Raw genomic sequence first — 101,424 nt, 5'->3', positions numbered from 1 at the left:
AGCGTTTCTTTGGGGATAGCGCGATTATTGCTCTCCGCTGCCATCTGCAACAGATCCTCGATAGTATAGTTCAGCGCTAGTGACAACCTTAAGAAAATGACGTTCTCATTGTCACTCATTTCTGGTATCAAAATGAAGTTCGACAACTGACCGAGACAAGTGTTTCAAAAGCGCGTGTTTCAAAAAGCGAAAAGTGTTCCAAAATTTTTCTTCGAAGACCTTTTGTACTGTAGTATTTATGCACATGAGACCAAACGCTGTCGATTGAGACGCTTAGGGCAACGCTTGTCCATTCGAGCACCGCCGTCCAGAGAAAAACATGATAGCTGCAGGCGTACTTTTCCACTTACTGACATGGAGCAGCGCACGTAAGCAATCTCTTTTCATGGCTAGGATTAATACTTTCCAGCCTCATAAATAGAATGTGCCAATTAATAACAGATCCCAAAACTGCGTACGCGAGCTGTTTGTTCTCTGCCTTTCTTGGAATCTCCTTGCAGGTTCTAGTTTTGAAAGTCACGAGGTTAAAGCTCAACCCGATGCTGCAGTTTCTCCCAAGTTGCTTAGCCAGTTGAGAGGTGTATCGACAAAAAAAAAAAAAAAGGAAGAAAAAAAAAAGAAGAGAACACAGAAAAGCAGGGCAGGGTGCTGTCAACTTACTGACAATTTAGATGAGTCTCGCCTGTATCATGCTTATAAACCACTGCACTTTAAACCATGCTAGCAACTCTGAGATGGGACAAAATAAGAGTCAGCGAAACTCTGCTGCGTTATCGAAGCATTTAACAGAGACGCCTTGGCCCTCGCTTATATTCCTTGTTTTAATGGTCATCTGTATTTAACTAATTGTCTTAATATTTTGCTTGCATTTCGCACAGAAAAGGAGCAGCTAATTTATCCGAGCATAGTGGAAGAACGCACTACAGCTACAAATCTTGTACTCCGACTAAGCGATGACATCACACTCAACTTGGAAAAGAGCGCAGTGCTGGCCGATAGACTGCTTTTCGCTACGGCTACAGTTAATGGACACCGTTTGAAAACGGTAAGCAAAGCCAAACTAACCATTTGTTCTTCATTGTAAATGGTGAGATAACGCTGATGTTGTGCCTTACTGCTTCGGAGGCTCTGTGCTAAAATCTCGTGTCTTGTCTTACTATTCATGACGGTGCTAAAATAAAAAAAAAATTGCATCCCTTAAATAGTACGATAATGACAAGTAAGCACTAGTTCTAGCAGTCAGCGTGTGCAGCAGTTTTACACAAAATTAACATTATATTGGAAGGAAATTTTTCATCCCCAAACTGCCGGGAACTAACATTGCAACTAAAAGGAGAAACCTAAGCGGTATAAAATAATAAGGAAAGCATCACTTGCGAGCATGGGGAATATCGCACCATAGTAGTTCTTAATTGTTTTTTCCCTAATGCTTATACAAGCTTCTGAGGATTTGGAGACTGAGACCTTGGTGATTTTTCAGTGATAAGCTTGGGGAAGACGGTATCAGTGCTAAGCTCAAGAAAATGTACTCTCCGTTGGAACAGTTCACTGTCTACCGCGTTGGACAGAAAACGGTTCGTTGGGATGTAAATGTTTGCAGCAGACGGTGCATATTTTCACAGGTGTGGACGATTTTGTGGCTTGTGGTGAGCCTTATTGTGAAAGATGGCACTGTCTACGTGACTTGCCTGGTGGGCAGCCGTGGCCTAATGGTTAGAGCCCTCGTATCGGCTTCGGGAGGTGGTTAGCTCGAAGCCCACCGCCGGACACCCACCGGTAAAAAGGGGTACAAGCATCCCCTGGCCTGGCGCTTGGTTTTTCTAGGGGTGTGCTTTTGGGAGAGGCTGCGTAAGCCACGACGCGCCTCTGGGGGGCCAAAACCCAGTTTCGAACAGCCTGCAAAGCTCGTTCATGTTCATCTTGGCTCTCCCTTTGAGCCTCGGGTTCTGCAGCAGTCAGCAGCAGTGCTCCTCGCATTCGAGGGGTACCAGGTTCGATCCTCAGGGCCATCGGCTACCCACCGGTGTCTGATGCATACAAGATTTCCCTCGGCCTGGTGCTTGGCTCTTCTGGGGTGAAATGCTTGGGAAAAGGGGCCGTGGACCAAAAATGTTGGTTCAGACCAACATTTTTCGTCCATGGCCCCTTTTCCCAAGCATTTCACCCCAGATGAGCCGAACTAGGGGCAGGGGGAATCTTGTACCCAATGGAAACTGCTGGGTACACAGCGCCACCGGGGATCGAACCTGGTACCTCCCGAAAGCGAGGCGGTCCGTATGGTCCATTCTGCTCCAAACTGCTTTCTCTACCCCACCGTGCTCCAAAAGGTAATATTGCTCCAAACCGGAAGCCTCAATATTCCATATGAAAGTTAGCAGAACATGGGTGTTGAACACGTGGTTTGATGCGATTCGATTAAGTGACCGTGAGAAGCAGAGCAGGGTGGTGGCATGCTATGAGTTGCGAGCAAACACGCTACAGAGGCGGCCGTTGTTGAAACGGTGGCTATCACATCGATGTCAGAGTTATAATGCATCTCGCGCTGGTCTTAACACATAAAATTTTTGTAAAATAGAAAAGCATCGATAACAATAAACGTTGCTTTGCTAGTAAATTAAGAAAAGACTGAAGCGATTGTAGGGAGTTAATTGTAAAAAAAAAAAAATGTTCTGCTCATTTGACATATAGCACCATCTCACAGCACATCTCGAGTACAGAGATCAATTATTCACGTACAACGAGTTCACTAAGCACTTTTATCTAGGCAGACGAGCATTTCCCCTCCCGTATTAGAAATTAACCCGCAGCCAGTCAGTCACGTTACGCTTGCTCCAAACGAACTCATACCCTAACCCCTGGCGCATGAAGCACATCGACCCAGAATATGACGGACAACATGTGTGTGAACGGTGCAGTGACCGTGTAGACTTAAACCATATGCCGTGTGGTTGTGCAGCGAGCGACGCCTACGCCAAGAACAAGGAACATTGGGACAAAGTGTTAAAAAGTGCTTCACTGCATGATCAGCTTCGGGCTGTCCAAGAGGCCCGCGCGGCGGCGGAGAGCTTTGGGCTCTGTGTGCCGACGTGGGAGCTGCCCTCTACACCTGGTGCCTAGCCGAGTGTCCTCCAGCACCCCTACTGTGGGAAATAGTTTTACCAAGCCAAACAGCTTTTTGAATCACCGGTGGTGAAAAATGAGTAGCGAGCAATGCAGTCACTGCAGGGAAACTTGTCTGGCAACAAAGAACAGCATGAGCTGTTTTATTGGTTCTGCCGTGGAAACAAGCAGGTACTTCGTTAGCGAGCCTCTTTGTAAATAACAAGCATGCCAAGCCAACGTCAGATAAAAGCACACGGGAAGCGCTATAGGGATGATGCAGTGAAGGTGCCAATCATTACAAATGTGCTCAAGTGTATTAGAAAGCCATACAGAGCCTTTAGCTAAGTTGTTGAAATGAAGGAAGCCCCAGCATCGCTCAAGTGAGAACACGAGGAGCCACTGGCAGAAGGCCATGAAGTAAAGGACCCGAAGGAGGAAAAGGCTACTCTTGATTGCCATTTACCCTCCCTGACTGCACTACAGACCACTGTCCAGTGATTTATCAGCATATGCAGGGGATCAGAAAGTATACGCCCAAGATTGGGAGCGAAAGTGTGCTGTTCGTTGATGTGAACTCCCAACTAGTGGTGGTGCATGAGCCCATCAAAGAGGTAGACTCCATGTTTGAATCTGTGCAGTCAAAATACTATTCGCGTTCGGGTAGTGTAGAAGCAACCATTTCGTTTTCTTCTAGTCTGTTACAAATCATCTCTCATATCATTTGTATTATTTTAAGCATCTGCACATGTTCTGGCTCTTCGTCTTGTCTTATCATGAATGCGTGCGCACTCATAAAAGCATTGAACAACGCATCAAATGGAACATGTTTGCTGGTCATGCCCAGTCGAAAAAAACTACAGAACCTTGTCAAAAATACGACAAAATATCCTGTAGTTCTGTCGTAACCATCAGATTTTTCTGTAGTTCTGTAGTACTTTTCTGTAGTTCTGTAGTTTTTCTGTAGTAAAATTTTGTTGTCTATAGTTCTGTAGTACTTTCCTGTTGTAACTACAGAAATTTCTGATGTTACTACAGAATGTTCTGCTGTCACAACAGGTTTCCCGTCAAAAACCGCACAGAAATTCTGTCGTAACATCAGAAAATTTTCTGTAGTTTTTTCCGACTGGGTGAATAGAGAATTTTAAATATTAAAAGCGTTTAATCCTAAATACATCCCCCCCCCCCCCCCCCAAATGCTATGATAGCTCCAAAGTTCCTTTTATTCCTGCAAAGCTTAAATGGCTTTGTTCCTGAGCTGCTCCAAAATGGTCGAGCCGGCTTTTATCCCTGCTTGTGCGATTACGACTCATATGTATGTGCCAAACTCCCACCTTGTCATCGCAAAAGCAAATACATAAAACGTATTTAGTTCTTAGTAGTATAAGGAGAAAATACGCCCGACAAGGCATTTAATGACACAGCTAGAAGTAAGGTGCCAGATTAAGCAGCAGCACCTTACAGCGTACAAATCAAATTTAGTTTTTTTTCTTAGCCTAGCGTTTGAATAGCGCACACCACATATCCCGTGCTTTTTTTTTTTATTTTTGATAAATCTTGACAGCCCTCGTCGTCTCTTTTTTCCTTCATGTAGTATGCACGGTGTTTTGCGTGACTTGAGCCAAACATAAAAAAATCCCGTGCGCCGCAGCCGGATGCAAGCAACAACGTATTGTTGGTTTCCGTGTGGGCACTCACTCCAAAGAGTATTTTTGCAACGCCGTTTTAAAGATGCTTAACATAATAGTAAAATTGTGGTTTGGTTTGGTTTGTGGGGTTTAATGTCCCAAAGCAACTCAGGCTATGAGAGACGCCGTAGTGGAGGACTGCGGAATTTCGACCACCTGGGGTTCTTTAACGTGCACTGACATCGCACAGCACACTGGCGCCTTACTTTTCGCCTGCATCTAAAAGCGGCCGCCAAGGCCGGAATTCGATCCCGCGTCCTTGGGTACAGTAGTTGAGCGCCGTAACCACAGCGCCACCCCGGCGAGGTAGTAAAATTATGCATTTTGTATTATACAAATAAAGGTCACATCTCCTTAGTTAAGTAGTACAGCCGGTCACGAAACATACGATCTAAAATTTTCTGGCAGTGTCTCACACAATATTTTTTTCCAGCACCAAGAAATAACAAAAATACAAAAATCTCATTTTGTTCTCGTGCTGTTTGTAGTACAACAAACTCATTATGAATTAACGAAATATGCGCACTCATTGTCTCGAATTGAGCGGCCGACGCCTCGGTCAGCAGGCGAAATGTCGAAATGGCGCGAACAAAGAAACTATTCTTCTGGTCAATAACGAATAGTCATAATTGTCTCCTGTACGTAACTCTATATTCTTGTGAGGGCAAACATCATTCGCAACTGCTGGGTTACACCTGCCCGCATAACTAACTTGCACAACTTTTGTGTAGTTGCCCTTTGTATTTTTTTAGGGCCTCTTTGGCGCCCGTTCCTGGGTTTCGCGGCGGCTTCGGCGTCGTCGGCCTCGTAACCAGTTCCGCCCCCCTTTCATCCCCCCAGTTGGAGTCCGCGCTTTGGCAACCGGAGCCTCGCAGGAAGGGGGGGGGGTACACTGCTGCGTAGACAACGTGCTGCGTAGAACACCGCCGCCGCCATGCAGAAAGAGAAGGAGCCCGCCCCCCCCCCCCTCCCCCTCTTCCTGAGTGGCGGCGAGGGTGCTCTCCGGCTGCCGAAACGCCGACTCGCTATCAGCGGATCTCGGTGCGTGCATCCCGTTCTCACTCGCTTCACTCGCTAGCGGCGTCAGCGGCATCACTCAGTCGCTGCTACCTGTTTGTCGCGCAGCGTTCCTATGGACCCACGCGCTGCTTCCCGATAACTCAATTGCTCTCTTCATTTCTCCAACCACAAAGCTTCTTTCATGAGACCTAAGAACTGTTAGTGGAGTGTTTCTTGAAGGAATACGCGTGAAAAAAAAAAAAAACAAAGTTGTCTGTAATTGTACATACGTGTCTTGCTTGAAATCTTTGCCTCAATTTATCGAAAAGGGGAAACATCTGATGAGCTGCGCTCAAATTTCGCATTAGAAAGTGACGTAATCGTGGGTAATTTTTTTTTTATATACGATTCGTAGTTTTGAACACCCTCTATAAAAGAACCACAGCGAGCATGTCTGGAACTATTTACGTTCAAAATGCTCTCCCATCAGTTTTTCCTATTCTTCTGCTGCCCCGCCACGCTAGCTGAGTGGTTAAGGCGCACGACCACTGAGCGGACGACCCGAGCTCGATACCGACCACGGTGGCGGCGTTTCGAAGCAGGCGGAACGAAAGGAGCTGTGCACTGTGCCTTGTCAGTGCACGTTAGAAAACTCCATGGTGGTCTAAATTGTCATAGATTTCGGCGTCCATCATAGCCTATGTTCCTTGGGACGTTAAACTTTATAAATCAAACCGAACCTACTTTTTACTCCTTTCATTCTTCGCAAACAATTTTTTGGCACGTATATCGGCTTACCAACATTGGGGAGTGATACCGAGAAATATCTTTCCAGATTGATACAAAGTCAATTCAAGAAAATATATACCACGACGCCCGCCAGCAGTCATCTCTGCATGTACTTCACGAAAGTGGAAGAGTGGAAGTCGTGAGTTATAAATTTTTTTTTTGCCGCAGTTTTCGAAAAAAAAAAAAGAAAGACTAATCACGTAAAAGTGATGTTGCGACTATATTCACGGCGCTCATAGTGACATAGACGGTCCTTACAAACCCAAGAGCAATCCTTTAGAGAAGCTGCTGCTTGCTAACGACAAATCTAGCCTATTCAAAGATCAAATTGTCTGTCCTTATGTAGCGGTCATTTAAATACTTACTTCTTTTTCAGAATGCAGAAGCAGCAATATACCTTCCCGAAACCTGCCACTCTGAAGAAATCATATGATGCAAACTGTTAAACAGCGTTGATATATGCCGAGTGCAAGATGACGCTAAACACTTTGTGGCCTTTCGGATAATTACTACATATTTAGGGTCCAACACATGTCGGTCATATGGATGCAATGCCAGCACGTAGCCTTACGTGTACACGCTTGACCTTAGCATTCAGAAATGAACTTAAACGGTAAATAATAGCATGATTAGAGAATGGTACTATTTATTTCTCGGAAGCGCACAACAGAGTCCTTTCTGCGCTAGAAATTAACCGCAAAATAAATGGTGAAACAACTTTTAATGTTATGACGCATTCCATTTCTAGGCTTGTTGGATTTTCGACATCAAAAGAGAACGCCAGCTGCGATAACTTCCTTTTAACTATCCTACTAAGAAATTTAACTAGCCATCTGCATACGCGGCACGAGGCGAAGAAGTGCTGTTCCCGTTTCATACGCCCATGAAAGTTAGTTTTGTATAGTGTTATGTGTTTAACGCAAGCAATTGAGCTATGCGCATTGCGCTTCGTAGTCGAGTAGTGTATCATAATGGTATGAAATTTCTGTGCTTCTCATTTTCAGTACATATAGGTGACGATAATGCTGGGTATTCAAATTTAAATAAATTTTCTTCGTTACTTCTGACCAGGAAGGTATAATCAACAATAGGCTGAGAATAAAGCCTCTACCAGAAGCCGAAAGGTCATCGCAAGGTCAGATGCTTCATAGCCTATATGAAGTCGAAGAGATCAAGCAGGACCCGGAAAAAATGGGTAAATATAGTGCCCAGCTTTTTTAAGGTGAAAGCTTTACCACGCCTTTTGATCGAAAGACCCGTCGATGGCGTGAAAAAAAACTTCCTTGCTCCATCGACAGTACACTCTAAACAAGAATAAGCCAACCTTTTTCCATTCACTTAATCATTTCTGCATTCTTCATCTCATATCGCACTGATGCTCTGAGGCAATAAATATCGTTACAAAAAAAAAAAAGCACACGACGGAGGTAAAAAAGACGTAGCATATCCTTTAGCGAACTCTCTTGTATTGCCAGATCATTCGCTTCAAGCTCTGGGGTCGATTTTTATCGCCATTAACACAGAATCCATAAACACAGAATTCCCATGGCCCGCAACGGAAGCTGATTTTTACTGAAAAAGATGAGAAGCTCTAGCGATTACCAGCATCTTAAGTCAGGCTTTAATGTCTTGTAATTGTTAACACTCAAAACGCATGGTGCAACCGTTAGAAGTCTCCTTTTATTTGTAATTGCATGAATTATATATTATTTGAGGAAGGCATACGCCTCTGTTGCCAATAGTATAGCATTCCGTACATTTAGTGGATAAAATCTACCGCACGACTTGGAGATAATACTGTGCTCGATACTAGGGAGTGCGCTAGAGGACATACTGCCCCCTTTTTATTTCATTCCTGTTTAGAGTACGCAGAGAGGAAGTGCCTGCAGAAAGATGCGGCCCTTCGAATCATGCGTTGGAGGTCATGTGGTGTCCGACTAGCGAGCAGGGCGTAGCCGGGAGGAGTCGAATGATAGACCGGAGCGCTACGTGGCGCTGCTTTCGGGTGGGCTCTACAGTCTGCAACGCCTGGTCGATGTGTGGGATGTCTTAAATTCAGGTGTGCTCTCTTAAATATTTCAGCGTTTAAGTGCCCGCATAGGAGCGGAAGTGACGACCGTGCCAGGAATGTGAGGAGGCCTCTGTGGACATTGCAGTCATGTTCCTACTTCCGAATGATCAAACTTAATCAGTTTTAAACATTTCTACTGATATTTTGTTTTGCATAAAGATGGAAGGATGAGATTCCCTAAAGCACGTCCTTGTCCCGTTTGTCAATTGCAGCCCCCAATGGCCAGGTAATATCGAAGTGCGCCATAAAAAACAACACTTATTTCACAGTAACAGGATTGCCCCAACCAGTTTTTATCTAAGAGAGTTTTTCACGCCCCTACTTTCAACGTCTATAGGAAGTTGGTAGAACTGAATTAATTTCTTACTTTTTGAAGTGAGAAAAATACACGAAGAGTACGGTTGTACACATGAAGAGGCACGTTTTCTGCCGTTGCTATTAATCGAAAAACTAAAATTATATGCACATTAAAACAAGTCCCGGTCATCCAAGGGTGAAAAAGTAACATTTTTTTCCTTCACTTTTCCTTTCGAGGGCTCTCAGCACAATCATTATTGTATATGCCTTAATGACACCGAGTGGCGGAAATGCGATAGCAGTAAAGCCTGAAGTCCGCTTGGTATGCTTCTCCTCCGATGTCATTGCATCCCGCTTCATACGCCAAGTCTGCGCATCTGCTTATTCTCCATATTTAGTCACACACCTCCTCAACGCGTGCTAGCATTTTTCACTACGATAGACGCAGATTACGTAGATTCCGGTTTCATTCCAACGTAGTAATCGGAGCTGTGTGGGCATGTCTCCACACAGCGAAACTCGGCCTACGATTGACGCTCGCCAGAGCATTCGATCACCCGGCGCGACCAGCAAATGTCTGCCAGCTGCTAGCGTACCGGTTGACCAGCTATGCGACGTCATAGGGTCTTGTGACGCCACGTACCCCGTTGCACAATCGGCGGTCGACCATGTATCCGTCTCGTGACATCCGTACCCAGTCGACCAGCCAGATTTTTTTTTAGACGACATCGCTGGACGCTACAGGACACCACAGGACGCCACAGGCTTTTCCTCTTATAAGGGTTGTAATGATACTCCATTTATAAGATTATTGCCGGACTAAAATGGTTATACCCCTCAGTGACAAAAGAATATTAAGTGACGTATTTATCAAGACAACAGCATTAAAGGCCCCTTTAACGAAGCAAACCGGCGCCCCAAGTATCGAACGTTTACTGATTTGTCGACAGGGCTGTATGACATCACGAGACCACGTGACATGGCTGATGGGTAGGTGTGCTGGTGTAATGGCCGAGCGAGCTGGTGGCCTTGGCTTCAATTATCAGCTGTGATTTGCTTTGTGCAGACGTGCCTAGACAGCTAGGCAGGCGTGAACCAATGCCGCCTGTATCTATATCTTAATAAAAAATCCCCACATGCGGATAGGGTCAATAGGGTGACCATGGAAGTATGAAGATGGGATATCGGCGGCTCCACGGGCTGAGCGCATATGCGGCGAACACCAGTTAAGATGGAGGAGAAGCAGTTAGAGCGGAATTCAGACTTCAGTGCTATCGCATTTTCTACACGTATATCCCAATAAAATACAGCTAATTGTTTTCAACATACATTCGCCCGATGGTCATCGATACAATATTATAGGTACAGGTTTTGCTAGCTTTCTACTGCCAGGTTCCATGAATGCTATTTTTGTTTACCTCAGAGCCCGACAGCACCGGCATGTGAAGAAAATCTTATCTGGTCGAGAATATTTGCGGTGACCTACAGTGTTCTGCAGCTTTGTCTGATCTGTTTTGAGAAATTATACCGCCTTAACGTACCGAAACCTTATTTGCGGTTATACTGTGCGGAAAGCTTGCTCGTTGATGACTCTTTTGTTGCGTAGGAAGTTTTACAATTATATTTGCCTAGTTTGGCCGTGCATAATGAGAAACCAGAACCTTCTGCGACGAGATTGAGGAGCAAAAATGGCCAGTTTCCGGAAAAATTCAGTGGTGGCACCATCTGGCGTCACTAAAGGAAAACGCCACGTCCTTAAAGCGTCGGGGTAAGCGTGGATGTTTTCGAGTGGTGCTCGATGGCACCACTACTGCCCTTTGCTGGAAAATTGGCATTGATATCTTTCACTTTTTCAAACCCATCACAGGTGATTTTGGTTTCGCATCATGCGCGACCAAATCATATAAGAACCGTTGATTAACTTACTTCACAACGAAAGCGTGAAACACGCGCGAGCTTTGTGCTTTGTTTCACCTCAAACGAGCCTCTGGTTGAGGTGGGATAACTTTTCAAAACGAGTCCGATAAAGTTGCAGAACACTGTACAGAGCGGAGGAGTAGGAAGCTAAATTAAATGCTCTAAATAGAAAATTATTAGAGGGCTAGATGGTCAATCGAAACGTGAACCTTTGGTTCTGAGTCATACAAGTTATTGCTTTACTAGTTACCCCGGCTTGTTTAAAGCCGTAACTCCATTTATGTCGCGTAGCCTTTCATGCAGTGACAGCTTACGATTGATTGCTAATAACATGGATTAGGTTATAGATGCAATAATGAAGAGAGTGGCATCGCAAACAGTGATCCAGTTCAATTAATATCCAAAAAATGATCAATAAACTTAAGTTATCATTGGTGAGCTTGAGAGTGCCGTCTCACAATGATGTAGCAATACAGGAAACGCGAGTGTGATTTGATCTAATAGATTATGACTGGAATACTTGGAAGCGTGACGCGAGTGCATGTCGGTGAGGAGTGAATGTATACGCCAAAAATTCTCCAAGAGGAGCTGCAGACGGGTGTCATTGACGATTCTACATCATACCCTTATGGACGGAGTTTAAAGTGTCCTTTCTTCCCCACTTTTTTCACATTTCTAACAGAACCTACACAAGCGAACACGGACATTTCAGTGCTGAATACTTCGCGTTTATTCGTGGCACTTTGAAAGTAATATTGCAGATGATGTTGAACTGTTAATTTGATTATAATATTGATCGACGGCGGACCTAATATTACATGGTGTTACGAACTGACTTTCTTTTCAGCCTTCGTTACACGGAAGTCGGCACATAAGGCACTGCGACGCATGTCACGACGTACGTATTACTCTCCCTTATTCTTGGTCGGGAATTTGCACTGTTAACGAAGCCTTGAGAACAGATTTCATAATTAGGTGAAAAATTGTTAAAATTTTCTGAGCTGTCGCCACTGTCTAAGTGTCCTCTGAGTTTTTTTTTTCAATTATGCATAAAACACTATCTATTCATAATTTCTTGTCACCTGTAGCCGAGCGCAACTTATGCCCCTGTTTGTAGACCACGCAGGTGGCACGTAGCCGCAGTGCGTTGTAGTGACGTCAAGAGTGACGTCACTGCAAGCCATCCATTGAGGGTTGCCCACAAAGCCAAACTGCCAGAGGAGCAAACATTATTGACGAAAAATCTAGTGAAAACCTTCTGACATTGGCAGACTGGTGGTACGAGTATTTAGATGAATGTTGCTAGGTACTTTTCGTTCATATTTTTGCAGCAATCACTGTTGAGCGCATATTTCCTGCTTCTGCGGCGTCGATGTCGCTACACATCGACGCCGCACACAACACTGCCTGTTCAGCATGGAGTCACTTTGCGCACGACTGCACTTCAACATGCCGTGGCAACTCCTCACTGCGATATATTTGAACGCAGAGACGTCACGAGGGAATGCTTAGTAAGATGACAATAATTCTCCCGATGAAGCAAATAGAAGCGAATAAACAATAACCACGTGCAGCTTTTAATGACATTCCTTTTATTACGAGGTGGCTGTGTAATATTGCAAGACGCATCGTATTAACACATTGATGGGAATGATCTAACCTACGACGAAAAGTAAAATCTTACTGTCAAAGTTTGTTCTGCGCTCGCAGATACCATTTAAGACTGACGTAGAAAATCAATGGTGCAACTTATCGACCATGAAAAGCACAAAACTGCAGATCACTGAGGGAGGATCCGTGGATGTACTGACAAATTTGATGCAATATTACTATATGTGAAGTAATTGTGTTCATGAACATTTTTTTCTTGGAAAAAGGAAAATGTGCTTGCGCACAATTTCTGGGTTGCATATTCAGCGCTACAAGAAGCTATCTCTAACTACATTTGAAGGTATCAGAGCCGTACTGAGTTCTATTATTTATGTTTCCTGCGCTCTCAGAGGGCCAAATTTAAGGTGACATTTTTAAGGCGAGGGAGTCGTTGAAATTTCTCCTCTCTGGACAGTTGGAAGCCGATTTCGCTGCAGCTTCTACAGCGCTTGTGTGGACTTGACTGCACACGAATCTCCAATGAACAATATGGCAGCTCCAAGGGAGCCCAAAATGCAAAGCTATGTAGGTGCTTCAAAGCAAAACGCTTCAAAGCAAAACTCGTTATATGTCATAATCATAGTTTTCCTAGTAAAAAATTGTCGATAAAACAAGTTTACTATGTGTACTTTATTTAGAAAACAGTGCCTAATTACGCGCTTTAATTGAAAGTAAATATAGGGCAGCTTTTCAACTGAGCCGCATGTTAGGGCACTTACTGCGCCTACAAGGATCAAAGGTCCGAATGGGGCACAACAAGAGCTCATTGCTGCCTCCTGTGCTCTAGAACTTCAAGTGCTTGGTAAATACTCAGTGTCCCATCGAAACTAAAATAAAGCGTCTAGCATAGGAACTTTTCATACAGACTGCAATCGGCTGACTGCATAATGCGCTGATAATTCCGACAGAGCATGCGGGGTGTGTTTTCCTGTAGAAAGCAATTGTAATCTGCAAAACAGTGTTGTAGAGATATATTTATGAGCTTGCTGTCACGCACGATATCAGGAACTGTGTGAAAATTGAAAATAAAACGTTTTACAATATTTTGTGCCTCCTATTTTGCCAGACAAGCATATTGCGAGGCCAGCAAGGCAAACTTACACCGACAGGTTCATTGTGGAGCTGCATGTGATTTCCGACTCAGAACACCAAGTGTACTTCAAAACAGATGTGGACCTCATAGCATACTTGGCAGTCATGACAAATGGGGTAAGCACTTCGTCCTATTCTCTTCGTTCAGCGATTCCACAACACGCTGATAGCCAGTAATCGTGTTCTGTAGTGTTCCTAGAAGAACTACAAGGTCATTAAAACTTAACGTAACGCAACGGGCACGCGAAGTAAGCAAAAACAAAAGCAGGAAGCTCTCGGAAATTACGTTAATCTCTTCCCTAGAAGTCAAGTAAGCGCATGAGCCATGAGCCGACTAGCAGGAGTGCAAAAAGTAAATTTTTAAATAGACAACGTTAAATGCTCCGTTCTGAAGACAGTAAGATGTCGGCGCTTTTAGCGAAAAATTCCAGCATACCTCTAACTGGTGGTAATTGTCGAGTGACAGCTCTGGACATTGATGGACCAGGGGGCATGACTTGGATGAAAGGGTAAGGTGGGCATCGCAGCCTCTGTCAGGGTTTAAAGTCAGGCGGGTCTCGGGGGGTCTGAGATCTCCCGCGCTCGAAAGTACATGAACTGCATGAATACGAAGCAGGCTGTCATATTTGAATCCTATCATTAGTTAGAACATTTCTCTGTTCTTTCGGCAATTTAGCAGTGAGTTTTAATAAGAACCATTAACGTATATCTTCTATAACCCGCGATGGAGAAAAATATTTTCTTCCATTTGTATAAAACGATGTGCGAAGCAGGCCACCAGCCGCTTTTTCTCTCCATCTTTATTTTCCTTTCCACCTGTGCTGGAATCAGTAGAGACCCCCCTCCGATGGAGCGAGACTTTAAGCACTGCCTCCGGTGCTATGGCATCCTGAGAAAAACACCCTACTGAAAATTAAGCACACCGCCTGGCTACTTTTTTTTTAGAGTAGAGTGCTATTACACTGTCATCATTGGCTTTCACAGAGGCTAGTTCCTTTGCTTGCACGAAGCCCAATTTTAAACATTTAAAAAATAAATAAATAAAATAGGACCACCCGAATATACAATAAAGCAGCGGTGAGAAAGCAAGAATAGATTTTACGGCCAAGGAAACCATGAAGGAATGTCACCTTTAATGTTGAAGCTATTTTCGCACGACCATTTTCCTGCAACGTTACTTCCGAAAACGAGCCATACTGACGTTGAAAGCAGAGTTGAAATTTAAGGAGCTTAAAAATGCTTCCAGTGTATGCTACTTATATTCGAATAATGCTGAAGATATAAAAAATACGATGACAATTTTCATGTTTCGTGCACATTACTGCTCTCTTATGGTAGTAGAATCATTCGGCGCGAGTAGAAAAAGCACATTACCTGTTATATTCAGCAGCGTGTAGAACGTGCACGTCATAACTCTCAACATCTACGTACATCCTCTCGCCGCACGTTTTATAGTTTTCTCTCAACGTAACCGAAAGTTGTTTAGGGGGTTCATAATCAGATAACGTTTTCATAATTTTTAAATATTTAATATATCTAATCAAACACAGGTACAAAATGCATTTCATTTCGTTTCCTGTGTTTCCTTCTTTCGTGTACTATCAAAAATACATTTGTGAGCTACCCTTGGCTTCGCTACACTGCAGCTTGTGTTTAACCCAAGCGGGAACATTTGTTTATTTCAGGTAAATTTGAGATTCGTTGATATGCAGAGTCCAGCCATAACATTTAGACTTGTCGGCGTAACGCGAAGTACGGTAAGTTCAGCATTTTGACATACTTTTGCCATTTGTTTTATTTATTGATTACTTCGAGGAAAAAGAGTTGTACTCGATGTCCTCCGACACAGAGACCTCAAATATGAGCTGGAAAAGTATAAACGATCAGAAAGTTCAGCTTTTGTTTGCTTTTAAATGTGGCCCGTTCCTTTTAGTTTGTAATCACATTTCAAACGCTTCAACTTTTTAGATATCATAAATTACAAAAGCAAAGGTACATGCATTGAAACAGAGAATTGATATGATGCAGTCATTAAAGCTGTGTGCGGGCAGTAATTCTGAACTCGTGCCCGCTACGGGCCCTCCGCTATCTATAGGATGCTCGGCTTGGCACTACGTTGAACGAGCCTGCGCGCGGCCGTCATCAGCGAGGTCTTGAGAAGGCCATCAGAATCGGGGAGCCTCTCCCCTGATGGGGCTGGTACAGGCAGATCACCGCCGCTTGCGGCGGGGTCTAGCCTGCCACAGAATTTTTTTATCTGTTGTAGACCGTCATTGCACCCGCCACCGCTTCGGTGGTCGACGACGGCTATTGTTGCGGCGCGCGTCTTTCTCTCCCTCTTCCTTTTCTTTCTTCTCTATTTTTTCTTCTGTCCGCGCGAGGCAGCGGAGGTGGCTCAGCTACAGAGCCAGTAGCAGGCCCGTGCATTTTCTTTTCCTTCTTCCTACAGCCACAACAACAACAACAACGTCAAGACTGTAGATGGCCGATAAAATACCAACAAATGAAGCTGCAAGCGCAAATCTCAGTCTAATTACGTGGTGGACCCCCGACATTTTACCCAAGTCCGTGCGCGCAGTTCATTTGCCGACACTTTATCGCCCATTCGCTGTCATTGACATACGCTTCTAAGTGAGGAGGGGGTGCACCGGTCTAGTTAGGTTCGCTGTGGTAGCGGCCAGGCCAAAACATGGCCCTATGCTCTGATTTGAAGATCGGTCTAGGCCCTGACCACGCGTGCTTCTCGTGGCGCAGCATTTTCAGCGCCGAGAAACAAATGGCGATTCCAGCCCCGTGGGTGGTTCGAGTACAAGCGATGACCTGCTTCCACCGTGAAAAACGGGTCTAAAGGCAAGGCACAAAAGGGGCTCGCAAAAAAGCGATGGTCTTAAAAACACAGTACTTAACATGCACATTTATGAATTGGTCCCAGTTTTACCCAAGCGGGAGGAACGAAAGTGGAAACTCACTAGCCTACAAAAGATGTTGCCTTTGAGTATTGACAGCTGGGGTATAATTCGTTGACAGCGAGGTCGCGTGGAGGAGAGGTTGCCGTCGGTGGGGAAAACTTCGAGAGCGCGTGCACGGAGAGAGTGCTGCATCTACCATGGTTGAGGAGTATGGCCCGCCCGCGCACTGAAGACCAACATAGACTTTGGTCGGGGCCCGGACCGAGAACCCCTGAAAGGGATTCCAAGTGGTTCAAGTCCGGCCGGGTACATGCTTTCAGCCGGCCCGAGCTCGTGCAAAATTCTAGTAGCCACAACTTAACTAGAGCTAGAAGAGCCATGCACTGAGCAGTGTTGCCTCTATGCTCTGGGTGGCGCTAATATGACACGCGTTATGGAGTGGCAAAGACAGCAATAGCAACGAATGCGATCGGCGGTAGTTGTGGGACAAGCTTCTGCTGTTACCGGCCGCGCTCAGTTTGGATCTCATAAAAATATTCGAGATAAGGCGTCAACTGCCAGAATGTCGACTAATAGTATAGCAATGGAGGCGTCTGCGATCGTTTCAGACAAACATAGGTGCTTATCGCGTCGGCAACAATGTTGACGATGGCAAAGGTTCACGGTATTGCGAGTGGGCGGAAAGATGACCAATGAGTAGCGATAAATCCTGCTTTTGTCTCTTGCTTCAGAATGACTCATTTGAAAGCCATATAGTGGGCACTATAGAGGCATACGAAACTTTAAAAGGATTGCAAGATTATTATAATAATGGAGGAGTTCCAGGAAACCCCGATGTGGTGTACCTCATTACAAAGTGAGTATAAGCGAGGTTTCGTATGTACTGCAATAGCGTGTGGACTAAATGCGGTGACAATCTTATGTGACGAAGGAACGTGATCGCCAATGTCTTTTCCTTTTTTTTTCTTTTCTCATGTTCAACTGCGTAGGAAAGTGTGGCTTCGCTGTTCTGTTAATAATGATGATTCATTTCTTTTAATTTTTTTGCAGCCGTAACCTAGCAAGCATCTCCGACCAGGGTTATGTCAATAAAGACGTAGCAGGTATGAAAAACACCATTCCAGCAAAATGCACAGACTGTATACGAATCACGTAGAAGGCGTTAAGACTGTTGGTAACACTTGGTCACTCGCATCAGTGCCCATGAAGGTAATGCTTAGAATTCAGCGCTCATTTGTCACGCTACAGAATCAGAAAAGAATAGGGGGGTCCCAAGTTATTTAGTTATTTGTTCATAAAACCTTAATGGCCCCAGAACTGTAAATTTATACATACTGGAATTAAACATCAGAAACAGACACTAACTAAACGCAGAAACAGTACATTGAATTGAAACTAAAAAAAAATAATCTAAGAACATAGTTGAGAAGATCCACACCTAACCTGCGAAAATACAGCAGAGGAAAGAAAAAGTAACCATCATTTTGCATGTTATTCAATTTTCTTTATATTCGTCTTTTATTTATTGCTTTAGGATTGTATAGCTCATATTTTTATTTTTAGAGGACTCACGATTCCTAAATTCACAGCTATGCGTGGATGGCACCAGCATAAACAAGATGTTCAGCCTTGACAGAACGCAAAAAATGTCAGTTATTTATGAAGCCGCTTACAAGAAAATACATCTAAAAGACAGAATTTAATGTCGCGAAGCTTCGTAGATTGATTGAAAAATTTTATTAACTCACAATTGGGGGTTAGGGGTAGTGGGTAAGGAAAGGACTGCCGACCATTGCGAAGCCTCATACGTTTTATTGCAGATGTGCTAGCTGTTGTTAAACAGCGTCATAAAAAAGAACATAACTGGATATCACATAGAGTTCCGGTCGAAGAAAGCAACTTCTGCGGCCCCGTTCATATTGGATCTAATGACTAGTAGAATACTTGTTTATTTCATTCCTGCACAAAGGAAGCATTGTTGTTCAGTCTATTAATGAAATGGAAACAAAAGAGCCTGAATAGTGCGCTACCCATCTTACAGACCACCATTTGCGTCGCATAAATATGCAGCTGAAATTCATCACCGGAGGTAAATGAATACTTGTGTAACGAGTAAAAGTATTGCGCTAGCAAGCACTGACAGCAAGAAAGAAAAGTTTCATGTTTGATGGAAACAAAGGACAGTTCGAATGATGTTTATGGAGACTTTTCTCATTGCTCATAATGGGCTCTGCACTCGCTAAGGTAGCCACTACGTTGCATCTTTTGAAAGTGAGTGAACGACAGGAGCAGGCTCTTTACCGTCAGATTTGCCAGTGGGTGATAGTGCGAACAATACTGTACTTTTCAGGTTTGGCATATATCGGTGGGGTGTGCACTCGTCGGAGAGTCGGTGAGGGAGAAGATATTGCCAGATCATACGACGGCGCCCACACGATGGCCCACGAGCTCGCACACTTGTAAGTGGCAATCGGATGGTTTTATTTTGAGACTGACTAAAAACGTTTATAGTCTACTGATAGGCGTTTCTTCGCTATGCAGGTTGGGGGCGCAGCACGATCCGAAGAATAAGAGCGAGTGCTCGTGGTCCCACGGATTCCTTTTGAGTTACGAGGACGGGGGCTCGAGAAAGTACCAGCTTTCTAGCTGTAGCATGCGACAGATACGAGCAGTTGTACAGTAAGTGCTCGTCTTAAGTTGTAAGAGTTCTCACAAGAAAATAAGTCTTTGTACGATAAACTTTAAGGGTACGCTTAAGCTCCGCCTTTAAGGACGTGATGGGGCAGCGTCGATATGGCTCCCATCTGCGGCTCCCCTTGAAGATCCTAACTCACATACGTGCCTTTCGCTATTCGATTAATCACATCGACTATTGTGACCTTAATAATCAGTGCTTCTGTTATCTTACCCATACTAATTTGTACACATAGGAAAGCTAGCATATTGTGCGAAAGACCTTCCGACAGAGACATGAAGCACCACATTCACCGGGTCGTACCAAAGAGCCGGAGTTGGGGTCCTAGGGATAGCGTGTTCAACTCGGGATTCGAGGGCCTTGGACGGTTTGATTCCCATATTTTCCAATCTCAAAAGAGTTTCCGGCGTTGACAGCTTCTGCAAATCAGCCATGTCGTAAGCTCTTGTGACCTCACGCCACCCACCAACCAGTCAGCGCATGGTCATCTCCCCTGCCAACAATCTCCTGCCAGAAGCGTGCTCCTCGTTTTTCGCTCCCAACGTTAACACTAACGTCAACACCGGATTTTGTGTAGAGCGGAGCGTCGAATGCTATTTTCTTAAGTATCAACAGATGCAAAAGATAGAAAAGAAAAACTGAGCAAGATAACTATAATATGCAAAGTGGAAAATGTGCGGCCACTCAGTTAACTGCGGAGAAAGAAATACAGAAAATGACCAAAGCAAAATACTCTACCTTGATTTCAATGTTGTTACATTTTCGATTATGACACAGGAAATCTTTGGAAGTTCTTCGACACAAGCCAAGGCATTCCGTACACGCCCTTTCCATGCTCTACAAAAAGTTACTAAACGCTGCACAGAACGGATGTTGATTTTTTTTGTTTACAATCTATGAACCTGAATTTATAGAACTGTTCCCGTCCGCGGCCATTTTCTGGCAGCTGGCGCGCCGCCGCTGGGGCATGCCAGGTCCCCACGTGACCTGGGAACGCCAGTTATCGAGTGTTGCGGAGCGGGTGAGCGTTCAAGTGCACACGTGCGGCCTTGCGTGGGGATGATGCGTGGTTTGTGAATCGGTATAATCTCAGGTCTTCACTTCGTTGTAACGGGATGCGAGATCAATAGTGATATAGCTAGGCGGCGAATTCTTCTCCTGGGTGCTGAGAAGGCAGGGCCACCACGGCTGCGTGTGTCATCATGTGTGAGGAAGCCACCGCAGCGGGGACAAACCCACAATGGCGCTCTTCGGGTTTTTGTAAGCAGTGTACGACCAAGCATCCGCATTTGCGCGCTCTATTGTTCGCCTGTGGGCATGGATAAGTGCTGTGAATATGTGGTGATGGTCCAATGGCTCTAAGTGAGCATGTTTCCAGGAAGCCTGTTTTGTAAGCCTGTTTTGCTTTGTGGACACTCTGCAAATGCCAAATTGACCCTGCCAAGAGAACGTCTGGAAAAACACAAAGAAACGTCCCCCTGCGGGAAATGCAGGAAGTGCTTTCTTTCTTTTGTTCACCCTTCCAGTCGATAAGCCCTATCGTCCAGTGAGGAATGCCTACTTTCCAAAGGAGACGACAGAGTGACATGTCCGCTGACGTGCAGGACAAGAAAGGAGCATGACGCATACAGCCATTAAGTGATTTCCCAGGAATGCAGGAAAGATTTGCAATTGTCGAAAACGGACAATGCTGGGAGCGGATGCGGCGCCACGTGCACTCGGGTTTCTGAGAAGTAAAACCACTTGTCAGAACCAGCCTGTGGTTTCTTTGCTGAAGAATAGAAATGTACCTCCTCTCCTCGCCGTTCCCAAGCTTTTCCCGCCAACAAGTGATCACGCCCAACGAATGAATGCCGGACCAGTCAGTGCTTCAGACCATCAGTGCAGTGATGTGTTCGATTGGATGCCGATACCTGAGGGGCGTGCCCTGGATTTGGTTGGTCAGCATCTTCAGAGAGGGGCTGGACATAGGGGGTTTTAAGGACGCTGCAGAGCACGAAATGTCGCTCTGAGCCCTGGGTAAACGGCTCATCCAGTCGCTTCTCGCTATGAACTCTTAACGCTTGCCATTTTGCTGATGTACCCTTCTTTTTCGTGTAAATAATCTTGTAAATAAGTTTCTCAAAGTGCCATTAAACCTGCTTGTACATATTTCACCAACTTCGAAGATTCAATCCTACTTCAACCCCGAGTCTCTGCACGCTACCAAGTGAAGGCCGGGTCGACGTAGCCCCAGCGTCACGACAACTGGTGGCAGCGGTGGGATCTGAATCTACAAGCCACAACATCTGATGACTGGAGGTGGGATCTGAATCTACAAGCCACAACATCTGATGACTGGAGGTGGGATCTGGATCTACAAGCTACAACATCTGGTGATTCGAGGTGGATCAGAATCTACAAGCCACATCTTGTGATCAGAGGTGGCATCTTGTCGTGACGCTGGGGCTATGTCGACCCGGCCTTCACTTGGTAGCGTGCAGAGACTCGGGGTTGAAGTAGGATTGAATCTTCGAAGTTGGTAAAATATGTACAAGCAGGTTTACTGGCACTTTGAGAAAACGTATTTACAATATTTACACGAAAAAGAAGGGTACATCAGCAAAATGGCAAGCGTTAAGAGTTCATAGCGAGAAGCGACTGGATGAGCCGTTTACCCAGGGCTCAGAGCGACATTTCGTGCTCTGCAGCGTCCTTAAAAACCCCCTATGTCCAGCCCCTCTCTGAAGATGCTGACCAACCAAATCCAGGGCACGCCCCTCAGGTATCGGCATCCAATCGAACACATCACTGCACTGATGGTCTGAAGCACTGACTGGTCCGGCATTCATTCGTTGGGCGTGATCACTTGTTGGCGGGAAAAGCTTGGGAACGGCGAGGAGAGGAGGTACATTTCTATTCTTCAGCAAAGAAACCACAGGCTGGTTCTGGGGGTTTTACTTCTCAGAAACCCGAGTGCACGTGGCGCCGCATAGGGCTCCCAACATGGTCCCTTTTCGACAATTGCAAATCTTTCCTGCATTCCCGGGAAATCACTTAATGGCCGTATGAGTCATGCTCTTCTCTTGTCCTGCACGTCAGCGGACATGTCACTCTGTCGTCTCCTTTGGATAGGAGGCATTCATCACTGGAGGATAGCACTTCTCGACTGGAAGGGTGAACAAAAGAAAGCACTTCCTGCTATTTCCCGCAGGGGGACGTTTCTTTGTGTTTTTCCAGACGTTCTCTTGACAGGGCCAATTTGGCATTTGCAGGTTGTCCACAAAGCAAAACATGCTTACAAAACAGGATTCCTGGAAACAGGCTCACTTAGAGCCAATGGACCATCACCACATATTCACAAAACTTTTCCATGCCCACAGGCGAACAATAGAGCGCGCAAATGCGGATGCTTGGTCGTAACAGCCTCCTCCCCCGCCAGAAGAGACTCGGAGGGCAGCAGCCGCAGCTGCTGCATGAAGAGACGACTTAATGGCCTGCACGTGAACGCTTGAAGCTCGCTGTTGCTTGTCGCGTTGTCTTGATTGTTGTAGGCCAAATTGCTTGAGCTATCTGAAACTCAACCACATGTCGAAGCAAGCACTCGGCTCCCGTCTGAAGAGACCAGGTCAAAAGAAAACTGCCATTGTTGTTCGAGAAAAGCCCACTCTCAAGACGTTCAGGACCCACGTATGCCTCGAAAACCAAACGTGCTGCTTTACATAGTCATCTATATTCAAGCGCACGAAAAAAAAAAAAAAAAACCTGATTATCAATTTGGATACATGGTGAGGAACATCTCGGACCGCTTAGAAAGAGCGGCTAAGCGCGTCCGCATTCCCATTTAACTTCCCCTTTTTGTATCTTATTTCAAAATTGTACTGCTGTAAAATCAAGCTCCACCTAAGAAGGCGACTGTTCTTCGATGTCGCAGTTTGCAGCCAAGCCAGGGGACAATGGTCCGTCTCTACGGTGAATTTGGCCCCTCCAAGATAGCACTGCAATTTTTGAATGGCCCATACAATGCAAGCGCATTCCTTCTCTGACGCGCAATAAGCCCTCTCTCTAGAACTCAGTTTTCTGCTCAAGTAGAGCACGGGGTGCTCATTACCGTCGTCATCTCTCTGGCAGAGAACAGCACCTAACCCTCGATCACTGGCATCACACTGGACCCTGAATTCTCGGCCATAGTCTGGAGCTCGCAATACCGGACGGCTAATCAGCACAGCCTTCAGGTTTACGAAGGAGGCTTCCTTTTGTTCGTCCCAGACTACATTTGTCGGTTCTGTCTTGCGGAGAGCGTCGGTCAGAGGGCTAGCCAAAGCTGAATAGTTAGGGATGTAGTGATTGTAGTACCCAGTCAGACCCAGGAATGCTCGAATTTCCGTCTTCGTGCTCGGCCGCGGGTAGTCTGCTACCGCAGAAATCTTAATCTCGCTGGGTTTCCTGAAACCTTGACCTACATTGTGACCCAAGTAGTCCACGGTCGCCCTTGCCAGGCAACATTTCTCGGCCTTTACGGTTAGTCCAGCTTGACGCAAAAGGCTCAGTACAGCTCTTAGATGTACCATATGGTCCGCCCATGAGTCGGAAAAAACCGCAATGTCGTCTAAATAAGGCACCGCGAATGTTTCACACCCCTTTAAAACCCTATCCATGAGTCGGGAAAAACAAAATGGAGCATTTTTGAGCCCGAAACTCATCATTGTTGGCTGGTAGCTGCCCGTCGGAGTGACGAAAGCCGCGTATCTGCTGGCGCGTTCAGTGAGCGGTACTTGCCAGTATCCTCGAGTAAGGTCCAGCGTAGTCACATATGCCGCTCTACTGACCTGTTCTACTCTCTCCTCAATATTCGGAATAGGATACACTTGATCCCTGGTGAGAGAATTTAGCTTTCGGTAGTCTACCACAGGCCTAGGGTCTTTACCTGGAGCTTCTACTAAGATCATAGGCGAAGCATAAACGCTTTCCGAGGGTTTTATTACTCCCAATTCCAGCATGCGAGTTACTTCCCTATCCAGAATTTCTCTTTGCCTTGGAGAAAATCGGTAGCACCTTGATCGCACTGGCACGTCTGAAGTCAGCTCAATATCGTGCTCAGTCAAATCAGTTCTGCCTGGCCTGTCCACGAAGCAGGCCTCAAACTCTGTTATTATCTCGCCCAGATCGGACAGCTGGGATTTCTTTAGTTCTCCTCTCTGCTCCGTCTTTTTGAGAAGCTCCTGAGCGTTGCTTCCTTTTCCGCTGAGGCAAATCAAGTTGTCCCCCATCTCCTCGGGAAGGTTTAACGTTAGATTTACCACGGCTTCCCTCTGCACATAAGGCTTCATAAGATTGCAATGATAAATGCGCACTTCTTTACGCCTACCGGGAATTTTCACTGCGTAGTTAGTGTTAGAAAGCTTTGCAACGACTTCAGCCGGTCCTTCCCACTGTACTTCGAGCTTATTCTGCCTTGAACTTCTCAGCAACATCACCTGGTCCCCGATACAAAACGTCCTTTGACGGGCTGACTTATCATAGTACACCTTGGAACGAGCCTGGGCTGACTTCATGCTGGCCTCAACGAGTTCCTTAGTGTTATGTAAGCGATTCAAGAGGTTCAGAATGAATTCTACTACTGTTGGGTCTTCTCCGCGCCCCTCCCAAGCTTCGCGCACCATTCGCAAAGGTGAGCGCAGTGACCTTCCGTACACCAACTCGGCTGGGCTAAATCCAGTGGATTCGTGCGGCACTGACCGCAAAGCGAAAAGCGCTGCAGGCAGGCAGGTATCCCATTCGCGCTTGTTTTCATAGCACAGTCCCCTCAGGACTCGTTTGAGAACAGAGTGCCATCTTTCTACGCTGTTGCTCTGCGGATGATGGATCGAGCTATGCACTACCTTAATGCCGCATCGCTCGAGAAATGAGGTGGTGAGGACACTCGTGAAAACGCTACCCTGATCACTTTGTACCTCGGAAGGGAATCCAACTCGTGCAAACACTGACAGCAGCGAATCCACTACACTCTCGGACGTCACCTCGCGCAGCGGAACAGCCTCTGGAAACTTTGTGGCTGGGCATAACATAGTGAGGATATAACGGTACCCTGACTCGGTCACAGGAAGTGGCCCAACTATATCTATTACTAACCGGTGAAACGGCTCGGTAATGATTGGTACTAACACCATCGGAGCTTTCCACTTATCTTGCGCCTTTCCAACCCGCTGGCACGTGTCGCATGACCGTACAAAATTTTCCGTGTCCTTAAAACATCCAGGCCAATAGTATTCTTGCAACAGCCTCTGCTTTGTTTTCTTTATTCCAAGGTGACATGACCACGAGCTGCCATGGGAAAGTCGCAGTAAGTCTCCGCGGTACTTTTGGGGAACGACTAATTGGTCCCGCTCTACTCCGCGCTTATCCTTGAATAAGCGATACAGCACTCCCTTTCTCATCTCGAAAGAAATATTGTTTGCTGTCTTAGTGGCGCGGTGGCGCTCCCTTATCTCCTGTATATTGGGATCATTGGCTTGCTCTATAGCTAAGTCCTCTCGGGTTCCACTTAAAAGTCTCGTGAGATTACTAGACACTGGCGGCAAGAGGTTACTCTCAAGAACGTCCTCATTCCGCGTCTCATCAAGCTCACTTTCAAGTTGACTTATCTGAGATGCCTCGCTCTCAAAGTTTTCTGACCTGCTATCTTCCGCATTTACCATTGTTTTAACTGCCGTTTCCTCCGCTGTGGATTTTTCTGGAATGAGCAGTGTAGCTAGTTCTCGCGCCTTTGAACGTGTTAAGGCTTGCACAACTCTGTCTCCGAAAAGGATGCCCCTCTTTCGCAGCAGCATGTCCGATTTGTTGGAGAACAAATACGGATAGCACTTAGGAAGCTTTCCTGAAACGGCAGCCTCGGTTGTTAATTCGCCGAAAGGGCCCTCGATGACCACGTTCGCGATTGGCAAGCACACACTCTGTTCCTCAACTACCTGTCGGATCCATGCACACTGTCCTGTATAGTCGGAAGGCGATACATACGCCGGATGGACAACATCCATCGTTGCGGCCGAATCGCGCAGTACCTTGCAAGGCTTCCCGTTGACTACTAGGTCATGCAGGTAGGGTTCTAAAAGCTGCATATTTTCATCGCAGTCCCTGACATACGAGAAAGCAATCTTTTCTTTCCGGCAGTTGACGGCAATGTGACCCTGCTCATTACACCTAAAGCATGTGAGCGGCTTCCTAGCCTCAAGCTTATTCTTTGTGTTCTGCACGTTGGTCACTTCCCCACTTTTCTCACTGCCGTCCTTTCTAGGGAATTTGCCTGAAGAAACCTTCATTTCTTCGTTTCCAACTCTAGCAAAGTGCCTTTCCTGACGGTTTTTCATATGGAACTTGGGATTGCGGGGCCTATCCACTGCTGGGTTGCTGAATTGTCGGCGCGAAGCATACTCCTCAATAAGTTCGGCAGCTTCAGTTGCCGACTTAATTTCGCCTCGGTCCTGTAACCAATTTCTTTCTTTTTCTGGGAGGCAGTTATAAAACTGCTCCAAAAGAATTTGCTCGACTACAGCGTCCCTATCACTGTAGGAATCTGTGCTCTTTAGCCACTCGCCCAAATTAACTCTTAAATTGTACAGGAATTCAGGGTAACTCTCGTCCCTGGACTTAGTAGCTTTCCGAAAACGTTGTCTGAACGCCTCGGCGCTAAGCCTATACTTTCTCAGAAGGCAAGCTTTGACCTTCTCGTAGTTGTCCGCGTCCTCCTTGCTTAGCCGCGCGACAACCTCCGCTGCCTCGCAGGGCAGAACCGTCAATAATCTCTGAGACCAAGTGTCTCGCTGGAAGGACAGTTTTTCGCAGGTTCGCTCAAAGTTAGCCAGATACAGACCGATATCCCCTGATATCACATATGGCTGCATGTACTTTGACCTCTTGAAATCTGCCTCCTTGTTGAGAAGAGGTACCGCTAGCTGGGGACAATTGCCCGACCTCTTGCTCAACTCTAGTTCTAATTTCCGGAGCTCAATTTCTTGGTCCAGCTTTTTTGCTTCTCTTTCACGCTTCTTTTCCTCTTTTTCCCACTCACGTTCGCGCTCCCTTTCCTCTTTTTCCCTCTCAAGTTCACGCTCACGCCTCTTTTCCTCTTTTTCCCGCTCTTTCTGCTCTTTTTCCCGCTCCTTCTGCTGTCTGAGCTGTTCCTTTTTTTGACCGATGAGGTTCCATGCTTCACTGAGCTCCTCATCATCGGCTCCCAAATCTGTGATTGCCTTTATAATCAAAGGTTTTCGTGCCAAACCACTTGTATCAATTCCCAATTCCTCACACAATTGCAACAGTTCCGGTTTCTGCAGCTTTTGTAGGTCCATGATCGCTCCGAGTGTCGGCTACTTCCAAAACAACAGTGCAAACTACCAAACCTAAAGGCGTTTCCACACTCTCTTTACCAGTTCTAAAATCTAACCCTGTTCTAGAACCTGGTCCACATCAGAAGAAAAGCCAAGCACTCACCCACACATGCGATCGATGTTCCGAGCTGCCCTCTTGTTGGCCGATTGTTGCTCCTGCTTGTTGCTTGAGATGCCACCTCCGATCACAAGGTGTTGTGGCTTGTAGCTTCAGATCCACCTCCAATCACCAGATGTTGTGGCTTGTAGATTCAGATCCCACCGCTGCCACCAGTTGTCGTGACGCTGGGGCTATGTCGACCCGGCCTTCACTTGGTAGCGTGCAGAGACTCGGGGTTGAAGTAGGATTGAATCTTCGAAGTTGGTAAAATATGTACAAGCAGGTTTACTGGCACTTTGAGAAAACGTATTTACAATATTTACACGAAAAAGAAGGGTACATCAGCAAAATGGCAAGCGTTAAGAGTTCATAGCGAGAAGCGACTGGATGAGCCGTTTACCCAGGGCTCAGAGCGACATTTCGTGCTCTGCAGCGTCCTTAAAAACCCCCTATGTCCAGCCCCTCTCTGAAGATGCTGACCAACCAAATCCAGGGCACGCCCCTCAGGTATCGGCATCCAATCGAACACATCACTGCACTGATGGTCTGAAGCACTGACTGGTCCGGCATTCATTCGTTGGGCGTGATCACTTGTTGGCGGGAAAAGCTTGGGAACGGCGAGGAGAGGAGGTACATTTCTATTCTTCAGCAAAGAAACCACAGGCTGGTTCTGGGGGTTTTACTTCTCAGAAACCCGAGTGCACGTGGCGCCGCATAGGGCTCCCAACATGGTCCCTTTTCGACAATTGCAAATCTTTCCTGCATTCCCGGGAAATCACTTAATGGCCGTATGAGTCATGCTCTTCTCTTGTCCTGCACGTCAGCGGACATGTCACTCTGTCGTCTCCTTTGGATAGGAGGCATTCATCACTGGAGGATAGCACTTCTCGACTGGAAGGGTGAACAAAAGAAAGCACTTCCTGCTATTTCCCGCAGGGGGACGTTTCTTTGTGTTTTTCCAGACGTTCTCTTGACAGGGCCAATTTGGCATTTGCAGGTTGTCCACAAAGCAAAACATGCTTACAAAACAGGATTCCTGGAAACAGGCTCACTTAGAGCCAATGGACCATCACCACATATTCACAAAACTTTTCCATGCCCACAGGCGAACAATAGAGCGCGCAAATGCGGATGCTTGGTCGTAACAGCCTCAAGCAACAAGCAGGCGCAACAATCGGCCAACAAGAGAGCAGCTCGGAACATCGATCGCATGTGTGGGTGAGTGCTTGGCTTTTCTTCTGATGTGGACCAGGTTCTAGAACAGGGTTAGATTTTAGAACTGGTAAAAAGTGTTGAAACGCCTTTAGGTTTGGTAGTTTGCACTGTTGTTTTGGAAGTAGCCGACACTCGGAGCGATCATGGACCTACAAAAGCTGCAGAAACCGGAACTGTTGCAATTGTGTGAGGAATTGGGAATTGATACAAGAGGTTTGGCACGAAAACCTTTGATTATAAAGGCAATCACAGATTTGGGAGCCGATGATGAGGAGCTCAGTGAAGCATGGAACCTCATCGCCCAAAAAAAGGAGGAGCAGCTCAGACAGCTGAAAGAGCGGGAAAAAGAGGAAAAGAGGCGTGAGCGTGAACTTGAGAGGGAAAAAGAGGAAAGGGAGCGCGAACGTCAGAGGGAAAAAGAGGAAAGGGAGCACGAACGTGAGAAGCTTGAAAGAGAAGCAAAAAAGCTGGACCAAGAAATTGAGCTCCGGAAATTAGAACTAGAGTTGAGCAAGAGGTCGGGCGATTGTCCCCAGCTAGCGGTACCTCATCTCAACAAGGAGGTAGATTTCAAGATGTCAAAGTACATGCAGCCATATGTGATAACAGGGGATATCGGTCTGTATCTGGCTAACTTTGAGCGAACCTGCGAAAAACTGTCCTTCCAGCGAGACACTTGGTCTCAGAGATTATTGACGGTTCTGCCCAGCGAGGCAGCGGAGGTTGTCGCGCGGCTAAGCAAGGAGGACGCGGACAACTACGAGAAGGTCAAAGCTTGCCTTCTGAGAAAGTATAGGCTTAGCGCCGAGGCGTTCAGATAACGTTTTCGGAACGCTACTAAGTCCAGGGACGAGAGTTACCCTGAATTCCTGTACAATTTAAGAGTAAATTTGGGCGAGTGGCTAAAGAGCACAGATTCCTACAGTGATAGGGACGCTGTAGTCGAGCGAATTCTTTTGGAGCAGTTTTATAACTGCCTCCCAGAAAAAGAAAGAAATTGGTTACAGGACCGAGGCGAAATTAAGTCGGCAACTGAAGCTGCCGAACTTATTGAGGAGTATGCTTCGCGCCGACAATTCAGCAACCCAGCAGTGGATAGGCCCCGCAATCCCAAGTTCAGTGTGAAAAACCGTCAGGAAAGGCACTTTGCTAGAGTTGGAAACGAAGAAATGAAGGTTTCTTCAGGCAAATTCCCTAGAAAGGACGGCAGTGAGAAAAGTGGGGAAGTGACCAACGTGCAGAACACAAAGAATAAGCTTGAGGCTAGGAAGCCGCTCACATGCTTTAGGTGTAATGAGCAGGGTCACATTGCCGTCAACTGCCGGAAAGAAAAGATTGCTTTCTCGTATGTCAGGGACTGCGATGAAAATATGCAGCTTTTGGAACCCTACCTGCATGACCTAGTAGTCAACGGGAAGCCTTGCAAGGTACTGCGCGATTCGGCCGCAACGATGGATGTTGTCCATCCGGCGTATGTATCGCCTTCCGACTATACAGGACAGTGTGCATGGATCCGACAGGTAGTTGAGGAACAGAGTGTGTGCTTGCCGATCGCGAACGTGGTTATCGAGGGCCCTTTCGGCGAATTAACAACCGAGGCTGCCGTTTCAGGAAAGCTTCCTAAGTGCTATCCGTATTTGTTCTCCAACAAATCGGACATGCTGCTGCGAAAGAGGGGCATCCTTTTCGGAGACAGAGTTGTGCAAGCCTTAACACGTTCAAAGGCGCGAGAACTAGCTACACTGCTCATTCCAGAAAAATCCACAGCGGAGGAAACGGCAGTTAAAACAGTGGTAAATGCGGAAGATAGCAGGTCAGAAAACTTTGAGAGCGAGGCATCTCAGATATGTCAACTTGAAAGGGAGCTTGATGAGACGCGGAATGAGGACGTTCTTGAGAGTAACCTCTTGCCGCCAGTGTCTAGTAATCTCACGAGACTTTTAAGTGGAACCCGAGAGGACTTAACTATGGAGCAAGCCAATGATCCCAAGAATAAGCTCGAAGTACAGTGGGAAGGACCTGCTGAAGTCGTTGCAAAGCTTTCTGACACTAACTACGCAGTGAAAATCCCCGATAGGCGTAAAGCAGTGCGCATTTATCATTGCAATCTTATGAAGCCCTATGAGCAGAGGGAAACCATGGTAAATCTAACGTTAAACCTTCCCGAGGAGATGGGGGACAACTTGATTTGTCTCAGCGGAAAAGGAAGCAACGCTCAGGAGCTTCTCAAAAAGACGGAGCAGAGAGGAGAACTAAAGAAATCCCAGCTGTCCGATCTGGGCGAGATAATAACAGAGTTTGAGGCCTGCTTCGTGGACAGGCCAGGCAGGACTGATTTGACTGAGCACGATATTGAGCTGACTTCAGACGTGCCCGTGCGATCAAGGTGCTACCGATTCTCTCCAAGGCAAAGAGAAATTCTGGATAGGGAAGTAACTCGCATGCAGGAATTGGGAGTAATAAAACCCTCGGAAAGCGATTATGCTTCGCCTATGATCTTAGTAGAAGCTCCAGGTAAAGACCCTAGGCCTGTGGTAGACTACCGAAAGCTAAATTCTCTCACCAGGGATCAAGTGTATCCTATTCCGAATATTGAGGAGAGAGTAGAACAGGTCAGTAGAGCGGCATATGTGACTACGCTGGACCTTACTCGAGGATACTGGCAAGTACCGCTCACTGAACGCGCCAGCAGATACGCGGCTTTCGTCACTCCGACGGGCAGCTACCAGCCAACAATGATGAGTTTCGGGCTCAAAAATGCTCCATTTTGTTTTTCACGACTCATGGATAGGGTTTTAAAGGGGTGTGAAACATTCGCGGTGCCTTATTTAGACGACATTGCGGTTTTTTCCGACTCATGGGCGGACCATATGGTACATCTAAGAGCTGTACTGAGCCTTTTGCGTCAAGCTGGACTAACCGTAAAGGCCGAGAAATGTTGCCTGGCAAGGGCGACCGTGGACTACTTGGGTCACAATGTAGGTCAAGGTTTCAGGAAACCCAGCGAGATTAAGATTTCTGCGGTAGCAGACTACCCGCGGCCGAGCACGAAGACGGAAATTCGAGCATTCCTGGGTCTGACTGGGTACTACAATCACTACATCCCTAACTATTCAGCTTTGGCTAGCCCTCTGACCGACGCTCTCCGCAAGACAGAACCGACAAATGTAGTCTGGGACGAACAAAAGGAAGCCTCCTTCGTAAACCTGAAGGCTGTGCTGATTAGCCGTCCGGTATTGCGAGCTCCAGACTATGGCCGAGAATTCACGGTCCAGTGTGATGCCAGTGATCGAGGGTTAGGTGCTGTTCTCTGCCAGAGAGATGACGACGGTAATGAGCACCCCGTGCTCTACTTGAGCAGAAAACTGAGTTCTAGAGAGAGGGCTTATTGCGCGTCAGAGAAAGAGTGCGCTTGCATTGTATGGGCCATTCAAAAATTGAAGTGCTATCTTGGAGGGGCCAAATTCACCGTAGAGACGGACCATTGTCCCCTGGCTTGGCTGCAAACTGCGACATCGAAGAACAGTCGCCTTCTTAGGTGGAGCTTGATTTTACAGCAGTACAATTTTGAAATAAGATACAAAAAGGGGAAGTTAAATGGGAATGCGGACGCGCTTAGCCGCTGTTTCTAAGCAGTCCGAGGTGTTCCTCACCATGTATCCAAATTGATAATCAGGTTTTATTTTTTTTTTCTCGTGCGCTTGTATATGTGTGACTATGTAAAGCAGCACGTTTGGTTTTCTAGGCATACGTGGGTCCTGAACGTCTTGAGAGTGGGCTTTTCTCGAACAACAATGGCAGTTTTCTTTTAACCTGGTCTCTTCAGACGGGAGCCGAGTGCTTGCTTCGACATGTGGTTGAGTTTCAGACAGCTCGAGCAATTTGGCCTACAACAATCAAGACAACGCGACAAGCAACAGCGAGCTTCAAGCGTTCACGTGCAGGCCATTAAGTCGTCTCTTCATGCAGCAGCTGGGACTGCTGCCCTCCGAGACTCTTCTGGCGGGGGAGGAGGCTGTTACGACCAAGCATCCGCATTTGCGCGCTCTATTGTTCGCCTGTGGGCATGGATAAGTGCTGTGAATATGTGGTGATGGTCCAATGGCTCTAAGTGAGCCTGTTTCCAGGAATCCTGTTTTGTAAGCCTGTTTTGCTTTGTGGACACTCTGCAAATGCCAAATTGACCCTGCCAAGAGAACGTCTGGAAAAACACAAAGAAACGTCCCCCTGCGGGAAATGCAGGAAGTGCTTTCTTTCTTTTGTTCACCCTTCCAGTCGATAAGCCCTATCGTCCAGTGAGGAATGCCTACTTTCCAAAGGAGACGACAGAGTGACATGTCCGCTGACGTGCAGGACAAGAAAGGAGCATGACGCATACAGCCATTAAGTGATTTCCCAGGAATGCAGGAAAGATTTGCAATTGTCGAAAACGGACAATGCTGGGAGCGGATGCGGCGCCACGTGCACTCGGGTTTCTGAGAAGTAAAACCACTTGTCAGAACCAGCCTGTGGTTTCTTTGCTGAAGAATAGAAATGTACCTCCTCTCCTCGCCGTTCCCAAGCTTTTCCCGCCAACAAGTGATCACGCCCAACGAATGAATGCCGGACCAGTCAGTGCTTCAGACCATCAGTGCAGTGATGTGTTCGATTGGATGCCGATACCTGAGGGGCGTGCCCTGGATTTGGTTGGTCAGCATCTTCAGAGAGGGGCTGGGCATAGGGGGTTTTAAGGACGCTGCAGAGCACGAAATGTCGCTCTGAGCCCTGGGTAAACGGCTCATCCAGTCGCTTCTCGCTATGAACTCTTAACGCTTGCCATTTTGCTGATGTACCCTTCTTTTTCGTGTAAATAATCTTGTAAATAAGTTTCTCAAAGTGCCATTAAACCTGCTTGTACATATTTCACCAACTTCGAAGATTCAATCCTACTTCAACCCCGAGTCTCTGCACGCTACCAAGTGAAGGCCGGGTCGACGTAGCCCCAGCGTCACGACAGCAGTCTTTGAATCTTGCATACCAGGCGCTCGTGACGCAGAGTAAGGAACAGTTTTAACATTATATGTCTCGCATCGCGACCATCAGGCAGCACTAAGGTATTCTGTACCTATAGCCGATGCGCGTCCACTGGTTTTGCTACTGCTTAGAGAATTTTGAGCTGTTCTCAGTGGCCCTCGAACAATGACTTGTGCTGAGCACGGGACTTCGGCTCTCGAAGCTTCAGGCCACTCAGTCATCGCTGTAATGAGACGCTCTGCTTTACTTGTTAAATAGCAGTGACACTATTACTCGCCGGCCACTAATTAGCGTTCCGCAAAAGATTTATCCACCCGAAGCCTGCTCGTAGTTGCTGCGTGAAAAGAATATAGTGTTCATGTGATCTTGCTAACGCAGCAGGAAGGTGCATCGATAATCATTGAAGTGATTATCATTCGGCACAAAATAGGTCTGCTTGAGACCTATAAACAAATGTGGCTAGCCTTGTCTATGAGCTGTTCAAGCCCTGGTAGGCAAGCCTTCCACACCTCATTGTTGTACTTGCTTTAAGTGGTGAAAAATGCCAAATCTAACAGCTGAAGACGAGATACTTCCTAAAAACGTTTACATATACTTGCGTTGCAAATAAAGACTGCCAACATACATTTTCGCAGGGTTGCATACTCTGAATAGCTAGCTGTAGCTGTTACGCTGTGCGATCTGGAGTCCTGCCGCGGTGCCTCAGGCCTCCTCTGGCGCGTAGCCGGTGCCGCTGAGAACCTCCGCTTTCTGCACTGCGCCTCTGCATTGAAGCCCTTCTTTCGTGCTCCAATTACACGAAGCCGCGGCACTGCGAATCGTGCTGTGTCGTGGTGCTTTTCCCTTTTCTTCGCAGAGCCTTTACTATGTTTTGTACTGTGCTGCTTCATTAATACCATTTCAAAACTATAGATGGTTTTCTAATCATACTTTCTGTCATACCCTTTGCCCGCTGGATGGACATCAACACTGACCGGAGGTCATGTCATTTGGAGCTATCGCCGTAACTCACGCGTTGCGAATCACACAATATATTTTACATGAGTACTCCGATATTGGAATCTTCCTGTTTTTTTTTTTTTTCATGCATAACAAAATGATTTTGGTTGCAACTATATATCACTCCTGTTTGACCCCTTCTGCATCTAGAAATCTTCTTCCTAATTGTCTTGCGGTGTCGGCAAGTACAAATTACATGGAGCACTACAAGCAGGTTCCGGGGAAGAAGATTGTCGAGAACTATTACTGCAGAATAATCTTGAAGCAGTATGGATATGGCAGAAATGTCTTCTCAGATAAGGTACACACCTTTTATACTCGTGCATGCAGTTCCATGGTAAGAATCTCTGGGGATCCTCAAGGACTACTTTTGTTTCTAAGGGCACAAAAATATGTAATAATTTCGGTATCTTTGATCGCGCTTTCTTGATGGGAAGTATTTAGAATGAGCCCATATTTGGAGTAATAAAGATGCGCTAAATTTAAAGCTTAACGCCACCTTCTTGTAGTTTGGCAGTTGTAAAAACAAACAAACAAGCAAACAAAAAAGATATATACTTCTCGCTTTACAAAAGTTTTAATCGAGTTTTTAGTCTTGCTTGAGTAACATTCTGTTAAGCGGCTCCGCAGGGACACATTTTAAATCATAACATAATCATTAAGAGAGTTACACTAAGCCGTGGTTCTGTCTTATACTGATATGGCTTACTTTCAGACACCAGATCTAGTCCAAAAATGCAAAATGAGGTGCTACTATGAAAATCGAACTCTGACATACTACAGGGTAGTAAACATGCTGGACGGAATGCTATGTGACAACATAAGCGTGAGTACGTTCTGTCTTTTTCTACACTGAAAATGACAACCACACAATTACATAACGCCAGCTTTGTTCTCTGGGGAGACATCCACATAAGCGACGAATAATTTTACGCAGGTAACGAACTCTAAAAATGTCATCCGAAAGGTTTTCAAGGAAAGTTTTATGGCGCAGCTTTAACCGGTCTTCGTAAAGTTAACTTGGAGTCGAATAACTCTGCGAAACACCTACACAAGAAAGAAAATAGAGCGAAACGTGGCTGTCTATTTTTGTGCTGCTTTCTTGGCAGCATATATAGAAACGGTTTATCTTTAGTTGTGGAAAAAAAGCCATATCAAACACGTTCGCTTCTCTTAAGCATTGGTGCCAGACATCACCATAAAGTGTTGACACACTCAGCGCCCTTGAGTGCTATAGAAATCAAGGTAGCACATAGGAATGGTTCCTGAAAACAGAAAACCGGTTCTTGCCAGTGCCTCGTTTAAATTGGATTTAGTCTTCATTTAAAGAATTATGCCTTTTGTCTGATCCCCAAAGCCCTCTGTCCCTAATATGAACACAAAAACAAGAGAGAGATGCTATTTCTACACAGAAGCAACCATGTTACATGAAGGAAATACCACCCTTTTCTGATATTCGTTACTCTGTCAATTTCAAATCTCGCCAGCATTTCTACGGCCACAAGTTGCATTTGGAATGGAAGGTCAAATATTATTGATTTTCGTATCACTTGAGAGCCTTTTTTTGCATGTATAATCGCTGTTGTTCGGCTGGATAAGCGTCCAAAAAGCATACTCTAGGTATACACTAAACGAAACAACTGGTGAAAAGGGGAAGAAGCTCACTTTAGATATTGGAGGCTGTACAAAGATAGTTCATGCGAACTTCTTGAAAGCCTGTTCTTCGGATCCGATTAACTGCTGAATTTGTGTCGGGCAAAGGATACAGCTCGCCGCGCCCTTTATATGCTGCCTGGCAGCACGACTGATTTGGCGTTAGCATGGTTACATTGTGCTTTAAAGAGGTTTATTTAGGAGATGGCCTCTGACTGCAACATTGCTTCCGTCGCCGAGCAGTTGAGAGCTATATACTCGCCTCCACCGCCAAACAGCCGTCGCGTGCTCGATTTTAAGGCGGAAGCTTTAATGGCTCATCGTTGTCAGCAGGAATGTGTCGGAAAAAGATCTCGCTTTCCTACTTTTCAGTTGGGCGATCGAGGTTTCACGCCACAGGCCGCTAATTTCAAACGAGACCAGTTGTACTTAGGCGATTACTCGCCAAGTAATTAGAGGGTTGGTGTGGTAGTGCCCAAAGTGAGTCTGGGTTGACTTAGTGAATTAGTTAATTACCCAGTTAGTCTGAATAACTAACCGGTACTAATGTCTAACTAGACACTAATCAGTACTAACTAATGATTAATTAGTAATTGACTACTTCTAATTAGTCATTAGTCATGACTGAATAGTCATGAGTAATTACAGACGACTGATTATAACGTCATCACATGGTGACGCTATCGGCAGTGACGTCATGACCGAATGTGACGTCATCATGACGTCACATCAGACCATGTCTAATAACCGGAAGACATAATGACGTCACACCCAGTCATGACGTCATGACTGGTGATGGCGTCACCAGGAGATTCACGCATATACGAAGCTGATCCGGCCGGGCGTCCGTGTGGCGCCATTCATTTGGCGCTTCCTCGAACGCCGCACCACAGAAAATAGACGCAGTACAGCAGGCACCAGCGGCGTACGGATTCCGCCTTGAAGCAGTTTAGTGAGCCAAAGTGCCTCCTGAATTTTTGAAGACACTTGCTGCCTCTCGAATCATCCACCTCCCCGAATCTGATCCAGTATTACTGCCGCGAAGCGTTTCTACTCGTAGTGATTGCTAGGGTGGTTTAGGTGGTGTTGACTGGCCCGCCTCCGTCGTGGGCTCGTATAACACTCGGCACGAGCTGAAATATGTTTAATTTTTTGTGGCATCTTAAATAAAGCTCATTCTTTTTAACGCGGAAGCGCTATTACCTTTATGTCGAAAAAATTTCTTCGTTACTGGCGCCGACTTTCGGAGCCTGAAAATTTACGAGCCTGCTTATGGTTCGCTTTTAACGTAACCACGTTAGCGCCACATGTACAAAAAAAAAATGATATGCTTTGATGGCGTCGATACGCCCCCTCCTTGAAAAGCCGGAACGTCGGAAAATCACTGTCAGTAGTTGGCAGGGGACAAATATCGGGACCCTTGCACCCACGCTTGAAGCCTCGCAGCCTCGAAAAACGACGACCATGTTTTTGGCGGATGGAAATATAACTTTTCACACGATCGCTTTCCTCAACTTTTTCAACCATCTTCTGAAAAAGATGGATTGGTAGATGACATGGCTGGACGTGTGATTGTCGATGGATCGTGTGAGTTCCCGAAGTCAAACGGTAAAGTAGAGTTGGAATGAACTCCAAACTCGGGAAACTCCTTCCGTATGAAAGGGTGAGAGGGGCATAGAACAGCCCGGAGCCATCGTGTCCCCTTTTGAAGCTTCGCAGCGTCGAGAAATCACAAGCATTTCTCTGGCAGGTTGACTCTAGTATTAAGGCGAAAGCCTTCGTAGGCTCGTGAGTGTCCGTCCGCGAGATGTGCCCAATTCTTCGCGAAATTACGCGGGACACCGCGAGATTGTGACGCCATCATCAGGCGATTCACGCATATGAGAAGCTCACCCCGTCGGGCATCCGATCCAGATGTCCGTGCGCGTATTTGGGTTTGCTCGGTACGGTGGCTCCGCAAGGGACAAAACGACAGAAGAGACGAAGAAAGCGGGCTGTTCCGACTAGCATCTACCGCCCCCAGGAGCCGAGCAGCCTAGCGATTAGCGGCGCATGCTTTTTCAATGGGCGTCATGTTGGACGCGGCACTAGCTTGAGAAAGCCTATACTACTACTACTACTGTTACTTCTACTACTACTATTATTATTATTATTATTATTATTATTATTATTATTATTATTATTATTATTATTATTATTATTATCATTATTATTATTAGTAGTAGCAGCAGTAGTAGTAGTAGTAGTATAGAGGAAGACTCGTTTCACGAAGTTGGCACTGAATTGTCTGCAGGTAACGGCCAAATTAACTGGCTAAATATTATCTCCCCAGTTTTAATTATTAATGATAATAATATTAATTTGTTCACAGGAAGGGAAAGGCGCAGTATCTGTCACATGCGTGTCCGTGGACACCTTCATCCCTTGGTGTCCACAGACACAAGTGTGACAGATACTACGCCTTTCCCTTCCTGTGAACCAATCATTATTATTATTTTTAATTAAAACTGTGAAATATTTAGCCAGTTCATTCGGCCGTTAACTAGACAATTTAGTGCCAACTTCGTGAAACGAGTCTTCCTCTACACTACTACTACTACTACTAATGATACTAATAATATTAATAATAATAATAATTAGCAGAAAAATATTACTGGTATTATTATTATTATTATTATTATTATTATTATTATTATTATTATTATTATTATTATTATTATTATTATTATTATTATTATTATTATTATTATTATTATTTCGTAGTAGTAGTAGTAGTAATCGTAGTAGTAGTAGCTGTATTAGTAGTAGTAGTAGTAGTAGTAGTAGTAGTAGTAGTAGTAGTAGTAGTAGTAGTAGTAGTAGTATAGTAATTGTATTATAGGCTCTCTCAAGCTAGTGCTGCGTCCAACGAGACGCCCACTGAAAAAGCATGCGCCGCTAATCGCTAGGCTGCTCGGCTCCTGGGGGCGGTAGATGCTAGTCGGAAAGTCCGTTTTCTTCGTCTCCTCTGTCGTTTTGTCCCTTGCGGAGCCACCGTACCGAGCAAACCCAAACACGCTGTCCGCGTAGCGCCTTTAATTTGGCGCTTCCTCGCACGCTACACCTCACAGCATTCAGAAGCAGACGCAGTAAAGCATGAATTAGTGGCGTTTCGAACAGGCTTTCGCCTCATCGCACTTTAGTGGTCCAAAGTGCCACGCACATATTGGATAAGGCATCTAACTGGTGGCCCCCATATGTACATCTAATTATACTCCTTCATCACCTCATCAGACGTCGTCACTCGGGTGCCATCATAGGAAGAGGAGGGAGAGGGCACCACCAGAGGAGGATGATGAGGCGCTGTCAGAGGAGCAGAAAGAGTACAGATGGCATTACGTTACTGGTCAAGCGGAGGCGCGTGCCTGAGGAGGAAACGGTGGGAGCGTGCTTCGAGGCAGCGCACTGCGCGAGCGAGGTTTAGCCTTTATACGTGTTGGTGGTCTGGAGTGCTTCTGCTAATTTTTTGTTATTAGAGCGCAGCTCTTTGATAATAATAATAATAAATTGGTTCACAGGAAGGGAAAGGCGCAGTAACTGTCACACTTGCTCTGTGGACACCCGAACCGCGCCGTAAGGGAAGGGAGGAAGGTGGGAATGAAAGTGGAAAGAGAGAAAGAGGAGCCGTAGTGGAGGGCTACGGGGTAATTTCGACCACCTGGGGATCTTTAACGTGCGCTGACATCGCACAGCACACGACGCCTCTTCGTTTCGCCTCCATCGAAACAGCTCTTTGATGCCCGTTACTGAGTTTCGTGTCGTCGTCGCCATTGCCGAGCACCGAGTAACGAGCATCAAAGAGCTGCGCTCTAATAATAAAAAATTAGCAGAAACACTCCAGACCACCAACACGTATAAAGGCTAAACCTCGCTCGCGCAGTGCGCTGCCTTGAAGCACGCTCCCACCGTTTCCTCTTCAGGCACGCGCCTCCGCTTGACCAGTAACGCAGTGCCATCTCTACTCTTTCTGCTCCTCTGACAGTCGTCGTCGCCATTGCGACCTCGGCGGCTGCGTTTCGATGGAGGCGAAACGAAGTGGCGTCCGTGTGCTGTGCGATGTCAGCGCACGTTAAAGATCCCCAGGTGGTCGAAATTACTCCGTAGCCCTCCACTACGGCTCCTCTTTCTCTCTTTCCATTTTCACTCCCACCTTCCTTTCCTTACGGCGCGGTTCAGGTGTCCACAGAGCAAGTGTGACAGATACTGCGCCTTTCCCTTCCTGTGCACCAACCAATCCAACCAATCGTCGCCATTGCCCCGCGTAACCAGCTCCACTTTCACTCCCACCTTTCGTGCGTTCCTTACCGTGTGATCAGTAGCCCCGCCGGGGTGGCACAGTGGTAAGATGCCCGACTACTGTCCGGAATCCCGGGTTCGAACCCGACCTCGGCGGCTGCGTTTCGATGGAGGCGAAACGAATAGGCGTCCGTGTGCTGTGCGATGTCAGCGCACGTTAAAGATCCCCAGGTGGTCGAAATTACTCCGTAGCCCTCCACTACGGCTCCTTTCTCTTTCCACTTTAACTCCCACCTTCCTCCCTTCCCTCACGGCGCGGTTCAGGTGTCCACAGAAAACGAGTGAGGCAGTTACCGCGCCTTTCCCTTCCAGTGAACCAATTAGGTATCCACAGAAACAAATGTGACAGATACTGCGCCTTTCCATTCCTGTGAACCAATTATGAAAGGCACGCTACAGAGCTCAAATGAAAGACGTGACCATACTTGGCACACACTGCAAATATAACAATGCATGAATAATGCGAGCGCTCACACCGAACTGTAGGGTAACACGTGCAGTAACCGAGAATTTACACACTCACAGAGAAAAGCATCATATTTTGAAGCTCTTTGGCGCCTGCTCCTGGGTTTCGCGTCGTCATCACCGTCGGTGTCGCCGTCGCCGTTATCCCTCGTAACCAGCTCCGCAGCTGGGGCTCCGCGCAGGCCCACGTGCTGCCTCCCACAACCTCCCGATAACATAATTGCTCTCTTCATTTCTCCCACCTCAAAGCTTCCTTCATGACAGTCAAGAACTGTTAGTGGAGGGTTTCTTGAAAGAATATGTGTGTAAAATAAAATCAGTTCAGTTCAGGCGTTCAGTCGTGTCCGACTCTTCGTGACCCTATGGACCATGTCACGCCACGCTTTCCGGTCTCTCACTATCTTCTTAACATCACATAGCTTCATCTGCAATGCCTCGAGAATGCCATCTAACCATCGCGTTCGCTGCCTACCCCTTCTCCGGCGACCCTCAACCTTTCCCAACATCAAATCTTTCTCCAGCGACTCCTCTCTTCTCATCAGATGACCAAAGTAGCTGAGCTTTGACTTTAGAATTTGACCCTCCAATGAGCAGTCAGGATTTATGGTCGACAATATCGACTGATTTGATCTTCTGGCAGTCCAAGGAACTCTTAAGAGTCTTCGCCAGCACCACAATTCAAACGCGTCAATTCTTCGGCGGTCAGCCTTTTTCACAGTCCAACTCTCGCATCCATACATCACAACTGGAAAGACCATAGCACGGGTTATACGGATCTTGGTTGGCAGACTAATGTCTCTGCTCTTTACTAGGCGGTCAAGGCTAACCATTGCTCTCTTTCCCAGAAGCAGGCGTCTCCTAATTTCATGGCTGCAGTCTCCTTCCGAGGTAATCTTGGCGCCCAAGAACAGAAAATCTGTCACAGCTTCCACTTCTTGTCCATTGATGCTCCAGGACTTGATAGGGCAAGACGCCATGATCTTCGTCTTTTTAATGTTCAGTTTAAGCCCAAACTTCTCACTCTCTTCTTGTACGCGCATCAGAAGTCTCTTGAGTTCCACTTCACTTTCTGCCATTAAAGTGGTATCATCCGCATATCTAAGGTTGTTGATACGTTTTCCAGCAGTCTTCACTCCAGCTGAAGACTCGTCCAGACCGGCCTTCCTCATGATGCACTCTGCATATAGGTTAAATAGGCAGGGCGACACTATGCAGCCTTGCCTCACCCCTTTCTCAATCGGAAACCAATCAGTAAGACCATGCCCAGTTCTGACTGTGGCCTCTTGCCCTTCATAAAGGTTCCTGAGGAGACAGATGAGGTGGATTGGAACTCCCATCTCTTGGAGAGCTAGCCACAATCTGCTGTGATCTACGCAGTCAAACGCTTTCGCATAATCAATAAAGCAGAAGTAAATGGGTTTCTGGAACTCTCTTGCTTTTTCCATGATCCAGCGAAGGTTGGCAATTTGGTCTCTAGTTCCTCTGCCCTTGCGAAACCCAGCTTGCACGTCCGGAAGCTCCCGATCCACATACTGCTGCAGCCTACCTTGCAGGATTTTTAACATCACCTTGCTAGCATGCGAAATAAGCGCGATCGTGCGGTAGTTGGAACAATCTTTGGCACTGCCTTTCTTTGGAATGGGGATGTAAACTGACCTCCTCCAATCCTGTGGCCACTGCAGGGTTGTCCAAATCTTTTGACATAATGTATGCAGTGTGTTAACAGCGTCGTGGTTGAGGTTTTGAAGCAACTCAGCTGGAATACCATCAATTCCGCTAGCTTTGTTCTTAGCAAGGCTGGCTAAGGCCCATTCAACTTCACTCTTCAGAGTTGTCTGTAATTGTGCGTACATGTCTTGCTCGAAGTCTATGCCTCAATCTATCGAAAAAAGGGAAACAGCTTATGAGCTGCGCTCAAATGTCGCATTAGGAAGTAACGTAATCGTTGGTATATACTTTTTTTGCTGTTCGCAGGGATATTGCTATGATTGTTGTGTGAAAGCGCACGAAACACGCTCCGAACAATGTGCGCGAATTTTCATCTTGGCTGCTTCGCACCACTTTTGCGTACAGGATCACCCCCATTCGTATTGAGATGGCTGAAGGCCTTACTAGTTTGTCAATACGTCTCCAGGTTAATGAGGCGTCCGCCTCCACCTTGAAAAAAAGACACAGAATTGTTGAGTATAACCCGACGACGAAAGTTATTATAGTATAGTTTAGGCGAGACACTTGCCCACATTTTTTGCGCCCTACATATGCAACGGAAATTACCTGCACCATTGTTTAGGCCAAGATTAAAAGCAGAAAAACCTGCGAAAATCTTCACCTGCCTGAGGATTATTGTAGATAATACGAGCTACTCCACACATGAGATGTAGATCTGATTATACTGTCGCGAGTGTCTTGAATAACTAAAGCAAAATTTCTCTCTTTCTTACAGAGATGCAAGAGGGGAATATGTGGAAATCACTCTTGGGCCCACATAAATACTTAAAGATCAGTGTAGAGAATATTCTATTTCCTGTGATGGGAGCAAAAGGTTTGAGTCGAATAAACGCAGTTAGAAATTCTACTTCGTTTACTCTCCTTTTTTTTTTTTTTTTTTCTGCTGTGACATCATTCTGATCGCTTAGGTGCGGATATTTATCGTAGCTCCTTGAGCGTCAGCTGAGCAAGACCAAAAAGACAAAAATGTGTACATTACTGCTCCTTGTTATATCTCTAGTTCTACTTAAGTTGAGGACAACCCAGAGGGCTATGGAACGAAAAATGGTAGGGGTAACATTAAGAGATAGAAAGCGTGCAGAGTGGGTCAGAGAAATAACTCAAGTTACCGACATTCTAGTGGATATTAAGAAGAAGAAATGGGCATGGGCAGGACATGTAGTGCGAAGAGAGGATAACCGATGGTCGCTGAGGGTAACAAGCTGGATTCCAAGGGAAGGAAAGCGTAGCAGGGGGCGGCAGAAAGTTAGGTGGGCGGATGAGATTAAGAAGTTCGCAGGGGTCAAATGGATGCAGCTAGCACAGAACCGGGTTAAGTGGAGAAATATGGGAGAGGCCTTCGTCCTGCAGTGGGTATAGTCAGGCTGATGATGATGATGATGATGTTATATCTCTGAGCAGTATAGAGACAACCAGCGCGTCCATATTGTTGTTACCAAATTCATCCCACATTTTATTTTCGGTTGGTAGCATGTACAAGAAGGTTCAGGTAACTGCAGGTTTGTTGAAGGGCACCGGGAAATTGAGCTGGAAAAATTCAGCTGTTTTATACGCAATACGTCATGACCATGAGCATCATGGAATTTGAAACAACGCTAACATCATCTTGAACAAAAAAGGGAAGTTCAAGGAGTCAAAAAACAGCACACCAGACGGCTTTTTGGTAGTTAGCTACAAGGTATTTGCTAAGGTAATTGTTAACAGAATGAGATCATCCTTACACTTCACTCAAGTAATTTCACAAAAACTCGTTGAAATTAAATGACGCCCACACTATCAACGAAGTGATAGAGAAATGCGTAGAATTTAGCTTATATTACTTAATTTTGACTTCTAAATTCAGTGAAATATCATCAAAGAATTCGACATGTTAGCATGTCAAGCAGGCACTGCGAAACTAGGGTGTAAATGAGCCCTGTTAACGTCTAAAAGATGTGTATAGAGTGGGTGCACAACAGCCATAGCTCTTCATGAAGAAAACAATAAAATTATCAACTCTCCCATGATCAAGAGTAAATGAAAGTATGAAATGGTTCACGTTATCGGCCAGGTTGAGCAGATTCTTCTGTGTGTAACTCGTACAACGATCACTTTACGCAATACGCTGCCTACCTCTTCATTTTTAATGTTACTTTTGTTCGGCCTAATTAAATAGCTGTGATGGTGACGGCTTTTAAATGCAGAATGATGCGGAAGCTTACGCGGCCACGATGCGATGGAGAGCTAACAGGAATGTAGGAGAAGCAGTGCGCTCGAATGCTCCACTATCCGTGTACACATCCGCGTGTTAAAGGAGAAAACACCTTGAGCTGAAGCCACAGCACCGGACACAACGAGCATATGGGACCGTGGAGTAATCCTTGAAGACGGCGTGGAAGCCGTTGTTCCACGCAGCACCCCCCTCACCCTGGAGCGATGTACAAACCATATTGTTAAATCTTGTTTGATGTCCGGATGATCCCGTTATGGCTGTCGGATGACAGGAAATCTGTGGCCGCATGTCGGCTCTCGGTTTTGGCTCGGCGTCACCTGGAGGTCACTACATTAAGGTTTGACAAGACAGGAAATAGTTAAGCAACACGTCTATAAAAAGAAAGACTGTCAGCCTGGTTAAAAAGATAGCAGCTTGAGTTGCATCTTGAGTTCCGAGTACCATGAGGGGCAGGTCACTCTTTTAGGTGAAATATATCAAGAACCTAATGCTCACGCCTGAAACGACTGGAAAGGTAGGAATGATAATTAACGCATCTAAAAAATCTAGAAAACCGTGAGTAAACGACAGTTTATATGAAAAGCGAAGCACAGCGCCCAGATAGAACATAAGTATTAGGAGGCAAGAAGTGATAAACCAGACAGCGTATACGGAATATTTTGGAAACAGATTTTTGGGGTGAGCTATACTGAAACAAAACTGTGACCTTAAAAAAAATTTTCATAGGTCATTGAGTCCATAACATACACATTTAAGGTTGCCTAAATTAAGACACTGTGGGGTAGTATTGTAACAAATAGCAGGAAAATCGAAATGAACTGTTTTTTTTTTTCGAAAGTACATGGAGACCATTTCTAAGAAGCATCACGCCTTTTTAACTTGCGAGACATCGTACCGATGTTTTAGTAACCTCGCCAAGAAGACAGTTTGCACAACAGACAAAACTGTACTTTTTAATGACGGCACAAAAACAGACAAAAAATAAATAAGAAGCACCCCAAGCTTTGTCACACGAAATGTCGAAACACCCGCGTGACGATCAGAGTGCGCTGTCCAGTAAGTAAAAGTGCGAATGGGTAGCCTTTCTCAATATACACGTAACCGGGAAGGCCACGCAACTTAGGTGGCACAAAAATTGCAAGAGGAGAAGGCAAGAGCACACCTAGCTGCCACACGATCTGGACACATGCTGAGAGCGGCCAGCACTGCGGGGAGTTTCGGAACGCGCTACTTTATTCCAATTAATTCATTATGTCATCACGCATGTTTTCGAGATGAATACCATGCACGAAATCTTTAATGGGCAGTTGGAGACAGTTTCGGAATAACGAAATTTTGTGTGTTTACTTCATCTTGGATTTTTTTCTACGGTAGATGTCTCACCTGCCTCACATGTTTTTGAGCTAATTTACCGGAACTCGCTGGTGTTCCAAAAAGCTCGAAGTTTGACCATGTGCTGTTTTACTTTGCAGCCATAAGGATACATGGGTAGACGTTAGAGTAAGTACTCCCTCGCTGCAAATTCTACTAGACCTGAATGATGAAATGGGGCTTGCTGGACGTATGCGTTCACTTTGAGTCTTTTCTTGCAAAATAATTTTCCACCATGCTGCAGCAGCGCTCAAGTCGTGTGCACGTATTCTTGGCCAAGGTGCATGATGTCATGAAAGTGCGTAACGAAGCTTGGTTTGTGGGTGCGCTAGAAGTTGGTACACACACTGGCCACATGACAGTGCGGGGGTGGTTGCATTAGATTTGACCTACAACCAACTGTAAATGTTGGCAAAGCACAACAAAACATTTGCAACGGTTAACCATGCTTGAACAGAGTTAGGCTAGTGATAGCTCGGTTTTGCATCGTTTTGAGCGTTTAACGCTTGTTTTTAGATTATGCTCATCAAGACCTTTACATGTAACGATGTTGCAACATAAGCATTTCATTTTAACGATATATAATTAAATAAAATTATAGGGAAGACCTGTGATTAGTGCAGTGCAATAGTATTTAAAATAAGTTATCCAACTATATATATGTCGATGTTGTCGTATACAGCGCAATATTTAATCACAAACAATAACGGTAGTAAATTAAAACCTGCATATGACCTAGTGGAATTATATTCGACATTAGCTACCCAACGATAGTCTGGCGATGTTACAGTCAAATTTTATTCACAATTAAGTAACAATTTCAATTACTTGCACATGTTATTTGCGAAGCGCGATTATATTCGACATAAGATATTAAGCTATATAAAAGTTGTGTTGCTATTGTACTCAACATAACCTACATCGCAATATAACTCGTGTGTTGCTTTGCCTTTATTCAATCCTTTGACACTGAGGTTGATCTGAATTTCATACGGACGCAGACCGGCGGTGTTCGAATTTTGAATTGAGTAGAAGTAAATATGAAACGATCAGGACAGAAACTCATGGTAGCAAAGTTGCTTTTAATCATTTTGCATTCCAGTCTAAGCGTGATCTAAGCATTTCTATAATTATTTATTTGTGCTTTGCCGCCTTCGTAACGTGTGTTCGGACAGGAGTAAGCTAAGGGCCTATTAGTGTTCACTGTATGCCTGCTCTCTCGTTCTATAGCAAGGAAGCCGCAGTTACTTAGGAACCCAAGTGTTTATTGGACCGTAAGCTCCATTACAGAACGCCAAGGTAATCTGACGTAAACACAACTCACAACCCTGCAGAAACCCCTGAAGGCGGACAAATGGAGCCTTGCGCTCAACGAAATGACTAAGGACGCCATTGAAGCACCACGTCTACTCCAACACGTGGGCCGAAGCCCGGAAATCAGCTACATTTATATAATCTGGCGGCTCGCATCCCGCAATTCATTCGAATCGAGTAAGGGCCACGTGACCTGCTCAATCCAAAAGCTCTGCTGGTTCATCGCCCGCCTGGCGAACGTACCCTCATAAATGTTTCCGTCGTTCTGCATGAATAATGCCCCTCTCTTTCCCTCAAGGAAGGAACGCCTCCGGCGTCGCACACGTGCTCTCGTCCCCCCGTTTACGGTAACGCCCCCCTCCCCTCTTTCTTTTGCTTATATCTCCGCCCAGAGTGCCCTGCCTGCAACTCCCAAAATAGGCAGATTTTCACCCACTGTTGTTTGCCCGGCGCTTAAGTCATCGAGAATTTGGCACTTGGCAGCAGCGGGTCTACCGTCGAACAACACGTCTTTTACTCTTAAGAACACATAATTCACATCATTGCCCTCTCCTTGACTCGGCCACTTTTCTAAAATTTAGCATACCTTTTCATTCTCAAGAACTTCCTTTATGCCCCAAGGAAACAACGTTATTAAAAATGGGTTCACATCAAAATTAAGTGCGCTCATGGACCGCACGGCCAACCAAAGCATAAAATCTCGTAGACACAAACGAAGGAGAGTAGGGAATGCACGGTGAACATTTTGACGACGCCGATCGCACGTCGATGGTTCATCGCATGCCACCGCTCGCGATGGGGAAGGGTTACGGAGCCATGCCAAGCCCATCCTGCCGGAGCGTCCGTGCCACAGGGCCGGGCGACAGGATTACGTTCCGATCTGCACTCGAACATTTGCACTCGAACAGCAAGCTTTGCGCCACCTGCTTTTCCTGACGCGGAAGTTGTCTACGTGGACATAGGGGCTTACGGCGAACCTGGCAAGTTCACAATAGCTGCAGTTGACCACAAGAAGAGGCCAATTATTCAGGCTTCGATCTATGCCAAGGATCCTGCGGAAGCGGAATCACTGGCAATAGCCATCACCATAAAAACACAAGACAACCAAAATAAGTCATCACACGTAGTGACGGACTCCCAACCAGCCTGCAGGGACTACCTGGCCGGAAAACCTCACAAAAGAGCGTGTGCAATATTACGTTCCATCTCCCAGACGCACACAATTACATGGACACCTGGACACGAAGGCCTAGAAGGAAATGAGGTAGCGAATTATCTAGCCCGAGCTCTCACAAACCGGGCGGATCCCCATCCCTACCTCACCCCTCTCCTAGGACCCTACGGCGACAGGCTGGAACACCTACGGTTAGAAAGAAGAATTTCCTCACCACCACACAAGCAACTTCCTTCCTCGGACGCTATAGACTGGAGAAAAATACAAACAAGCACATTCCCTAATCTTCAAATTTTAAATAAGATAAGCCCAACAAAATACACGAGTTACTGTCCTTGGTGCGGTGCAAGCCCCACACTCTATCACATCTCTTGGGAATGCCAGGACAAACCTGACCCAACGTTAATAGTGCCATGCCCGACACACGAGCAGTGGGAGGCGGCCCTGACCAGCGACAACCTGGACCAGGAAGCCTGGATTATCCAGCTAGTCCGCAAGTCAGCTGCTGCCAGCGGAGCCCTGGACTAGGGGCACCGACCACCCAGCTCCTGCGAATTTTTACTGATTATATGCTCATTAAAAGTTTTCTCTCTCTCTCTCTCTCCCAAGGCGATGGTACAAGGAAGAAAACATATAAAAGACCTTGCTGCTGCTATGTCAGTGGCAGTCGCCACGTCTATCTCCCACTTGCAACGTCTTGTTAAAACACAGCGCCAGGTGTCACTCGGAGTGGCGTAGTGTGCACATGAGGTGGGAGTGGGAAGAACGGATGGGAAGGTGTTAGGACTGGATTTCGAAAGCGTTTTTTTCTGGATGGATATAAAACCTCGACTTCCGGAAGGTATAACGTCGCACAAAAAGCGCTTTCCTGCAAGCTTTACTAGCACAGCACAATGCGGTTCTAATACGGTAAAAAAGTAATCTATAGGCTCTATCCTTGCTGATGTGTGACTGCATTTTCCTGCCGTAGTTTCTAATATAGGTTAGGCTGGGTGTAGTGTGCTGAAAAGTACACAGAAGCCGGAGGTGGAAGCATTTAACTCATTCGCTGTGAGCGAATCAGCCGAGAGCGGTGCACCGCACTAACGGTGCCTATTTGCTACATTCAAATGTTAGAAAGTGGATTTTAACAGAAGAAAAAGAAAGTGGAAAAGTAGCCGAGATACATATGACCAGCACGAATAAGATACGGTGAATGCTACATGATAAAAAGTTTCGTAAATACAAATGAATATAGGTCCACTGAAGAAAGAACCCTTTAGAAATGAAAAAGACGATCGCACAGTACGATTTAGATGTTTGCTTGCAATTGCGTGGCAAGAAAAAATTGAGGTTTGCGAAGTGTTGTTGAGCAAGATGTGTTCGGTTTAGCTGGCAATAAAGATGGTAATTGTTACTTTCGAGCACCTATTAATTTCTGCAGCTTACGAAGCAGAAGCCAAATCATTTCAAGAATGCTGAAACGAGAAGAGCAATGAGAAATCATTCAATTCTTGAGTCAGCTAAATTGAAGTCAACCAACTACTTTAGTGTTATAAGTTTAGTGTTTTTAGAGGGTCGAGATGTAGTCTGATTCAGTGTTTTCTCTTTTTTGTTTGAAAAAAGACCAAGATATTGCCCTTGATATATGGTCAGTATTTAGGGCAGTCATCGATACAAGTGCTTGCTATGAATCTTGTGATGCTTTCACAATGCGCTGTGCGTCATGGCTGCAACCTGAGCAAACTTTCTTGAATGCCGCCCTTAAACCACGAACGGGCGTGACGACCTTATATACACTCGATGTATACGCAAAAGAGAACTTCTGATTCTTGTGACGTGACAAGGAAATAAAAGTGGTCTGTAAGGGCAATGTCCGTATAAAGATTTTTGTGCATCTGTAGTTGGAATGGCAGAAGGGCATCATACAGTTTGCACCCAAATATGATTGTTTTCCTCGTAATTGTAGGCTCCGCATTGCCTTGCTATGGAAGTAAGTGCTCTTTGCTAACGTGACGTGAGTGTTGCCTGCCTTATGAGCATGCCGTAACCGAACTCATTTGTTGACACATGTCTGTTGAAACTCGTGTCATTGCAAGTTAGTCGCAGCAGTAATTTTTTTTTTTGAAGACTGGCGATGCCCTTCATTTTTGCCGTTCACTTTCTTCCATATTTGTGAACAGATCGAGATGTTTTCTTGTACCCTGAAGTTGTGGAAGAACGGACAATGAGAAATCATTTGGTGCTGCGGCTGAATGACATGGTCCTCAATCTTGAAAGTAGTGAAGTAATGGCAGAAACAATGCTGCTCGTAATGAAGACACCAAGTGGGAAACGAGTAAGCACGGTAGGTAAAAGCTAAAACCATGAGCCCGGAAGCTTCCACTTTACTGCTGAACATAGATAAAATGTAGTTTGCTCTATTAAAGAAGAAATCCTGCTGAGCGTACCACGGCACTGCGTTGGCACGGCAATTCAGTCTGGACCCAGAAAAATAACATCTTAGTGCTTCAACTGTAAGAACCTCCTCAGGCACAATTCATGTTTTTTATAAGTGCTATTCAATAAAATTGGTTTGGATAGGGTTGTTTCTTTTAGCTCTTTTATGTGTTGAAATGTATTGAAATAGCTACCGACTACTGTTACCAGTGATACAGTTATTAAAAATTCTGGTACTTATACTTATAACACCTCAATTCTGTCTCAAAAGTACATGGACGTATAGGAGGTGCAAAAAAGCTGTCAAAAGAGCTTGAAAACTCTGATGCTCCTATTTCAAACAGCAGAGGCTACTGGTAAGCAACGACTCAGTCGTGTTGCAGATTTACGCAAATGATAAATTGAAGCAAGAGGAAGAAAAGAAAACAAAAATTACTTAGGTGTTGCATGTTCAGTGAAGGAGGACTGAGCCAAAGCCGCGAAAACAAGTCTGTTACAAATGTATGACACTTTCATACATCAAATACAAAACACAGTAGCAAAGACAGTTATTGCGATGTGAATGAGCATGGAAAAATTTTGGTGCGATCTTCTGTATGCTCGCTACGGAGTATGCGATGGGTACAGTTGACCAATTCGAAATTTACAGGTGTGTAAGCGTTCAGAGGGAAAGAGAATGTGTATCTCAGGCGTTCTTGCCAAGATTTTAGGCGTGCTGTTGGCATCGTTCAATTCTCATGTAGTTTGAGAGGGCGTCTTGTAGTTTTGTGTGTAAAATTAGCCAAGCGTTGAACATGACTTATCTCTATTTCATTTTTGTTTTGAAATTAATGCTGAACTGATATAGATATACCTAAAGATAATCATCACATCGGCTTCAAGCTTAGAGAGAAATTTGCTAGAGCACAAATAGTTAACCTAAGGCGTAGCGAAAAACAATTTTTTTGCAAGGTATGAATTTATGAAGACATGGATGCGTTGCAGTTGTCTATACAAACTGCTCTAATTTTTGAGAGAATAAAAATCTTGTAAAAAAGCAGCTTCAATGACTTGGGAAGAATGCGTCGTGTAGAAGCAATGAAGTGAAAAAGCTGCGCAAATTCTCGAGGACATTTGACTACCTCAGGTTATTTACAATTACTTTGTGGGATGCCGCTACTTCCCTTCCGCTGCTCAAAATTTTCAGTGAATTTTAACCGAAGAGCCCATCAGTATCAACCCAGTGTTAATAGTTAACCCCGTTTTGAAACCTGGTCGATAGGAAATAAAACTATAGCGACCAGAATGACCACCCCTCTAGTGGTGGAAGTTACATATGACGAATTTTACGTGATAATACGTGAAACCCATTTTATTAGCTACCATACTGGGTCTCTTTAAATATGCAAGCCGAATTATCTCTCTGTGCTGCTTAATGTGCCTTAGAACTATGAAGTTGCCTAGATTTACTGCATGGTTAGGTCTGAAGTGCTTAAAAGCTGCCTTTGTTAAGTTTCGGTAGGAAGTTGAGCCAGTTAGCCTATTTACGCTATATTAAAGACTAAGGTGTAGTTTAAATGAATTTTCGATTCTGATGACCAAATAGTTTGCAATGAGCGTTCTTTACGCTGTATGAATCACCAGGTGTGGCTTGGTGTTTGCGCACAGAATAATGAGGAGCTCGTGATGAGCAAACGTGCACGTATACATATACATTTTTCTACACAGCGAAAATAAATCGACACTTTAGTGGGCCATCATATCTACCCAAAATTATGAGTGTTTATAGAATATGATCTAGCTTTTTGTTCTCCCGCAGGTGGACACGTCCTCAATCGAGGAGGTACTTTTCCACGATATACGAGAAGGTTCATCGCTGATAGCACGCCAGAAAGAAGGCAGCGTTGAAGTCGTAAGTTAACCGCTTTAAATGTAGGAAAATTTAACATTGTATTGATGTTAAAAACGATCACTCGCACGTCTTTCACGGCGACAGTTAGGCCTTATGTCTCGCCTACTTCGAGCACAGAGTCATAAAGGGGGGACGTTCAATATTGTTTGACACTATGCCAATAAAATTAAATTGCAGTTTCGTGGCCTCTGTGTGCCCAGCGACGACTAAATGAAGTTTTCATTCAGTTGAGCCAAGCAGTTCTTTAACAATGCCACAATATCTTTATTTCATCTTAAAATCATTTATTAGCACATCGCGATACAATACTGGTGCGATTGAGGACTTCCTTTTTAATTTATTCTCTCTGTAAGATATCATCACCAGCATGACATTAATGGCAACATTTAGAGTTGTAGCGGTGGTGGAGTAGGAGCTATATCCTCTATATATTGCATTAGTTTAACTTTGCACCTGTGCAAAAGCCTTCTCCTTTATGGGAACGTTAGCATGGTAATGGGGGTTGCTTGCTCAGAGTGTTTTGGTGACTGTGGTGATGTAAATGTATAAACACAGCGTGGCATTAAGCTGCCGGGGTGCATCAAATAATTTTATTGGTTTGTAATTATATAGTTTTCGCGAAATGCTCGGGCTGCGCTTGTGAAGATATTTCTATGCATTCGATCAGTGTTTTTCTGAAATATTCTCGCAGGAAGAAATCATTAATAATAGAATGCGAATAAAGCCTGTCCCGGAAGCTGAGCGCTCATTGCAGGGCCAGATACTTCATCGATTATACGAGGTCGAAGAAGTCAGGCAAGAACTGCAGGAAACGGGTGCGTGATATTAAAGTTTTATTACGTGTAAAACCGGTACGCGCATTTATTTTATAGAGCGTGATGTTTACTTCAGGAATTTTAGCCTACAGGTTTTAGCAAGGTAGTCACCAGCAGCCCATGTTCAGGTGGGGATATCAGCAATGAGATGTGTTTTTCTTGCAGCAGTGTTTGACGATGAGTGGTAAAGCGGTGCCATTGGGAGAGGCGAATGTAGGTATTTTTGTGAAAAATAACATATCAAATAATGGATAGGAGCAGTCAGTTTGTATTTCAGAGGTCTCGTAGAAAGGTTGGACTAATCTGCAATATCTGTGGAAGAAATGCGGCTTTCAGGGTTTTGTGGTCGTGCCTCTTAGGACAACCAGGTTTCGGTTCTCGCGAAGTTTTAGGTGGCAAGATAGAGCAGGTCACGTCTCCTTGCCTGCTAATAATTGCAGCGTTCACTTAGTTTATTAAAAAAAAAAAGACGACTTTTCATGCGCTTCGCCCACTAACAAGAAGATAGATATAGCGGCTTCTGGCACTGTCCTCACTTTCCCTTCTCTCTGTCAATGCTCAGTAAACACTGGATGCACCAATGGTCAGCCTAGGAGCGTACACGCTGGCTGCTCGATTTATAACAGGAGATCACTTATTTTTTTTAAGGACTCTGGCTACATAAGCCCTGTAAAACCTATGAATGGAGTCATTGAGGAACACTAAGTTTCTTAGGGATTTGCTTTAATTAATGTAGATCTGTGATCGCGTCCACATTCATGGCCCCAACAGCGCACGGGACATTTAAAGCGCACGCTGACCACAGCGAAGATTTAGAACGTGGAAGTAGGTCTTCCTTTGAGTAATCTCGACCGCGTATGTGCTGACGCGAAAACTGAACTATTTGAAGGTCGCATTATATAAGGCCGACTCGGGGTCTCCTCTTTAAAGGCGGCGATACCCTTAGTTTCGCACTTCGAAATTTATCGGGAGCCTGACTGTCAAACCTTTACTGAAGTGCTGCTCTTTGAAATAATTAAGAAACGCTATCATAACTACTTTACGCTGCGGGAGCATCAATGCGCCATTCGACAGTTCCACATTCAGTTCATCAATAACACGCTAAATTTTCAGAATCCCGTTCGCCCCACGTTATTTACTCACAAAAGCCTTGCCCCACATCCTGAACATCTCTGTTCAATTTAGTAGAGATCAGATCGTTTCTGTTCAGCCAGACTCAACAGACAGGTGAAACACGACAGAGGCACTTCGGCATTCGAGCCGAAAGTTGCACATACCGCGTTGTGGGTTCGGTGTTCAACAGAATGTAAAAAATGTGACTCTAAATGTTAACTGCAAGGCTAACCACCTCTATCATCACTCACGTCACTGTGAAGCATATTATAATTTTAGAATATTCAAGGTTTTATAATCATTACAATTTCAATAATATAACCTCCCAATGTTTTGTCAGGAGATTCTTGCGCGTTGTTTAACAATTTTTGTCATGATTTCAAGTATGTGTTCCTTGCACATTTCATTCAGGTAGCTTAATCCTACGCATTGAACACAGTACTCGAAGATACTGCATTCTGTTGGTAATATTTAGCAGCCTACAAAATTTCATTTGAATGTTGCATTAAGAGCTTTAAGACCTTTTTTCTATGACATAAAGAACGTTTTGCCATTTGTTGGCCTGACCTTTTTTTTTTATTTCGCAACGTCAGCTCGCAGCTGTTGCCCATCGGTATTATCGCGAATAATTGCTTTTCTCTTGTTTATTTGACGCGACAGTGGCCACGTCGGATTTATGCCTAATTTTCATTCACAACACTCAAATAAACATTTTCCCTGATACTCACCTTTTCACCTTGGTGACCATCTTCACCTTTTGCGTTATCTGTTGTTACACAGCTGAAAATAATGATCTGAAATGTTGACAGACGGTTCAGCATTGCTAAGCGCGTCATATTGTGCAGCAGCACTGCTTGCCCTACGTTAGCGTTGCTTAAGTCCGCTTAGCCACGGTTTTAAGACTCGTTGACTCCCACACGTAAGACAATCCGAATGAGCCCGGAGCCGAATGACCTCCATGATAAACCGAGAAATCAGGCACTATTGGTTCAAACACCAACGATAGATCGATGTAATGAAGGAGCATCCCCTTTGAAATGGGGTGGTGGCATTTGCCACCGGGTTTTGTTTACAACAATTTAATGGTTTTATACACCGGTTCATAAATTTGTCACTTTCCTTAAACACATTTTAATCGTAAATTTCTAACCTTATATGTCACCTCTTTCTTTGACTCACCGATATTCCTATCGTTTTTTGCTAACTTCTGCCGCAGTTTAATTCATCAGCCCATTAATCCTTAAACCCGCGGGCGCCAGGTGAATGTCTGTGCTTAAATCGACAACACGATGGATACCATCTCAATCGAGTATAACATGATAATTTTTCTCGCACATTTAACCCACACTGCAGATGTGCCATCTTCGCGTTGATATATCGTGTAAGCTATGCTTCCTAAGACATCTTAATTTTGTTGCGAAGAATAGAGTCCGGTTCTTGAGTTATAGAAAAAATCCTGCGAACAGACTGAACACGCCGAGTGTGTACGGCTTCTTCCCTCGGACCACCACGGTTGATATTGTCGCATGCGGGCGGCGGTGGTAAGATGACAGGTCGGAAACGATGAAAATGCTGTCTGGAGGAAGGACATGGGCTCAAAGTCCATCCTCGACTACTACTGACGGAACAAGCAGACTATAAAAACAGTCTCGTCTGACAATAACCTTGGTAGCAGCTTCCTGTAAGAGGCGAGAGCTGGGTCTCTGCTACCCTCCCATATCGTTGCTTTGACGACACAGTGATCTGCATTATGTGCAGACTATGCAGAAAGAGAAGCGAGACGCAAGAACATTTCTTGCTCTGCTGCGCGGGTCTCTGGACCGCTCCGGTGGAGGGCGCAACGCTCCCAAACGCGCTGTTTCTGTAACAACGAGGAGGAAGATGAGGACCTCGAAAACCATGAGATCCGCGTGCACAGCCGCACTTATTCTAGAGTACCGTACTGCTATCAAGCACGCGACTGACTGAATGGTGGATCACTGGGCGCCGAGCGGGAAACTGGGTGTCGAAATATGACACGGCACTCGCTTGCTATCACTTCCCTTCTGTCTTTCTGTCGTTTCTATCTACATTAAGGCGAAAACTTTAATGGCTCATACTGTCGTGGACAAAGTGTGTCCCGCTTTTGTGGCTGCCGTCGCGTGGCGTTCCTTGGCGCGCGTTCAAGTGTGGGATTGCAGATGGCAGGAACGCTAGACAAGATGAGACTTCTAAGGCTTTCGCCTTTCACTACTTTAGTCGCTAAAGGCCCTCGTATTTTTTTTTTCTTCTCTTGGCTGGTGGTGCTAATATCGCACCTCTGCTACAACTTGATTGTGATTGCCATAGCTCAAGGCAGATTGAAGACTTTGTAGAGGAGCTTTGTAGGAGGAGGAGAGGAGAAGAGAGACTTTGTAGAGGAGTCACAGAACACAGCCAATTTGTGAAGTGCTTGCCAGGCGATATATTTTACAGCAACACGAAGGGCGGTGTGTTCCACCCCAGTCCTTGTGAAATTAGTTTATTAATTTTGGCCTGTCTCGCATACACGACCAAGGCGCAAGCAGAACTAGCAGAGGCCACCTAGCCACCTGTATATACGTGAGTACGGTCCGAATATTCAAATAGCATCATGGGCAGCATCAGTTGCTTTAGGGCAGGCGTTGATAAATTCGATCTCTTCGCTATCACCGCGGAATAACAAGATGCATACATGCGAGCCGCTGACGTCCTAGTGGAGAGGGATGTCATGCTGCCGGGGTGCACTGTTTTAGGATGTCCAACTGCTGCAATGCTATGACCTTTGTGAATGCAGAATGTGGTCTCTGCAGGTGCACAGGCGCAAGGCGATGCTGTGGTATCCTTGAAATATGATGTGTGTGCGTTCGCAAGGAGTCTAGGGCGATATACGCCGACAGCGGGAGGTCTTAGCGAGTGCAATGCTTCCCAATGTTGATGCGGTCAGAGAGAGACCTAGACATGTGTGAAAGGCCACACCCTGGACTGTCTGGAGGGCACGAAATTAGTAATGAACGTGTTGTAAAGTACGGGTGCGCTGTAGCTCAAGAATCCTAAACATAGCTCTCCGTACAACTGCAGCATTGCCTGACGTTAGCTTTTTAAAAATAAGTTGCCATGAGGGCTTCAGGATAGATGGCGCTCTATCTGGGTCCCTAAGAAACGATCAAATTTGCAGTATAATGTGACAGAGGAAAACCAGACATAGTCACGTGTAAATGATACAAGTGAGCATTTTTCAGGTAAAATGCTTGGACCTTGCTTCTGGAGATAAGACGTTATCGTTACTGCCCGCTGAAGGGGAAACACGTCACAGAGGAGGCCCAGATGTAGATGTTATTGGCGTCGTAGGTATCTTTATGGTGTTCGAAGTGTACTATCGAACCAAGGAAAAATTTAAACAAATATTTTTCAACCTAGCCAAACACAGATACATGATCTCAAATTCTTACCATCCCCAATGCAGCTTGCTGCGGGGATGCGGCTAACTTATTATACCGTTCATTCATTCCATAAATGTCTTGATATTGCTATAATCAATGATGGATGCAACAGCACAGAAACAACGTGCTCTCTCTCTCTCTCTCTCTCTCTCTCTCAAACACACACACACACACACACACACACACACACACACACACACACACACACACACACACACACACACACACACACACACACACACACACACACACACACACACACACACACACACACACACACACACACACACACACACACACACACACACACACACACACACGCGCACACACGCGCGCACACGCACGCACACACACACACACACACACACACACACACACACACACACACACACACACACACACACACACACACACACACACACACACACACACACACACACACACACACACACACACACACACACACACACACACACACACACACACACACACACACACACACACACACACACACACACACACACACACACACACACACACACACACACACACACGCGCGCGCGCACACGCACACACATATGCACACGCATGCACACACACGCACACACACGCACACACACGCATGCATACACACCAATAGCAGTGCCATTAAACTGATGCTCACTTTATATGACAGTGATGGCCACGTTGCTGTTTTGATTTAGTGAAGCTTGATTCAAGATATGATACGATACGCGAATGGTTGTTTGTGATTCGCGGAAAATTCAACAAGCCTATTCCATTATTCCAGTTAGCTATTTATAACTGTAATTACTCTTTCACGCGCGCCTAAGGTGATGACAGTTTACCTTTTTGATGTATACTTCAAGCAGTCGGGATTAGGTGCTGTGCCTGAACGATCAATAATTGGTTTTACGAGTTGATTACTGATGCAAAAGAAACAAAAAAAAAGAGAGTGGTTTTTATAGCTATGGCGTCCAGATTGCCTTAGCAAAATTTGTGTGTTATACCATATCTTTCTTCCGCAGTTGTAATGCAATTGTGGTCTGTCTTTGTGAAAAATGATTGTTAATGTGCTAGCGCCTTTATTACATCTCTGTCGTCGTACTCTTACTTTAACGTACTGTTTCAATGTTTCTCTATGCTCTTCAGAAACACGTAATGTAAAATTGATTATTTCAGAATGAATTCTAAGGAAAACATAGACGTCTATTAATGACTAATATGATGTTCTTCATGATCATGGGGCTTGTATGATACTACTTTTCTGCAGGCCCTGAGGTTGTACTATCACCGAAGAAGATATATTCAAGCCAGCCGAAATGTAAATACTATTTTATTTCCACGCATTTCATGAATGTAGGCTTCTTTGTTTTGAAGTAAACTTCATTTTACAGTTTTACCTGCATTTAGCGCCCTTAAAATGTTCCTGAAAAATCAGTTGTGGATATCGCTCAAAATTTAGGAACTATGCATACCTCTGAACTACTTTGCCACCATTTGCCGCGTGTGCGACAGGTCGGTGACAGACAGATGCACAAACCTAGAATTGCAAGTCTCGTGGCTTGCCAGTATCTGCACCGGAAGCGAGAGCTTTGACACAGGTGTTGAATGAAAGATCCGATGGCTTAGAGCATACTTTGTACTACGGCTGTTCAATAGGATAGTTAAGCGGGCAAGCTGGCGATACATCATCGAAAAAACAGCGCGAACAGACGGAGACGAAATTAAGGAAGAAGCCACACGATCAAGCACTTGTTCCTGTGGTTTCTTCCTTTCGTCCCTGTTTGTTCACGCTGTTTCTTGGAGGCTGTTCAATAAATGCCGCTTTAAAGTTATCCCAGCTAATGGCAGCTGTGATGTCGACGGAACGTTCTCTCAGCTGCAAATACATTCATATAGGAGTCAAATCTTCTATGGAGATCATTGTGCTGCGCAAGCAGGTGCTTCCGTGCGTTAGCGAGCACGCAAAAACTGTCTATGACCGGCTTATGTGAGCAAACTGTTTCGTGTCCTAAAGCTGACCAAGGTTATTTATTGTCACTTAACTAGTATTTACCGAAGAAACGCAGAATTCTGGAATATTCATATGAAAGTTGCAACCTTTTCCCGAATTCTAGCCTAAAATACAGCCCATCCTTTACTATACGATAGAAAGAAGACTATCTTTAAGTTTTAGCCATGGCCCAAAAACCTGACATTCGAAGTATTTTCATGAAATACAAAATTTTATTCCAATGTCAGCTTGACACAGCGCTCATATTTTATCTCCTCCCACACAATTTCAATAATGTAATACCTTCGCATCAATAATGCAAAACATTCGGGAAAAGACGGGGATTAAAGAAAGAATGACACAGGACAGCGCTGGTCCTGTGTCCTGCTTTTTTAGTCCGGTTTTTGATGCATTGGATCGATACCAACTCGCCCTAATCGCTCTACTTCTACAATTAGAAACCTGAAAACAAAGAAGCCTACAGGCAAGTAGCTAATGCGTTTGAATTTATTGTATATTTATTCCTGAAAGGCACTATGTTGCGCCCAAATTTTTCCGCATTTTTGTAACGAATGCGTTGTGCTAGAGAATGGGTATATCTTCTAGTAAGAGAAGCTAAAACCACCAATCTATATAAAACAGAATAAATGTTGGTAGTTCAATTAGCACTTGCTTTTGAGGGAAGAAACTTTAGGACCACGGTACATATAAACTTGAAATTTAGGGTGGTATAATGGCGCGAGCAATACGGACAAATAAGAGAGACAAAGTGCTTATTTGTCCGTATTGTTCGTGCTTTTTAACTATCTATAACTTCAATGTAAACCATCTCGCTGAGGTTCCAGCCCACCAATTCTGCTACGTGTAATGGACTTGACTGCAGCTGCTGCATCTTACATTAGAGCTTATTCTAAAGTGCTTATTGCTTTTCTGAACCATAGAACACCGTTTTAGAGGCTATCTTTCTATTACGTTTGCTAATAATTCAGAGTACCGTGCTCTCAAATTAGAAGGGCGAGATGTTCTGCACCTGTAGAGGATGCATGAAACGTTCCAAGGTTACATGTTTTTTTAACGACATGTTTTGGCAGTTGAAGCTTTTATGAGGGTGAAAAAGTTCTCTGAAGTGAAGATGTTTCCTCACACATAAAGTCATCAACTTCCAGGCTCCACGGCTAAAATCAGGTTCTTCGGCATAGGAAGTTTTGTAACACTATGTACAAAATTTATCCCGTGTGGAATGCGGAAACTCGAGCTTCACTTTCATGTCAAGGGAAATGCGCAGCCACGAGTTGGTCACGCAACGCTGTGTGGGGCTAACCTCCAACCAGTGAAGTTTTGGAAAAGCCCTTTTGTTAGAATGAAATATAAAATGAGTACCTGCAAAGAAACGCTGTGGCATTTGGTTTAATCCTCTGCAAACCAGACTGCACAAGATTCATATCAGCTGCATCACGTGTGGTTTCTGTGAAAACTTTGAAAACATCGCACGTATAAGAAAGCCACACCCGCAATTGTCTTTTATGTCAGTCATAACTGAGCTCTGTCAAATGCTGTTTCTAGTCTCGGTTCTCTTTTCTTTTTTCTTTCAGCAATATCTAGAAGCCGGACACAAGACGTTGAATCATTTATAGTAGAGCTTCATGTAATATCTGATGAAGAACACCAAGCGAGACTCCGAACGGAGCAGGAACTAATTACTTACTTGGCAATCATGTTAAATGCTGTAAGCACTGTTTCGGTTACTTTGAGTCATATTCCTTGTGGCATCGAGACAAATATAGCAAAAAATACAGACTACAGCTCTCAAACAAAACATAAAATAAGGGAAAAAAAATTTGGTAGACACCCCAAGACCGCTTACCTGCGGGAAAGTAAAATCAGTACTTTTTGTCGCTTCAACGTAGTTGCAAATGTATCCACAAACGCTTCCGCACTAGACCAGCAATATTCGGGTCTTCTCACTATAGATTAAGGGTGTCCAGTTTGCATGAGCTAGTAGTAAGATTTAGTAAGACGATGAGAAAGCTTTGTTTGCATCTAGGGCTGCTCTCCTCGTACATATGGCCGCATTCTTGCGGTCTCTTGCTTCTCAAAGCCGTCGTTGTGCATCTTAGAAGTCGACGAATTTTTGAGGCCTGCTACATGGAGCCGTGTTTGCTTGTAGACGGTTGTTCACTTCTCATAGCGCACACTTAGACAACACCGGCCGCTATTACTCTCTTCTGACGGCCGATGAGGCAGAAGCAATGCCGCGAAGCCTCTTCCCCATGCTTCCTCCTGCGGCACACGACATCACGTGACTGGTAGCGTATTTCACTTTGTACTCTTTCTGGTGCCATGACGGCGCCCTCTCTACTCCTTCTTTGATGGCAGCCGCTACGCCGGGGCTCGGGGTGAGGTGACGTGACTAAAGCACGCGACTGAAGGCACATATGTCGTTAGTTCGAATCCTTACTTAAAACTCGTCTCCAACTTGACTTGCAGATGCATGCAAAATGGTATTCCACTTCACATACCGTTGTTTGAAGAATGCTTGCCTCAAAATTTTGATATGAAAGACGGGAAATGGGCCACGTGAAGATCCGCTAGTGATACCCTTACCCTCCGCAATATTTAAGTGTAACATTCAGTATCCAGAACAGCAACGAAACGCCAGGTTGATTTTCGTGTAATGGGGCCAGTAATTCTTTCGCAATAAATATTTAGGTCTGATATAATTTGTTGATACCTCCCCAGAGCAAATTCTGCAAAGAAACAACAGACTTGCTTGACTTGTAGTCGAATGTCTAATGTTGAAATAGCGTTTTTGTTGGGCTGCTTTAAATTGAATACATCCGTGAGGAATCGCCAGTAATGGCGTGCGGCAGAGACCTGGGCAAATTAGTATACCTTTGCTAATGAAAAAAAAAAAAAGAAGAATGCATAGAACGTAGAATTACAATTGAGCTCTGTAGACCTTTTGCTATTAGTCATATTTTCTGGTGCGCTTTTTAGTACGTATGAATAGCGATTACCGTCTTAATGCGATCCTATTATAGGTGCTTTTTTATGTCCCTGATTTCATAGACGCTCATGATTTTATTCCAGGTAAATTTGAGATTTGCGAATTTGACTAAACCAAATATTGCTTTCAAACTTGTCGGAGTAACAATGAGTCAGGTAAGTAGACAACATTAGAACACCACTTAAAACGCTTCTAAAGTTCTTTACCAGCTCATATATTTTCTCACCTAGAGCCTTAGCAGTGAACTCATATACACTTTGTAAATGAGTGCTGCGCACATACACAACTGAAAAAAATTCGCTTACTTGGCACACCTCTTAAATATACGCGGCACCTAACTAGCACCAGCTATTGTATGCAACCTTCTTTTGTTCCGTCTGCAGAAAATAGGCGAAATGAGAGGCATCAGCGCAGCCGCAAAACTAAAAGCATTGATGTGCAATGAAGACTGGCTCATCAGCGTTACTTCTTTTCTAGGATGACGTGTACGCCAGCCACATCGCAGGAACCATTGAGGCTTATGAAACCATAGAAGCACTGACTGAATATTACCAAAATGGTAATATTCCAGGGAATCCTGACATTGTGTACCTGATCACTAAGTATGGCCATTCTTTTTGTTCCTTACCATTAATAGTTATAGCCCTGCCTTTTGCTTTTCCTTACGTGAAATGCAATACCATCATGTATTCTCTCGGTTGAAGCAATGCTACCGAAAAACTGCTAGCCTATAGCTCTTCCTTGAAGCCGAAGGGGTGTCATTTTCTTCGTTACAGTGTAGAATACCACAACAGCGGTGTAATGCTTGTTCTGATGCTTGTCTATTGCATCCTATAAAATTCTTCACTGGGAGTAACAAACCGTACTAGTTCTGGTATTGCATCATCATCATCGTCACCATCAGCTTGAATATATCCACTGCAGGGTGAAGGCCTCTCCCATATTCCTCCAATTAACCCGGGCCTGTGCTGGCTGCATCCACTTGACCCCTGTGAATTTCTTAACATCATCCGCCCATCTAACGTTCTGCTGATCCCTGCTGCGCTTTCATTTCTTTGGAATCTAGTTTGTTACCCTAAGTGACCATCAGTTATCCTCTCTTCGCACTACATGTCCTGCCAATGTCCATTTCTTTTTACAACCATAACCTGAACGTACTAATTGTCTTGCTATGTGAGGAATGTGAGCATACCCCGGGAACGCGGTATTGGAAGGTGATATGTCCGGCAATTGATTGAGTGGATTGTTGTTCACTAGGTCACATGGCAGCCGAATTGGCAGAAGCTGATAACTCGGATGTCGTGTTAGCCCAGGCAGGGGGGGGGGGGGGGGGGGGGGGCGCCGTTGCACCCGCGCCGGAACGCTGCCAGAGAAAGCAGTCCAGACACCGAGCTCCCAAGCGACGAAATGAACCCCCGTTTATTCTCGCACTCCGCTTTTATACACTTGCGCCACAGATACACTAGCGCCACTATCGCAGTCGCAGCTGCCAGCCAAGCCAAGCCAAACCAAAACAGATGATAACAGCACATCGGACAGGTCATTTGAGATGTGAGATGAGATGGGCATCGCGCTCACCGGGACGCTTGGATCCCACGTGTCCTAAGGTCATGCAGGCACGTTTGTACGGCTCGGTTATGGCGGGGCTTTATAGCTGTGTCAGATGACGCTTTACGTAATGCGGCAGCTTGCAGCTGTATGCTGATTAGAGTGTGCGAGATAACGCAGGCAGAAATTACGAGACTGGTGATTGAGCGAATGGGAAAGGAAATGCATAAATGGCCGAAGACGGGAGCCTGTAACGCTTTCGCGTCATACCTCTAAAAGGACGAGCTTAGGTGTCCCGTTTAGTTTTTGCGTGCAACGTGAAGTCACTTGGAACAATTTCTTTCTCTCTTGCAGCCGAGACCTTTCTAGTAGTCAGAAAGGAGTAATGGAGAAACGGGTAGCAGGTAGGAGGATGTTCTATATTCTCATTTAATCTTGTGACCCCTTTCAGCAATTAAGTTCTGTTCGTTTCTTACTATCCGCTACATAAAATGGATGGTTCCAGTGATATAGGGCGACGTGGGGGAGCATCAACCAACTCTGTAGAATTAATATATAAAAAAGCAATTTGTATGTTGAGGGAGCGCACGAAAATTGTGTTCGTGAAATTAGCTGCAGGCCTTGCATACATCGGCGGAGTGTGTAGTAAGCGTCGAGTGGCCGAGGGTGAAGATGCTGCCGGATATTACAATGGGGTTCGCACAATGGCCCATGAGCTCGCTCACTCGTAAGTGCAAAGTGACTTTCCCCACAACCGTAACAAAGAGACATCGTAAGTTTATCAAATGTTTCTCCGCATGCAGCTTAGGAGCGGAGCATGATCTGGTGCTCTCTGCCAAGTGTCCCTGGTCTTCTGGATACCTCATGAGCTACGTGGATGGCGGTCCCAATTCGTACCGGCTATCAGAGTGTAGCGAAATTGCTATCAGGTCAATAGTTCAGTAAGTTCTTGTTTTTAAGTATTCTATAAAATACGCGCGTCTCAAGCGCGTCTCAGGATATATTGTCCTGAGACGCGCTTGGGGGCTTTGAGCGACGCCTCATATAGGAAGTTTCATATTCATAGTTCTTACATTGAAAACGATAACGCAGAATGTTCAGAAATGTGAAATGAAACATATTGAAAATATTTTAGGTCATTTCCTGCAGAGCGATAAGATGTCCACCAAGCAAGGTCGAGGCATTCAGTCTTTGGCAACCATACAATAAAGAACAGGTCTGTAATTCAGAAGTTATAGGAGTATGTGCTTAATATTTGTTTTACTGAAATTTTCTCTTAAAATACGAGCTTAAAGACCAATTTATTTAAGCAACAAGTGTCTAGATGCTGAGAACCTGGAAACAAAACAAAAACGCTGAATAATATTTGTGTGCTTAGAGCTTCGTACATTTGAGCATGTATCCAGATATGTTTTCAGGAAGTGGAGCATTGTGCTTTTCTTTGCGTCTCTTAGGTTGAAAGCTCTAGATAACAGTTCCAAAACTGAATACCATAGGGCAGCTGTGACTAAAGCTGGTGGACAATTAAGGAACCATATGACTGTAGTCTCAGTCCGGTCAACACGGTTGTCAGTTACATTTGGTAAATAAACCATAAAATAATAAACGACTGGCTTAGAAATATAAATACGGGTGGAACACAACATAACCTTCCGTTTACATTGAGTATCCAGGTTAATAAGTACAACTAGATATTTTAAAAGCTATAATTGACGTTTTATCCCGATGAAGAGGATAACATAACTGACCTTTTGATGACCTGTAGAACACCAGAGAGTTGCATAAAGGAACTTTCAATGACAACCCTCATGGAGGATCAGACACTTTTACCGGGAACGAGGATTACAGAAGATCATTACTGCAAGCTGATCACGAAGATAAAGAGATACCGACGGGTGAAAGTCTACGCGGCGAAGGTGAGCAGATTTCCTACTCTATGCCGGAATGTCTTTCATGAAGAAACTCGGTTGGTATGTTACTATTAAACTTCACTAAAGCGATTTTGTATATGCTGGAACATTCCAATCTATGAACACGTAAAATTGTGCAAAATTTGTTGTGATAGAGGAGGAGGAGGAGGAGGAGGAGGAATAAACTATATTACGTTAAAGCGAAGTCGATCATCAGTTCCTGGGAGTGCTGCTGAGTCCAGAAGTCTTTTAGCGGTCGCCTCGCGCCGGGTTCTATAGAGCTGCTTCAGCTGGCCATCCGGCCGAATGGCCTGCAGAACGTTTATTTGAAGAGTTCTGTGAGGAGATAGATGGCACGAAGTGCAATATGAGCATGCCCTGAGGTAGTAGAATAAGTCGGCTTATGGTGTTCGAAATGTTAAGCAAGGTGGTTGACAGAGACTGGGGTGAGTTTTGTGTGCGATATACGGCGATGAAAATGAGAGTGTTGGCACTCCTCTCCAGAAAAGTTTCACGTCTTGTTAAATAATTAGTGTTTTATCTACGCGACAGTGTAATATGAGCGTATAACATTCAAGCGGTTCGTACTGGTCGTCGCCCCTTGAGATTAACAGACGCTTTCGCAGCCCATCTGCAATGCGAGGCGGATGCTTTATAACAGGGCCACCGTGCGTCGATAATAAGTATGCAGCCCGCCAATCAATCAATCAATCAATATGCCTCCGGCCATGGATGGAGTACGCCAGGGCTGGACATCTTCCCAAGATAAAATTCTCTACATAAGGGCATACTCCCACGCCGGGGACCGCTCGGGTATCTATTTAGGTTGCGTCTTGCTCGGATTTCGCCCTAGCGACCGTGGTAGGTTGGTTTGCAACTGCCACCTTGTTAGGCGTGTGAGAGTACAACCCACTTGCTTCGGTTCGCAAGTTTTCCGCTGCGCACATATATCCATCATACGCACTGCTTGCCAGACGCCGCTGTGTCCTTAACTCCGAATGATCTTACCAATCCGCACTCCACGCTAAAGCTAAATCCTTCGAACCTTTTATTAAACGCCCTGGATTTGACGTCGGTCAAGTTTTGTTTATAGCCGGAACTTGCAACCTTTGTACCGGAGGCGCTGCGAGTGGTGGCTTCATCCCATGCGCACCTATGACGTTACAGCGGTGCTACTCACGTACGTAAAAGGATTGCAGGTATCAGTTCAGCCTTCCATTCGCCATTAACCTCTTAGCTTCTTCAGACGCCTATAGCCGTCAGCGGTTTCTAGCGAGTGCCCTGATCTGCCTTACAGAAGCAGAGCTCTCGAGTTTTCCGAAGGCTAAGGCTTGAGATGGTATCCCCGCCCTTTGACGACACCATGTTAGTGGCAATTTCCTTGAAGCGTCGAGCTGAAGAGCTAGCAGATGATGGCTCATCCCTAGACTGCAATCACGAATGAACCCCCAATTAATGTCTTGCAAATATCTGAGGCACGCTCCTTGTCAGTGGCGAGGCTTCCACATGAATTACAGAAGACGTAACTTCCCCAGCCTTACTCTTAGGACGAACATCGAATACGCCATAATCGATAGGCTATCCAGTGTTTTGGCAGCTGAGATCCACTGCTTTTTGAAGAGTTGACAGTCTTTTACTGTGGTCACTCAGCCTCATGTTCGGTAGAAACTGTAGCTCAATCGGCCTCGAACTGCCTAAGTATCATATTGTCGGGGCCTTCACTCTAGTGGACTCCAAGAGAGCGCTACCTCTCTCCGGCTGAACCAAAAAACTTCCGCACACCACTGAGATAGAGGAGAACGTCACCCTCCAAGTGGTAGTCTGCCCGCATGGGGTTTACCTCCCCCCACATTGGAAAAGGCAGTAGGTACGGCCAGATATACATCAGTCATCATTTACAGATTGATGACTGAAAGCTAACAAAAGTCATCCACCTCATCGTTAGAATGGTCAGTGGGAATGCAAGTTAATTTGAGTTATCACCGCCTTTGCAGGATAAATGCAGTGCTACCTTCGGTAGAGGACGGCATCCTGGCATTATCTGGCCTCCGATACCCTTAGCTCTACGCAAGAGCTCCTGGGTATGGGGTCATTCATGCCCGTAGGACATTATTCCAGAGATCTGACATCTCTGGAAGGTGTCGAGACAAACAGCCCCCGGCGTGATGCAGTCTTCCGGCTTTGTACATGGTGTAACTAGTACACTTGTAACACTAATTTAAGCATAATAACAAAGTTTACCCGCAGCTTCTGTTAGTGAAGAAAAGCAGCAAACGCAGTGTGTTTATGAAGGTGCACATTGATCAGTCAAGGCTAGTCATGACTGAGCTGGGAACACCCAAATTGGCGAAACTTAGCCTGAGCCCGCACAAGCCTGAAACACTCATGCTCAGTAGCGGAAATTTATTTCATCGACAGGCATAAGTAATCACGAATTCATGGTCGTGCTGTCACTAGTTTAGGACACCAATCCTGTGCCCGCATGCACCATGCAGAAATTAGTGTGTCCGCCGATACAAGAAGTACCTTGTGCCTCTGCTCCGAATTAGGCTACATTTGGTGGAACGGTGAGCAATGTGACGTCCAACTAAAATCTTCCGCTTGTGTGGGCGCAAGTAAAACTAAATCTTTGTTGACTTAAGTCCTTGAGAGGAGGACACAACAAAATTGCAGTGGCCACGGTGGTCGATTTTTTTCTACGCGAAACACGACGAAGCAAACAAGACCAGACACAAAATTATGCGGGTACCGGGGCATATAGGGGTGGCAGGGAACCAATAGGCCGACAGGATAGCTCAAGCATACACTACTTTTTGAGCATCCGACGAGTCCGCGGAACTTTTCCCAGCACCCAAGGCATACTCGGCCATATTATAAAACTATAGATGCAGAATAATGCGATATTTCCCACCGCACAGTTCTCTCACCAGAGAGGAAGCTGTAATACGGAGACAATTACAGATGGTTCATACCCAGACCTACACATACTAAACAAAATGCACCCTACCATATACGCGGACAGATGTCCGGGGTGCGATGAAAACCCCACACTATATCACTTCACATGGCCTGGTCAAGATATAGACGTGGTCCCCAAAATTCGAAACTCGAGTGCGGAGCAATGGGAGACTCTGCTGTCCAGCGACCGCTGCGAAGACCAGCAAGGTCTGGCACAGTGAGCTCAACGGGCGGCAGTAGCCAGCGGAGCCCTGGACTGAGGGCAACCGACCATTGTGTAGAAGTGGACGTGGTCGACGGAGAAGACTCTTGTGGATGCAACAAGCAGACATCTCCGAAGACGTCTCAGAAACCGCCAAAATAATATAGGGCTAAATAAAGGTTTTCCTTCCTTGACTTAAGTTAATGAACGATCAATATACGTCGGTCAATCATTAATGCAACGACGTAAATGTAAACACAGACCTAAAAAGCTCCAGGGAATCTTAGTTAACAGAGAAATAGCCGGGGTGGAATTAACTCGGCTGCGGTCATCCTTCAGGTGCTTCGATAATTTCTGGGCTGCAGCTGAATCGAGTTTTCATGAAAATAAACTATATACTGGTGCGTGCAAAAACGGCTAAATAGAGGAAAATATTTATAAATGTGCTGAAACCTTGAGCAAGAAGACTGCGTACGAGCGTTTGAAAGCAGCCTTTTCCGGTCTTACGTAGATGTTTACCACGCGCAACACTCTCAAGGCACAAAAACGCTTAATGAATAAAAGCAAACTCGCTATCTTCATTTCTGAGTGGCAGCATGTTTTCTCTTTTATTTTGTATCTAACTCTTCAGTAGTCTTTAATATGTAAGCTATAATTGTGAGGCAGCTCGCAAACATTTAGGTAGCTCTTTAAAGTGAAAAGTTCAACAGTTTTCGTTAAAATGTTTTGCCTTCAGGTGTGCTGGAGCATAGATGCCGATTACCGGCGCTATTCAATTAAAAATATTTTGCTTGCTTTGCATTTCTTTCGTTGTGTGATCACGCACAATTATTATAGCAATTTTTAATGAACGACCTTTTGAAGGGACCTGTGCATGTACTTTTGGGACCTCTCTATATATCGCACGACCAAAGACATCTGCGAAATTTTCGATTTAAAGGATGCGCGTTTCTGCCTTGTTTTTCATTAAGCAATGCCCTATTTGAAGATTCTACAACTGTTCTATTGAATTCAAGCTGTCTGATCCAGCTAAGCAGAGACAGAACTAATGTGGCCGCCTCGCTTGTTATTGTCTTCAACTCTTTAGCCCCCGGAACTGAGCATGAAATGCAAGATGAGATGTTGCTATGACATTAACGCGCGAACATTTTGTCAAGAAGCGGACATTTTAGAGGGTATGCTATGTTACAATGGGCAGGTAAGCACTTCGTGGTATATTTTGTGTTGAACTTTTTGATGGGGTAACTATCGGCTGTAGTGTTCTCTTGTTGTGGATAGGTGACACCTAACATGTCTACGCTATAGCGCATAACCCAGCGCTTTACGGCACTTTATAAGCGTTCTGCAATGCGCAAGGTGTGCACTGAGTGTGCTTTGGCGCAACTTGCAATTTATTACATTTTGCTCTGTCCGCGAGGAAGCGCAATGGTGACGTGATAAGCTTGGTGGGGTTTTATTCCCGCTAAAACTCCACCGGGGACGTAGAGTCCCTTGGCCACGTGGCCTGGCACACTGCGCGTGTCATTTTAATGAAACGATGACTCTCAATATTTAATCTGCGGAACCATGTGCGCACAGCTTTGCTCACGACCTGACTGAAGTGACGGCATCGTGTGCTTTCATACGGCCTGCGCACTGGCGGCGGATACAATGGGAGCTCTTCTAAGCGAGTTACTCTCTGTGTCGCCGCGGGAGGCGCTGCGGACCTACCCGACCTAGGTGGTCTCGATAGGCGCTCTAACCCGACTCTGGCCGGTCAATGCTGTAGCGGCGGTCGTTGCCCGCCTGGTTTTGTGCCTTCAAGTGCTCGTTCGCAAGCGGGCCAAGGAGCCGACAGGAAACATTACTTCATCAAAGCGTGCTCGGCTGGTAGCTTGCAAACTAAGCTAGCCAGTGCTTCTACACAGCCTCATACATAAGCGCATAGGAGACGTCACTTACGCTGCCTTAAGCCTTTAGGCGGGCTGATGATATCCAATGCACCTGCATGTCTAAATGGTTTGCGACAATCTGCCTGGGCTATATAACTATATAATCCGAAGATGCAAGGGACTTGTGCTTCGAGTCTGAGTGCATGAGGCCGCCATCTGGTCTTCGTAGCTAATATTCGTCTTCCAGCTCGTCGCACAGGAAGTACGACAGCATTTTTGACAAGCGAAAATCACGCTGGAACTGTACGTCAGCCACATTGACGTTTGCGGCAGCTTGAAGCAGGTCGATGCTATTAATATGTGTGCATCTGATGTGGCTGCGCCACGCCCAACGTGCTTGCCGGCTGCAAAGAAGCTTTGCTACCGGACTCCAATAGTCTCTACCGGGGTAGTTACGGACATGATCACAGCCCAGTAGGAAAAAACTGCAGAAAAAATTCTAAAGTTATAGAATTTTTTCTGCAGTTTTCTGTGCGGTATTTTACAGAAAACTTGTTGTGACAACAAAACTTTTTGTAGTAACATCAGAGCTTTCTGTAGTTACAACAGGAATGTATCACAGAACTACAGACAACAGAAAACTACTAGAGAAAAACTACAGAACTACAGAAAATATTACAAAACTACAGGAAAATTTGAAGTTTACGACAGAAATACAGAATATTCTGTCGTATTTTTGACATGGTTCTGTAGTTTTTTCGGCTAGGAGGCGACATAATCAGGTGACAAATAAAAGCGCGGTGAAATATTTCAGTCGCTACCTGGTTAATGTCTCTCCCCTTCATCACCGATTAATGGTGCTCGTGTTTTATTGCGAAGTAAATTGAAGGAATTATTCGGTGTCTCCACTGAGAAAAGAAAATCGAATTTGTTGCAAATGCGTTTGCCAAGTATGCAGTCAATGCGGGGACATTCATTTACAATTCTGGTGACTGAACTCTTCTGTGTGCAATTTTATCGCGAGTGCGTGAGTTATACCGGAAACTGATGCAGGTTCATACAGGGACCCGATAAGCTATACAGGCAATGTTTTTCGATCCAACGTGTATCGCGTAAAAAATAATCGGCTTTTTGGTGCAGATTCCAGGATTTCTTTGATTGATTTTAGGGTTTAACATCTTGGCCTCACGAAGGTGATGGTTATGCATTGTTCGTTTATATCAACAAAAATACATCATGTGAACAAAGCCAGCATGTGGCCGATGCTCAAAGCCCTCTCGAGCGAAGGCAGCAAACAGGAGAATTACACAGCAGCACCTTTGGCGGCATCTTACCGTGCAAGATTCCTCGTTTGTTAAGCACGTTCGTCTTGGCCGCCATGAAGGTGGGGCTCACAGGCGCCACTTTCAGCTTAAAGGCTGAATCGCATGCACGCGAAAACTCACGCGAACGCGAACGCGAACGCGACGGCGGCACGCGTCGCGCGATGCCTTCGCGCGAACAGAAATGCTTGTGTCGCTTGGCTCGTCGCTCGGATCTGCCGAAATAGAAAATTTCGCTCGTTCGCCCGGAAGTAACCGTACGTCACTGCCGCTCATTTCGCATGCTTTCTTTATTTTGCTGTGTTGTATTGTGATTGTGCATTACCGCGTAAACATTTCGCTTTGTACGAACAATGGTGGATAGCCAAGGATTCAAAGAACGTCTAGTCGCAACCGAAACAACAATAGAAACAAGGGGTCACGTGACTATTTGTGCCGATTACAGTGCAAGTTCACACACATTCGATACGGTTTGCTGTAAATACATTTTACTTTGCCATGTTGTCGCAAAATAACGTTAATTCTTGCAATCGTTATGACTGTTGTTAGATTTGGCAATAGTTTTGCGGTGTACTAAGCCGCTATGCCAGCCAAATGCCAGCCACACAACGTACACAGAGCGTTGTCGCCGTTTCGCTCGGTTCGCGCTGTCGCGTGCATGCGTCTTCCCCAGTAGGCGACGAAGCGAACCATGATCGCTTACGCCGCGTCGCCTTGTCGCTTCGCTCACTTTTTCACTCACATGCGTTTCCCGCTTAAAGCGGCAATTGTTTTTGGCATTGACCTTCAGCTGCGGTCTTCTTCAAAGCTTGCTTGCATTGAACATTAAAACACTTAGTTACCCAAATAAAATCTTACGAATACGTCATCGTTTAACCTATCTAAAAAAAAAAGAAAGGGTTAGCGCGAAAATGCACTTCATGTGCGCTGTTCGCTTTTTATTTGAGTAGACACGATGAGGGAAAGAGGTGACACGCCATCGACCCTACCGAAACGGGCGTTACAAATGGCTTCCAGCGAGTACAGATAGTGCAAAGGTAATAATATTATGACTAAATGTTACATTGATAACATTAATATTGGCTGGCACGTTTTATTGCTCACTCTGCTATGTTTGAAATAAGGTTACGGCCTGAGGAAAGTGCGCTCGTGTGGCTTTATCTCGACATTTTATTGTGTGTTGCATTCGTGCTTTCCACGCTATCTGCGTCCACTTATTGCCGTCGTGCAAATGCGGATAAAGCTCGGGCGAGAGCAAAGTCATGAGCATCCTACATCGTGCGGACTGCTCATCAACATTACAGTAGTAAAATGTGAGATCTTGCAATTAATATATTGCCTTGACTTTTCTTATGCTCTCCACACTTATTTTAATTTAACCTGAAAAATTATGAACCTCCCTTCAGCTGGTGTGTAAAGATAAACTTCTAGCACGGGATTGATAAAGCGCTATGCAAACATTAAATGGTAACTACACAGTCACTGGCAGGACTAATAAACCTCGAAAACTGACGACTTACCTTCTTTAGCATACTAGCTAAGAAAGAAAAATGCAAATGTTTAGGTAAAAAACAGCGTTGGCTGGAGCTGCTGCTAAAACAAGAGTCCTTGCATTATTTCTTTCAAGGTTAGTACTCGAGCCCGACCGGCTACATTAGAGAGAACTGCACCTGTGTTAAAAAATACATGCTTTATTGAATCTGGGTGTAGTTGTAGTTCAATATTGTATGCAGTACCTTACCTCCCATTTACTACAAGATGATACGAGCTCAAAGTAATTATTGTAATAGTTTTGTTGTACTGCACTGAATTCATATCTGCTACACGAGAGCTGTGCTGTTTTTCGTGACTTCGGACTTGAATTTATATGCATTTTTTCCTTCTCCAAGTTCAAAGGAAGTAATTTGCATGCGCTTGCTCTTACAGACCTGCAGAAAAGGAGTTTGCGGAAAGCATACAGAACTGAAAAGTTAGATAATGGGGTTCCTATAACTGAACCTCATCTTCTTCAAAGACATAAGACCATTGTTCGCTCTCAAAAGGAATAAACTTTCTTTTTAAAATTGCCTGAATGATTAAAGTGAGAGCCTTATTAATATATGTTGTGTCCGCAAAATTTGTCGCCGGAAGTAGGTCCCCTCGTGACGTCATCATCAACCTGACGCCATCTTGCCTCACGTTTCGTACGACCAGAAAACGCTATTCGCAATGACACGAAAGAGAACAATCACGCCCCCTCCAGGGGTCGACCACCATCCCTCCGATTCCCAGCGTGGCACGCTTTTTTTATATTCTGCACCAGGCCCGTGAGCACGGTTTGAAATTGTCCTTGTCTTACTCAAGGACGTCGTAGGGCGCTGAAGGAAAACTCGCACTAAGAAACAATAAAATAAAATTTACAAATACCTTAAAAAGCTGCCCCTGAGTATACATTGACATCAGTCGTTTGATGACGCCACGAGACATTGTCATAGTCTTAGGGCATAGATCACGCTACACCATAAGTAGATGGCGTCATCAGGTATGTGACGTCACTAAGTAACGTCGGTGGTTTTGATGACGTTACACAGCCAGCCAATAAGAAGGTTGCGTCAAACAACTGTGAATGCCGAAAACACTAATACCCGACAAAAAAAAATATACATCATCGAGTAATACCATCGGGGGTCGAAAAGTGGGTTAATAGATACAGAAAGTATTCAAATGGGAGCCAATAACGTTGCGGCAACGCTATAATGCTTTCGCACTTTCCCAATGCAGTTTCTGCAGTGACCTCGGTGTTTTTTTTTTGTTACTCAGAGATACGTTGAGTCCAGCGAGAATAAACATTTAACATGTTTAACCAGCAATCTAATGCGACTGCTTTTTTTGGAAGCCTAATTGGTAAAATCTCCACCTGAAGTTAAAAAACAAACAAACAAATACATTTCAGTAGTGCTAGTTAAAGCAATGTGTAATAAACATTTTCAAGATGTCCACGTGGTGTAGCCTATGCGAAATAAGCTTTTTTTGTTTTTAAATTCAGCTAGTCCTGTTTTCACAGTTGTTGTATGTAGCTGGTTTCATTCGTTCTCATGCTGATGGAAGAATCTTCAACAAAGCATCAGTTGTAAGTGGTGGCCACAACACCAATTCTCGTTATGCGAGACCTTTGACGGCCACGGAGTAACACTGATACTTCATGTAAACTTCTCACCTCCATTCCTATACTTGAAAGAACCACACTGGCATAACGGGGGGCTTACACGCGTTGGGGAAAGCGCTTCGAAATCTAACAGTGTGTGCTCCGTTAACGTTATAAGACCCACAATCGCAATGTATAAAGCTTTAGTGGCGGAGCATAAAGGCTCGCTGCAGATGAGCAAATTGGAGATAGCGAGGTCCCCCATCTGCATTTTGGGGAGAGGAAAAATAAAGGGGGGAAATCGAGAGGAGGAAAAAGAAGGGAGGATCGGAAGCAACGGGTAGCAAGAGTGAAACCATGATGACCAATCAATCACAGTGAAATGTTGATTCAATGGAGAGCGTGGTGCTTGTTTCACAATCTCACCTTTTATTTGAATCAGGAGAGCAAAGACGAGATACGGCGAGTCGCACCGTGATTGATCAACTGAATCACGCTATCCGATTACACGGACTGAACACGTCAAGGGCGTGCGGAGAAATCCTTAGGCTAACGTATGCTCTACAGCATGAATCTTGAGTTTTTTCACATGCATGAGTGGGACAAGTATGAAAATAATAATTAGAAACCCTTCTTAAGGTAGATATGAGAGACTGTTGACTGTATTTGCTTATACATTCCTGCTAGTTAGCAGCGGATCAACTGAGAACCTAGAAAACCTAGAAAAGGTTATTCAGCTGCCTTGGCTACGTGTAGTGGAAATTGGGGTATTTTGTTCTCCCGCCGAGCTATCAGAGCATCCTAAACACAGTTGAAGAGGGAACGGAAACTGCGTTTCCTTTCAAGAACGCGTTTTAAAAATGGAGATAGAAGTTCATCCCGAAGGACCAATGGTACGTGCCTACAGTAATTATGTTACATTTTCTAGTTGAAAGCGATAGGTCTTATGTCCGACCGACTGTTCGTTGCGTTTGCATGTGCCTTCGAAAGCGACCTTTATTTTAAGAGGGTCCCTTGTTGTCTCCTCATGATCGAGCAAAATAGGAGTCTGTGCTAACACTTTGCATATACGGGTACTCTCCTCGTGTTGTCGATGTTGCCTTTAGACATTTACCTCGCTTCCATAAAAAGTATTATAGTTCTTTTTTTACCCTGAACCATGTTGTTGCCATTAGAGGTCAAATATATGCAAAAAGTGTAACATGATGATTGCAAGAACGTTGCTTCGCGGTGAAGCACTATGCATTGACTTTACTCCAAATCATTAAGGAAGTATGAGAAGATGAATAATTAAAAAAATATATAAACCTAACTACGGACATAGCAAAAACATGTCCGACTTTCTTCTACATGACGTTTTTTGAAATGACTCTTGACTATTGTATTGCACCTTTAATCAGGTAGTGATAAGAAAAGTTTACGCTACGACGCGGAGCAAATAATATATATTTAAAATTTGTCATGCCTTCACAGCGAGTAGTTTAGACTGTTGCGAATAACGGAAATGTATTTTTTACACTGAATAGCAGAAATCTACATCAGTTATTCCGAGAGGAGATTTTCCTTAATATCGATTGTTAAGGCGCAATCTTAAAATTGATTTATATCTTCCTTTTTTAATATGATTTTGTCCGGAATTTCTGAGCATGCCAGAGATGAGAAGCTATATGAAAGGGTGAGCGCAAGTAAATGCAGCGAGACGGCGGCTGTTCAAGAAGCAGGGTACAGTACGGTCCACTGTTAAAGGGAACATGAGCCCGCGTCGCTGCCGCGCTTTACAAAGCACTCCCGAGGGAGCCAGCGACAAAAGATCGTACTAGGGGCATGCGCAGTAAACACGGCCGACTGCTCCTCCCGAACATGCACTTGGTGCCTGCCGTCCATTCGTGCCAGTATTGAACAGAAGCGGTCACGCGATCTCATGTTTCCTTTAACAGTGGACCTTACTGTACTTTGTGGTCTGGGTGTCTACCGAGAAGGGTGGCACATACTGGTATGTATGTATGTATGTATGTATGTATGTATGTATGTATGTATGTATGTATGTATAACTTTATTAGGGAGCCGGCAATCGACGTGTTAAAGCGTCGTGACGCTGGCCAAGCGTCTACCCGGGGTTAAGCCCTACTCTGCACTACCTCATTTGGCCCGTTTGTGGTGGATTGTGAGGCTTGTGCTTTTCGAGCGCACCCCGGGCCTGCTGGACGGCCCATAGTTGCATGTCCTTGTCTGTATTCTGCACAGCACTTTGAAGTTCCGGCGGGTATGTCCTGGATGCAGCTTCGGTCGGGAACCTGACACAGTCCCACATGATGTGCCATTGGTCCGCCGGACCCACTTGACACACACTGCACATATCACTCGTGTAGATGTCTGGGTGGAGGACGTGTAGCACTGCCGGGGCTAGGAGTGACCCGGTTTGCATTTGCCTTAGGATGACCGCCTCCTCCCGACTAAGTGCCGGATGAGGCGGCGGCATTGTCCGTCGAGCTAGGCGGTAAAATTTTGTCACTTCCTCGTAACTGGTCATTCGGTCTTTTGTTTCGAACCACCATTCGGAACGGTCCTTCTCGGGGGCGCGGAAGGTAAGCGCTCGCGCCGCCGAATGGGCCGTCTCGTTGTGATTCGGTGAGGATGCACAATCTCCCGCGTGCGCCGGGAACCACTTGATGCGGATAGTGTTGCCGCGGTCTTGAAGCTGGAACTTACTGATGATGGCGGCCGCCGGCGCGCACACTCGCCCCTTGGCAAAGTTGCGCACAGCGTTCCTCGAGTCGCTGAGCACGGTGCGACACTCGGCCTCCGAGATCGCCAGAGCAATGGCAACCTCCTCGGCGTCTGTGGCGTCCGTGCACCGCACGCTCGCTGCCGTTGTTTTGATGCCGGTAGCCGCCGCAACGACCACTGCCACGAATCCTTCTCGCTTGTATTCCGCAGCGTCCACGAACCGGGCGTGCGGGTCCTGGGCGTGTTGCTCGACGAGGGCTTTGGCCCGCGCCTGCCGCCGTTCTTGGTTGTACTCGGGGTGCATGTTTTTCGGGATTGGGTCCACGTGGATGTGGGCCCACGCCTCATCGCTGATCTCGCACGATTGCCGACTGGGAGCTCGGGGATTGTAACCCAGGGACGTCAGTATACTGCGGCCTGTCTTGGTGGTAGAGAGGCGCTCCATTTGCGCCGTGAGCTGCGCCTCGGCTATTTCTTCTAAGGTGTTATGGACGCCGAGCTGCAGGAGCCGAGCCGTACTCGTGGTCCCCATTAATCCCAGCGCCGTCTTGTAAGCCCGTCTGATCAGCGTGTTTATCTTTGTCCGGTCAGTGGCCTGCCAGTTGAGGTAGGCCGCAACGTAGGCGATGTGACTGGTCACGAACGACTGGACGAGGCGCAGAAGACTGTCTTCACGCATGCCTGCCCATCGTGTCGAGACTCGGTGTATGAGCCGGATAGCGTCCATTGCCTTGGTGGTAATCTTGTTGATGGTCTCGTCGTTGCGGCCGTTCTTGTTTAGTAGCAGGCCCAAGACCCTGATTTTGGGAACTTCGGGGATGCGCTGCCCCGATGCAGTCACGATCTTTATGTGATCGCACTCCCGAGGGGGAGCGCGTTTCCGTCCCCGTTGTAATGGTGTGAGGACGAACAGCTCGGATTTGGCGGGCGAGCACACTAGACCTGTGCCGTTAAGGTGTTGCTCGATGGCAGTAACAGCCTCTTGGAGCTGCTGCTCAATGCTGGCGTCGGTGCCGCCTGCTGCCCACAGGGTAATGTCGTCGGCGTAGATCGTATGCCGGACGCCTGTCCTCTCTACTGCCCTCGCTACCCCGATCATGACAAGGTTGAAGAGCAACGGCGAGATGACTGAACCTTGCGGGGTACCCGTGCTTCCGAGCTTGTGTTCGGGGAACTTAAGGTCTCCGGCGTGCAGTTCCACCGTGCGGTTGGTCAAGAAGTCTTGGATGTAATTGTAGCTCGCTACCCCCATGTTGAGTTTCGATACTTGTGCTAATATGGCTGAGTGTTTGACTTTGTCGAATGCGCTTTGTAAATCAAGTCCCAGAATTACTTTGCTGTCTTGTGTCTTGTTGTCGATTATTTCTTATTTGAGTTGTAGCATGGCGTCTTGTGTGCTGAGTCTGCGCCTGAAGCCGATCATCGTATCCGGATATAGGTTTTCCTTTTCCAGGTACTGCTGCCACCGGTTGGCAAGCACGTGCTCAAGCACCTTGCCCACGCAGGACGTGAGCGAGATGGGACGCAAGTTGCCGATATCCGATGGCTTGCCCGGTTTCGGGATTAGGATTGTTCTTGCCGTTTTCCACTGTCGGGGGAGCTTGCCGGAACGCCAGCATTCGTTATAGTAGCGGGTTAGGGCCTCGATCGATGCATAGTCGAGGTTGCGTAGCATCTTGTTGGTAATAAGATCGGGGCCGGCTGCTGAGCGGGTGTTGAGCTCGTGCAGCGCTGCCCGTACCTCTGACATGGTAATGTCTCGGTCGAGCCACGCATTCGGCAGCCCCCCGTATGGCGGTTGGGTTTCCGTTGGCGTGTGTGGCAGATACTTGGCTTCCAGGGCCTTCATAACGACGTCTTTTCTTTGTTGTTGTGTGGCGGTGTGTATGAGGCAGGCCAGGCGATCGAGTTGGTGTGACTTGGTCTTAGTTTCGTTTAGGAGGTGCCGAAATAGATTCCATGTGCAACCACGATGTAGTTGCCCGTCAGCTCGGTTGCAGACTTCGTTCCACTGCTGACGGCACAGGATCTTGCAGTGATGTTGAATGGCCCTGTTTAAGTCGGCCACCTTCTTTCTCAATTTGCGATTCAGCCGTTGCTGCTTCCAGCGCGCCTGTATAGAACGTTTGGCCTCGATGAGATGAGCCAGACGACTGTCCATAGCTATGATGTCCTCGTCCGTTTCAATGGTCTTGGTGGCCGAGTGCACTGCATCGCGGAGCTCTGCCGACCAGGTTTCAATGTCTGTGATGTCTTGCGGTGTGGTTGGTCGCCCCTTCCGGAAACCGTCCCAATCCGTCCATTTGTGTGTAATGGTGTTGCCCCGGAATTGATTGGGAATCGTAATTTCGAGGATGTAGTGGTCACTGCCCAGGTCCACGCCGGTGTTGCGCCATGTTACTTTGCCAGTGTGATCGTTCTTGATGAATGTAAGGTCTGGTGTGGTGTCTCGTGCTACAGAATTGCCGATTCGGGTAGGATGATTGGGATCCGTGATCAAGGTACAGTTGTGGTCCAGGGTATCCTGTAGTAGGTCCCGTCCCTTTGCTGTGTCTTTCACGTAACCCCACGCTCGATGGGAGGCGTTGAAGTCTCCTCCAATCAGCAAAGTGTTGCCTTTGGCTTGGGTGCTGGCTGTGTGTAGCAGGGTCTTGAATTTCTGTGTTTGGTGCTTGGGGTTACTGTATATGTTAGCTATGAACAGGCTGTTTTTCCGTTGTTTGCTTGGAATGATTTCGGTGAAGGTGTATTCCACCCTGCTGCGGCCGTGTCTGAGCTGATGTTCAATGAACGTGAGCCCTTTGCGGACGAATGTGCAGACGCCTCGTCCCTCCGCTGGGCTAACGTGAGCGCGATACCCAGCGAGGGTTGGGTTTGCCGTCACCGTTTCTTGCAGCAGAATGATGTCAGGTTTCTTGGTTACCGTGGTGATGTGTTGTTGCAGCACTGCTCTCTTGTTGTTGTAACTGTGGCAGTTCCACTGCCAGACCGTAAGGCCCGGTAGCGATCCTATTGTGGCTTGGGGCTGGGACATGGTTGCGATGGAGTTGAGGCCTGCGTCTGTTTTTGGAGATATGGGTGGTTTGCGAATTGCGCAGCAAAGATGGGGCTGCATACTATGGGCTTGAGGGTTTGTTCAACGAAGTCGAAGCGCTCCTGTATGGTTCCGTAGGACGTGGTGATTAGTTCCTCCAGCCGCGCCAGGCGTTGATCAGTGACGGCAGCCGTGTCGGCATAGGTGTTGGTGAGCGCTTCAATTTTGGTTTCGAGCTGAGTTTCCAATTGGGTTAGGTCCTTATGATGTCGTGATGAGGTGCGCGCTCGTTTCTTGGGGGTTGGGTCAGTGGTTTTCTCCCCTTCGGGTTCGTCTTGTGATGTGTCCATTGATTGTGTACCACCTTGATGTGATGGCGTTTCGGTGTTCTCGGGGATAACGGAGGGTGTAAGTGTCTCGGGTGACTGAGCTGGGCCAATGGTTGACTGAAATCGCCGTGCTTGTAGTTCTTTCTTGACGTCGGCTAGCTCTTGGGTAAGCCGGCGCGTGGTTTCCAACAGAGTCACGTTGGCGACACGGAGTTGTTCGAGTTCCTTGTAGTAGGGGCTGGTAGTCCATTCCTGCCAGCTGCTCTGTGTGCTTCGGCCAGTAGTGGCGCTGTTAGAGCTTGCGTTGCTGCTTTTAACTTCGCCCTTCGCTGCGTCCGCCCAAATGATTCTGTCACGGGAGCGCGAACGCTTAGCGTCGCGTTTGTTCCTATAAGATGAGTCACGGTCACACGACGCGCTGCGCGACGCTCTTCGGGATCCGTTACGGGAAGCACTGCGCGAGTGAGAGCGTCCGAGACGTGGAAACGAGCTTGCGTCGAGTGCATTGCTTGTGATATTCTTCGGCGTTACTGCGTTCGACTGCTTCAGCTTTTGCTGTTCCTCGGCGTTACGGCGTTCCCATCTCCGTCGCCGCACGACGTATGGAACTTTGTATTTGGCTTTGCAGACGCGGTCCCCGGTGGGGTGTTGCTCACCGCAGAGCTTGCATTTGGGGACACATGTGTGGCCCTCTCTTGGATTAGAAGCACCGCATGCAAGGCACACACGTGCGTTTGGTGTAGGACACACGTCGCGCCTGTGGCCGATCTTGCCGCATACCTTGCAAACTTCTATTTGCTTCTTGTAGAGACTGCACGGATACAGCGTGGATCCGTATCGCACATACTTAGGAACCTTGATACCATTGAACACTACGATGACTGTCGTCGTATTTCCGATACGCTTCGCACCCGCGGCGAGGGGGTTGTACTTGGTTACGACCTGCTGCATTATTTCAGCTTCGCTGTCTTTGAGTGATATGCCCCTGATCACGCCCTTGACTGTGTCGTGGGCGGCCGTTCCATAAGCACTCACTTGGTACGTGTTGCCTTGGACAGTAATAGCTTGAATTCGAGCATACTTTTCCGCCCGCTCTTCGCTCGGAGTGCTGACCACCATTATGTTCTGCTGCGCATTGGGACACGCCGTATCCTCAGCTCGATCTTGAACCTCAATTCCTGCTGCCACCATGATGGCAGTAGTGACGCATGCAGCTCCTGCCTTGTAAATATCGAGCCCTCCGCGGGGACGCACGACGATCTTAATTTCTTCTGCTGGCATGGCGGGCATGCGAGCCGCCCGGATAACTGCGGCCCTAACGCTTTTGGTGAATTTAGGGTTTTTCTGGGAGCTCGGTGTATCAGGTTGAGAAGTAGACTCACCCGGCGTTCCTTGCAGGCGTGGTCGGCTCCTGTGCCCGCCGATGTGCAGCCATCCGGGCGAGCGTTGAAATTCCTCGGGGGTAATTTCTTCTCCTGCTACTTGTACGCTCATCGGGGAAACCTGGATGTTATGCACCGAAGTGGCGGCGGAATCCTCCATGTCGTGGCTGAAGTACGGCCGGCTAGGCCTAGCGAGCCCTGGGTTCGCTTCGGCCTAGCGTCTCCTCTTGGCGGTGAATCAAGTCCGCTAATTCGAAAATGACGCACCTTTGATAAAAGTCAGGTATCGGATGATGGCGGATACCTTCACGAACACGGTGGTATTAAAAACTTCTCGATCCAAACTAATTAGCACTGCGAAAGCGAGAATTAGCGACGGAGCCAATTTGAGTACGTCTGTCCTCCATGACGATCGCAGCGCCCTCCGGCACATACTGGTCCTTTCCTTTCTTGCAAAACTAATTTTACGGTTCGAAGGCAATTGACAGAATTCCGCACTTTTTCTTTCAATTATCCTTGTCCGCACGAGCTAGTTGGTGGTGGCCAAGCTAAAGCTAGTTGACAGGGCTGTGCATTTGTGTCGTCCTTCATATATAGAGTCGCAACAAATTAATATTGAAAAGGCATAACTTGTATTAGTTGCTGCATGGAACGCGGAAAAAAAAAAGATTCAGAGGGCACTTTGGTTCACTGAAGTGCTTCAAGGTTCCGAATGCCTTCTCCGCCGAGGTATTGACTCGAAACCGCTTGTGATTGACTACAATTGTGACAGATACTGCGCCTTTTCTTTGCTGTCAATTAATTTTAAACATCGCCGATGCCTGTTGTACTGTGTCTATTTCTATATATGCTTTATATTGCGGCGTTCGAGGAAGTGCCAAATGAAAAGCGCTGCACGGACACCTGGATCGATATATGCATGAATCTCTTAATGGCGTCACCACCAGCCATGACGTCATGACCGGACGTGACGCCATTATCATTTCATGGTAATATATATGACCGGATATGACGTCACGGCCGATGACGTCACCATGTAACGGCTATGGACGTCTCGGAACGTCTAACCATTACTATTGGTTAGTGATAGTTAACCATGACTTGCACTTTCCGAGTAGTAGTTAATGCCTGGTTACTGTTAGCTAAACACCCCTTTACTAGTAAGCGATGGTTAGTGATAGTTACGATGACCTCCAAATGCATGGATTCCTATGGGCATCTGCTTAACTATTTCATTATTAGTCGTAAATTATCATGAAATTATCTTGAAAATGCCCTAAATCATGTTTCGATATTGTCCTATTGCTATTGATTATGTATCGATTCAATGGTGATTAGCATATGCCCATATAAGGCATGCACCCGAAACGCGGACACATTTGCTAATGACAGTATGAGGCATTAAAGGCTTCCGTCTTAAAAACCAGCGGAAAAGACCGTAGCGAAAGGGAAGTTGCGTTTCCAGCGTCGTCCTGCGTACTTCCTGGGAAAGCGGCCTTACCGCCGTTTTCTTTTTCACTTCCTAGTGAAAAAAACCGTATGAGTCTCAATAACCTCATACAGATTTCTCATACTGAGCTCATACAAATCTCATTAATTCTCATATATTTCTCATATGATGAATAAGATTAGTATGAGATTATATGAGATTTTTATGAGTTTAGTACGAGTTTAGTGTGAGAATTTGTATGAGGTTATTGTGGCTCATAGGGTTTTTTCACTAAGGAATTTTACCTTTAATTTTCCTCTTGATAGCAACAGCAGCAGCCGATTTATGGAGCGCCTGTGGAGCTTAAATTGAGCCAAATTGGTGCGCATTTTTTATGATCAATCGAGGCAAACTGTTGTTCAAATTGTTTTGACCTTTTAGATGTTATGCAAAAACCGTCCAATAGCGGCAGCGCGAGGGCAAAATCTTGTTAAAGGTTCATATGGAGATTATATCTCTAAAGAAAGGAAAGTCATTTTTCAAATACTTTGAATAAACAGTTCTAGTTCTTCCTCTTGCATCGAATTATCCCTGATTAAAAAAGAAAGAAATGCAAAATCGTCTGAAAGCCGCAGCTGGCAGATATCGAGCGAAACGCAAACCATTTTTAAATAAAATTGTCACTAGAAGCGCTGGAAATAATTTTCGTTTCAAGGAAACGCTTAATGGGAAACCGCATCTATAATTACTTAACTAATTAACGTTCTAAATGCATATATTCTAATTTCCTGAATAAATGCCTCCGAAACTAACAGAGGGAATTGTCATGAGATCCGGTTTTGGTGGAGTTTTTATATACGTGGCATGGAAACAAAGCCTTCAGTTAGGTTGTGTAGAAGTAGTGATAATTATCTATGGTAGGAAATTGAGTTTTTACGTCAATCATAGCCACTTTAGAAGGTATGCGACGTTAACAATTACGTCAGAGACCTCATTTTCCAATGGCCATTTTTGTCAACGTTATGCACGCTGAAAGGGGTTTACCATAAGAAATGTGTTCGCAATAATTGCTGAAGCTTTGCTGAACCGTACGTAAATCATATGTAATATACCCAGAAAGATAAGTATTCGGGAAAGATAGGAAATCCTGCTTGATTTTAATGAAAGGATAAACCGCCCAACTAGATTGTAATAATTAAGATATTGCGAACATATAAGGTTTCAAAAATATTTACTTCGCCAGCTTGGCTTGTACACAGTGTAGACAGGGCTCTTTTCTGAAGTAAAAACAAATTATGGAAATTGATTTTATTGCAGGTACCCCATACTAGAATACAAAACATTAGATGGAAGTAAACAAGAACAAAATACATTTGTTTCCTAACCTGTTGTGGAAGTAGACGCTTAATATGATATATCACACAAGTACCTTTGGCTATTATCATTCTAATGAAATTTACGTGATGTATACATCCTAGATCCCTAAGGAAATACGTAGCAGGAAATCGGAAACCATGAACTTGTTCAATTCTCTAAGTCTTATTTAATGAGACAATCTATTCGTTTTTTTTTTATGGGATAGCATAAACTTTGCATTTTTAACGTTCAGTTGAAGCTTGCTCACAGAAAGCCAAAATATTAACTCGAAGCCAGGCTTTAGATTGCTTCTCAAACACTTTAAGATTAGAGTCGGAAAACAAAAGACAATCTTATCACTTACATACATCATAAGATTAAGAGTTAATGGATTGTGGACATCTTGACAATGTCATTAATGCGTAAAATAAATAAATAATGTCCCGGAATTTAACTTTAAGGAACATCAAGATGTATCTTACGAGAACTGGATTTACACCATGTATCTGAGTATACTGGGTATGGGAAGTTAGATATATCTCCAAAAGTGAATTTGCTGCTCCACGAATGCAGTAAGTCATCAATTCGTAAAGTAGTATTGAACGTTTCACGGAATCAAAGACTTTGAAAAATCTGAGAATATTCCAACAGAAAAAAGCTTCTTTTCGAAATTACTATATATAGATCCTTTAATATCTAACAATGCTGTCAGGCTTTAGTTACCTGCCTGGAAGCCGGAATGTTGGCTACAAATTAGATGTTTAGCTTGCAGGTAGTTATATATCTACTTAAAGTGGATAAATATGCTACTTAAAAAAAAAAAAAGAGGCAATATTGAAATTGGACGATAATCGTTCTGTCATTTTGGTTGCTTCCTTTAAATATTGCGGTAACACGCACAGCATTTAATTTGGTGGGGAGTGCGCCAGTTAGCAGCATTCTTATAAAGACATGCGTAAGGGCACAAGCATATCTTCGTCAACTTACTCATTTCCAGCTGCGAACGTGTTCCTAAGAGTATTAGTGATAGAAACGACTTTCTCTATTATGGTAGGGGACAAAAATATAGAACCGGTACTGCGAAAGGGCAAGTATAAATCTATAGTCCAAATTTTGTTAGTGCTAACAGGGACATGGTACGCTCCTGCCACCTAAAAGTGTTCATTAAGTGTATTTGCAAATAACACTCAGGCATAATTTTCACTGTTAATACTGAGCTCATAAGGAAGGTCATATTTTTGGTCCCAATGTTTGCAATAATACTTTGTCAGAGTAGTTTAAAATGGCTTAACATGGACGAGAGCTTATTAATATAGAGTACAAATTTAGCCTTTTTTATAAATCTGAGTTGAATTTGTTTCGAAACTTCTTAAACACTAATAAATTATCCCGGGTTCTCATTTAAAAAAACAACAAAAAAACATTTTATTCTTTAGTCAATACATTGCAAGAGCGCTTCTGTCATCTATTCTTTTATAGCCTTCCTAGGCTTTTTATAGTTTTGATTTGGAGTTTCAGCGCTATAAACTTCTAGCAGTTTTTAATTAATACTTCGCAGGCTCGGGTCGAGTCCGCTTCACGGTATACATATCCCATTCAATTGTAGACATAAAATGACAAAATTTGGCGATACTTCTATTATTATGAACTTTCCGCATGCGTGGAGAATATTCATTTTCATCTTCTTTGTAAAAAGTAGAGAACATCAAGTGATCACTAATCACAGATGAGAAAACACCAGATAGACTGCAATCAGGTGGGAAATTAATGAAAAGCAAGTCGATCAATGTTTCGGAGTGCTGTGATATTCGGGTAGGCAATTCAATAACATTGTCACAACTGCTAGACGACATCACTGCATTTAATTTGAGCATGAGAGGGTTAGTTTTCATAAAGTTAATATTGAAATTAATTAACAAAATAATGCACCCCTTAATCTGCTTTGCGAACTTCAAGCAAGAGTAAATCTACCAAAGCAGTTATCTCAATCAACTTAATGGGGGGGGGGGGGGGGGGGGATACACAGCTATTACGGGGATGCCCACCATTTCAGAGACGGTTTTGAACATTCACGTCACCACCACGTTTTTCATCTGCGAATATGAAAATTGGTTTGTAACCAGCAAAAGTTATTACATTCGAATCTAAGCTAAACCATGTTTCTGTGAAAGCGATAAGGTCAAAGTTAAAATTTATGTAATTGGGCTTCTATTTGTACCGACTCGTTGGTTAGGCTGTGTCAGTTCAAATGATAAAGAGACAGCGTGACGCGCGAATGTATTTATGCTGCTCAGCCTCGCAGCTGCATGCACTTAAGAAATCTTACCAATGTCTTCCTCACAAGCGATTCTCACGGTTTGTGTCCTTACTTGCTTCAGAGCATAAACCTTTCTCTCATTCGCGTAGTTAATATCCTTAGCCTTCGTTTTAGCTAGCCACAGCAACTTCTTGTTGAAAGCAGTCAAGTTGTGAAACAATCCAATGTCGTCTTCGCATTCTTTCCGCTTTGAAAGCCAGTTTGCTTTTGTGGATCGATTGGCAAAACGGATCAAGACTACAGGTACTTTGTACGATTCCGAAGGAAGGCGATGTAACCCTTCAATGTCGCATCTTCCAAGTGATGAGAAATCAAACTTCATAGCAAGGCTTGTTGACTTTGCCCAGCAAATTCTCTCCATCTGTTACAGGCAGTCCATGAATTTAGATATTTTGGCGTCATTCATTTCCTGACGCAGTTTCCATATTACCTTTCTATTCTGGCTTCTTTCAATGTCGTCTACTCTCTTGCTTAGCACTTCCTTGTCATGCCTACTGGACACTTCTAGTAATTTATTGTAGGTGTCCGCGACATGTTTTGGACGGACAATTCAACGTTAGAGACTGTTTCCTTAAGGAATGTTGGGTCGTCAACTTTTGCTGTGAGATTGGTTAATGTTAGACTGATCTTATCAAGCTGTTTCTTAATGTGGTAGAAGACGCTTTACTGTTGTGAGACGCTGGTGATCGGCAAGTCAGGCATTTCAGATATTTTCTTTATTCAGCAATGTTTGCTTTAAAACTCCGCTCCCCAGTTACTGTGCAGTTCACGATATGAAACCTTTGACAGCAATCTGCACAGGTAAAAAAAATCCTCGCCGTCTTCAATCTCCACATAGCATGTAGAACAACGGTCAAAATTAACAAGCGACATTTGAGCGACACAGTTCGCACACCATGACACTATAGTGTGATGGCAGCGACGGTCACTGGCAGCAAAAAGAAAAAAAAACATAACCTGCAAATTAAAAACAGTTGTTTCAAAGCCCTTCAGTAGCACATGCTTTTGATACCCTGCCCGATGTATGAAGGATGTCGATGGTTTTCATGGGTTTATATGCAACAGCAAAGGGACGTAAATCCACGCGATGACCAGCACGGTATGCAGCTTCACGTAGTGCGTCCAGCGAAGCTAGCGGATTGCAAATTGCACTTGATGCGGTTATGTTGCCATGGAACGCTAGCGAAGAAAGTTCAAATTCAAAACAGTTGTTTCAGAGTCCTTGAGTAGCACATACCACCCCCACTGCTGGCCGATGTATGTTCCAGTGACATTTGTCACTTTTGAGATATTGGTGGCGTTCATGCACGATTAGCGTTGAAGTATAGATACAACTCGAGTTTACGAAGTGGAAATAGATGGTTAAAAACGTAGCGCGACGTGGATAGACGTACGCAGCTCAAATTTTACAAACGGTTAAACATTCACTTAAAATACCCAACTTTCGTTACTGGCCCGAAAAGAGGAGTTGTCGTATGAAGAATGCTCTGCAAGGATTACATCAACAGAATTCTTTTTCAACGTTAGGAAATGTTTTATGCACGCACAACCAAACCAAGCATACTTTTAAACTTGCCAGCCACTTTATAGACTGGATCACGTACTTGTATTCGTGGTGTGGTACATTTACTCGGCCAACGCGCACTGTGTTAAAATATGCTGTCATATTATATTAACTGAGTGACGAAATGTGCATTATATTTCGTGACCCGACAAATACATTAAAATGCAGCTTTGCTTTCAGGAATTTCTTACCGCTTCGGAGGCAAGTAATTTATGTAGTATTGTCTGAATGTCAACGACTCGGGAAGCGAAAGGAACATTGAGCACGTTCGATCTTATCGCAAGTGCGTTGTAGCAACTGTCGGCGTTTAAATCTTAAAAAGAAGTTTGCAGAGTAGAAAAAAATATAAACGTGCAGAAACATATGTCTCCTTCTTTCGACACTATGCATGCATTAGACATTCACTTAGCGCACCAAACGTGGTAGTCGTCATTTCGCTAACACTTGTTTGTGCTCGAATGCACCAGTGCTGGAGTGCAAGGACGCTGTGCCAAAGCTCCAATATTTTCGCATTGAATTTGTTAAAATTCCTTGTGTAACAGTAACCGCCACGTCTTACAAGCGATTTCTACATTCCGCCAAAGCGCTGGCACGCTGAGAATGCTTGATGCCGGTAGAAGAGGTTTCATCGTGAAGATCACGTACTGCGCATTTTTCCTATTCAAGCTGTGCGCCGGAGGACTATTCCCAGGTAAATGTACATCGTTTGTATCTCTGTCAGACGAGCAAGTCTAACGACACTTCCAACGAGTGACACTCGCCTTTAATGTCATTCGCATAGTGTCACACGATGAACTTTATTGACACTCGCTACTCAACGCACTCGGCGCCAAGTAAGTTTGGCGAACTCGCTACACCCTTTCCGGCAGGCGAGTATGTATAGTCTCGACAGCAGGGCATCCACATGTTATTTATATATTTTTTGAGAACTACAATGTTTTGACGTTGTTATTCTAATTTCATGAGCGTTTCTTTCAATAGGCACCAGATTTAAGCTGTCAGCAATTAGAAACAATGCGCACACTTGAACATCTACTCTCGCTCTCAGAGCTTGCGCAAAGGCGAAGGCGTTCGTCTGCTGCTGCGCTTTGATGGTTTGCGCATGACATATTAGGACTCAGTTTAAAGTTGCATCAGTGTAGTTGGAGTTATTTTTCAGTATCTAGACACTCTTCAGACTACACTGCAGCAGTTCGCTCAAACGACGGCTAGAGGCAGAACCGCTTTGCCTCCCGCAAGCCGCCCGCACCTGTACAGCGCGTCCTTGCTGTCACCGGCGCCAAAACAAACCGTGCTGGAATTTATCTTTCTCGTAAATAGTAAGCCCTGGAGTATAGCACTGTCAAGAATGAATCTTTTTGGTGATCTTTGAGCCGTACAGAGTCGCTATAGTAGGAGTAATAGATGCGATAGAAGCAATTTTTGCTCACAATTTCATAGTCGTACCACCGGTGCGGCTCGGCTCACCTGATCAGCTTGTACACGCCTACACTATAGTTCCGCTGCTGTCTTCGTCGAATTGAATCGCACCTTCCTCTTATTATCAGATAGTAATTCCTCTTATTATCAGATAGTAAAGTTGCGAGCCTTCCACGGATCTTCTTCATTTGTACATACCATGATCTTCTTCTTTCTTTTGTACATACCATCGGCATCGTCCCGCGGCGCCGGCTCCAGCACGCGCCTGGGTTCACCATCAGATTAAAACGCTGACACGGCGTACCTTGCCTGCCGTCACGACTTTGGCGTCTCGACCTGGCCTTCTTTCACAAAGTTGACAATAAGGCAATGCCACACGTAAGCCATATATGCTACTATGATTAGTCAGGTTCTTTGATGGCAGTATTGAAGCTTACAGGATCACTGATGAGGGATGATTCCAGTTGTGAACAGTGCTTACCAAGAATGACTCATGAAACGTAGTTGTGCGGCCACGCGGCTATTAAGCTGGCGATACGAGAGAACCGCTGGCTGATGCTTCGAAGCAAAACATATTAGACTTGGACGACTACGGAGGAGCGCACGGCCAAGTGCTACTTGCCCCGCTCGCTCTGCGGCTACGGGCGCTCACGGGTGGCTTTACTAATGGAGTCCGGTGCTGCAAACGCTGCGAAATGTTTACCTAGTTTCATGATGTGTCAGGGACCACACCTATTTAGACGTTGTGTTCAACGACACACCAAGCAAACGCTGCGAAGACGTGACAATGCTGCCGTACGTGGGTGCTGCACCACTGGAGAGCTGAGGCTGCATAGAAGCGCCATCGAACAGGCACAGGACACTGCCTATTATTATGTGTTGATTTCTTGGGAAAAATGCACGCTGCTCTGATACAGACCAGCTCGTACACTTTTCGCACTGAACACCGTGGTGACCCCACTTCGTACGTGGCGCTAATTCTCGGTTAACGAGGCAAACCAAAGTCGTAAAGCTAGGTTCTCAATAACCGCGGTTAGCGGTGAAACTATATAGAATAAACGCGTGCGCTTTTGCATGCCAACAGCAGTAACCGGATTTGCAAAAAGAGTGGTGAAGCACATGCCCGTGTAAAATCGCAATAATTTTTTTTCAAGCCTATTTATTCAAATGCACAAATAAACTTTGAACATTAGCTTGGGGTAACTGTGCTTGCGATAAAGTTTCATTTTAAAGTATTTATGAGGAAACAAATTAATTTCAGTAGAGGGCTGCAGCATCCGTATCGGCACTGCTGTCATTTCAAAATGGCACTTGTTTTTGCCGTGTGACAACAAGCGCCGAAAGTGTCATGTGATTGTACTTCGTGGAAGTGCCACCAAACTTATTCGTGTGACAGGGGTATCCGAAGAAAAGATTAATTAGGTTGCCGTAGGAGACGTGGGTTTAATTGCGCACAAAAACGGTCATAAAATGGGCTTTCATAAACATTCCATTCGCAGTTAACATGTAAGACTCTAGTTACGTTCAGTTTTATTCGCCACGTTGCTTTCTTCAGATCACTACGTATTGATACTGAAAAACTTTCTGTAGCTTACACAGCATAAGCTTGAGGCAGCCAAATGATTTATTATTCGTAATATTCCTTTAGACACGACACGTTCCATCGGTTTTGTTTATTCGCTCATCAGTGGTTGCGGCCATTGGCATTTTGACCAACTCTTTTCGGTGCCTACCAAGCTTTCAATTTGAGAAAATGTCCGCCTTGCCCCATTTAGGCAATTAGGAAGGATTTCCTAATACTTTCATGCACTAACAAAAAAAGCTGAAATGTCCTCTCCAGGACTTGTTGTAGCAATGCTGGTTCTTCTAGGCATAAATTTTTTTTTAAAAAGAGTGAAAAACGTCTGCTAACTTAGTGATGGCTCAACGGAAGGGATGGGGTGAACTAACGTTATGCATGTGTCAAAAGTCACTCAGTACACTGCAGTGAGAGATTGGTTGCTTACATGCGCTCAATCACATTAGTGTCGATATATTTTACACCCCGGAAAATTATCTGTGAGATTTCAAAAGGGAAGTATTATTTTTTCTACAATCTACTGAAACCCTTTCATTAACAATGCACGCGACATCCATCAGCTTTCTGCGGAGACCATAACTTCTAATCAGTGTAGCACACTTTTCAGAAGATAAATAAATTACGACTGCGAGTCCTCTGTGCCAAGTAATTTACTCTCTGAGAAGAGTAACTGAGCACTTCCACAAAGGTGATCGTCCGCTACTGCGTTACGTCCCTTTCAAATGTTATTGCTGTAACATAAGGGTACTCGCACTATAAAGACCCAGCGTGGGCTGCTTGATGTTTCTTTGCACGATAATTTTTAATTCCCATTATTTTTCTATGTTGTGTTTTTCTTTTTAACTCGCTTTCTTGTTGAGAGGCGACCAGCAGCACGGAACACCCTCTGCAGCTATGCGCTGCAGAAATATTATGAGCTATGAACTACTTGAGCATTAGCATATACGCAAATCCCTCTAGCTGTGGCACTGGCTTCAACACGGCCCTTACATTGCGCCCTCTCTTGAGCTGTTTTCACGTCATCATGCCATGTGGGGAAGCTACAGAGCTGGTGGATGTGTTTCGATGCCATCTTTCTCGGGATGGAACTTCCATAGGAAACAGCAGCGTACCGACAGCAGTGACTATAATTACGTATGATTGTTCTACGCAGCCAATATTGTTGCTGCTTGCTATACAAAAGAAACCGACCAACACCGATCGCTGTTTTCGGAGTTGTGCCGTTAGTTACATCTTCTTCTCTGAAAAACGAAATAAACCGTTTAAGAGTAAACCAATACTGCAAAGAAGTAACTGATGCTCTCAGAACATTATCTTTATAAAATAAAGCGATTAATTAAAATGGCATGGGTAACGTTAAAAGACAGGAAGCGTAGCGTGCAGAGTGGGTCAGAGAAATAACTCAAGTTACCGACATTCTAGTAGAAATTAAGAAGAAATGGACATGGGCAGGACATGTAGTGCGAAGAGAGGATAACCGATGGTCGCCTAGGGTAACAAACTGGATTCCAAGGGAAGGAAAGCGTAGCAGGGGTTGGCAGAAAGTTAGGTGGGCGGATGAGGTTAAGAAGTTCGCAGGGGTCAAGTGGATGCAGCTAGCACAGAACCGGGTTAAGTGGAGAAATATGGGAGAGGCCTTCGCCCTGCACTGGGTATAGTCAGGCTGATGATGATGGTGACGACGATGATGATGATAATAAATTAAAAAGGTAGAAAAGTACATTTGATTACAAGTAATCAATTATAGCCCGTAATGAACAGCCCTGTCGCAAAGGATTGTGATCGATTTTATCACAGTCGATTGTCTCTTTTCAGGTGCACTAGTTTATCCAAAAATCATGGAAGGTAGAGCAGACGACAGATCCATGCTGCTTCTTGTTGAAGAAGGCTTTACAGTGTATCTAGACAAGAGTGACGTACTAGCTCAAGACTTCAACGTCACCATAGAAAACGACACTTACTCTGACACCGTAGTTGTAAGTGTTTAGTTTTTAGCCCTTACGGTGTATAACTAATGAAATCAGAGATATGCTCATGAAATAAATTACCAGGTAATAACCGCAGAGCGGGGGAAAGTTGGAGACACTTAAGCGTCGCCTTAAAGCTCATGACGCGAATGTGTTAATGGCTCTCGCATTCGGCTTAATTTGTGGACCGTCTTCCGCGTACATGTATTTTGCGATTGGCTTATCAGGTGACATACAATTGTGTTTCTCTTATCTCAAACATACTCTCCAGCACACTGTGTTAAGCTACCGTATTATATGAGGCTGGCCGACATAGAAATAACCATGCAGCACCATTGATTGGCCAATATTTGCACCGTATTAGAAATATGAGGTCCAACATAGTACCACTATTGGGTTGTTGTTAGTGCCGCCTGGGAAATCCCCACTTGAACCAAGCCATGCGAACTAGCGTCTAGCTCAGGACCCAAGCCTCCGGAAGATTAATATTCGCAGCTAAACCTCGCATCTCAAAGGATCTACCAGATGTGGCAGCTCCCGCCAACTCTATCACGTAATATCGTTTTGTGAAGTCGCAAAACTCTAATTTCAAATTTTGCCTGGCCATATCACCTGCCAGCTACCGTCGATGGATAATCGCACGATCGAGAACTTTTGTAAATATCTAACCAACAGTGGCCTTCGCTCCTTATTCTCACTTACTGCAACACCCCCTACCGACTACCAACGGAATGCCACTGACGCGATGCAAAAACTTTGCTGAAGCACACGCAACAAAAGAGCTGTAACATTGCGAAAAAGGCAGCAGCAACAAGAAATGGTCGTCAGATCGAATGCAGTAAGCATTGTTGAAGTGCCCAACCTGCGCAAAAAAAAAAAAAAAAAGAAAGCAGGATTCGTCTTAGCATGGTTGCGGCGTTGCTGTCACCTTTCCCACTGAAGAGATCGGACTGCGGTGCTACACTTTATAGTCGCTGACTGCGACGTCACAGTGCTCGTTAATAATAAGATTGGACAGTTCACAATATCGCTGTCGGGCGAAGGGGTGTTGAAGTCGGCGGCGGCCGAGCCATGACTATCTTCAGTTAGGAAGATAGGGAAGACCAGGCACGAGCTAGGTGGTGTTTGTATTAGTTGCTCCGGAATCGACGACGCATCCTGGACAGCCGAAAGGCAACCAGTAGTGGCAGCAAAGGCAAAGAGAATCTGCGTAGAAAGCAGAATTCGTCTTAGTGGCGTTCACTTTTGTTTAATCTGCAGTGTTTCTGTTCGGCGAACATTAAAAGCAAACAATCGATTTAATCGATTGCTGCAGTTTTCGTTGGAAGGAACGTTCGCGTCGAAAGATGTCCAGTTCTGCTAATCGCATTGCTCGAAGTCTTGAGAGCTGTGGATTGCTCTCCTTTTATATACCCTTATACAGTAAGCATCGAAACAGTGCGTAGTACTCATGCTTTCTTAAACATGAAAACACCAGGTTTTATTACCACCCAAAGTGAGATCTATAGCACAACTTTCAATTGTTTTTACTTATTTACTGTGCCAAGCTTTGTCATAACTTTTCTCTTCCGAAATTTGAATTTATTTATGTATTTTCGGCACCTCGAAGCGTCCTTGAATCGCCATAAAAGCTCAGGATCAGCCTTATTATCGGAATAGACCAGAAGTTTATCTTAAATTTTAGCACCTCAGATAGAGGTTTAAATAATTTTTTATTATTTCGGTCCACCTTGTGACTCTGTGTGCATACAAATATAGAACAATCAAACATAATTTTATGTTCCTTGAGCTGTCACCAATATTTTGTTTTCTTAAGTAACCTAAGCATGTGACAAAATTTTCTGGTTTCCCTTCTTTTTCACATGGATTGCTAAATGTTGTTTGGAAATCAAGGAACAGTGAGGCTTATGTAGATAAAGGCCTTGTTTGCTACAGAGCTACGCTTTGTGCGTAAACGTGTTGGCACTCTTTTAATGCGTAGAGAACAAACAAACTTGTATGATATTTTGTTTTTGTTTTTTCACACGAGACAGCTGGACGGAGGAGACCTACAGAAGGATTTGTACCACAGCAGCGACAACTACTCCTCCCTCGTTGTTCGTAGAAAACAAGGTGGTTTGGAAGTCGTAAGCATTCAAAATTAGTCTCATATCCACCAATTTGAACAACTTCTCTATCAGCAAATATTTGCAGAGAGTAAATCACTAGGGCTTTTTCTTGTTGCAATTCATATTATTTTTACCCGACAGTGGCAAAGGGCTAGTTCTATAAAAAAATTGGTTTTGAAATTGTCAACTTCGGCGTTGTATGCTTCGGCTCAGAGTCCCATATCGGAGGAGGTTGCAGGCTGTGGGACTCGCGGAGGACTTTACGCGGGTGTTTCTGCATATACGTAAAGCCTTGTAGTTGTGGATCCATCGGTTTTTAGCAAGTGGTTCGCCACAAATTTTGTATAAGATATTGAAAGTTCGGCGTTGCAGCGAAGACAGCATCTAGGCTTGGAGGTAGTGAAGTGTACCGTGAACGCAATCTGACCGAAAACTAAGAAAGAAGGCCGTTATGCACGTCAGCGTAGCGACGCTATATCCGGGATACGGAAGTCCCAACTTGGTTACCGCCTTCAAAGAGACAAAATGCACTGAGCATAAGATACGCTAGGTATGAAATATTTGCATTCCATCTTTTCCGACTTAGAGTTGCGAGGAATGCCAAATGTATGGGGGGAGTAGAAATAACAGTCTATGATCACTACTTAGAAACTGCGCTATTACAACTGTGGAAAGAGGGAAGTTGGTAAACAACGCAGAGCCAAACCAGCCGTAGAAGGAACCAGAAATGAATAAAAGAGGCACAATAGAAGTATTAAGTGAAATCCCACAACTCATCCCTGAGAAATCCTATGCATGATTACGTATGTGGTGTACCATAGGGGGCATTCAGGCCATGTGTGGTGGGAACTCTACGACAGCCCAATGAGCACTCCATCGTGACAAAAGAGAAAAAAAAACGAAAAAAGTAAACAAATGAATGAAAAAATAATAGAAAAGAAAGCAGTATATAGCAGAGAAAAGAAGAGTTGGAAAGGAGAAGGAGAGAAGGAAAAGCAGAAAAGGATGCAGTGAAAAGAAGGAAAAAAGTTAACATTAAAATTTTTTTGATTCGTTCCTTTCTTTTTTAATCTCTTGCACTAGTGCGATTTAACTAGGTAAATTTATTTGATATATCTCTTTTATTTACTGCTCTCCGGTGGTACTTGTGTACTACGAGGCATGTCCTTACGTCTTCGTTCATCGGAATCACTTACTAACTGCCAATCTAGACCCCTTGGCAGCAAAAGGCAATCAGGTTTTGCTTTACAGTCTGTTGAGCCATTTGTAGGATCCCAACGAACAGGCACTCCGTAAAACAAAGGACTGAACCAATACGTAACAAGCACATCGTCGCGCACTTTCTTCTACAGATTATTGGTGCCTGTGATGATTAACATGGAAAACAAATTTGTATCCATTTCATGCTTAACTCGACTACGTTTATTCAAGCTTAATTCTACACAATTGAGGGCAAAGGTATTTTAGAAGAAAAAGGAGTGATGTATGAGTAGAGCAATAGAGCCCCGGGCGAAATGTTAATTTCGAAAAAAAGAGACGTAGTTTTAAATCGAACGATTAATTCGATTATCAAGAGGAAAATTACGCTTTACTGCAAACGCACAAATATGCATGATATTGTACGATCACTTTCCCTGTTTTTTTCAGCAAGGAATTCTGAACGATGAACTGATAATAACACCAGTTTACACTTCTGTGCAATCTCCCGATGGGTCGCTGCTGCACAAGGTTTCCAAAATCGAAGAAAGAAGCCCCGAAGATTTGGCGTTTGAACGTAAGCGCACTTCCCGTTGAATGACTGCTTCGTACGAATAGGTCTGATCAACTGTTTGAACCAACCGATTGACCACCTGGCAGTGCTCTGGCATGAGGTTTTTTTGATGCTCAGTGCTACGTCTCTGTAAAGTCGTGCGTTCATAAACCTGTAAGTAATGTGTTGTGCAAATTTGAAACTTCTTTCAGCCAATTTGTACCCCTTCTTTCCCACGATCTCGCTGAAGTAATTGAGGTAGATTTCTTGTTTCACGCCTTTTCACAAGAAAGCGGAATATATTTTCCGCACGTACGTCAAACTAGATCATTCACATCTGTATTCAGGTCACCTGAAGTGTTCTTCAAGGAGAATTATTTTGGAACACTTTCCCGAAATGTGGTTCGGGCTGATAATGTGGAAAATAATTCTGGTACTCTCATTTTAGAATCAGTTCAGAGCGTAGAAAAGGAACAAGAAAATATTTGTTGATATGCAGCCCGACATGCTTCCACCTCCAGGTGTTTACAAACTCAAAAGAAAAACGTGCATTACATGCACTGATACTAATCAACACATATTAGGTGTATTAGGCGATTATTTTATGCTGCTCGCTAAAATAATGAAAGTGATGTGCTGCACTCATCAAATAAAATAAATTAGAATGTATTATAAACAGCCGTATTCGACATCTTCCAAAGTTCAAATTGTGGGACGTGCTCGATACTCATTGGTTTTCGTAAGCAAATCACAGAAGAAAAGCATAGTTCACAAATCATAGAGCGTGTCGGCATAACACGCCTGCAGGAACTGCGATAAGAATAACGTCTCTGAACTCTGTACGCAAAATACTAAAATAACATTTCATAAGAACTAAATCACTGAGCCTTGTGTTCGAAAATCAGGTCGGGTAAACACTGCTTTATATAAAACAAAATACTTTATACTACCCGTCGTAAAGCATTTTTCTTTTATTAGGCTGCGGTGTATTTCTGAGTCCATAAAGTGCGTAGAGACAAAACAATTCATAACAGTTTGTGAGCTATTGTTTTCTTTCCTTTCGGCTCCTGGGTATTTAAAAAGGGGATACATTGTCTCTATGCTAATTATTCCGAATTTTCGTTCGCGGTTATCTGCTCGGTGTGTGTTTCAGAACTCGTAATCATCCTAATTATTTCTTTTTGCTTACTCTCAGTTCCAGCGCTTGATGCGCTGGAGAGAACAAAGGACTCACTAAATTCGGTGCTCTGAATAGGGATGACGCTGAAGACCACTTTCAAGGTTAAATCATAAATAACGTAACCAAAATTGTAAAACGTTGAACAGACGCTGTAGATCGGTTGGTAGAGTACCGGCATGTGAAATTCAGTGGTCGAGGTCTCGCATGCCACTACTGGCAAGTGGCTGCTTTTCTTGCAGCTTCTAATTGTTATATTTCAGGCTCAATTGACTGCGATAGCGGTCTGGTAACTTCGTGATCACTAATCCATAGTACTTATGCTATAAAGCATACTGTAGTGCTTTCATTGTTGCAAATAGATCTAACAGATTTCCTTCAGTGCAATATTTCTTTTCTTCAAGGTTAGAGGTGTCTCTGAGTCGTTAATTATTATTGATCTTTATGGCAAGTATTTGTTATTATAGTTTGGTTTATGGGGTTCATCGTCCCAAAGCTACGCCGTAGTGGAGGGCTCCGG

At 45.1% G+C, this 101,424-nt stretch overlaps 5 protein-coding genes across 5 annotated transcripts; 4 read left to right on the top strand and 1 right to left on the bottom strand.

Annotated features, from left to right (window-relative positions):
- The first annotated feature begins 268 nt into the window (after window positions 1–268).
- LOC146173364 (venom metalloproteinase Antarease-like) lies at window positions 269–43,916 on the top strand. Its single transcript, XM_084584985.1, has 14 exons — window positions 269–368; window positions 879–1,045; window positions 6,622–6,714; window positions 7,647–7,770; window positions 11,708–11,758; window positions 13,577–13,719; window positions 15,288–15,359; window positions 17,243–17,367; window positions 17,562–17,614; window positions 18,862–18,970; window positions 19,053–19,190; window positions 35,050–35,200; window positions 35,615–35,725; window positions 43,796–43,916. The coding sequence occupies exons 1-14, from the start codon at window positions 320–322 to the stop codon at window positions 43,847–43,849; spliced, it is 1,440 nt and encodes a 479-aa protein (XP_084441111.1). The 5' UTR covers window positions 269–319; the 3' UTR covers window positions 43,850–43,916.
- Window positions 43,917–51,200: 7,284 nt separating this feature from the next.
- Window positions 51,201–54,283, top strand: LOC146173363 (uncharacterized). Its single transcript, XM_084585180.1, has 4 exons — window positions 51,201–51,228; window positions 51,314–51,477; window positions 53,368–53,460; window positions 54,152–54,283. Exons 1-4 carry the CDS (start codon window positions 51,201–51,203, stop codon window positions 54,281–54,283), a joined length of 417 nt encoding a protein of 138 aa, XP_084441306.1.
- A 169-nt stretch (window positions 54,284–54,452) lies between these two features.
- LOC146173362 (venom metalloproteinase antarease-like TfasMP_A) lies at window positions 54,453–68,733 on the top strand. Its single transcript, XM_084585179.1, has 10 exons — window positions 54,453–54,492; window positions 60,102–60,152; window positions 62,417–62,550; window positions 63,915–63,986; window positions 64,309–64,433; window positions 65,734–65,783; window positions 65,998–66,106; window positions 66,183–66,320; window positions 67,145–67,295; window positions 68,587–68,733. The coding sequence occupies exons 1-10, from the start codon at window positions 54,453–54,455 to the stop codon at window positions 68,731–68,733; spliced, it is 1,017 nt and encodes a 338-aa protein (XP_084441305.1).
- A 10,098-nt stretch (window positions 68,734–78,831) lies between these two features.
- LOC146173361 (uncharacterized) lies at window positions 78,832–84,398 on the bottom strand. The gene is given in 2 exon segments (XM_084585178.1): window positions 78,832–82,518; window positions 82,611–84,398. Coding segments are annotated over 2 exon segments (5,406 nt in total). The 3' UTR covers window positions 78,832–78,900.
- Window positions 84,399–95,713: 11,315 nt separating this feature from the next.
- LOC146173360 (uncharacterized) lies at window positions 95,714–99,980 on the top strand. Its single transcript, XM_084585177.1, has 4 exons — window positions 95,714–95,878; window positions 97,903–97,995; window positions 99,625–99,751; window positions 99,940–99,980. Exons 1-4 carry the CDS (start codon window positions 95,741–95,743, stop codon window positions 99,978–99,980), a joined length of 399 nt encoding a protein of 132 aa, XP_084441303.1. The 5' UTR covers window positions 95,714–95,740.
- Window positions 99,981–101,424: the final 1,444 nt, after the last annotated feature.

This window comes from Amblyomma maculatum, chromosome 11, assembly GCF_055883805.1.
Source record: "Amblyomma maculatum isolate TAMU_Amacu chromosome 11, ASM5588380v1, whole genome shotgun sequence".
In the NCBI taxonomy this organism is placed as follows: Eukaryota; Metazoa; Arthropoda; class Arachnida; order Ixodida; family Ixodidae; genus Amblyomma; species Amblyomma maculatum.
The sequence above is the reverse complement of the archived record's forward strand: the minus strand, read 5'-3'. Positions and strand labels throughout refer to the sequence as shown.

Bases quoted from the DNA above. Each gene is read 5' to 3' on its own strand.
- LOC146173364 (XM_084584985.1), top strand. From the start codon at position 320: ATGATAGCTGCAGGCGTACTTTTCCACTTACTGACATGGAGCAGCGCA. The intron at 1,046-6,621 runs GTAAGCAAAGCC...ATATCTTTCCAG, and splicing joins ATGGACACCGTTTGAAAACG to ATTGATACAAAGTCAATTCA. The intron at 7,771-11,707 runs GTAAATATAGTG...CTTTCTTTTCAG, and splicing joins GCAGGACCCGGAAAAAATGG to CCTTCGTTACACGGAAGTCG.
- LOC146173363 (XM_084585180.1), top strand. From the start codon at position 51,201: ATGTCTGTTGAAACTCGTGTCATTGCAA. The intron at 51,229-51,313 runs GTTAGTCGCAGC...ATTTGTGAACAG, and splicing joins TGAAACTCGTGTCATTGCAA to ATCGAGATGTTTTCTTGTAC. The intron at 51,478-53,367 runs GTAGGTAAAAGC...GTTCTCCCGCAG, and splicing joins GTGGGAAACGAGTAAGCACG to GTGGACACGTCCTCAATCGA.
- LOC146173362 (XM_084585179.1), top strand. From the start codon at position 54,453: ATGAGTGGTAAAGCGGTGCCATTGGGAGAGGCGAATGTAG. The intron at 60,153-62,416 runs GTAAATACTATT...TTTTTCTTTCAG, and splicing joins ATATTCAAGCCAGCCGAAAT to CAATATCTAGAAGCCGGACA. The intron at 63,987-64,308 runs GTAAGTAGACAA...CTTCTTTTCTAG, and splicing joins TCGGAGTAACAATGAGTCAG to GATGACGTGTACGCCAGCCA.
- LOC146173360 (XM_084585177.1), top strand. From the start codon at position 95,741: ATGGAAGGTAGAGCAGACGACAGATCCATGCTGCTTCTTGTTGAAGAA. The intron at 95,879-97,902 runs GTAAGTGTTTAG...CACACGAGACAG, and splicing joins CTTACTCTGACACCGTAGTT to CTGGACGGAGGAGACCTACA. The intron at 97,996-99,624 runs GTAAGCATTCAA...TGTTTTTTTCAG, and splicing joins AACAAGGTGGTTTGGAAGTC to CAAGGAATTCTGAACGATGA.